Source organism: Lampetra planeri, chromosome 9, assembly GCF_965212315.1.
Source record: "Lampetra planeri chromosome 9, kcLamPlan1.2.h2, whole genome shotgun sequence".
In the NCBI taxonomy this organism is placed as follows: Eukaryota; Metazoa; Chordata; class Hyperoartia; order Petromyzontiformes; family Petromyzontidae; genus Lampetra; species Lampetra planeri.
The window spans coordinates 5690018-5834196 of NC_136115.1; the positions used below are offsets into that span (position 1 = coordinate 5690018).

Genomic DNA, 144179 nt, shown 5'->3' on the forward strand with positions numbered 1-144179 from the left:
ATAGAGAAGGGTTTTACTGATAGGAACCCACTGATTCCACCAGCCCACAGGGGGTTATTGTGTCCGTCCGTCGTGCAGGGAGTAGCTGGTTGTGGAGGGGAGGGTGGGGAGGGGCTGGGTGGGGAGGGGCTGGGTGGAGAGGGTGGGGAGGGGCTGGGTGGGGAGGGTGGGGCTGGGTGGGGAGGGGCTGGTCACCCCGTGGTGCCCTTATAAAAGTCAACGTTTAACCTACTCACGCCGGCTTGTGCCCGCCCTCACAGTCGGGCATATTTGCGGAATACACCACGCCGCCGTTGACCCTGGCCATTGACCGAGCAACCCAACGTTCCTACCAGCTCTCTCCGCAGGAATGTGTTCAACTTATGCAGCCAGCCGTTCACGACTGCTGCGAGTAGTGGAAAGCCCCAACGTAAGATTCAACGGCGATGGAAATATCAACGAACTGTTGTCAGGTATAAGCCATTAACTTTATTACAAAAGAGTGATGAGCAGATAAATATGGTACACATCCATTACAGCTTTACATTTAGTCTCATAAAATAAGGTCAAGCTAATACAACTCTGAAAGCAATGTACTGTACTAACATAAAATAATAATCCACAGACTTATCAGTTGAAACAAAATAATCGTTGCAAAAATGTAACACAAATGTCTCACGTGCTGATTTTGCTTATAGAGAAATAAAAAAAAACCCACGCCAAATATAACAACGCACGTAGCCAACACATATCCTTCATTGTTATGCACCATTTACGTCGGCATTGATTTTAAGTGGGGCCGGAGGTAGTCCAATTCGCAGGTTTGTCTCCTGCGAGCCGGTTCCGATTGAACTTTTCTTCAGCGCCACATTGTTGCTCAGGACGGTGGCTCTAGCGTGTTGCGTGTTTCGCCCACGCCGCAAAGCGTTCCATTTTGTTTCAAGTTAATCCACCGTGCACAGTACACGGATCAATCCCGCCCAGTGAGTGGTCTTTTTAGACGACGGAGGTGGTTGTGAACAGGACGGCGTCTGTGCCTGGTCGCTTCGTTGCTGTTCGCTCTACGCGTTCCTTGAAACATTATTTTTCCGTTCTTCTTTTACGTATCCCGCAGCTTGCACGCAGTTATGACACAGCCTATTTCAAGCTCAAAATTACGACGGTACCGTAAGGCTACTTGACATCATTACTTATTTTGCAACATTGTATATTTGGCAGCTGTTGATTTGCCACTGCACTGGTCTTACACACATGCACAATTGGAGCTATACTTGTCCAACTATCCCTTGGCTCTTACCTCCGGAGACAGTGGCACTAGAAAGAGTACCTATATTTTAATAATCGATAGGCACTAGGAAGAGTACCTATATTTTAATAATCGATAGAAGCAGGTAAAAACGGATGTGGGGTGGAGGTATCTCATCATGGACAGATGAGTTGGGGAACAATGGCAACAATATCTAACCATGATTAACAAGCGTAAATAGTATGTACAAGTAATATGCCAAACACTATTTAATGTAATGATCGTTCAGTTATGACATTAACAACGTGTGTATGCTTAGGAAATACTTTTCGCACGAACTTGGAATATATGCGCAAGCTCAGTAAATGCACAGCGCTTGGGATTTTGTTCCACACACGTCCCGTGGGGTATTGAGAATTGGAACTTTTTTTGTTTCTTTGCAAGGAACATGCAAATCCAGAATAAGAGCCAAGAGTGCAATTTTACAATAAATGTCACCGTATTTTAATTGGGCAATGGTAGCAATGAGTACATTTCCACCGAAGCGAATGCACACATTAAACTCGATTCAACGTCACGCACGTACTCATTCACACGTGCACACGCATACACACACCGCGCAGGCAAAACACAAAGCACAACTACGCTCACGCACGAGTTTCCTTGGAAAGCCACACGCATAGCAGGAGGGGTTACAAAAAATAAATATTGAGAATTAACTATACAGGTCCACATGTTGACTACCTGCGAATGAATTTATTCTAAAATCAGGAAAAGACCCGCGTAAAAAAAAACAACCCAAAGCTCACTGTTTAAAGGAAGGCCAGTCTTGATGTCCCACGTGGACATTTGGAAACAAAACTGCCTGCATGCACCACAAAGCCATTGCCAACCGGCCCGATATTGCTGCACCAACAGGCAGCTTCGATTGCCACTGGGCTTCAGCGGTCAAATCACACGTTTATTGCAGGAGTGAGCGGAAACAGTGGCCTGTCTCGGCTCTCGCCATCAGCGTCCTTGTCGCCGAATGGGGCCTGTCCCTTGTACGCGGCCGAGTAAGTGCACCGATCCGCCCCGGACCTCGCCACCTCTGCGAATTGCACGGAGCGCGAGGCTTCGGCTGCAGCGAGGCTGGAGAAGGAATTCGAGCGGTCCGTTTCCGAGGAGGAGACCGGAAAAGGAGGGTGCCTGCCTTGCTGAGTGACCGGGGGGCCGCGTACGTTCTGCTTGATTTTCTGCGCGGCGTGCATTTCGTCCGCGCTCGTTTTGCCAGGCGTGTGCCGCGGCAGGCTCGCGCAGTCGCTGTGACTCATATCGCCAGGCACGTTTTGCAGCGCCTGGCCGCAGCCGAACTTGGCGTTCGTGGCGACGAGGCCGCTGAAGTGACTCGTCCTCGCTGCGGGAGGAAGCGCGGAGCTGTGCTGCATGGGGTTCGTTGGTTGCAACCTCGCGGTTTTATGCTGCTGCTGCTCGGCCAGCGTAACGCCGTTCCTGCCATCTGACAGGCCCAGCTGCCCATGCCGCTTCACACCATCGGCCAGGCTTGAGGTGTTGGATGCCAAGCTCTCTCGGGTCCTGCAATGGCAAGCAGACCCATTTATTGACGAGCAACATCAGAGATTGCGATGCTCATGGTTCGTGCCCATATTCATTACACCACGTTCAAGGCGCTCACGTTTAACATTCACGTAAAAAATATTGACCAGTGAATTCATACAATTTGGAACAATAGTATACTCGTGTTTCATGTATCATGTACATGAGACGTTACAATGATTTTAGGTTATCCAAAAACTCACATTGGCTATAATTCTCACGTATTTTCAAATCCCATTTTTCTGCACTGCTAGAATAGATTAATTGTTGTTTGTATTGATAGTTTAAAAATATATATAATATGCTAAAGTGCACGCACTCTTAATAGCCGTTACATATTCGTGACCACCCCGCATGTGTATATTGTACGTGTAAAGTTTAAGCCACCAGAAATATACATATATAAGTAACGTTTAAATTAACACATATCCAGGGGAACGTTTCTTTTGTCTAAGCATGCCGATAAGATACATATTTTAACATCAACTTTTATATATATAAGGCACGTAGAAAATTATTAACCTTGTAGGAAATGGTTTGCTTTTATAAAAATGTGGTGTGGACTGGTTGTCGAGCACAGTGAAGGAAAATACGAGGTCAGGGGGGAGAACAGCTGCCCTTAGTGGAGGAGTTTAAGTACCTCAGGGTCTCTTCCGCAAGTGATGGTAAGTGGGAGCAGAAGATCGGCCGGCGGATCGGTGCGGCGTCTGCAGTGATGCGGGTGCTGTACCGTTCCGTGGTAGTGAAACGGAAACTGAGTTCTCGAACAAAGCTCTCGGTTTACATGTCGAGCTACGTTCCCACCCTCACCTATGGCCATGAGCTTTGGGTAACGACCGAAAGGATGAGATTGCGGGAACAAGCGGCTGAAATGACGTTTCTCCACAGGGTTGCCGGGCTCACTGTCCGTGATCGGGTGAGGAGCTCGGTAATCCGGGAGAGCATCAAAGTCGAGCCAATGCTCCTCCGGATTGACAGGAGCCAGTTGAGGTGATTCGGGTACCTGGTAAGGATGCCCCCCCCGATAGACTCCCCCTGGAACTCTACCGGGCAGCACGTCCCACTGGGCGAAGACCCCGGGGCCGGCCCAGGACACACTGGCGGGACTATGTCACTCGGCTGGCCTGGGAACAAATGGCAATTCCCTAGGAAGAGCTAGAGTCTGTCGCCAAGGAAAGGGAAGTCTGGACTGCACGACTCAACATGCTGCCACCACGACCCTCACCAGGAAAAGCGGATTCAGAAACGAACGAATTAATAAATCAGCCGCCATACCCTATGTGAGCGTTTGATAGGTTAAGTTAATTTTGTATGACAAAGCACAGGCTGGTTATGACTGGGAAGCGTGCGTGTCAAAACATTTCCAGCTCCTTCGCATCCTTTGTCAATCCACTGACAAGTGGAGACCTCCACTAGTCATGAACTGCTTTATGTGTTTAGTTTGTTGTCCTTCCCCCGCACCTCCAATCAGCACGGTTGGCTATGTACAGCGTGAAAGAATTTCAACATAATACAAACGTATATGTCGGTCATGGGAGTTATTTTCCCATACTCCACCACGGTGTTCAATGCCAGTTCGTGAAGTGGGGTGGGAGAGGGAGCAGGACCGGTTCAAATATCACTCACCACTAATCTTAGCCGTGGCCAGGAATCAAACTCAGGCCGCTTGACTCATAGCCCGGTGCGTCGACTCCCGCATCACTACTCCACACCAACTGCCTCCAATACCCTTTGGGAAATGTTACCGCCTTCCCCGCCCTCTGTTCTACTGTCCTGCAGTGGCTCTTTAGGAGACCGAAGATTTTAATGGGAGCCACGTGAGAGGTCCGACTCTCTGTCTCTCTGTGTCTCTCGAGACCTAACTGGCCCCGTGGGGCAGCGGGCCTCCCCCCCCCTACCTGGGCGAGTTGAAGCCGCTGTCGCCCGTCACGCTGCTCATGTCCGTGTGGTCGAGGCGGCTGGGCGGCACGCCGCTGTCCGCCGTGCTCGTCACGCTCGGGTCCGGGCTCGCGATGGTCAGGGCGCCCTCGAACCGCTGCTGCAGCTCTGCCTCTGCGGCCTCTTCCTCCAGCGCGCTATCCACGCCACGTGCAAACTTGTGAGGGAGGCCCCGCTCCGGGTCCCGGACGCCGCCACCCGCCGCCGCCGCCACCACCGCCACCGCCAGCGCCGCCGACCCCGCGCCAGGCGAAGATGCCCGAGATCTCCTCGTCGTGCGCCGCCTCTCCGCACGAGTCACCCTCCGAACCCGGACTGTAGTCGAAGATGCTCCCCTCTACTGCGCCGGTGCCGTCCTCCAGCATCGTGGTCGATTCGTCCACCGCGTGCGAGTAGGGGATGGAGCCCTGCTGATGTTGCTGGTGCTGCTGCTGTTGCTGTATCTGCTTCCAATTCCCCTTCTCGTTGTTGTCCCAGTCGGCGCTCAGGCTGCTGTCTTCAAGCAAGCGTTGTTTGGAAGTGCCTGCGCCCCCCTTGCTCCCGCTGCCGGGACGTTGCTGTGGATCAATGCTGTCAATTCCCACCTCCAGGGTTTGAGTGCTGCCCTTGCTGTTTCCATTCCACGCTTCCTCACTGGAACTCCGCTGGTTCTTCTGGTTGTAGTTATAGCGGAAGAGCCCGTACTGCATACTGTGGGCGTATGCGTCAGGAGGGACGCCGTTGGCGCCATTGACGCTGTTATCCAGGGGTGGGAACTGCTCACTCGCCGGGCCGCAACTGAACGGCGGGATGCTCAGGCGGCTCAGATCCCCATCGTCCTCGTCCTCGTCGTTGATGCAGAGCGAGCTGCCCTCGCTGTCGTCCGGCACCTCCTGCGTGTAGAGCAAGTAGTCGTCATCGGTCATGCCTTCGCTCTCGCTCATCGAGCGCAGGTCCTGGGTGAGGAAGTGAGCATCTTGCTGCTTCGCCCTCTCCCTCTGCTCGGGCCTCGCCGACTTCCCGGCGCAGACGTCGCTCTTCGGCAGCGGCACCTCGAATTCGGCCTTGGCTCTGTCGAGGGCTCCACTCGAGTGCGGGTTTTGCGCCGGGAGTTTCTCCGGCTGCCTCCTCTGTTTGCCGCACTCCCTCTCGGGCTTCTCGTGCTTCAGGCGATTCGAGTTGCAGTCCGCGAACGCCCTTCCCGACGCTGCCGCCGGCGCGCACAGGACGGTCTCCCGCGACTCGTTGTAGTTGAAGTAATCCGCTGTGCTCATGCCACGTGGGTGATCACCGTAGGGGCAATCCCTGCTCTGCGGAAAGGCTGACAATGATACCGACTGAGAGTGAAAAGCCCCATTCGCAGAATCGCAGCTGCCATCCAGCGTGTGCCGGTCGGAAGTGACCCGGCAGTGCGCTCGACCCGCGCGCATCAGCTCCTGGCCGGCGGGCTGCTGCGGCTGTCCGAATTCCTGCATGTAAACCGGATCTGACAGTCGTGGGTTTTGTGTCAACGCCTGGTCCTCAGTCCTGACCCTGGCAGGCTCCAGCCTGGGGCTCAGTATGGTCGGCATTCTGGAGACGCTCTTAAAGAGGTCGCTATCCTGCTCCCTGTGCCGGCCGCGGCGATGCAGGGATGCTTGCTCGCTTGGAACCTGCGGGGAATGCGGATCCGTGCTCGAGCTCCCAGTGGATTTCGTGTGTTCCACAGCCCTCCACCTAAACTTTAACCTTTCCGGTTGGCATGCGTTCGCATTCTTAGGCCACGTGATCACATTCTGCTCACTGCCAATAACTTTGGAGGGATCGCTCCTCTCCAATTGTTCTTTCGCATCAAACGTTCTCAGGTCCCCTTGATTAACCCCCGCAAACTCTTCGTGCTGACAAGCAGCGGCAGTCTGCTTGACCTCCTCCACTGCCTGCCACGCTTCTGACGGGCCCTCATTGTTGCCGTTCCTCAAGGTGGCCTTCTCTCCGGGCGCTTGCGAGTGCCGCCTTCTCGTGGCTCTCTTCCCGTTCTGCTGATTTGCCTCGTCAAGGCTGCTTCTCGACGAAGCCTTCAGCCGCCTGCGAGGCAGGTGTCCCCCCTTGCTGTACGCCCGCGAGCTCGTGTGCACCCTCTTCGAGTGGCTGCGAACCTTGACCCTCGAGCGTGACTGCGGAAGCTCGGTGCAGGTGCCCGTGCTGCGCATTGCCTGCTGCCCGTCCGTTGGCACGCGCTGCATGAGCGCCGTGTGCACCATCAGGTTCTGCACCGTCAGATCGGGGTTGATGCGCCGGATTATCTGGTGCTCCACGTCTCTCGGGAGGTTCTCTGCAGAGTCTTCGTCCCGGACCGGCCATTCCTCCGGCGGGAACTGGGCGGAGAATGTCACGAGTTCCTTTTGCAGGACCTTCTCTTTCCGCTGGGAGCTCCTCCGAAACAGTCTCAGGCTGATTTTCTTCATCAGCTTTTCTCCATCCTTTTCCTTCTCTGGTCGTCCCACAGTTACCTCTGGCAACTTCATCTTTTCTGTGCAAGGGACTGCCACCACTGCGACTGGCACACCTTTCACATCTTTGCAATCATTTTGCACTCCCTTTTCCAACTTTTTGCCCTTATCGTTACAGAAGGTGACGTGAACACTCTGGTGGGAAACTTTCGGGTCCTTTTCGAGCGCAGATCTGCCGTCAACCTTTCTACCGGACTCGGCATGATTGACAGCGGCGGAGTGCTGCTGCTTTGAGTCTTTGTTGGCATGGGCAGCGCTCTTGTCATTCTTCTTGCTCTTGCCAGAATTCGCGGACACGACGCGCAGCAGTTGGGGCGGCTTTGCATCTTTGGGATCATGAGCATGGCCGCCTTCCTGTTTGTCGCAGCGAGACCTTTCCACGACGTACCCACTTTCCAGGAAGCACTGGCACGAGCGGCAGTGAGCCCGTGATGGCTGCGCGTCTTTCTCCGGCAGGTCGTGGCACACAGTCACCTCTGGAAATGGGGTGGCTTGGTTGTCTCCCTCCGGCCTCACCCACTTGTTTTCGTCACGGATGAGCGAGGGCGTGATGTAGTAGGTCTGTGGCGTCACGATGAAGTAGCCTTCCCCCGTATGGTAGATCTTGCGCTCCTTGATCAAGCTGCTCAGCATGTTGTGTAGGATCTCCCTGCTCGGAACTGGAACGCCTGAAATGCACAAAGAAATGTCAACCGAAATGCCAGTTGCTAAGATTATACGTTGGGTTTTTTTTTGCGTGTGTTTATTTTGTCGTCCTTCCCACATACCTCTGATTAGCACGGTTGGCTGCGTATGGTGTAAACGAAGTTCAACATACACACGGACTGTGTGAAAGAAGTTCAACATACATAGATACTGGCAGAAAATTATTCGAAATAAATGTGTGCAAGCCATCGGCTGGTTTCCACAAGTACGTACACATTTGCCCTTTTCCGTGGATCTCCCGGCTGTTGAGGCATCTGGTCATCATTACCTGGAAACTTGTGGGCTAGGTGCTTGAGCAGCGAGTCTTGAGTGACCGCCTGCTGCTTGGAGTTGAGGTGGCTGATGGCGGCACACAGCACGTCGCTGAGCGGGATGAACTGCGACTGGCTGTCGGGCGACATCAGGATAGGGCCCACCTCACCTGCAGAGATCACGTAAACCAATGGCTCGACATTAGCACACATTGCAACGTGGGCTTATAAGGTGGCAGATTAGTAAGAAGGCACCTGTAGAATATTTATAAACTGACAAATGTGTGCTGATGATGAAACCACTACTCAATGAACGTCTGAGTAAAACCGCTGCTTAGCATTGCCTTATCGGCTAAAATAAAGCTTGAGTCTGAATCCTCCTGCACACGGCAACTAAGATTGGAAAACCTAGGACGGAATTTGTAGCCTACTGAATCTGAAGCCAGATGAAAAGTTACTGTCATGTAAAGTAGGGAATAGCTGGACTATATTTAGAGAGGGTGTCCTTATAGGTATCATTCAATCATAAAGAATCATAATTAGACAAGAGTTGCACTGTTGAAATGTTGGCAATATATTTTGTGTATGTACTTTTAATCTGAAAATCTTGTGTGACCTTACAATAGCACATTACAGTAGCATTCGAAACGACCACGCCTGAGATGATGGCATTCGCTTGGGACTGTCTCAAAGCATGATGCCAACACCACAGCAGAGGGATGGCCATGGTTTAGAGGGGTAAAACTCATGTAATAACATCTTCACAACACCAAATGTGAGAGCACATACTTGTATTGATCTATCGCAAACCGCTAATTAAAAAAACGAAGACAGATTTGTTGGCGACCTGGAGTGAAGGTGCCCGTTTATATGCAAAGGAGGGGTGGCGACAATTTCGCAATATTTGGGGAGGCATCGCGGAGATGGATTTGTGTTGAGATGCAGAGGACACGGATGCAGCAGGACACCGAGGGAATACTATGCATCGTAACTTTAAAGCTCCCGCCATCTGCCGTCTCAATTACTGCTCAATTTCCGAGCATCTGTGTGCACTTAGAAGACGCCGACTGGGTGTTGGACACTGTATACTTTTGTGTGCTCGCCGGTAGGCAATATGAAGGAGTTGTGCTTTACAGCATCGTGCCAAAATGGTTTCACGGCAATTTACCATATGCTGCGCTGTGCACGTGTGAACACAGCGAGGAACAAAAGGTGGCATGGAAGGGCACTTGTACCGATCAGTTTGGATTTATGATCACAGAGCATTTCCACTCATGCAATTATTATACATTTCAGAGGGGGGAAATACATGTTAGGCGCGAATAAACTTTCAAATCGTGAAAGAAAATAACAAAAAAAATTGGGGTCACAGTTATTCATATGTCATAGTGAAATACACCCACATTATGAGATTGGGCTGAACGGTCACACGCAAATTTAATATTTTAAAGTGAGCAAAATAATAAGAATACGGTATAGATGATCAGTCTCTGGGAAAGAGAGGAAACTGTAGATATTTAAATTATGAGTCTACTGCACAGCACATCAATTCCGATGAGTGTGAGTCATACAACTCAATTTGAAAATATTAAGCGGAAGGTACAAGCAGCTAGGGGATATGCACGTAATGCGGCTTTCTGCAAAGGAAAATTTTAGGACACCGCATTGCAACGGCACAAAAAAGCACTCTTTGTCGAGTGAAAATTCGCTGTAAGTGGCAAGGTCTATTTTTAACTCTGCAGTAAAAATAGATTCCTTGCAATGTAAGCAATTTCACAAGGAGCTATTTTCAGCAAAAAAAAACTTCTCGGGCAAATGCTGATCTGGTGGAAGTAGCTTCACCGCCAAGACTCCAGGCCAGTCACAGTCAAGAGCGCTCGCTCAGCTGCTTACATAAACCCAGGGAAAAACGTGCAGCAGGACAAAAAACAGTCTCCTTGGAGAATACGGGTACACGTTTTAGGGTTATTACCTGGTTTAAAAATATATCAAGAGAGCAATGGAAGACAGAGCAACATGGAAGGAAAGAATTGTGTCCTGTTATATAACAATCCACCTCACACCTTCACGAGCCGAGTTCATCGCTCCGTCTCCATGGTGGACACACTCTAACACGTGTTCCCTCCTTTAACTGCCAATCTGGTCTTCGTCTCGACCACTGGTCATCATCCCGAACAGGCGACGTATCCTGCCCAAGCGCACCAATCTGTTTATTTTCTTTTACATTTAATGTCTCTAATTTGTTCTTTAATCCATAAGGCGCCATGGTGCAGGTTTATCTCCCCCGCCTTGTATGCACGAGGTCGTGGTTTTGACCCCAACCCTGACGCCTGCTGCTGTATATTTGGAGTTTGTACGTTCTCCCCCCCCCCTCCCCCCGTGGCCGCGTGGATTTTTATCTGGGCCTTCGACATTTACAAACATTGCGTTTCGATTATTTGGCGGTGACTGTAAATTCCCACATGTCATGATACAAGCCACTTCGATGAGCTGTAACGTGGGGCCAGAGTAGCTCTGAAAAATAGCTAATGGCCTAGTGGTGAATATAATAGTTTAGTGTATGTATAATAGTCCTCGTTGTGTCTCACAAACCAATTGCAAGCGTGCATCTGCCCATGTTTCTTTGCGCGATTAGATGCCTTTGATAATTGTGGATAAAACAAAAATGCCATTGTTACACTTCACCTTAGCGGGAATAACTTTTTGGCACAATCAGGTGAAACACAGATAAGGACCACGTGCACGGGCAGAACAGAGAGAAGACGAAGAAGAAGTCGTCAAGTTGGGAAGGAAAAAAACTGCACAATGGACCCACGCCCTTGCTGCGTTGTCGGCTCTCCACGGCTGTGCACACGACGACTCTGCTGACGCTTTTGTTTATCCTGCACGGCCAATAATTAATCAACCCCCCAGCGGCACAGGCCAGAGCGATGTTGCTCAGGAGATGCTGATAAACATTTACGGTGCGTATTTATAGTCGTTTTGAAAAGTCACGGCGTCCTTCCTTATGAAAGGTGTGTGTGTTTTTCACACACTGATAGACTCTTTTTTTATTTCGATGTTTTTAGAATTATAGCAGCCCTTTGCAAAATAACTTATTCACGCGGTGAAATTATTTCAAACAGACCTCTTATTTAAAATCAGGTAGGACTCATTCGACTAAACAAATCTGCTTTCTCACAAAGGAGACCCTCTGCATATATAAATGGCAATCAAATACGCTAATGTCCTGTACAGGGTGGTCCAGATGTCTTGTGATCCCCCGTTCAGTTATATGACGCTTAATATTTTTTTTGTGTATGGGTTTTATTTTGAACAGAGTGAATATGCGAAGGAAAAACCATGTTAGGGATCAATTAATTGGGGGTCATGAAACATCTGGACCATGCCCGTGTACGTGGAAGAAAAAGGAACTGTGGTCAAAAAATGTGCACGCAATTCAATGGACGCATTATTTAATATGTTCTTTATAAGCTCGATTGACCACATCCCATATTGGCGATTAAAACCCCATTAGATTACTCATTGTGGCCGCACTGAATCAATATTACGAGATAAGCCGTGCCCAATATAGCATCTTGTACAATTATACGAGGTTGTGAGGCAACAAAAAAGGTAACGGTGCAGCCCTGCAAGAGTTGCGTTTGGCGTCCTCTTCCATGCTGGCCAATTGTCTTGGGAAACATGGGAGCACCCATAATTTACCCCATCGCACGTCACCTACATATCCACTGTCCGTGGTGTACCCATTCACACTGCTGCTGGGTGTACGCTGGGAAATGAAGACACAACCAACGCAAAAACGACCCCTGCAAAAGCCAGCTAGATGGGCGTCACAGTAGTGAGTTGCTAACTACTTCGCCTGGAATATAGGAGGCCGTAGGTTCGAAACCGGACCCGACCCCAACGCCTGTTGCATATTTGGAGTTTGCACATTCTCTCCCCGTGGTCGCGTGGATTTTTGTCTGGGTCCTCTGGTTTTGCCCTCCACGTTTCCAACATGTGTGTTTGATTAAGCCAGATGTTAACTCCTTCGCATGGTATACAAGAGGTCGTGGGTTCGATCCCTCTATATTTGGAGTTTTCATGTTGTCCCCGTGGTCGTGTGGACTTTTATCCGTGTCCTCTGGGTTTCCCCCTCCACATGTAGAATCAACACGCGTGTAAAGTATTTGGCTGCTATAAATATCCACGTGATAAGCCACTTCGTTGAGCAATCATTTGTGGCCAAGTCGCTTCTGAAAAAGAGCTGCATAGCTCAGTGGGCCTTACCTGGTAATATAAAAACAAATAGTTTAGTTTAAATAATAGTTTCGTTTTTAGTTCAGATGCCTCCTGAGGCCGTCCCGACACCAGTCAATGCCCCCCACTCCTGCTCGTGTGATGTCCGGTGAGCCACAGTTCAATACTGCACGGGATGGCACCCTGGAAGGCCCATTAATAATTAACAGCATGGGGTCCATCCCCCGCGCTGCGCAGCCAAGCGTCGCATTCATTCCACGGGTTCGTTCACGTCTGTTTTGTCAGTCCAGTTTGGCTCACGCAGATTAACCATTAGCACCTGTGGCAACAACCAACTCCTGGGAAAGCTGCTTTCCCACATGAGCTACGCACCAGTGCTACTCTCTGGCTAAATGAGTTGTTGCACGCCCCAATCATTGTGCCAACGTGCGGTAAATAATATCAACTCTTCCCCCCACATACACCCCCTCTTGTCAGGGACGTATTATCCAATAGGCGCAGTAGGAACTGTTTTCGAAAACTAAAGGGCCTACGAAAAACAAACTTTGACCGTGTTTGTTTTTGTTTATATGATAAACAAAAATGTAACCAAGATATTTTCTTGAATACGTATATTTATATGGCCGCTCGTTGCAATTTATTTGCAGTGGTAGCAAGCCGTGACTCGTTGTGAGGCTTATTGCACCTAAAATAACAGTCAAACAAATATTTAAGCTTACATGAAAGTAAAGACACACGGGCGCTTGCCATGCGGTCGTCATGTCAGAACATTGAATTTGTTATCGATTAAAATTAACGCCATCCTTTTAAAGCTGCGTTGTACGAAATGATGATCATCATAGTAAAACAAATTTTATGAAATGTTCGCTTATAATAGTTTCAGGCTTACCTTGTTTCTTTTTGTAATAATTTCAAATTAAATCTGCTCATCTGCGGCACACGGCGCGTTCTCATCGAATTAGAGCACAGACTAAATAAACGTGTCAGTAAAGACATCTGTCCAGTGGCTGGACAAAGTAACGCGTGAAACAAGCGGAGTGACAGCGGCGATAGTAGCATAGGACAGCAGTTCCAACTAGAAAGTTATCACTGACGGCTTACGAAACAGAAGTGCCTAGGACCTACAATAACCTTAATTCGGCCCTCCCTCTTGTACTGGCACGGTACAAGAGGGGGTGGGTGACCAGTACCACGCCCGACCGCCTTTGTCTCCACACCACACCGAGTACTCATTTTAGGCTGAGTCGATCTAGGGGAGGCTCAGGACCAGTTAAGATTATCGTCACTGGTGTTGGCCGTAAGCGGGAATCGAACTCGGGTTTCTGGGTTCTAAGCGCAACGCGCTAACCACTACACTACCGCTCCCCACAACGTAACCCCACAAACAAGAACAAAGATCCCCCGTATAGCCTTTAATAGACTGTTGGGACAAGTGCTGTTAGAGAGCACTTATGAAGGCCGGCACAGGACACGAGGGGGTGGGTGGCCAGCACCATGCCCGACCGCCTTTGTCTCCACAGTCGCGATGTTTACACACCACACCGAGTACTCATTTTAGGCTGAGTCGATCTAGGGAAGGCTCAGGACCAGTTCAGATTATCGCCACTGGTGTTGGCCGTGAGCGGGAATCTAACTCGGGTCGCCAGATTCATAGCGCAGCGCGCTAACTGCTACACTACCGCTCTCCATAATACCCTATAGCACGTGCACTGTAAAACGGTAATTATATAAACCCTTCCATGGATTATCCCCACTCAACCTTACTTAGATAAAATCGGGCCCATTTCTGATGACAGGTATTATTATGACAGTACTGCCGAACAGTAGCACAACCTGATTTTATGACCGATTTATGAACGAAAATGCGCACTTGTGCCAATTGTGGCCACAATGATGCGATGATGGAAATGCACAATGGCTCCGATGGTGTGCAAGTAAATAAGATCTCTTTCATGGAATTAAGCCACGTTTAGAGTTTGTTTTTACTATTGTTCAAACACACCGCGAGCAAACGGTACAAACGCAGTTCATTTATCACCCGCTGATAACGCAAGCTGAGACTTGCTGCACTCTTGCTGTCTCGTCGTGCGAGGCAGGATACCAATTAGTTTCACATTACAAATCGCTAAACATTTTCAACACAGAGAGCTGCGTTTAAACACTAGAAGCTGCTGGCGTAGCCGAGTGGTTGGTGCACGTTTTCCCCAGCAGCAAGTCGACGCAGGGTCGATGTTTTGATTCCCGTGGCTGTCTGTGAGCACTGCGGGTGGTAAATCTCGGTTGCGTTTTTTTTGGGTCGTGCCGCACGTTTCTCTGCGTGCTGTGTGACGTTTCGCACCACGTGCCCGTTCTCAACATTGTTTGTCGAACCCCGGTTTCGAGCTCCGTGTACACAGCGGCGTTGCCTTCTTTACCCCGGCATGGTATGAGTCCCCTTGACATCCTGGTCACCTCGTTTACATAAACGCTGAACAATAGAGGGGGCCCATAGGTTGCCAATGTCAAGCACAAATCCCCAAGTCTAATGATTTCCCACGAAAAACTATTAAATAATAACAGTCCTGGGCTGTGCTGCTCGACTCCTCTGTGAAAATAGTTGTTGCACCTTAACGAGCGCTCACGTAAAGCTTCTAAAAGAATAACAGTCCTGGCACGGTCACGCTCGATCGCCTTGTAAAAATAGACGATGCGATTAACATTTAATACAAATTAAATGGCGCACACATTGAGTACGGTACAGCACAGTAAAGCAATACGGCACGCAGTTCGCTAAGATTCGTAACCTTGCTTGGGTACATTGCATACTGGTAGGAACCTCCTGGTTACACCAGCCCACAGGGGATTATTGTGTCCGTCCGTCGTGCATCCAAAAATGGGAGGGGTGGGGCTGGGTGGAGAGGGGAGGGTGGGGAGGGGCTGGGTGGGGAGGGGAGGGTGGGGAGGGCTGGGTGGGGAGGGTGGGGCTGGGTGGGGGGTGGGAGGGGTGGGGCTGGGTGGGGAGGGGCTGGTCACCCCGTGGTGCCCTTATAAAACTCAACGTTTAACCTACTCATGCCGGCTTGTGCCCACCCTCACAGTCAGGCATATTTGCGGAATACACCACGCCGCCGTTGACCCTGGCCATTGACCGAGCAACCCAACGTTTCTACCAGCTCCCTCCGCAGGAATGTGTTTAAGTTGCAAGACTAATCATGCGAGTGCAGTTTCAGTGGAAGCACGTTCATTTTCCTTTTCAAAAGGACTCATTTTTGGAGTACCAATGGTGCACCGCTAAAATTACAATAATTGTTTAACAAACCATACCAATTACGCACTTGTTAAAATTACAATTCCGTAATTATGATTGCTATGGGCCACGGCACAATAGGTGTTTCAAACCCAATTCAGTAAAGCCCACAAAATGGCTTAACACGTGTTTCTCCCCCCCCCCCCCCCAATGTATTACTGTATTCATTATCCTAAAGCCACAAATTGCCTTTCAGCTAGACGGCAATAGCCGCGTGCCAAGCTTCACTGCTCCGCCCCGACTCCGATCTCATTGCCACTCTCACATCATCGTCAAGATAGCATAACAATTGTGTAAATTAAATGCAACCGTTACAGCTTGGAGAGAGAACGTGTCGTACAAACTTCGCGGTGTGCACCGTCCATTTACGTGTTCGATTGTGGTGCATTTTGGCTGGTTTGTTCCCCGTTGAAGCTTTCGTGACTGCAAGGATTCATATTCTTAGGTTTTTTCGGTAAAGTCACGTAGGTAAAAAAATTAAATTAATAAAAGTAAAATAAAAAATAAAATAAAAATCACGACGTTTCGGAGGCAACACAAGCTTCCAACGGAAGCTTGTGTTGCCTCCGAAACGTTAATTTTATTTTTTTACCTACGTGACTTTACCGAAAAAACCATAAGAATATTGTTCCCCGTTCTCAATGCTGCATGAATGGACTTGACATTGTATAAACGTATACTGCACGTGTTATAGGTGTGCAGGCTTCGTTACATATTTGCTGCGTACGTGCCACTTGACACGTCGGAGACATGCAAACGAGATGTTCCATCTCAAAGGGATTATCCAGATCAACTTTTAGATCATGCCATTTGAGAGCAACGTTTAACGCTGGCTGGATTCCCAGGCAAGCGCGCGCGCGTGCGTCCGTCGCTCGCATTCCCACAGCGCCCAGCCGGTTTTCTGAGTCACGCCTTTCCCTCCACGCCCACCATCCGCCCTGGCCGTGTATCTCGCGCAATTGCGCGGGCAGTGCTATCATAATCTCGTGCAATATTACAAGAGCAAAAAGTGGGAGGGTGGGTAACGTCCAAAGGATGCGTATGCTGCAAGCTTTAATAGAAAACTACATTTGGGTTGGTTCATTATATGGAGAAAAATGTGCAATAATTGTTCGTCTGTGAAGAGTGTTTATCCTCTAAAAACACATTTTAAAGAATAATTACACATTTTATTTATTTTCCTCCTGCATACCGCGGCTTGGCACAACATTGTAACTCACACGTGCACCATAAATTAAACCCAGTGTACACAGAATGTGGACTCTTGACACTTCTGTTTTCATTCTGCACATAGCATATTTCGCACTGCCGGACAAACATCCTGGGATCCTGGCTCTGCTTTTGTTTGGTTTTTGCAGGATAGTCCTCTTTTGAGGCAGCTGTTATTGAGAATATCTGTCTTCCCGGGGTAATAAAAGTCTCTATTTTTGTCAATCGTGTAATAATACACCACAAAATGCATTTACATGCAGCTCTCCCCTCTCCAAGTGTTGTGAGATATTTTTTCATCCCATGATTTGTCTTGATTTGTTGTGCCTCAGAGTGACAACCATACTAGGACACGGGGCACAAAGGAGTGAACGGTTCACTTACGTTAGGCACTCCCATCAAGTATTTTACATGTACATCCCTTTGTCAATCCACTGCAGGATGAGGGCCTCACCACGCCGTTGGGGTCATGGGTACTCTTTGACCCTACTTCACCATGCTCGCCAGTGCAGTTTGGTGAAGGTGGGGAGCATATATGTGAGAGTGTAGTACAATACAACAATGTATAATGCTTCACTGCACTTTTGATGGCTACAATGTAGCCCCACAGCAGCCTATGACACCTGTTTTATGCACGGTGGTCACCCAACCAAGCACTAACCCCTGCTCGAACTTGGTTAGCTTCCAAGATCTGATGTAATTGGGTACATTCCAGATGATTTTATCATAGTCAAGTACTGTACAAACCCATTCAAACTGACCTGGAACCAAGTACATTGGAAAACCAATATAAAAAAATTCATATATTATAAAGATATATATTTTGAAAAAATTAATAACCATGGGAAATACAAAAAAAATGGGAAATACAAAAAAACGTATGCCACGGCAGTAAGATGTTAACTCCCTTGCATGGTATACAGGAGGTCGTGGGTTCGAACGCGACCCTGACGTCTGTATATTTGGAGTTTGCAAGTTCTCTCTGTGGTCACGTGGATTTTTCTTCGGGTCCTCCGGTTTTTACCTTCACATTTAGAATCATGCGTTTAGAGTATTTGGCTGCTATAAATGTCTGCATGATAAGCCACTTCATGAAGATATCAATTATTTATGGCCAGCTCGCTTCTAAAAAGTCAGCTATAGAACTCAGTGGGCCTCACCTGGTAAAATAAATATAGTTTAAATTATCTGGCAGCTTCGACTTTCACTCACATTAAAGGCATTGCAATATATTAATTCGATTTTGTAATACTACAAAATGTCTCAAGGTCATGCTCTAATGTGCCTTGAACAAGATGAGGCTTTGGTGAAATCTACATTTGGCAAGAAATACGCATATAAAGTACGCTCTCAATTTGAATTAAAGGCAAAATGCGATACAATACCTAGTGATTGATGGACTATATTTTACCAGATAGTAGCCCTGTTAGACTGTCTTATTTTCAGGAGTAAACCAGTGACAACCAACGTAGCATAAAACCAGGTTTAATTTAAATAAGCAAAAACAAACTAAAATAATCATCGATCATGATATATCCACTGTACTGCTGAAATAATGTCTCCCCAACATCTTGACCATTCGCCATGGTCCCCGCAATGATGCCACAATCCATCGAGTTCTTGCACACGAGCTGAAGTCATTGCTCCATCTCCATGTTTGCCATCCTCTCAGGCAGACCAAAAGTCAATTGCACAACAGAAATCAAACAGAATCGTTAAAGCATATCAAAGGAACTATGACACACCGAAAGTTAACTTCTGTAATGGGGATACCCACACGTCTTCCGCTATCAAAATCCCCATCCACTCTCCTACACTTGTGCCTCCCGTACAATATGTGATTATTTTTTGCCAAGCGACCAGTAGCAATGGTGATTGCTATACACACCCTGCGCCAGTAAATCACAGCCCAACACAATTCCACGAGCTACAGGTGGACGCGGCTTTCATCCTTTGTTTGTTGCAGCGGCCCTTGTCTTCCACATTTCTGAGGTTTTGTTTAAATAGGTGTCGGGCACCTACGCTTTGTCCACACATACAATCGTCCCAGCCAACAACTCGCAAGCAGCGTAAACATTACACTTATTAGACGGACTGAGGAAATTGCTCAAAGTTGACAACCGTAGCCTGGAATCAGAAGTGGGATTCTCTAAGTATTAAATAAATAACTAATTTTATCAAACATATCTTTCTACAGAAAAAAAACAAATGCTGCATTTAATGCATTCCATCAGCCTATGGGCCCTTCTGGACGAATGTCTTTCGGCAACATTAGTTCAAGGCGGCAAACTCTGGGCCCAGCTTTGTCTTTTTAAATCCTTTATTAAATCCTTTATATTAAGTTCACTTGCTGGCTTGCTTGCGTGCTTGCGTGCTTGCTTGCTTGCTTACGACCGTGCAAATCTTTCGGTCGTTTTTTAACCCACTTCCCGTGATCCAATCGAGCTGACATTTTCCACACAGACTCGTTGTGCGAGACAATTAATGTTCGTGAAAAAAAATTCCCAAAATTTTACACTTTTTAGGCAAACAAAAATTGATTTTACATATATTCAAATATAACTCATTCATGGCTTTGGCTGAACGTCACGGTGTAAGAGCCCAGAGCGTAACCCCTCCACAGGCTGTGGCGGAGTAGCGCAGTTGGTAGCGCCCTCGCTTCCCATGCCAAAGGTCGCGGGATCGATCCCCGCGTCCTCCACAGGCGAATATATTTTTAAATCCTTTATATTAAGTTCGCTGCCACGCATATAAAGGATTTATAGTGAAAAACTTTGTTTTTACGGGTTATACTTATTCAGCCTGAGAAGCATTGAAGCTCCTCCTCTACTTATTCTAAGCCAAAGGTCCCATCGTTGCACGAAGTCGAGTCCGTTAAACAATCGAGTCTGTTACACGCACGCTGATATTGTTATCAGCAAGAGCCCTCCCTGAGAGCTGTGGGACACATTCAGGAGGATAACCCATTTTGTAAATGATCCTATTAAGCTCTGTCGAGGAGGAACATGGGTACATAAAGGTGTTTTATACTTCCAATATATTCACTTTCTGTATGACCATGATTCTGCAGCTGTGGTTACAAGTAGCAACAGCGAATTTTGTACCGATTCTTTCAGTTGTTTAATTACCTGTTTAACAGGCCATATTGTTGCCCATGAGAACAAATACCAAGCCAATGCTGTTGGTTACAAATTCATTTAGCTTAATTTAAGCACCTGTTTATAATTACGTGCAAACCACTGGCCGCTTTAAAAGCAGAATGGGAGGTTGAGAGCTGTCAAAAGGAGGTGGCAGAGAAGCAAACTGGCAAATCAAATGGGATGTAGTGTTATGGTTGTCGGGACTGAGGTTATAAAACACAGTTCCGTATTACATATATCGACATATTGAGGTCCTTATTTATACTTTATTCTTTCATTATTTTATAAACATGTTCGAATTCCCCAAAAAATATTGGCATTTATTACTTGGGCATGTAACTAATTAACCCCGAGCAATTTGATGATTTGTCAAGCCAGCGCCACGTTTAAATTCAAGAATCAACTCATATTTTCGTAGAGCATTTACCGTCATCTCTGTATTATATCACTCTTTTCCTTTCTGTCTCATTTGTACAATTTCGTTTAATAAATGTTCCCTTGCAAATAATTTGCACGCATTGTGAATAATTTACTCTGACACATACTATTCAATGCACGCATCCCGAGAATAAGATGAGATCGTTCACGGTCAAACTGATGCAGAATTATTACTTGCATATTAAACTGATGCACAATTATTACTTGCCTATTAAATAAGAATGACGATGAATGGAATGTTTCAGATATCGTAGCGATCCTGAACTCGAATGATCACCTCTACAGTAGTTCATGTGATTAAAAAAACTCAGGGGAAATCTCCCATCGTGTCACGTGTACAGTTTCCCAAATGTAAATCACACAGCGCAGAGCACAGGGTGATGTATTATTAGGCTTAAGACGTGACACTCATTTTCGGCAAGCATATCTGAGCATTTAAAGCGCCGAGGTGATGGTTGACCGGCTCAAGATTTTCCAGCGCTAATTAGCGTAATCAGAATTCCCACCACTCCAGCCACCCCCCCTCAAAGAGGCTAAACCTGAATAGCAAAGGGTGACAAGACGGGGTGTAATAACTAACGTGTTCGATTCTGCCTCAGGCGTGCCGTGCACAACGACGACCAATTAACTGAACAACGTGTGCTTTCGTCCACCGAGAACCACTTAAAAATTCTCCTGCGTTTGTTTTTATACCGTCTGTCTACATCTTCAAATTCTACACTTTCAGTAGTTGCACAGTCTATGGCGAGGGACTGCAAACCCAATCGTTTTCCTCTCACAGACGAGGAGGGATGAGCTAATCCCCCCCGCCTCCCGAGGATGTGATGGTGCTTGCAAGCTGCTCAGAGTAAATCCCCCAATTTTTTTCGTTTTTAAATTTGTCGTCATTACTGCAGAACCTGGCTACGTGTCCGAGGGAGTTGCTCAACGCCAGGCCTCACAGCTGTCCTCCCGCTGACGGATTCAACTCCGCATCAAGTGTTTTTTAAAACCGCACAGATCTCCTGGTTACATAAATTGCGTGCATAACAAAACCTGATTCTTTTCAGCTTCTCAGAGAGACGTTTACATTTGTTGTAATTGACAAAGGCAAAATCAGTGAGAGCATTTGTAAGCAGAACTCTCTTCTGTGTCTTCACGTACAAATTAAATGTATATATTTTTTTGTCTGTTGGCCAATTTGTTTTCCAAAACATTTTTGTGTATCCGTATTTGTTCAAGCAAGCAACCTCTACATTCTGGATATCAATAACAGCATTAAGCTTATGTAAAAACATCCTCCTTGAGATACAAAATTGTATTGGCAAGAGCAATCCAAACTATGGGGCCCTGTTCAACACAACAAAGCAATAGGGTATACAAAATATTGTGCATTATTGTGGAGCCCTATGAGTAAAAATATTTAATATATCATAATTTGATTATGTCTCCATATATATTACAGTGCATCAACCTATTGGCTGAGATAACATTAAATAATACAGGTCTACTTTGAAATGAGAAAATGAAGCTCTTCGTTTCACCTGTGGTTGAAGTCTAATGAATCTAAAAGGTTGGAAAATGAAACCGTTATTTTTTACCATTATCAATTCACCTATGAAAAAATTTGCCAATTAGTGAACGTCACAGAGATATGTATAACCTATTTACTGTTATGAATCATTCGTTACACAAGAGAAGGTGAAACCTCACTGACATAGTATTCAAAGAATCACATCACTGCATTCATGTTAAAGGCTAATGCATAAGTTCACTTTATATAATTGGTATGGAATACATGTTAAATTGTTGATGTTCCACGTGCATTACCCTGCTGTCTTAGTTGACCGAAGCACTTGAAACTGTGTGTGTGCAAGGATGCCACACCTAGAAACCTTGAGTGTTATGGATGAACAAAAATGTAACAGCCAGGCAAGACTTGGCAGACATTTCACTCTCGCTGCGTTTCCGTGGCCAACAGGAACCGTGCTGACAGGGTGCTCTGGCATCCAGGACTGGATTAAGTTTGATGACGGCCGAGGCCTGTTATGGTGTTGGGCGGCCCTTTATATGGCATATTCAATTGCTTACTTTTACTATTTTACCACCACTACTACTATCAGGGCCCACTGAGCTATTAGCTCTTTTTTTCAGAAGCGAGTTGGCCACAAATCATATAGCTCAACGAAGTGACTTATGCCGAATTTATAGTAGCCAACTACTCAACGCAGTGGGGGGGAACATGCAAAACTCCTAATATACAGATGTCAGCGCCAGGATCGATTCCACGACCTCCTGTATACCTTGGCAGGGAGTTAACATCTCACCACTGTGGCACCCCCATACCTGATGCCAATCACCCCACTGGTATTTACTCTGGTCATATTATGTCTCGCTTTTAAAATGTGATATACAATTATAAATCTGAATCAAAGCTAAAAGGAACAACAATATACAAATGTTGGTCCACAACTGGTAGCAATAAACATAGTGATTAAATGGCTTTACAAACCAAATTACCTTTACGATTTATCACAGTGCTATAGCATTGCATTTCAACCATTATTTTAAAAAAAGCAGTACTATTTCTGGCAGCTCCATTTCAAATCGAAGGTCCCCAGGCTGTAGCCCCAGAAGCACCTGCACATTAATCTGAGCCCTGCTCTGGTTCCAAGAGCACAGTTGCAGTTTAATCCCAGAACACACTGGCCCATGGGCTCCCTTCGCAAACAGAAGTATGCACTTAGAGCCGGGCCAACCCCAGAAGCAGTCAACATGGAACCAAGGCATGCACACATTGGTGTCACTCACGAGCTTGATGTAACTTCCCGACTGTATTTGGGATTTAAAATACATGGTGGACATTCGGATAACACACGAGTTGTTAACCCAACATATCCGAATATAACGTACGCTTACAACGTACTTGGCACGTGTAAGACTACATTTTCTTTTAAAGATCACTAAACTTTCCAAACCACCAGTCACTGGCCACAGAGGTTTGATGAAGGGTGGAATTGAGCATAAATTCAAGGAGAACATGGGAGCGTACTCGGAGGAGCAAGGCGAGCGCTTCCACCAGGATATACTGCTCTTTGAACACCGCTACCACAGACAGTATAACGAGAACATGATGGGAGACTACATTTGGGGGCTGATTCGTGAAAGTCATTTACAGTATAATCGTAAATCTCGAAAAACTACTCACTTCTAAATGTTTAAGTCATTTTTTATTACTTTAGTATAAATAAAAGTAAATTTTGATTCATATGTATTTTTTTTCTGACTTTATGTGAACGAAAAGACACAAATTCGCCCATTTTCTCATTGAAAATAGGTAAAATTCAAAATATCACTGTCCTGGTCACAAAAGCAAAGTTTATGGGGAATAATAGCCATTTTCTATACTTTTTAGGCATAAGCAATTACGAAATAACACTTACTACCCAGCAACAAAAATGATGTTACATAGTGGAATCAAAGGGGTACCAAGGCTGAAGTGAAGCTTAAGAACCACTGGCCTAGACTCTGGATCATGGTTCTGTTTTTGATTCCATTCCTCCCACTATATCATTGTCCAGCAGAGTACGTCTCCCAGTGATTCATTCATTTAATATTTCCTTGCCTCTCCCCACCACCACCAAGCTGCTGTTGGGAGTGGGGTGGCAGGGCAGGCAGTAGGAGGGGGGAGTCATGGGGTGTAGGGTTGGGTGCTCTGGGAAATATTTAATATGAAATTAGGCCTTGGGCACATGGTATATGTGCATGGCCAATGTCACCATGTGAAACACTTTTATAATTAAAATCCACATTTACCCAAAGAGACACTGTAAGCCACCGCAGAATGGCGTGCACACCACAACAGTAGGAAATTATACATTTGTAGAGGAGTAGTGGGTGACGTCACGTCACGCTCGCCCTCGGAGAGAGTGGCGTCGCAGAACGTGACGTCAGGCGGACATTGGAGGGCGGTGACGTCATGCCCCCGGGGGGGGGGGGGTATTTAAAGGGAGACCCGGGATGAAACCGGGGTTCGTCGGGGGTAGGAGTAGGGACTCGGGGTAGGTGATCCTCACACGAAGCTAGGGGAGGCTACTCCGCCCGACCGGCCGTGGTTGGGGTAGTCCCGGACCGGGGCAGGGAGGAGAGCCGAGTTAGCTGGGGTTGTAGGGATCACAGTACCCTGTCCCCCTGGGGAGTTTTCGGCTAGGGTGGTTTGGTTAGGCGTAAGCCCTTAATAAACTCGGCGTGAGCCCCTAACAGAACCTGCCTCTGAGTCGTACCTTGCGCCGCAACACATTCACCTGTACAATAATGTACTTGTACTTCCTTGCAGCACTTTGCCATGCTCGCACCTGCCTCAGTTCATCACAGAAAGGCACCCAGTCCTGACAATGAGTTCCTCGCACACCCATGAACCCTTCAGAGCTGCAGCCAATTACGAAGGGGTTGTAAGATCACAAATCACTCAACATGGAAGGGGGCAGCAGTGCTTGTCCGATGATGGCGATAATACGGTGTGCCCACGTGGTTGTCTTGTGGCACCTGTTGCCAGACGATGGAGATTCCAGCGTCTTGCTTTTGAAGCGCGCGGCTGTGCCCCCCTCCAGGCCAATTTTCCAGCGTGGCAAATTGCCAGCAGAGCCGGGGAGATGGGGAAAATGAATTTAAGTACACAAGAGCGGAGCTAAATGTGCTCCCTACTCCATTCAACAGTGGAAAAACAGCGCCCCAATGGAATTAGCCAGCGAAGGAGTTTCACACGTACAGCCCCCCCCCGCTCCCTGCCCCCCCCCCCCCATTTCATACAAAGAGGTTTGATTATTATATCTTATATGCCTTTCATTCCAAAGTGGATGCTCAGACAACCGAGGGATTTGTTTATTCAATTGTTCGATATTGAAAAAACAAATATGATTTTATTGTCATTAGCACTGTGCTATAAATAAAAAATAATAGTTGTGTAATATTTAAAACTATGCTTGTACAGCACTTCCAATGTGTGACGTGTGCATTTTTTTTAAAAGCCTGAAATATGATGCACGGGCATCCTGACCCGAACCTAAACCCACTCACCCAGGGAATTCGTAACAAGCTGGCACCCAAAAATAGTCCGCATCCACTTACGGACATCCCATCCAATGCTCACATACCGTATACACAATGGCACCTTACACTCTATAACTACCCTTCCACTTCTCTCAACAACTGTCTGCAATAATACGTGGGTGCTGTAAACGTGGCATCGCAATAGTAGAGGTAATTGCTTGCTCACGCTACTGCTGGCAGAAGGGCCTCCAATAGAGGGAGCTCTAGAGAGCGCCTCAAAGGTATTTTTTTGGCCTACTCCTCCATGCTGTCCAGATGCTTTGGAAGAGGTGGCAGAACACACGCTTTTCTCCACCACACACAAGCCGCCAACTAACTGTGGTGTACTCATCACATATGTGCACTGCTGGGTGAACAAAGATTATGGGGCGATTAAAAAAAACTTGCCCAATGTGTTTGCACGTCTGGGTTGCAATTCCAGTGGGATAAGCGTGGCTCACAAGAGGAGTTAATGTGAAAATGGACCCCCCCCCCCTCTCTCTTTCTCTAATGAGGTTGTTAAGAAAATCCTGCAGATTCATTGGCACACCGCTCTGTGCACCTGCAGACACTTGTGCCACTGCGCTGGGCATGCCGTCAGCTTAGAACAACGCAGACATGCGCACTGGACGGACGAGAGGCGAAAAGGTTTCCACTCCGTCAGAGGCAGGGACACCTCTACTCGGCAGACCGGAGCGGCATTTGCAAGTGACCAGACGTTTATTTTCAATAGGCTCTGACAGCAGGAGCGACGCCGATGATGGAGCCCCACTTAGGAGGCGGATGAGACCCCCCCCCCCTCTAACCCCCTGGACGTCCCCACAAAACATCAAGGAAGGTGGTGCGGTGGTGAATAGATAAATACATCATCATGTTCTAAACAAACATGGAGCTTGTTAACCAGGCCTTTTAAAGTGAATTCGTTGTGTGTGAGGTATGTGGAAAACAAGCCATTCATTGCTCGAGATCCACACAAATATACATTGTACATTAGGCTAATGGTCTACCAGACATGTTCGTACTGTTACCGCACAATTATGCTTTATGTCCAGGTGGCCTCTGGTGTAGAGAAAGAACACTCACCAACAACATCTGAGAAACCAGCAGTATTTGTTTAACAAGCCCAACTCCCAATAAGCCCTGGAAGGACAAATCCGGTCCAGAGTTGTGTGCTTAACAAATGGTACTGGTTATTATAAGTCTGGAAGGCCAGAATAAGCTGATAGGCTGCAATTAAATTTGTATATGTGTGGAGATATAGAAAAAAAACAGGCTGTTTTTATGCCTAATATGCCCCACTGCGGCTCCTTGCTTGAGATTTGTACAAAATATTGAGTAAACAAACAAAATAATAATGTTTCTATTTAAAGCTTTCGTCACTGCAGGGATTCATCTTCTTCGTTCTTTCGGTAAAGTCACGTAGAATAGAAATAATAAAATAATAAAAAGGAAACATAATAAAATAATAATATAATTATATAATAAACTCATATAATAATATAAAATAATATAATATAACAGTACGACCATGTCTGGAGATCCCTGGAATATTATGTTTTATTTTTATTATTTTATTATTTCCATTCTACGTGACTTTACCAAAATAATAATGACACAATATACACTATGAATGCTGGCGTGGGGGTGACGGCTACAGCACTCGCCTTGCAATCCAGCGGTCGCAAGTTCCACCTCCCAAAAGAACCAAGATGCAAGATTCCGAAATCCCCCTTCCTCTGTCACCTCAGCAGTTTAAATGGAATGCCGTCTAGGCGGAGTGGAACAAGAGGCCAGCATACCCTCCAGAGGGGCTCTCCAGATCTCCATTTACTTAACTTAGTTGAGGCCCTTCTGTCAGCAGTGGTGTGAGCAATATATTTTCCATTTTACTCTACAGTAGACAAACACAATCCATAATACTGTATCTTGCCGGTTGATATCAGATTCTTTCAAGAATTTAGGACCCAGACTCGAAGCAACTTGCTATATGGTCTGCACACAACTGCGTCTCCACAGACAAATGTTTAAGGCTGTCATCGGGTTGTCTCAACGCGATGTAATTGGCACTGTGGCTTCGGGGAGATCCCCGAGTCAAACGGCATTGCGCGACCTCAAGCCTTTTGTGTTGGAGGCCAAGAAACAAGCTTTCACTTGCTCGTTAGCAACACTTGCCTCTACCAGTTCCACAGTTCTCGAATATGCACTCCCTTAGCCCTTAATCCCCAAAAGACACCGCCGCAAACCCTTCCCCAACCCCACGTTGTCCTCAAAATGAACCCCAACTGTTGGGGCTGAAACGTATGCGCCATACAGTCCAACGCTCAGCGACCCCGTGGCTGCGGCGCGATACTCTGCTACCACCGCCACATCGGAATACAATTTTGCCGCTGTATTCAGGAAATTGCAGCCGAAGGGCTGAAGTGGGCTGAGATCCCTGGAATATTTGGTGTCCAAAGCGCGGTATGAATCCACGAGTTCGAGTGCGCCTGGGGTTTATCTTTGGCTGGCTCGCTGCATGTCTGGGGCCCGGTGATTCGAGCAGTCCAGGTGGTGTGCGATGTGCGTTTAAATCTTACACGTTAAAGCCTCCCCGGGGACAGGTGTGATGCTCATGACAACGACCGTGTGATGCGATCAACAAGGACAGTGGTTTAATGGCACTACTTGATGCGCACGTACAGCCCCTTTCGTCAATCGCACCGCTGAATAAAGGGGAGTTACTTTGCCATACTTCACCACTCTTGTTAGCGTGCGTCGGTGAAAAGTGGGGAGATTATAGACGTGGGAGCGTAGTGCTCTACAGCAAGGGATTTTTCTGAACTGTCATTTGCTGCCTGCAATGTGGCCTCGCAGCAGCCGATTATAACACCCGTTTTACCCATACAAGCCATGTGCCATCCTGCTGAACTTCTGAGATCCGAAGAAAGTGGGAGCATTTATATTATTTGGTTATAGGCCGACTACATAAAGTACTTCTTATGTTTCATCCCCCCCCCTAAGTAATTGAAACTGTGCTTTTGGCATCATATCCGAAATCTCAAGGCGCACAGGGGAAATGTTCACACGTATTGTCCGCGTGCATCTAGCCATTCGATGTGACAATCTCGACACGCTCGCGCGCGACGCAAACGTTCACGTGCATCCAGCCGCCCCTCGGCTGGTCGGGAATGCAGGAGTGGCAGGTGTCGGCGCTGGGCACGAATGCCCCAGTGGGTGAGGAGGAATGGAGGAACAGGAGTTTTGTTTTGAGGTGAAATTGAAAAAAATAAAGAGTGTACACCCCCCCCCCCCGCAAGAACTAGACAGCGATTCAGCATCCGTATCCCATCACCACCCGAATCACGATGTCCACACCCGTACTCGGCCTCCTTTCATTCGGAAAAACAATACTTTCCAAACAGGTTAATCACAGGGCAAGCTCAGAGCCCAGTGGGAGGTCCCATTACCAACAAACCCGAGCACACGGAAACACACGAGTTGTTTAAATACCCCCCGAGATTGCGCATACACTTTCTGCAAAACATGTTAAAAGTAATGCATGAGCCCACATCTGCTAAAGTGACTGCATTACACTAATACTGCATCCATGCTTTTGTGTTTTTTTCCCCCTACCAGACTTCCCTGCACGGACCCCTTTAAACTTCAAAGCAGAACCTCACGTACTATATACACACAGTATACTCGGTCACTTTTGAATAATGGGGTGTGATGTATACAGTATTATATTTCCACAGGGAAATGTTTTATTTAGCACTCGGGGACACACTCTGGGGCTAGTCAACGCCCCCCCCCCACACATACACATTGTGGGCCCACGCTGTTGCGCTTCTAACTCCAAACATATGCGTACTTCTCTCATTGGAGCGAACGCTGCGATCATTCACAAAGGGCCTTCTCCAATGGAAGCATTTTTTTACATATAAAAAAAGCACACACGGAAGACCCTTCGACATTCATTCAGTCGCCAGCTCTTCTAAAATGTGAAATTACCGTATAGTTAAGCGGAAGCCAGTAAATGGCATCAATTTCGTGAGCATTGTCACAAGGCTAATGCCACCCAATTCGGTTTAACTCGACTGCAGAAGTATTCAGAAGTTGCGTGTATGCAGTGCCGGATTAAGCTAGTGCAGGGCCTGTAGCATATGTTATAAAGGGGCCCTAAATAAAAAAAAACACATGAATATTAAAACGCATTTTTTTACTTGCATTGTAAAGTAATTGTATTTTTTCATTTGCTATACAGCCAGATAGTACGACAAATCGCTAACCTTAAACACCCAGTCGTTCATAAATGTTGAAGGCGGTATAGTACTATAGTAATAGAGCAAGTGCAGAATCACTGAACCAGAATTGATAGCTTGAAAGCATTTAGCGCGGGGCCCTTGAAAGTGCGGGGCCCATAGCATATGCAGCTACTTTTGCTACGAGGATAATCCAGCACTGTGTGTGTGTGTGGCAACGCTCCGTGGTAGCAAACTGCGCTGCCAATTTATCCATTGTGCTGCTGAACACGACACAGCGTAGCAACGGACGGTGTTATTTACACCTTGACGGTCACGGGCTCCGTTAATGAACCCCTCACGCAATCCGCAAAACAAGGCCACAAAAATATCCGTTTGATGACTCAAGCCGTGTGTTGCTGCCACAGTCAATATAAACGGTGCAATCATGAGAATACAGCATCTGCCTCCACTTGTTGGGTAGAGAAGTGTAGTAATCGACACACCTTGCTGTGGAATATTGGATAAAGCACGTTTCAGAGTGGTTATCTTAAGATTGAGAGAAAAAAACTTTTTCTACCATTATGACTTGATGAAAGGAATCTTAATTGTTTTAAATATTTAACCTTCTAGCCTCCCTTGAAAAAATAATACCGCATCTCAAGGATCTATCCCCTGATTCTAAACATGTATCTGCTATCCCTATACGATCTGTTTGAAGTTGAATCCATGTCTTATTTAAATATGCCACTGTTGGCCATGTGTATCCAATATATATCATACGTTGTACATTTTATTTCGGCTGTTGACATGGCCTAGCGATAGCGCTGTAGCGCCGCTTGTTGCAGAGGTTCGCGGTCAAATCCAACGGGCCACCCTGATGAATACTTCCGATGTATTTACTGTACAAGTACGCGCTGTCTGCTTAACAGTGAACATTAAAGGTCGCGTGATGTCACTTGCAAGAGTAGGCCATTGTGTGCTGGCGTCATGGTCGAAAATTTGAAAAATATATTCTCATGAATTTCTCAATCGGAATGAAAACTGCAATCATCACCATCCTACTGCAAGACTTGGCAGGCCTCTTCTAAAAGAAAGTGACGAGACTCAATTAGGCTTTCATGGGTAAACAAGCGGAATTAAAATGGTAGTTGGGTATAAAGTATTATATAGCAGGAGTGCTGTTGCAGTAGTTGGCACACTGCATTTTCAACCAAGTGACCCAAGTTCGATTTAGTCACGGATTACATCAGTGGCGAGGGATATTGGAGCTGGTCCTAGGCCCCCCTAACACCAGCGTACACTGACCAATGTGATGAACTATGGTGAAACAACCCACCATTTCCACCACAGTGTAGGGGTGGCCCTCATCCAACAGTAGATTTGTGAAGGCCTGCAGAATCGTTGTTCATATATCGTAGAGAATTCAATACTCCGCAGGGATAGTTTAATAAAATGTATACAGTAGACACGGAAGACAAGGAAAGCAAACGAGCGAGGCAGCCCAAGCATTTTAAAAAGAACGCACATTGAATAGTAATCATCCACAATAGCAACAGGAGCATCTGCCCACGACGTATCTCGCCTTCACACATAGCACGGGCTGAGCCAACCAGCCAGCCTGGAAAAAAAAGACAAGTCACACTCACTCCATGTGATGTGTAGTCCCAGAGGCCAGCAGCCACAGTCATGCTTCATCGCCAGAACTAGTCAACCCTGAGCATCTACTACAGTACCGAATTTGAATGCACTCCCTTATCATCCTGGATGTGCCGGTCTCGTCCTCTTTTTTCAAGTGTACCGTCTGATGATGTGACAAATGGCACTGCTAATGAACGGGCAAAATTGATTCACGGGCCTTCCGAATACAAGTGTTTTCCTCAAATCCTTGACAGGAGGATTCTTAGTTTGGAAAAGTGAAGGAAATTCAACTACCTTAAATGCAATGTAAAATAAGATTTAAAAAAAATCTAAAACAGACCTGGTTCGAGATTAAAGTATATTGTTTGTAGAATATACACATTCATGAGCTAATTTTTATTTACATGGGCAAGCAAAATGGGAAATCCGTGGGCCACTCTACCGCCTGTACCTAACCCACTTCTAAAACAATTTTAACAACAACCACTGTGTTCATGCGACCGTAAACAAAATATCTATTCATTTAATTTTGAAACTCGAAAATCTTCCCATGCAAGGGTGCAGGCTGATTTCAAAGTTATTTTGCATTAATTGAGGTTGACAGATTTTCATTGGTGACAGGACTGTGTTCCATCAGCTGCCAACACACATGTACAGACCAATTACATAGCCGGCCGCTCGATACGAAGTGGCGGGGGGAGGGGGGAACTACGCTAAAATTCACGATCTCTCTTCCATAATGAGAATTCTGTAATTACACAACAGCCATTATTTTTTTTGTTTATGAAAACACCGCATTTAGTCAGTTTATTTCTGGTAAAGGCCCATTGAGCCACGAACTCTGTATTTTGAATGGTGATCCACATAAAAATGGCTTGTACGACTGATTTAGAGCCAAAGGGTGTCAACATATTCAACAGAATATTTTTTAAGAACTACACATATAACAGAAGCGGCAAGTGACTGGCTACATTGCCGTGGTAGAACTCAAAATGGGACATATCTCATAAACGGTCGGTAAATTGTCTAATTTCCTACACGTTTCATGATGGCTGTAATGTCCTGGTGGTTTGCAGCTGGTGGTTGGATTGAGAAGAGACATGCAGAGGCTGAAGAATGGTGCAGATGCCATGTGTGTTTTCCACATTTGGACAGCATGACTTATCAGACTGCGTAGTGATGTTTATTTCAGACGTTCCTCTCGTAATTTTTCACAGCTGACATCTTCAGTCTCAAGGGCAAGGAAACATATTGTGCTTAACATTGAGAAACAACCCGATTGAGAGTACAGCCTTGGCAATATTCATAATCAAATAACCGTACTTCTCTAACACTATAAAATACGGCCGATGTTTCATTGGGAAGTGCAAATAGCATTATGCGTGGCCATTTAGGACACTCTCTTGAGCATGGTCATTTTCTGTGTGCTCATCTTCTCAAAAACAACTTCAGACAAATGGCATATAAAAGGTTGAAGGGCGCAGCAATGGAAATTGCTTGTCACGCCATTGGAGGAGAGATAATTTACTGGAGGGTATATTTGGCCTACTCTTCAACGCTGGCCAGACATCTTGGAAGAGGTGGTAGTACACACAACCTACCGCACTCCTCTTATCCACAGATAAGCGTTGATCATAGGAAGGATCGATCGATGCACAGCTAATTGAATTTTGTGTGCACTGAGTGACGGTGTGAATAATAGGAATACAGTATCAATTATCCATGTCTGGAAGAAGCTGCCAGCATGTGGAGCGAAACGTCGGATATCATGCCCGAAAAAGCATGTGGTACAACCATAAAATGACAACACAACCCTGAAAAACCCCGTAGTAACATCAGCTAATAGGGCCTCAGAAAAGAGGTTTAGTGTAGCCAATGATAAACCCCGAGTCGCAGAAGTCATTGTACTTTATGGCAACTACATACACACCTCCACCACTTACACTCACTGTTCCCCACGCTCCTCTACAAAGACAATTATCCCTCGTATAGCCTTAACAGTCTTTTGGGGCAAGTGTTGTTAGTGAGCACCTATGAAGGCCGGCACGGTACACGATGGGGTGGGTGGCCAAAACCAGGCCTGACCGCCTTTGTCTCCCCAGTGATGTTTACACACCGCACCAGGTACTCATTTGAGACTACCTAGGGGAGGACCAGGACCGGTTCAAATAATCGTCACGGGTGTTGGCCGTGTGCGGGAATCAAACTCAGGTCTCTGTCGGATTCGTAGTGCAGCGCGTTAACTGCTACACCACCGCTCACAACTCTACCATACACACACACACACTCACCACTCCCCGCACACCACCACATGCACGCTCGCATATTCACTTGTGCACTGCAATTTCATCACATTAAGCACAGCTGGGCACTATTAAAGAAAACAGTATGAATAATCTCTGCACATAACGGCTCTATTCATGGAGCCTGGACAGAATAGCGGGAACTGCTGTAAGGCAGTGCCTGAATTACATGCCTATTATTTCCGACATCTCAGGCTTTATGCACAAAACACGCACGCTAGTGCATTTGACAACATGGCTTTGCGCCAGACGGTCTCAAACTGGTGAACACATGCAAAACTGCTCACCTGTGCATGCACACACACAGACCTAAAGACACATATAAACACAAAGATCCCCCATATAGCCTTTACCAGACTGGTCGGGCAATGCTGTTCGTGAGCACCTATGAAGGTTGGCATGGCACACGAGAGGGTGGGTAGCCAACACCACGCCCAGCCGCCTTTGTCTCCCGAGTTGTGTTGCTCACACACCACACTCATTTGAGGCCGAGTCGACCTAGGAGAGGCCCAGGACGGGTTCAGATAATCGTCGCTGGTGTTGGTGGCCATGAGCGGGAATCGTAGATGGGTCGCCGGGATCATAGCGGAGTGTGCTGCTCCACTATTCCTCTGACACACACGCGTTGAAGCAAACGTGCATTAAAAAAAATCATACTTAGCGAGAGACGCATGCTACAAATGTCAGAGGGTATTAATACATCATCAGCCTTAATTAATTCACTGCTGGATGAGGTCTCCCGTAACATTTGCAATTCCTCAAGACCTGCGATGCAACAGTCCATCCACCCAGCACCTGCAAACGAGCTGAAGTCATTGGTCCATCTCTGCAGTCATGTCTTCTCTGGCGGGTTCCCTCCCATGCCAAGTGTACACGAATTGCACACAACCCACCATGCTGTTGTCAACACACACACGCGTATGCTGACATGTACACGATGGACCTGATAGCAGACATCGCTTTTGTGCATGACATGACTGTGTCCGTCCCATGCTCGCTGAGCTTCTTTGGCTCTCGATTGCCAAACGAATGCATTGTGAGGTCACCCTCATTAGAGTACACACAAAATGCTTGCCACAAATGAAGAACAATACCTTGCTGATCTCGTCAAGAAGCATAGACCATCACGCAAACTGTGGTCATCCTTGCAGCAGCGCTTGGCTAGCCATCGAACAAAGACAGTCACCGCATCGCACGCTGTCAGATGTACTTTTGTGCCATCTGGAACGCTCTTTCTTCCAATATTAGGAAGCCACTGGAGCGATGACTTTTACATCTAAATCGAAAACTCATTTCTTTATGACTGATTTTTGTGTTTGGCTTGTTGTCCTTCCCTCGCACCTCTTCTTAGCACGGCTGGCTATGTACGGTGCGAAGGAAGTTCAACGTACATGGTTGCAGAGTGAAAAACACTGCAATTCCATGGCATACATGATATGGTCACACACACACGCACGTGTATATATATACCCAGAAAGACAGAGATTCATATTTTGTGCCCTGGGTAGTGGTTGTGTCACATACACAGCAGTCAATGGAGCACTAAGCCTGGCTCAGCTCCTGTTCACATAGGACAGCGTCTCAGACAAAGACATCTCTGTGATGGGGTTCAAACTGCAAGAAAGTGGTTCTATGTACGGTATCATATTTACTGTATACAGAATATGACAACCAATAATGGGAATTAAAATACAAACTCCACGTTATAAATTAAACTTTTTACCAGGTAAGGCCAACTTAACTGTTTAGTTCTTTTTCAGAAGCGACCTGGCCACAAAAAGTCGCTCAACGAAGTGGCTTTTCGTTTGGAAATATATAACAGGCAAATGCTCTAAATGCATGTTTTCTAAATGTGGAGGGAAAAACCTGGATGATCCGGAGAAAAATCCACGCAACCACGGGGAGAACATGCAAACTCCAAATTTATAGGCGTCATTGGTCGGGATCGAACCCACGTCCTCCTGTATCGCAGGCATAGCTGTCAACTTGATGAACTGCAGTTGTATTTACTATGCCACGTTGCACAATGACTATCCACAGCTGGTGGAGGGGTTGCTCAACAAACTACGGCATTTAAAGTAAACACTTTCAAAGTGGTATTTTGCAGCAACTTCCGCTTGAATAACTGCTCAACCAAAATGGGGCGAAATAAATGATGGAGCTTCAATAGTTTTGAACAGAGCGAGCATAATTTCAGTATTCGCTGCAGTTCCAGATTGTTACTTGGTGATCTAAATATGGCAGTTACCAACAATATTGACTGCAATGACTGTCCATGAAAATAAAAACGATTTGTAATGACGGAATTCTTGAGCAACAATACACATTATTGTATGTCACGTAGATTGAACACCACCTCTTATTGAAGGCGCAATTTGTGAATTATATTATCTGTCGCATATCTGCAACAACAAAAACCTCTCGTTATCAACGTGGATATCCGCGGATAAGAAGATGAATTTGCCGTCATTTCCAGGGCCTTCCTCTTAAGAAAATAGTCAGACCATCTACAGTGTAAATGATGTTTATTCTTTCGCTTTATTTTGGTGATTTCGAAAACATATGGTTAAGCCATGTTTCTTGCGGAAGTGCGGAGTTGGCCTGATAACTTTAATCAAAATTGTCTTATGGTTGTTATTGTTTGACTTGCATCACACTGGGATTTTTGCACACAGCGTTGTAAAACGGTGTTTTTTTCTAGAAGATTTGCTGGTTTATCCAGGATGTTTCTGTTGCGCGTCGTCGCTTTAAGATGTTCTCTGTTCATATTTTGTTTGTTGCGGTTGCACCCGACTTAAGAGCCGCATGTCTCACAGGGCTTTACCTAATAAATGAAACTTGAAACTTGAAATGGATACTCGGTGGCATGGTTAAATGGGACTACGTAATCGTGCGAAAGAAGTTCAACATACTGTATACACATAGATTTCCACTGCATATCATTAACCTGTAGTGTACCACAATCTTTGCTTGCATGATGTGGTGCGTACAACTGCCAAAGTGTGCAGACGTTACGTTTGCTATAATTACACCCGATAAAGTAAATATTTCATGGACTTCCTTCTCATTAGTGTACATGGAATATCAGATTGGCTTTGGGTGCTAATTAAAGATGGTGCTGTATATCATTCGACATACAATATATATGCCGCACTGGTCAGGGCTGGTTGAAACAGGCATCAAGGATAAATTCAGAGGTACCGTATGTAACTCGCCACTAATGCATCGTAACGTTCACTTTAAGAAGGCAATGCGAATATTGAATGCACAAAGGAGCGTGGAACGATGCATGCTATGTAATATATAAAGTACATAATATAAAACAACAAAAACACAATGTAATCTGAATCAGTTACAACTGTAGTGGTTAAAATGGTTAAATGCATTGGTTTCCAATTGATTGTAAGAGTTATAGGTGAATTGCCCTTGACTTGACAGAGGGCATTCTACAATTGCCTCAAACACGTTGATCAAACTTTTAAAAATAACCCTTCGTAAAAAAAAAACGACCAGCCACAGTTATTAAGTATACACACTTAAACAAATTTTAATGTAAGCAGAAAAACAGGAGGAATTATTATTATATTCAGTATTTCGAAATCCTCATGTCGAGAAATGGCTTGCATAATGTACAATTTGATCGAGGGACTTACATGCATTCAAATGCTTATTGGACTGGGGAAATGATGCTGTATTTCATTTTAGTATGTATTACTGTCTGTTAAGTCATATAGAGCATAAACATTGTGCATTATTAATGTGCGGATTTTACAAGCACACGTAATTTTTTCACACCTGCGGATAGTTGAACTTAGTTTTAAATGTGCAAATTTGTATTCACAAATGTTTTAATTTGCCACTTAAATAATAATTTTAAACGACACAATTTATCACTGTTAAAGTTAAAGTAAATAGATCAAAACCAAATAACTTCAATACACCTTTCCATACATCTTAGAAAGCTCAAGTCTGGAAAAATGAACCTCAACATTATTTGTGGACGCGCGTGTGTGTGTGTGCAAGTGTATGCCCATTAGGCCAGTGCAGTTAAGCCTGGCCATCTCACGTCTCACTCGGGACAACAACACCATGACCTCACCCTTTTGTTTTCAAATTCAATAAACCCACATTCCTGCACAGTAGAAAGCGAGCAACCAGCACGGATTTGCACGCAGAGTTCATGCCAGGCTCTAATCCAGGGGTGTCAATTGTCCTCACCACTATGTTGACAGCAGTGGGTATTTTCTACCCCTTCTAGATTTGAGGCTTTCGTGACTGCAAGGATTCATATTCTTAGGTTTTTTCGGTAAAGTCACGTATTTTTATTTACGTGCTGTGACTGTTCCACCTGAAGACGGAGGCTTGTGTTGCTTCCAAAACGTCGTGATTTTTATTTTATTTTTATTTACGTGATGTGACTGTTCCACCTGAAGACGGAGGCTTGTGTTGCTTCCGAGATGTCGTGATTTTTATTTTATTTTTATTTTACTTTTATTAATTTTAATTTTTTACCTACGTGACTTTACCGAAAAAAACCTAAGAATATTTTCTACCCCTGTTTGTGGCTCGCGCATGAAGTTCAATTCGTTTGCCGTGTGTATTTTCAAGGCTGCACTGCATCCATTCTTTCTTAGACCATATGTCCCAACAACAACGAAAACATGAATACAAAACACACACACTAATTATTCATCTTATTTCAACAAGGCATGTTTAGTGAGAAACAATTACTATGGCCATGTTGCTGACACATAGTGGTTAATACCTATAGTGTGAGCTTGCATCCACTCGCATCAGGACCACAGTGTTGCCTCCAAAGAACGGCACGTGAGACTCTATGTCAAGAGACAATTTTAATACATATTAAAATATAAACACTTAGGTGGAAATGCCCAAGTTATATAAACCGTAGATAAAAATTAATAGATTTAACAAAGCTATAATTTAAGTTATATATCACTAAACTACATTACTCTTTGGTTCTTTCGGTAAAGTCACGTAGAAAATCAAATCAATTCATAATTAAATACTACGTTTTGGTTGCAACACAAGCAGCCATCATCAGGCAAGAATGAATGATAAAACACTATGCTAAATGTCTGAATGTTGGCAATTAACATCCGTTCATTTATTTTAATTAACGTTAAATTAATTTACTTCGCTTCTATGGTGACTTGGTTGATATTCACTATAATCCATGCTGCAGTTGGCCACACGGAATAACTTCTCTGTAATAAATTGCCCATTATAGTTATTACAAGAAAAGTAATATACAGATCTTAATTATAGTATATTAAATATTAATTATAATACATAGCCCTTTGTCAAACCACTGCATAATGCCAGTCATGGGGGGGGTTGTTAGACCGTACAACATCATTATCACGCTGGTCAGTGTGGCTGGAGAAAGGTGCCCAGGACTGGTTCAGACCATCACTCTGGACACCGATTCTAACCGAAGCTAGGAATCAAACTCAGGTCACAGGTTTGGTAGCACAGTGCGCAAACCACTGCACCCCCCCCCCCACCATCTAGTGCTATACAAGTCTTTACTTTCCCACCTCCACAAAAAAAAACACCACAAGGCGAGTTAACATGAATAAAATAAATTATCGGTCACAGCAGGTGGCCTACAAATATAAAACTGAATTTTATAGATGTGCAACGGTTATATTTTATGAAATGGTTTAAATTATACGGCATGTTTTAACATGCAAGTCCCAACACTGAAGCGTAGATGCAAAAAGCTGGAGCCGAGACTGGGACTTATTGGAGTTGCACAGATAAATCACGAAGGCACAGCATGGGGCCTCCCTTTGCAATGTAAATGAGAATGTAATTAGGGATCTGTGTTGAAAGGCAGGGAGGCATCAAACCGAATTGAGCAGAGACGTATAAATCGTGAACTGCAGGAGTAAAACTACGAGTTTCCTCAATAGTGTCAAGCAATACCATCGTCATTGCTGAAACATACCCAAATTTTTAATGCCTATGAACCTCCAACATGTTAGGATAGACAAGCAGAAACTAAAACAAATACAAACCTCTAAAAAAATGTATACTGTTCTAGAAATACCAATCACAATAGGTCTGCTACACACTCGAAGATCATCATCATCATGTCACTAATTAGAGGATTCAATCAATACCTCTCATCCACTACAGCTGCCATCCACGGCAAAATACTGCATTATCTAATCCGTGTTATTAAATCGGCTTCAGCCTGCACACACCAACTTAAAAAAATATATATATGGACCCAGAATACATTGAATTGTAAAGTTATTTATAAACCACGCTTTAGAGAGAGAGTGGAGAGAACATCACGTGATGTTGTGAGAAGCTCCGTTACAAGCTGCACAAAGAGGGCTGTGGGAGCTTGGGTGAAGAGTTGACACAGCACAAGCGTGCGGGTCATATGGAAAGGTGTAGAGGGGAGAGCAAACGGGTCAAGTGCAGTTGGTGCCCGTGCTGTTATATTGACACTTATGTAAGGCACCCACACCATGCACTGCCATCGATGTGACTCCATTCCATCGGAAGGTACTCTGCGACATTTTAATGTCCTAAATCGATTCATGCTCTCTATTTACACTAGTTAAGAATAAAATCAGTGGACACATTTTAATGCTTAATATATTAAAATGTGCTTGAACTTTATAAGCATAATTTTCCAAACACAATACAATCAGTTGTTTTACCGAGATCATTTACTCAAATTATTAACTAAAGGAAGAACAAGAACATGATGGATGGACTTTGGAAACCCAAGCTTTATTTTGGAAAGCAGAATACCAGGATGACCGAAGAAGTGTGTTTTGAATCAGTGCATATTGCCAGCTATGACATGGGTAAGCAACATGCACATATACAAAACAATGGTAACCAAGGCTGAAAAGTACATTAATGCGCATGAAGATACTGTATGCATGCTATAAATCACATGGAGACAGAAAGATACACCCATGGATTAGGGAAATAAGTGAAAATCAGAGGCATCATCTGGACTTTTTATTTCAAGTGGGATTGAACAGGCCGCATCGGAGATTATGGCCGGTAGAAAAAGACTGATGATGTGCAGTGGCAGGCAAATGTTTGAGAAGACAACATCAGATGGGTTATGGCATCAGAGGACCGTGAGAGATGGCAATAACATGTCAAAACCTTTATGCATCAGTAGCTAAAGACTGATGATGACTTTAAATAGGCAGACATATGTTTTATGCGGACCAAAAAAAATGTTATTAGCAGTGCACAGACAACGCCCTTAAATTTACCCATAGAATACATGCTAATATCATCTTTTGTAAGGATTGGGTGACCACCTGCTTTACAGAGACACATCACAACTGTACCATCCTTTTGTCATGGTTGCAGTTCATGTGCCTCCTCGTGTGCTAATTTTATCAGAGCTCTCAACAATGCAATTTTGTGCAATAAATCCTTCATGGAAGGCACATTCACCCGACTCGAATATTACACTGACAGTCTTAGCTTCATGTTAATATCCTTCGGCCAAGTTGGCTGGGCTTTAGGCTATTGAGTCAGACACAATCCACCGTTTGTTACCAAATCACGGGCTCCTTACAGTTGCAACCCCCCCTTTAATTTTACAAACATAAACAGCTATTGAAGGGGACATCAAGGCAACAGTGACCACTGTGTGGTCATGAAGCTTGTGGTCAAGGATGCTCACACAAGGCTGGCCGAAAGGTTTGAGAACTGGTGATATTGAAAGAATGCAAAGACAAGAAAGAGCCCTAGAGACATGGTTTTGTGAGTTGTTTACGGCGGCGGCTCTGGATAATCCATTAGGGAGGCGTTACATAAGTTTGAGATGGTATGGCCAGTCTGTGCATGAACGTTTTCGAGAGACGGATTGGTAAACTAGAGCAAGGTATTGTTTAAGCGACAGTTTATCAGTTACAAGTTCTGTTTCATCAGATAATTGATGGGATTTGTTTGTCATTGTGACCTTGTTACTCGAGGGCCATCTCCAATGTTTCTTGCGCGTCCCCTCCCGAGATTGTTTTTGCACAGCGTAGTCGGAATGACACGGCAATTGTTTTTTTCTGCTTTAAAAAAAATGCTTATTGTTGAGCAAATCATTTTTAAAGGACAGTGCCAATGTAGTCAAGGACTCACCACACATTGTTTGTAACCCACGGCACGGATGCGATTTGCTGTATTCTGTTTTATTATGGCTCTGTGGTTCTAATTAGATTTCTAGAATATTCTGCATCTTGATTTCTAATTTTTTGAGTGCCCATTGTAATCCCAATTTCAATTCTGAGGAACAAGTTACAGTTTAAGTGACTGAGTGGCGGGGATCAGCAAATGGTAACTAAGAAAAACGATACAAATGGCATTTATTTTAGAATTATGCAAAAGTGTTAGCCAGCTCATTATGTATACATGTCATATTTTACAGAAGTTAAACCATTCAAAGTGGCAATTGATTGAAGGATTTAAAAACTACACTTATTACCAATGAGGGATCACCAGTTTTTTCTTACACTTGGGTTATTGCATAATAAGCACCTTGGCGATAGCTCGACTTAAGACTGGGTGCGAACTGTGGTATGATGGAAGCTTAGCCGCCTTAATCCTCGCGATCTCAGTTGTTTGCCATTAAGGATGGTTGGTTACGTGGGGCAATTTTATCTGACTCGTGAAAAATTGGCAAGAACTCTTTCAGGATTACGTCAATAAACTGCCTCGGGATTTTTTGCTGTTTTCCCACGAAGCCCACATTGAGCTGTGCAATTAAGCAAAGGGAGTCGGTGGTAAACCGTATGATTTTCCATAAGATTTGGAAATGATTGAAACCGTTGCCATGACAACAACTGTCATAGTTGGTCGTCAGTACCCAATTAAGACTGTACACATATCACCACAGAGGGTGGTCTCTGCCATATGTTGTGCTTTTATAATGACCAGGTAAGGCCCTACCTTGGTGAGGGCTCGACTGAATACGTTTTGGGCATTGACAAGGGTGACAATTATTAAAGGAATTAAATAACTGGTGTCACTGCTATCACAATTCGACACTTTTTACCTTCTCACAGGTATGAGGGGTCATCCTCTTCTTCAGTGGAGGCCTGTTGTTTTAGACCAAAAAATGTAACCACTTCTGCAGTGAGATGCTGCCATTTGAGCGATCACACTGCCCTGTGTGGTCTCATATTTAACCCATTCCCATAAGCGTTAAGAGTCCTCTGAGGCCAATACATCGGGCCACGTAACATTCCTCATGTATTACGAATGGTGTGGGAGCAGTCGTGTTGGCGTTGCATCGGAGCCTGTGCCGCTATATTTTGACAAGGGTGATAAACTGCCTCAACATCGCACATGCTTTTGATTTATGAAGAGCGAGCTTGATATTTGCAGGAGATTTCCGCAACCTTATTTTGTTCTTGGGTGAACTCGGGGTGGTTGTGTCTTGAAGGCTGAAGATTCCATTCTCCTCATCTCTAATTACCTACAGAATTTCTGCTATTATACCTTTCATGTTCATGTTATTTTAATGCCAAATAACCATAACAGAAAATGTCTGATATTTCACAGTCATCTACCAGCAGTTCTACTTTTATTAATAACAACACGAAGCCCTCCATACCCTTAGGTTACTTCCAGAGTATTTACTGTACTGTCTTTCCAATGTCCCCCCCTGCTTGAGCACACTTGCATTCTGGCATCGAGTGCTAAATATTTGAGCACACAACATACCCCAAGTGGAACACAATAACTTTTAGCTCTTGTGGTAAACATCGTGGCATCTGGGGTGTCTCAAGTGAACCAAAAGGCCCGACTGCTACCCTGTGCCGTTTGGAGATTGGCGTGCATTGTGCTGCATGTCCACCTCAGTCCCAGGTGCCCCCAGAGGGAAGGACGCTTCAAGTAGGTAGGTCCTTTTCGATTTAAAGCTTTCGTGACTGCAGGGATTCATCTTCTTGGTTCTTTCGGTAAAGTCACAAAAATAAAACATAATCAAATATATTATGATGTTTTATTTTTATTATTTTATTATTTCCCTTCTACGTGATTTTACCGAAAGAACCAAGAAGATAGGTAGTCCTTGTTTGCGCATGTGTTTAGGCTGACGCAGGTCATTGCCAAAAATAACAAACACTCCTCTCTGCGGCGGGTACGGCAGTGGGCAAACAAACAAATCTGACACCACACGTCTGCCACCTGGCCGCACATGCAGACAGAATTGTGCCACCGTATTGCAACAATATCAACTACCGCAGTAGCACGTGCTGAACTGGAAAGAAATTCATTTCCGCATTTGCATGGAATGTATTTTTTTTATTACGAGGGGTATGATAATGATTTTTTTACCATGAGAAAAATGCAGCCATGCAATTGCTTACTTGTGCCACTGCCAGAGGAAGGATCTCCACTACAGAGAGCTCAAGAGAGACCCTCGATAACAAATCATTGTTCTTCTATTCCATGATGGCCACAGGTGAGAGTATCCACACTTTACCCCACTACACGCAATCTGTCAATCGACTAACAGTTGTGTACGCATTAAAACAGCATGGTTTTTTTTACCGCAGCCGCGAGCATCGCAGGGGGTAAGCAGACTTGCGTGCGAAGAAACGTGTAATCGGGAGCGGCACCTTTTGGGTGATTATTCTCCCCCTAATGGGGGCCAATTAGAGTTCATCAAGTTATGTGGTGGTGCACACAATTATACTGCTCGGTGGACATAGATTGTGGGTTTTTCGACAATCTTGCCCATTGATTTAACTGCTGCGCCGGAAGATCAAACTGGCAACCCTCTGGATTGCAAGTCCAGTTATAACCTACTGTTACAATACAGTATATGCAACAACAACAACAAAACAACATTTTGCTGTTAAAAAATATGGTCCAAAAACACTTGAAATCAAAGCGCAAATTTCCTAACCAGTGGTAAGAAAGTTTGCTAAATTAGCACTCACCAAACTGTTGTTTTGCAAAACTCAATCTGTACAAGGCCTCACATTCATTACACTGAAGATTATATGGCCATGCACAATTAGCCATGAAAACAATTAATGGCCAATTATGGTGCGGCAGGAGCATGCAATGATAAATTACAGGCTGGTCCACAAAACGCGGCTGTAATTATTACCCACCAACCATTTAAATCAATCTCTTTTACAGTGAACGGCTAATATTTAGCCTGCCAAAGTTGCACTTTGATCCTCCTATTACCTCCACCTCTTACCAAAACACACACATTCCTCTTTAACGCTAACCTGGGGTGATTTTTGGACGTCGTGTATGCACAGGTAAACAGTCGTCACAGAGCTAGAAGCGGCATTTATTACGCCCATACTCTAGAATCCACATTAATCCTTTTCAGGTGCAGCCCTAACCCTAGCCCCGTTCTAATTCACATCGAACATGGGTGTTGCGTAACAACAGCCGCGGACGGCAATCACATAAACAGGTCGATGAAACCCGACCCAGCTTGTTAAATGTTCTCAGCCGCTCTGAATGCATGAACGAAAAGTATAAATGTTAAAGAATTAATACCTTTTCTTTCTCTATTCTCTTCCCTGCCCCCCTCCCAAAGCACGACTAATAAATCAAGTAAAGGTATGCGTGAAATTAGCCTCTGTGTATTTCCAAACTGCTTTGTGTCTTGTACGCTTTCTGCTGCGTGGAAGTGCTCGGGTAATTTTTGCGGGCTGTGTAGAGCGCCTGTACAATCGTCTTCATATCCTGGCCTGGAAACCCCAAAGGGAATAAGGGATTTCTGTGCAGTAATGTTTGGAGGGTGAAGGGTTGTGGAGGGAGGGAGGGTGGGTGGGTGGGCCGTGGGGTCGGGGTCAGTTTTCCCGGACACTACGACAATGGCCCAGCATGTTCAAAGAGCATTGTGGAATTAACAATGCCAGCAAATGCTGGATTAGAACAAGCTCATCCTAAATAATGTATCCTTGCTGGTGGGTAAAGCTGGGCTCTCTGAAGTGGCTAAAATAAGACACACTCATTCCATCACGCGCTCATAACGTTCAACCTTTTTTTATTCTTTTTTTGTAATTTAAATAAATGTCGCAGGATTATTGTTGCAGCGTGGATGATGCACCCAAGGTGTCCCAATGTACTTTAAATTCGAAGCTGGCAGGCACACATACGGGGGAAAGTATGCTGCCGCTTTGTCAAGGGAGATTTATGGGCACATTGCCATGCAAGCTTACCTTACAGCAAGGGGCATGCAACCTACGGCCCGTGCACTGTATATGACCCGTGACTTCGTTTTGTACGGCCCGTGGCCACACAGGGCCTTACCAATTCGAAATAGCCCGCAAGCGAAATGAATCCGTAACCGCAAAGCATCTTAGGGAGAAACATTTTCGACCTACTGCGTGCTTCTAATTTTAGCAGACGCAGTCACTTGTCGCTGGCAAATGACCTCTTTACGGGCCAGAAGGAGGTGTATGTTGGTTTTTGGCTCGCCAAAGGTATTTGAAAGTCTTACTCTTTGGTTTTTTCGGTAAAGTCACGTAGGTAAAAAATTTAAATAAATTAAGTCATGACTTGATACAGTAATTTTGCTGTGACGGTTCCACCTGAAGACGGAAGCTTGTGTTGCCTCCGAAACGTCGTGATTTAATTTATTTAAAAAAATTCACCTACGTGACTTTACCGAAAAAACCAAAGAGTATGTATCCTTGCAGTCACGGAAACTTCAAATCTAGAATTTTAAAGTCTTATTCAGCAATCGGTAAAGAAAATGTCCCCAACCCCTGCATCATGGCTAAGGCAAATGCCACACACTCATACAGTTTTTTTTTTTACAAAGTGGGTCATTGCTGACCCCGTCAACATCTGCAGACATAATCAAATGGACCAAACATAACCTTGCTGTACTTCTATTTAAACAAATCAGAGTGTGGAGATCGTGAGTCCGTTACTGATATATGATCTAATCTTTTTTTTTCACTTCACCTCTTTTCCTCCAAAAACAGAGGGACAAACAATGCCTAACCCATAAACATTGCGCAACATTTAGATATGTGCTTACTGACGCTATTACAAGCATCTGGAGCTCGATGCACAGATAAAGCAAAACTCTACGGACTTGTATTTCACAATTCCTCGAAAAGTTTTCGTTGTGGAGTGTTGGCAATAATAAAACAAAATTTCCACGTATTCTTGGTTCTTCCGGTAAAGTCACGTAGATAGAAAAATAATAATACAAATGAAGTGAATAAAAATAATAGAAATCTAATTTAAATATAAAAAAACACTAATGTAGGCTGTAGTGAGTGTACTGGCAGCCTATAATTGTTCACTCACTGTGATGTACAACAACAACAACCGCCATTCGCCACCAGGTGGCGGTGACGTCACCACGGCGCCTGTGCCAGGCGCTGTGCACGTTGAGGCCACGTGAAGTGTCGAATGCCCGCTGGCAGGAGGTCACGGCACAGACCCAGGTGTCTGAGATGACTGGCCGATGCGCCGCCTGTTTTGTCCAGGGCAGACCAACCGTGTCGGTCTAAGTCAGACATAAAACCCCGTGTTCTATGTCGTTGTTGTACAAGCGAGTGCAGTCGTCTGTACACAGCCGTGCACGCCCAATCGATGCCCTGAGCCGACAAAAGAGGGGAGGAGTTGTGACACTTACAGATGTTGGAAATTAAAAGAAGGTTTCACACACACACACACAAAAATTCCACACAAAATCAAGAGGAACTGTTTCCTTGGAGACTTGATCTACAACTCAATCACTCTCGCCCCCCCCCCCACACAACCCCACTCTATTTGCAGACTTTATAGCGGCACTACTAGCCCCCTCCTGCCCAGCAGAGAGGAAGATTCTCCATCCCCGTTACCTTTGTTTAGGGGCAATGGGGGGTGTGGGGGGGGTCTTTGGCACAAGGGTTACCGGGGAGGCACTGTATGCCCGCAGCTGCCACGGAGCAAACAAACTTAACCGGGGGGGGGGGGGGTGTACGTGTGAAAATCAGTGGGGCTATCTAAGTGTGGCAGAGTTCTCAGCCTTCTTTCCATGTGCATGCGTATGTAACCGTTTAAACATTGTTCCGTCTCAATATCAAAAGTCTCCTCTTTCTGTTAATTTATCTATGCTATGCCGCCAGTTGAAACAGCGGTTGCAAGTTTCTTGAATTGCCCTCCAACGGCATCCGTCTCTGTTGTACCCAGGGCCGGATTGAGATTGTGTAGGCCCCTGGGCTACAGGTACTGTGAGGCCCCCATGAATATTTTCAAAAGGAAAACAAAGTTGAATAAAATGTATTTTTTACAAGGCTAACAACAACAAAATTCAGCATTCACAAATGAAATAACTTTTCACTTAATCTCTAGAGGCCCTCCAGCTGGCGGAGGCCTCTGGGCTGCAAGCCCCTAAAGCCCCCACGCCTTAATCCGGCCCTATGTGTACCCAGCAGTTATGACTGGGTACAGCACAGTCAATCAGCAGGTCACGTGTGGGATGGAATAATGTGTAGGTAATTTACACATCTTTAAAAAAAAAAGTGTCTTGTCAGCATGGACGAGTTGGCAAATAACTGTTAGAGAATGGGGCTTTCAATATGTCCCTCTCATGGAGGCTCTCCTGCCAGCAGGAGCGTGAGCAAGCCATTGCAGGGATGCAGCTTTATTATTTTATTGAAATGTTATTTTAATCAAAAATAAGCCCACGAGCCAATATCTGATACCACGGCAACAGAATGATAAGCGCTTCCGTGGATTTGATTACAAAAATATTTTTTATTTTACCAGGGAAGCGACCTGGCCACAAATGATTGCTCAACGGAGTGGCTTATCACGTGGACATTTATAGCAGCCAAATATTCTAAAGGCATCATTCTAAATGTGGTGGGAAAAACCGGAGGACCTGGAGAAAAATCCACGCAACCACGGGGAGAACATGCAAACTCCAAATATAGAGACGTCAGCTTCGGGATCCAGATCTAATCCACGACATCCTATATATCAAGCGAGGTATTCAACATCTAGCCACCGTGGCCCCCAATTCCAATGTAAGTCATTGTCTACATGAGTGTATAAAATGGCTTTGAAATTTCCAAACAGCCGCAGGTACCTCGCCTGAGTCAGTTTACATGACGTTGCATAAATAACACAGGGGTTTATTTGTATTCCAGGGTGGTTGCTCCTACCATGAAAGAGTAATCTCAGTGGCATAAAAAAAGCTTCGTTTACAAGCCTGTTACTTAGCGCGCATTGTAGCCACAACACAAACGCTCAAGCGCAAACCCAAACTCTCTGCCTCGCACACACGCACTCTTAGGTTCGTATAGTCCTCAAACTCACGATAAGCACCACAACTAAGTGCGTGTGTAGGGTTCAAGAGAAGGCCGAGTGGGCAAGAAATTATTTGGGGGTTGAATGTGCGTGCAATGCACGATCGAGGTAAAGTTATCTGTAAAAAAGGGAAAACAATTATCAGAAATATTCAGATGTAATAAGTAATGTGTTCAAACACACCGACCATGTGCATTGAAGTCTTGTATCCCTTGTTCAAGAATGAATACACGTTTTTTTCTCTCTCTCACTAGATTTGCAAATGAAAAGGTTATATTTTTGTGAGAAACTCAACACTGTTATATTCAACCTAACAAAGCACAATCCTATACCTAATGAATTCGTTTCAGTATTTGTGCTCTAGTGAGATATGGCGGCTTCCCCGTTTTCATCATTAAAAAGTTAATGCCACGAGCCCATTCCTTTCTGGCGGAATCTCAAAGGCTACCTTCTCTGCTGGAGTCCGTTGACAATTACCACTCTTACCATCACCACCCCCATTCCTCCGCAACCCTCACAACAAACACACCCCCCCACCCCGTCTCACCCGGCCTCCCCCACACTATCCGGATCACTTTATTGTTCCAAGCCAGACACTATTTCCTGTGTCTTTTAAGAACAAAAAAATCCCCCAAAAAGGTGGGTACAGAATACAAGTAATGCCTAGCCTGAGCAAATACTGTACAGTGTAAATTGCACTGTGTACGGATGTTTTCGTCGTTCTGCCGTCACAGATTTGAACTCTTATGAACAGGCGAAGAACCTGCTGCATGTATTTCTCAGTTGACGTGATGTCTCTCACAGATATCTGGGTGTAACATTTACAGGGGTGTATGTTACCCTGTGGTTGAATCGAACGCAATAGCTTTCGACCTCAACATTCCGATACAACCGCTCAAGTCATACAGATGACACGGAGGATTGCTTCCCTCATTCGAAACAAATCTGGCAGTCGAAGTTTTATTTTACGCAGTTTTGCAGTGACAGCTACACATGTATGTAACACAACGCACGTGCAGCATATCACTCTTAAGACAGCAGAACTCCAATAATCCACACTCCAATAATCCATAAATGATTGGCAAATTACGACTCCGTAATCCGCGGCGGATTTCAAAGTCTTCGCGGACTGCGAATGGCGACTCGTAGGAGTGGGCAGGGGTATAACGTAGAGCTGCGGCAGGGGAGCTGCAGGAAAAACTCGGAAGCAACAATATTTTTTGGCATAAAAGCACAACGTGACATCACCCAAAGCACAAATACGGATCACGGTGCACAAACCAAGACAAAGATGTCGTGCTGCCACAACGCGTTACTACTTTTTAACTCCGCGATGTGGTATCCGTGAACTCGTTTTCACTCCCCTTTTCAACCTTCGCTTATCTCTTACAAAAAAAGCAATAAACATAGCCTGGTATATAACCGTCTATTGGCCACTAAAACTGCAGTTGGTGTATAATGTTCTACATTTATACTGTATCTCCATTGTTGAACAGAAGCCCCTTGTTCAGCTGGTGTGCCATAATGAATGACCCTTATGCCAACACAATAATACCACATACGAAAAATATGAATAAATAATTCGCGGCAAAGAGTAACTGCAATGTAGTTGTTTCAGATTACAAAGGGAATGGCAAAGGATTATATTTTTAAGCTGTTGTGCCAGAATTGTGCCTAACGGAGCTCAATGGAATCAAACGATGTTCTTTTACTGGCCCCAAATAATACAATCATCTACGTTGTTACATGAAACAGAGGTGGTCAAAATACGGATTGTACAATTTATACATTGTTGGGCTGCCAGCGGCTTTATGGGTAGCACGCATCTCAATCCTTAAGGGATTCAATAGGACTGAACCCAACACTGTAATAATACTGCAGCCCCGTGACAGAATAGACCACAGTATGTTAACCTGCCTGTTTATTTAGACTGTAGATAAATAAGATTCAATGACACCCATCACAATGGTCACCCATTGTGCCGATTTCACAGCTGAATGTCAAAGCAAATATTCTACTGCACTACAGTGATTGATGCCAGCACGCAGAAATAAACAAGAAAACATCAATATGGATAAAATTACGATATATAAAAAAGGCAAAAACAGTTTATGGAACATTTTGGAAATTGTATTTTTTTTTGTCAGACTGACATCAAAATGAGAGCAATTTGGAGTGCCTTTGGAAATTTGAACATAACCAAAAGTAGAAACATACCAATGTATGTGAGGGGAAGAGTTTTCAACGAGTACATACTGCCAGCTATATGCATGTGAATAAATAAACATGGACACTAACGAAGTGGAATAGAAGCTGAATGGTGCACAAAGAAGCAAGGAGAAATGCATGCTTAGACTGATAGGTGAGATGAACACCGATTACGGCTTTAACACAAATCAAAAACAACACATTGACAATAATATGCTGTTTGAGAGGGTGCCACAGTGGACAGATGTTAACTCCCTCGCCTGGCATGCAGGAGGTCATGGGTTCGATCCTGACCCTGACGCCTGCATTTCTGGAGTTTGCACGTTCTCCCGTGGTTGCATGGATTTTTCTCTGGGTCCTCTGGTTTTTTTCCTTCACATTGAGAAACATGCGCTTAAAGTATTTGGCTGCTTTAATTATCCACATGATGAAGCCACTTTCGTTGAGCTATCATTTGCGGCCAGGTTGCTTCTGAAAAGAAATCTATATAGCTCAGTGGGCCTTAACTGTGGTAAAATAATATATATAGTTTATTATTTTAATAAAGAGAAAATTGCTGTAATTGGGGGCTTGGGCATGACATGTCGCTCGGCAAGATTATGGTCCGAAGGATGAAGTGAGACGGAGCAGTGAGGGGGTGGCAAGCAAGGAAGAGAGAGAGAGGTAACGTTCACGAGGTCGGCCGCCATCCAGATGAGCGAATCAATTCAGGTGCAGGAGTGAGATGGATGGTACAGTAACAGCACTGGATCAGGAGGGGACGTCTGGCACGGGAAGGCCTTCATCCAGTAGTGGACAGGGCAATGACGATACAGAATATTGCAAGGCATGCAGGTAATATAAAGTGAAGATAAAATGCTTTTGTAGTTTTTTTTTCAACATGCAAATCTTAACGGTGTTGTAAGGCAGACAGAATCATGATCTTAAAGCCAACATTTGCAATGGGAATAACATTAAACATAGGCGATGCCAAAATGTAATACGTACAGAAAATTATATTAATGCAGAACCTGTTGGAATTATTTTGAAAATCGTTGCAGACGTGACCGCATAGGCTGCTTTAATCACATTCTGAATCACCATCTGAAATTAATACTAATGCAGGGAAGCCATATGCACGAACATAAAATTCATATTTTTTGTTAAAGACTTTATAAAATATTAAGAGGGGTATCCAGTTCCTGTATTCAACGTTATGGCCTATTGTTAAAATTTTGGCGACAGTGTATACATGTTTAAAAGTAAGGCTATAGTTAAAGGTTTCGAGAATAAGATAAGATACACTACTAAACAATTTTACTGTAGATTTTCGGTACAGCCAAGTACAAACATTTCATCTCAAGGTGCTTGATTTAAAAAAATTCTGACACGAGGGTGGATTGGGTATGGATGGAGTGGTCCAGGCAGAGAAACTCAGAAGAGAAGAGGAGAGCTGGGAAAACATTGCGGAGGTACAGCCCAGTATGAAGAACCTGGGGCCCAGCACCACTACTGAGCCTCAGGGACAGCCGGGGTAACCAGTGAACGTGTCCCACCTATTCTAACTTTAGTAACACTCGAACATCGATATATTGAAAAACTAAACTATTTTTTATTCTATCTAGTAAGGCTCTTTTTTAGAAGCGACAAGTGGCTCATCATGTGGACAATTGTAGGAGCCAAATCATCTAAAACGCATGTTTCTCAATGTGGGGGGGGGAAACCGGAGGACTCGGAGAAAAATAAAATCCACGCAAACATGCAAACTCCAAATATACAGGTGTCAGGATTTGGATGGAACCCACGACCTCCTGCATGCCAGGTGAGGGAGTTAACATCTTAGAAACACAGCACCTCTGACAGGAGTTGCATTTGGATTTGATCCAGACCCAACATCTACGCATGCGCTTAGACTTAAAACTTCCTTCCACAAAACATTTGGCTGTCCCTTCTGTGTGAATGCATGCATCAAGTGGCACAATAATTAAGCACTACGAAACAGATATTATTCGTCAATATGAAGCAATACAATCACTAGACAAAAAAACAATCATAGTAAAATTAAGTTCTAGAATTATTTCTATGTGAATCTCACTGCAAGCTGAGTATAAAGAATTACAAGTGTGAAACTGCAATAACACACCTGTCTTGTGGAATCTTCTCACCTGCTACAGACTTAATTGTAAACCACAAGTCGTTGCCAATCTTGCTCAATCTAGTGCTCAAACAATATAATAGTTCAACCACGTACAACTCTTAAGCATTGTGCACAAATGATCAGAATTACGTTCGCTACTCCAGAAATGACACGCACCTTCATCATCGCATTGGGTGAATGTTAATGAGTGTTGTTGAGATACCGTGTATGCAATCTGGTGCAAAAAAACGCAGGGTGCATTGAGCATGCAAGTATAGTCACACAATAACCAAGCACAAACAAATGAAGATTCCTTCATTGTTTCAGAGGTCAAGTAACGCACGTAACCGTTCATGGCACAGAGGGCACCATGGCCAAAGCAACCTCCACGATGCGTCAAAGCAAACAATCGTGGCTCAAGACAACACATACTGTAGATAACCTGTATAATAATACGTTAACTGATAACGTATAGCCGTTTGTCAGTCCACTGTTGGGCAAAGGCCTCCCTGCACCGTCGGTCAGGGAGGTTATTTCACTGTGTTGCGCCTGAAACGTCGTGATTTAATTTATTTTGTACCTACGTGACTTTACCAAAAGAACCAAAGAGTATGGATTCCTGCAGTCACGAAAACTTCAAATCTAGATTATTTCACTAGAATTCAGTGCACGCTGGCAAAGGACCCCGCCTCCAACAACATGCAGGACCAACTTTGTTATCGCTCACCACTGACGTTGACTGTGGCAGGAAATCAAACACAGGTCGCCTGGTTTAGTGCGCCAGCCACTGCACTACTGCTCCACCTTGAAAACCAAGATAGTTGGTATTCATTAATATATGTATAATGTACACAATAATTGTATGTAAAGCATCGATTGTTTAGAACAATAGTAACACACGTACATATTTTACAATATAATTAATACGTGCATTTTATATGTAAACGTTCCATACGTATTTTTCTGGCAGTACAAGTGAAAAATGATCCAGCAAATGAAAAAACCATGGCTTTAATGACATGCTTTCCAGGACAGCATGAAGCAGTACAATTTTCCATGAAAGCTAAACCTACCCATTGCACTCACGCAACAACATGCTTGGCTGCGGTATCGTCCCACCCCTCACCTTCTCACTCCCCTGTATTTTTTTCTCTCTCTCCAAATTACTGTTTACCTAAATAGGCTATCGGTGACGTAAGTCAAATACGTTTTCGTTCATAACTCGTAACAGTGAGCAGTGCACTATCAAGCAGCGATGGAGCACGCCTGTAATCCAGCACTGCGGAGGCAAAGGTTGGTGGATCACCGCACACACGGTGTGAAACTCCATTCCCGTGGGCTTCGAGGTGCCATACCCTGGCTCACCAAGCAGGTGGAAGTGCAGTAAGTGGACTAATTGCCATCGGTTTCCATCTGTACGGTGAAAGAGTGTTGTCCCCTCACGCTCGTGGGTTTCTCCGGCTTCCTTCCGCTTGTATAAACACTCACTAATTGGTCAAAAACATCGTAAAATATAATTTTAAAAAACTTGATGCAGCAGGACCCCTCCTGAAAATGAGTCTGACGACTCAACGTGGCTTCCTGGATAAATAATAAAATTATTGCCATTATTTTGGAAAACGACCCAAGATGATGATTTCACAAACCCATTTGTTTTTCACTGCTGCAATCTGCCAAATTAAGCGGGGAACGAAATTGAATTGTTAGATTTTTTTCTGGGTGCAGTTCTTGGCGAACGTGCTGAGATGGAGTTCACTGCAGTAGACAACCCAGTTTAATCACGTTTGGTTGCCCAGGTTTGACACCAGGGTCTCAGCAGTGCCAGCACGGTGCTCCAATATGGTCTTCACCTCCAGAGCCACAGAGCCACCTACCATCACTTTCCTTATAGAGAATACACCGCGTACACAAATACCCCCGTTTGTCTTTTTAAAGGACATAACCATTCATTATAAACACACGTGATATATGGTGGGTATTACTACTATAATGAGCCAAGAATGTCTGTGTGTGTAACGCGCGTGACGTCACTCCACATGCCGCCCCCCCCTCCATTAATATTCATGAGCTGGTGGATTTTTACTCTCGCGCAGGTTGAGCGGAAATATTTTTTTCGCAAATTCGCTTTAAGTTTGACGTTTCTTTAATGAAAAGTGAATCTAAAAAATAATTATACGCAGCAACAAAGTGGATTTGGTGTCTTTATTTATTTCTTCAGCACTTGAGACGAAAGGTAAGTCTAATTTAGGCTTTAACATTTTGGAAAATAGACATTTCTCGGTGATTTTCCAGCATATTTCAACCCCAGCGACCGAAAGCAGAATAGAATAACGTATCAGAGCAGTGAACTTGAACAAATTGAAGGTCCGTTATATACAGTGCTACAGTGAACTGCAGTGAAGAGTTTGATGACTTCGTTTTGTGCCAGATTCACTGCCATTAATACAGTGCTACAGTGAAATGCAGTGAAGTGTTTGATGACATACTTGTGCAAGATTCACTGGCATTAAAATTACACAAGATTCAATTATACTCTGCTCATTTTTTTTCGTAAATATTACAGCTTCCGTCCTAGGACCGGCAAACAAGCTCATACTCTTTATGGATATTATGAGCCAGAGAAGGGTCAGCTGCGACCTGGGACGTGACAAGCTTTAGACCATAATTTCTCAAACTCTGGCTGTCAGCGAGGTTTACGTTACCCGTTAGTTACTGCTCAGTAAATAAAACATCAACCATTCGGTGCATCACGAACAGTCCACGTTTCTAACCCCTCCCCCGCCCACACACTAAAGCTAGAACTCTAAAACCACCGTCTTCCATATCGATGCGCAGCATATGGGCAGCCGCCGCGTGCGGGCAGCTGCAGATGATGTCCGAGGGAAGATGGACTCGACACACGTTACGTTATTCGCACCCCCATCCCGTGAGAACTGCTGTTTGCGTGTCCTGTTGTCCCAGCCCAGCACCTCCGATCAGCGCGGTTTGACTGCGTACGGTCCGAAAAAAGTTCAGCGTACGTACGTACGTCCAGTACATGTCACCCAATGACACTAAATATACCGACAATGGAACTACGATCTTGAATTCTAAACGAGTGCCTTTTACCGACGTCTTAAGTGTCCTGCGGTAGCACGTGCGTCGTCGTAACGCGTCATCCTCATTCGTCAGTCTGTGCCTACTTTGCGCATTAATGCTATGAGCTCGTTCCTGTATTAAATGGCCCTCAATTAATGTACAGGTGTGTGTGCGTATGCTGTGGGGAGCGGTAGTGTAGCGGGTAGGGTTCTGCGCTACGAACCCGTCTGCCTGAGTTCGATTCCCGCTCACGACCAACACCAGTGACAATTATCTGAACCGGTCATGGGCCTCCCATGTAGACTCAGCCTTGAATGAGTACCTGGTGCGGTGTGTAAACATCGCCACTAGGGAGACAAAGGCAGTCCCAGGCGTGGTGCTGGCCACCCACACCTTCGTGTCCCGTTCCGGCTTTTATAGGTGCTCGCTAACAGCCCTTGCCCCAACAGTCTGTACAGGTTATACGGGGATCTTTGTCCTTGTCTTGTATGCTGTGTGCATAAACGTGCACAATACTCGGAGTTCAAACATAAAGTGCAAGTGTCTACTGATTTATAAAGGAGTTCATTCAGAAGCTTTATTGAAACCAGGCGAGAGAGATTCATGAGACGAGTATGTCACCCCCTATACAAAGGTGTCATGGGAAACACGATGTGTGCACAGCACTGTGGAGCGACAAAATACAAGGCGATGAAAACATCTGGGCGCCCCCTTACAGCAAACACAAAACACAATTCTGCTTCGCACAATCCACTTTTCTATTCCCCGCGCGTGAAAAGGTGTGATGATGAATAACAATGAGTCGGAAGGATGCAGCGCTCACGACAAGAACAATGAATAGCCCAACGGCAACTCGGGAATGAACACATCAGTGGGGAAGGTTTTTTTTTGCCTTGTACACGCATTAAGTTTACACACATCACCATGACACCCTCGGAGCGAGAAGGGGTTAACAGATGGGACAATAGTTGGATACACTGTTGGACGCTCAGGAATGAGCAACAATGTGATGTAAACATCCCAGTGACGTGTTGCTCATGCAGGTGGCCCAAGTATGTATGTTGAACTTCTTTCGCACCGTACGTAGTCAACCGTGCTAAATTGGAGTTCTGTATATATCTCGAGGCACACGCAATCCATGCGTATTGTAGTAGTGGTAGTGTAAGTAGCGAAGCTCATCTAGGTGCTCTGTGGAACACAGGTATAACGTATACGTGGTACTAGATATGTTTAGATTACCGCAGTAGTGAATGGGCATTTGTGGGAGAGCAATGGCACAGTGGAACCCAGCGATCGGTATTTTGCACAAAGTGAGTTACAGTGTGAGAGCTTACATTTGTAAGGCGCATTCGCAATGCGGCACCGTGTATGGAAGTCGGGAAATAAACAGAACCATGCAGGGTAAACGGCCAGATCTAACCGGGGGTTAAAGGCCAATTTAAAGAGGTGAGTTTTCAAGGCAGACTTAAATAGCTCCAATGACCCCGATTGTCTTATTACCAAAGGCAAAAACGCGTTGTTCCTTAGTCTGGGAGCTGCACTGGAAAAAAAAGGCCGATCACCCCAGGAAATGAGCCTTGACCTCGGAGAACTTAGGAGAATGCGATCCGAAGATGTTAGGGACTTCGTTGGAGTGTAAACACGGATCAGTTCCTCTAGATGTTGTGGTAATAATACACCTTCCTACATGCGTCAGTGTGCACTCACTCATGCTCAATAGATGGTACACCTTTATTAGCGTACATACTTTGCTGCGCACTCAATAGGATGCTCTCTACGCATCGAGGGTACATAGTATATATATTTCGTCATTAATCAAACAAACAGCAATTTAATTTCTCATAGAATTCGTACTTTCCGGGGCGTATGCATATTTTTTTACGGAGGAGCTCAGCCCTGGATAGCTCAGGTTGAAAATGAAGCCCCTGGTAATGTGCACACGTGTCGTTATGTATATTATATGCAATGTGCTCAGAAGCGTTGTGTCTATCAGGGCTGTATGCATGTTAAATTGTGTATGCGTTATGTTAACCCGTGTGATATACCAATGCAACCACTGCCTAAATAGGAACACACAGGTGCCAAAGTACATATGCTATTACATGTGAACAAATTATTGTGTGCAAAGATTTCCCACTCGTTTGCTCTAGACACGCACACACAGGCTCCACATATGTTGTCTGTAGAGTAGTGTATTAAGCGTGCTTACCCATATGCCATACCTACACAAGTTCACACAGGTGTGAACGTACTCATCTACGTGATTCACATAAGGCAGGCAAACACCGAGCATTCGCCCATGCGCTCCAAATAACACGGGTGTCCCCATGTGTGTGTTTGTATGTGTGTATGCAGTTCACTCATCCATGCGTTTTACATAATACAGGACGGGTTTTCCAGCTGTGTGTATGCCTTGCACAGCGGAGAGCGGTGGTATAATGATGGTCAGCGCACTGCGCTCCGAACCTGGATTTCCAAGTCGGATTCCCCGCCACGGCTAACATGAGTGGCGAGTGATATCCGAACCGGTTCTAGGCCTCCCCATAGGTTGACTCAACCCCGAGTACCTGGTGCGCGATGTGTACATATCAGCACTGTGGAGACGACAAAGGCGGTCGGGCGCGGGGTTGGCCACACTACCTCGATCCGTGCCGGACTAACAGTCTGGTCAAGGACGGGGGATCTTAATTTATTTTTAGTAGCGTGTATGCAGGGAAAGGAACCCACGTGTTCTACACAACACGGGTATACTCAGGTGTGTGAGTGCGTGTTTGGAGTAGCATGTAAATTCCGTGCACTCGCCCACTCTAAAACAGTTTCATCAATACAGTACTCTGAAGAAGGGCCATTGTCCGAAACGTCGCCGATTATATCGTTTATTTTAAGGCAGTGTTGCTGTCCAGTGTGTTGAGTTGTTTTTGTTAATTGTGATTGTGCCCCACTGCCAACGCAACATCACCAAATAATTTGCAGCATTATTCTCATGAATATGCGTACATGTTACTCTAGTGTCAGTGCCTTACGCCGATTATCTCTACTCCAAGCCAGGCCTACCAGCGTTCCTAAAAAAAACCCCATCTCGAGTGAGAAATAAATCCCCGACTATGCATCGTGCAACGCATAGGGCACGTCGTACGCGTGAGTGCAACAGTCGATGCGCCGCAGGGAGCGGCGTGCATCACGCGTGCCTCCTCCTCCTCCTCACCCAGGTAGTCGATGGTGTATCCGCGCGGCGGTCGCAGCGCCCTGCGGCTCCACGCGTCCCGCAGGGCGCCCAGCTCCGCGGGCTCTCCCCGCAGCAGCAGCACCCCGCCGTGCAGCCAGCCCAGCAGGTAGAGCCCCCGGAGCCTCTCCGACAGCCGCCCGTCCCAGAAGCGAGCCGTGTTCTCCGCCTTGAATTCGGCGAAGAGCTCCGCGTATCCCGAGCGCCGAGGCTCAGCGCCCGGGTCCGGGCTTGAACCGGACCCCTGGGGCTGCGCGGCGCTTGCCCGCTCCCGGCTCAGCACCATGGCCACGCATTGCGGGGCGAGCTGCAGGAAGCGCTCCGTCTTGCGCGCTTTTTGGGAAGCCATGCGCAAAGCTCTCTGTTGTCGTGCCTTGCGTTAACAGCGCGGCTGTCTCGCTCGGGTAAGAATGCACAGAATTGGTATCGTATTCTTGAAGCGTGCGCCTCCGCTAATTCGTCTTATTCTCCTATCGGAGCGCAGTGCGTTATGCACCGGCTTTAGCGAATGTCCCTGGGTGTGTGTGTGTACATGCGTGTGTCCGGCTGGAGTGTGTGTGTGTATGTGTGCGATGGCTGCTTGTGTGTTTCTCTCTGGCATCAGGTTGGCTCAGCTGACTGTGGAACACCCCCTGCAATGAAGGCGTCCATGCGCTTAAAAGCGCAAGCAGCTGCCTACACCGTTTAAAGAGACGAATCGGACTTTTATCGTCGAAATTGTTGATTGAAAAGAAAATTGTAAAAAAAGAAAATCGACGTTAAGAAAACTCGAGTAAAGAACACACCTTGGCGGAATATTGATCTTCAAAACTACCACAAATGGACAAAGCCAGAACTACACGCACAAAAACACACGCGCTACATAATAACGCGCGTGCGAGCGAGCGAGCGAGCGCTCTCTGCGGGGAGGGCGGACGAAGATTGCGCGCCGATGACGATTCTGGCGAATGAATGGGCGAGAGAACGCCTCGCCCGCCCTTTAAATAGTCTGCGTGGGGTCTGCCCTCCACTGCCCGCCAGTTGACGTTGCGGCTCCCCCCACTGGCACCTCTCGTCTGCCACCTCGCGATGCGCCACGGCCACGAAGTGCACAACAGCGCTTCGTTCGGTTGCTGCACGCGTCTCTTCGCTAATGTCTTATTGATTTTGGGGGTCTTTTTTTTGTTACAACCCAGCGTATACAGGAATGTCGCCGTGGTGTATCGATTATATTATCAACGGTGGACTTGCAATCCAGAGGTCGTTTTCATCTCGCGGCATGGCAGTTGATACAGTGGGAATATTTTTTACACGTAGTAGGCTTTCGCGATCAATATCATCCATAAGAGGTTTTTTTGGGTTAGATCGCGTAAATATATAAATGTGTCGTTAAAACCCGCCACCACCCGACACAGCCAACTCGTAAGGCTTGTCACGTCAACAGAACGTGCTAATCCGTCACTAGTACAGCACTAACCGGTGTGTTGGAGAGCCAAGCCACGACATTTACAGAGTACGACGTTTCGCCAGTAATTAATTACTTGATGAAGCTAGTTGTGACAACCCTTACGAGTTGGCTGTGTCGGGTGGTGGCGGGTTTTAACGACACATTCATATATTTACGCGACCTAACCCAAAACACCTCTATTATGGATGGGAATCTTTTGTCTGCGTGTTTTGATTTAAACCCTCTTCCTCATTCCACCCCAGCCCACATGCATTGTTCGTATACCGCACTTAATTGATCAGCAGGGGACAGGCAGCTGGCATTCCTTCCTTCATTTTCATACGATCGTTGTGTGTCATAGACTTAGAGAAAAGGGGGCTTAAAAATATACAATATTGCAGTTTGGTGTAGTTTATAAACAGCTATGCTTTCATGTGTGCACGTTATGTACATATTGTGAGTAGTGTATGTAAAAGGTAGATGAACACATGTACAATGGCTCAGATCACTGCTGGTGGATAGGCCTCCACTGGAGGGAGCTCTAGAAAACCCCCTCTCGGGGACATTTTCCTATATCTCCCACGCTGCTCAGACGTCTTGTAAATTGTACACATGGACACAGAAAAGTAAGCAGGTCGCTTGTGGTGTGGTGAAGTCTAAATGTGCATGCATCGTTTTAGATTTGAAGCTTTCGTGACTGCAAGGATTCATACACTTAGGTTTTTTCGGTAAAGTCACGTAGGTAAAAAATAATAAAAAATTAAATAATAATAAATGAAAATAAATAAATCAACGGTCCCACCTGAAGACGGAGACTTGTATTGCCTCCGAAACGTCGTGATTTAATTGATTGATTTTCATTTATTATTATTATTATTATTATTATTTTTATAATGTTTTACCTAAGAGTATGTATGCATCGTCTTCAAACGCGTTCATACCAGTACAAAAAATAATACAGTCGTGTTAATGACTTGGAAGTAACACGCCGGTGCAAGCAGCATGTGAATGCTCACTTCGTATGTTACGCAAGGCATTCAGCCGACGGAATGAGCTGAATGGGTACGGTGGAAGGAAGTGTGTGCTCCCTATTCCTTGCCGGTTTAGGCCAGTTCTGCAGTTTGTTTTCTCTCTCTAAACAAGCACTTCAGCTCCTCGCGTTGGCGGTATTTATCAGGGCCCCTTCATTAGCATATTAAAACACGCGAACAATGCCGAGGCAATTAAATTACCACCCCTACCACCCCCCCCGGGCCTAAAGCTGACCCACTCCTCTCAAGCACACTCGAAGATGTGCCGAATGGTTTTCGTGGAGAACTACGCTTTTTTCAGTTTTTTTCAGTTTCATTAATTAGGTATAACCCTGTGAGCCATGCGGCTCTTGACTCAGGTGCAACTGCAACAAAACAAAAACAAGAAACATCTTAATTTTTTTTTCTATAATAATTAACGGCCTTGAAACAAAGAAGACAACAGTAACAACAACAACAAAATCACAAAGGTACGGCAAAAAGTATGCCGGGTAAGTACAATTATGATTTTCTCGTTGAATAAACTGCTGTAAATTAACCTGGGAGGCTTGGGAGACGGTGGCAATGATACGTTTTTGGGTTGGGAGGCAGGGCGGACGGTCCGAGTCCAGAGTATTAATTTGTGTGCCATCGTGTTCTACGTGAAATTCGCAACGAGTGAAACTTGTTGGAGCATCCTTTTGTAACAATGGGTGGGATGGACAGAAAGGTGTGGACACTTTGAATACAGGGTTCACTAGCAATCGGTATTTAAATGTGCACGTACTTCACAGTGCATACACACAGGACACCGTTTTGGGAAGCAATCACCCAATTCTTATCACTGCAAGAACCATCCCAAGACTGTATAGGGGCATTGCATACTCATCTCGTTGACACATTTTTTTCTATTCTTCCATTTTTTTACACTGTACCGTTGTACAACCCACACTAACCCAATAAATGACTTTTCATGAGCCATTGATTCGACTCTCAATCACCTTCTTCGCAGGTATGTTATGTTCCATGTAAGTCACCCTTTGCACTCTGTTCTCACTCTACTGCCACCGTAAAATGCTTTGACGGCAGGCTTCCAATAGCTGGGACAGAACGCGGTCTATAAAAACATGCGCTGTGTACCATGTGAGGATCATGCGCCTGTGGTCCATTGAATCGACAGTCGTGCTCACTGTCTACGCTGCTTTGGAGTTTTTTTACATTGTACAATAGGTGCCTTTGGATATTTATGTATTTAAATAAATCTGACCTTGTGTTGAAGATATGGAAATGTTCACTCGTGATTTAAAATAAAAAAACGACTGTAAGGATAGTATACTCTTTGGTTCTTTCGGTAAAGTCACGTAGTTAGAAATAAAATAAAAATAAAACAAAATAAAAAACAAGGATAGTGTTCTTTTGCAAAGCGTATAAACGGTATACTGTACTGCATATCTAATTGTAATTACATTTAACAGTATGCTTGTCAAATGTTTCACCCCACATATTGCCAATAGAGTCTTCAATAAATACGTGAACATAAAATAGCTTCTAATTTAAAATAACAAATCAAAATAAATAAGAATGTTATTTTTTGCAAATGCTTGACCCAGGCAATGTCAGGACTGATTACATAAACTGAACAAAAATATTTCATGCAATTCCTCAGGTGTCGTTCTCTGAAAATGAATATACTGGCACTTATTTTCACATTTCCTTATGAGAATTTAAAGCGTTCAACGTTTAAGGAGCAAAAAATATGCGGAAAAATAACACGTGAAATATACCCTGGCCTATTATTACCATTTATTTTCTCAGGTGCTTGAGGCTTTAACAGCTCAAATTTCAGGATCGTGTTGATCCAGGCTAAACAAAATCACTTGGAGCTAATTCACATGTAACATTGTATACACGTAAGACAGCAAAGGAATGTTGTGTTTTCATGTTCACAGAGTGAGCAACATAATGTTTTCAGAATAAAAAGCAACGAGTGAAAAAAATAAAGCAAAACCAACTATAATGTTTTGATCTAATGTATAACAAAGCAAAATAGTTGTCAGAAAGACGAATACAATATGCAGCTTGTGACTTAGATATTACTTGCTTGCATAACATGCAAAAAATGGCATACTTATGAAATGTATATGGATCACTCTTGAGATGGCAAGGTTTTGTCCTCGTGACAACGTATGAGACACGGGTGATGTGTGCTGATACAAGAGTGACACTTAAGCCTCCCAGGTGGTCTCTGAAAATTTGCCAACAACTAAGATTACCCATTCTACCCAGTCTACCCATTCATTGTTAAAACGCAAAGCTTGGTTACTTACCACTGTAATGCTGACTTGGTGGAATGAGTAGCACACTAGGCCACTGTTTCAACTGCAGTTGAAATATGGGCAAGTTTATTAAATTGCCCCGTTGCCTCTGTCCACCCAGCCGTATAAATGATATAAATGTGGGGAGCGGTGGTGCAACGGTCAGCACTCTGCACTACGAAACAGGCGACCAGAGTTTGATTCCCGCTCATGGTCAACACCTGTGATAATTATCTGAACCGGTCCTGGGCCTCCCCGAGGTCGAATCAGCCTTAAAATAGTTCCTGGTGCAGTGTGTAAATATCGCCACTGGGGAGACAAAGGCGACCGAGCGTGGTGCTGGCCACCCACTCCCTCGTGTGTCGTGTCGGCCTTCGTAGGTGCTCGCTAACAGTACTTGCCACAAAAGTCTGTTAAGGTTATACGGGGGATTTGTGTCTTTATATAAATGGGTACACCTTAGTCGATCAGCAGATTGTGTGTGGTGCGGTAAAGTGTGGGTACTACCACCTCTTCCAAGATGTCTGGTCAGCGTAATAGAGTAAACCAAAATACTAAAAAAAAACTCCACCTAACACTGTAATGGCTTATTAATAACATATAGTTTCAGTATCGTGTTTTTTTGATTCAATTATACATTTTAACGAAGGTACCATTATATTGTGTGGGTTGGTAAAGGGGGCCCAGGGCAGGTTGAGATATCACCATGACCGATATCACCAGCCGTGGATAAAACAAAGGGCTGTAAGTTATTGTAGAAAAATATGGAATGAAGTGGACATTATAAATGTGTGTGTGGTGGGAGAGGTGAAACCGAGCTGCACTTGAATTATAAAGGAAAGAATAAATGTTTTTAGTCAGTTGCTCTTTCTCATGAACTCCAAAATAAAGTTTTTCCTCTTTTTATGCAACAATTTATATATATATATTTTAAAGAATTGACTTTATTAACCGATGTATGGTTACAACAGAAATAATAACCCATGTCTACTGTGTTACTGAAAATACACGAAAAAATAATACTGTACACATATGTATATACGACAGGCATTATTATAAGAAGCATTGCCTGACTCCGAAAGAAGCATTTTTAAAATATAAATTGTGACCTTTCATAGAAATGCTTTATTGAGAAATGTAGAAATGAAGTAGTATAACTAGCTTCCTTTTGTAGTTTAACATTTCTTTGAAGTTTTTTTATTTTACCCGTGGGTTTATCTTGATAGAGTTGCTCTTGCCTTTGTTTTACAGCCGTACCTTGTTTCCAGAACGTGGGATGTGCCACCAATTTTCATTGGTTTCTAATGCAGTGTGCCCTTCCCTGACTGAGACCATTACAAGGATATGCACACCAGCAGTGCTCATTAATCATTTAAAGCCATTTACACGTGTAACCATATATCAAGACTGCGAAAAACAAGTTAATGGCCGATAATGATAGCAATTACACCAACTCTTGTCATTTCAATGCGATATAGCGTTACAGCAAGCATATCATATAATTACGCAAACAAAATATTACTGTTTCAAGGAATTCGGGCTGGAACTGAACTTCTGGGATAATTTGTACTGCTAAAAGATGTCAATCTGAAAGGAATGTCTGGGAATCAGCTGGGATTTTTTTACCTTAACAATTGGGATTTGCAGACTGCGCTTATAGAGAATGGAGAAAACATCGCATTGGGTTTGTGACTTTCCTATGTGCAGCACATTATTTTAATTTCGTCACCGACGCAAAACACATTTGGGCAATAGCGAGGTCATTGTGGATCAAGAGCCATGTTGTAAGGTTTGATAATTGTTTGCATAATACCCGAACATAGGAGACAACGAGGGTTACCCTGTAACACCACAGTGGCAACAGCAATGTGGTTGAATGATAAAAAGTTATCGTGGAAGTGGCTAATAGATGGTGGGAAATTATGGGCCTTGCCATTACACTTGTCTGGATGCTGAAGTATTCATACCAAAGCTCCGATTTCTCTAATGACATCTGAGAAGGGAACATTTCTTGGGTCACCAGAAATCTGCGGCAGCATTTGCCACCCTTCAATGAAGGTTTATTTCTATTGGTAATGCTTGACAGCGAGTAGTTATTTTGGGGAGTGGGGAGGAGGGAAATAAACCAGCTATCATCTATCTGCTTATTTTTGTATTCTTTAATTTAGTTCTGCAACGCGACATTCTCATTGGGAAGCTTTTACAAAGTAAGCTCAAATAAGCATCACGGTTGTGCAACTGTGAGACAGTCTAGAATATGTATACAACTTCAAATAAGTACTGGCGTTAAGTCTAGACATACTTTATACATATTATTAGCGTTTAACTTTTTTCCATCAATAAATGAACGATCTAGGTACGACCTTTAGACATATACCCAATACAATATTCAATAAACCAGTCTTAGAGTATGGGCGGTGGAGCTATATTCAACAGATGGGATATATTATCCCACACTGCTGTAAGACAATCTAACTTTTTTTTTTAGGAAATGAGGGTTATTTGATCTTAAGTGTCTTTTCTGAAGGGCAATTTAAATGTCATCATATGGCTGGCATATATGCGTGTATAGAGACACACAGACTTCTAAGATTATCAAGTAGAAACATTCCAGATTTACGATATAACAGCCATTGCAAATACCTCCACCTGTGCCTTTACTGCATGCCACAATACTGTTGTGGTAGCCCATTTTTTTTTTAATGACGATACATTAAGCCGGGGCTATGCCTTGGATACAAAAAACGAGGTCCACTTACATAGGGTAACTCACGTAGTTCGGCTGCGTACCATTTATGTGTGGATATGTAACAGATTAATGGCAAGCCTGGACTTACACAGGTGGTCTCTGTGACTGAAATACTAAATTACCAGAGAAAGGCTAAATATTCCAGAGATCACAGCACACGTGCTGCATCATACTTATGCAATATACTATTAGGCAGCAATATACAGGGTGACCCAAAAAAAACGGGCCCCGTGTACACTTTATGTGATATCTCCTTTATTTATTCACCGATTGCCCTTATTTTACAGGACATGGCAGAATCAACGACCGTGAGTACACCAAGACCCCAGTGGGAGCTGGGACAAAGAATACACTGTGTTAAATTTTACTACAAGACAGGCTCGTTTAAGAAAACCCAGGACAGTTTCATGCGTCAGTTCGAATGTGAAAAGGCTCCATCCAAAAGCAGAATTCAGAACTGGGTGGCCCACTTCGAGAAGTATGGGACCGTGGAGAACCTCAACGCTGCCAGTGAGAACCGTCCAAGCCACTCGGGACGTCCCAAGAAGCGAACAGCCGAGCTGGTCGAAAGTGTGAGAGAGTCTCTCCAGCAGAGTCCGAAACGCTCTGTGCGTAAGCGAAGTCAGTCCCTCGGTATGTCCCGTGAGACTTGCAGGAGAGTGCTGGTGAACGATATCAGGGCTTACCCATACAAAATACAGACGCTGCAGACCCTTACAGCCTCAGACAAGAAGCAGAGGAGCGCTATGGCAGTCAAGATGCTCGAGAAGATCGAGGAGACACCAAGTTTCCTTAACCTCCTTTGGACCTCAGATGAAGCCCACTTCCATCTTGACGGAAAGGCGAACTCCAAGACAAATGTCTTCTGGGGGTCCTCCAGACCCAATGAAGTAGCCACCAAGCCCTTGCACTCTCCTAAGTGCACGGTGTGGGCTGCAATCTCGGCCAGAGGCATCATCGGACCAATCTTCATCGAAGAATCTGGCGCAGCAGTGACAGTCACCAAGGAGCGGTATGTGGAGGTCCTCAAAACCTTCAAGAGTGAGCTCCAGACCCTCTACCCGTCGCTCATGAGCAAGTTCTGGTTCCAGCAAGACGGAGCAAGTTCTCACACCTCAAACCTGTCCCGAGATTGGCTGAAAGAGAACTTCGGAGGCCGAGTGATCAGTCTCAAGACTGATTTTGAGTGGGCACCCCATAGCCCGGACCTAAGCCCCCCAGATTTTTTTCTTTGGGGCTATCTTAAGGACAGAGTCTACGCAGGGAAACCCAGAACCATCACGGAACTCAAGGAAACCATCAGGGAGGAGATGAGAGCCATTACCAATTCAGTCTGTAAGAACGTCATGGACAACTTCGTGCTGCGCCTCAAGAAATGCACGGAGCTAAATGGAGGCCATCTAGAGCACATGCTGTAGAACGGAGAAAAAAAGGCCAAAGACCCTAGTGTTTTGATTTGATGTTTTGAATATAATAAACTAGTTATGACCAAAGTTTCATTTCATTCGGACAAAACACTAAGAAACGGGGCCTAATTAGAGTTGGGGCCCGTTTTTTTTGGGTCACCCTGTATTACCGCCAGTATTTTCCTTAAAGTAAAGCAATCGTCTGCGCCACTCTGCACGAACGGAGTTCTGCACGGACGGGCAGATGGAGACCCCTAGCTGGGGCTGTAGACGACCGAGGAAGATATACACAGTCAGAGATAATCGCAGCGAGAAACAGAGACACGCGAACACGCACGGAGGCACGGTGAAGCCAGACGAACAGTGAGAGACACGGAAAGAGACACATTGTGTCTCTATGCATGTTGAACTTCTTCTTTCGTACCGTCAATAGCCAACCGCGCTAATCGGAGGTTCGGGATAGGCAGGGAGAGACGGTGCTGAGGTTCCATAAGAAATGTGGGCCCTTGTACACAAAGACAAAGATCCCCCATATAAACTTAACACACTGTTGGGGCAAGTGCTGTTCGAAGAGCACTTACAAATTTTGCACAGGCATAAAGACGCTACTGGATTCAATGGAAGTTCATAAAATTTGAGGACATACCAAATGGTAATTTAAAATCAACATGGGGATAGGTGCCTGATTAATTCATAGTGGTTTACCATCATCAGTCACGGTCATTCCACTGCAGGGTGAAGGCTTATTCAAGGCGCCATCAACATATCTCATGATACTGCGATGTAATTAATCCACCTAGCACCAGATACAGACGCAAACAGACGCAAATACATACGCCGAAACAAAATCTGTCAGTGTGAATGTAAGATAAAAATGGAGATGGAGAGTATAGAAGTGGATGGTGTTCATGTGTACTGTAACTTGATATTATTAAACCCAGAGGTAAGTAAACTAATCGCTCGGTGGTCTGCCCATTTAAAACGAAATCTGATTAACAAAATTGTCAAATGTATAACCTGCAGTGTTTGCAAAATTGAGTAAATTCTCCAAGGTTCCTGGAGAGTTCTAGGAAAACTGTCAGCATTTATTTTTTACATTCTATTAGTGTAACATTCTATTAGCATTGCAGTGTGGGCACACAGCCATATGCTTTTGTTTGATAGCTTGGGTCCGCAGTACATATGCAGGCTTACAATGCAATTTTTAATGAATGCTAATATATAAGCCATTTTCAATCAACTGCTGGATGAAGGCCTCTTCATGTTGTATCAGCCGAGAGGGTTGTTTGATTATACTTCACCGTGCTGGTCAGTCCGGCTTTGTGAAAGGTTCACGTCCCGGGCAGTTTCGGATGTCACTCACCACTGATGTTCGCCCTGAATGTGAATCGAACTCGGGTTTGACATGTTCATAGTGCATTGCACTAACCACTGCACCACCGCTCCCCCCAGTGCGACGTTATTCGGTAAGTCATTAACGCCAAGTTCCCTTACCGACAACGTAAGCTCCATTGTGTGAATATAAAACAAAGTGTTCTATCGCTGCCAAGCACACAGAGTAAATGCGCGCCACGGTGCTTCGTTTTAATTTAAGCTTGTTTGCATTAGATGCACATTTTCTTTCGCAAGGCAATTGTCTACGCGAAGCAATGGGACGTGCTGCTATTGTACGCCGAGAGCATGGCCGAGTATGGAGAAACTGTTGCCCCACCACGTGGAGACACCACTTAAAAACTCACGAATTGTCCCGAGCTCATCCGACGACCCCCCTTAATCTCCATCCCTCATAACCTCCGCCGTTCCTGTGCCTTCTTCATATTCTCATCATATGGCTGTCACTCATTCACCCCATTCATTCAATCCATTCTTCATCATTTACTGTCATCAATTTCGCTTTCACCCAATTCACGCGTCGTCGTCACAGAGTCGCCCCTTTTGCCTCCTCGCATCTATTTCATTTACCTCGTCTCCTCCACCTTTGCTTTCACACGTTTTACCGTTGTTAATTCTTTGTCAAGCGCCTTGCTTGTGCACACTCCGTTAAGATAGGATAAGAAGACTCACAAACTGTCCAACTTGAGTTTGCCATAAGGGGCGTCCATAAATGACGTCACGCACCTAGGGGGGGGGGGGTCAGACATTCGTGACGAGGGGGGGGGGAGAAATGTGACGTCACATCAAAATGCGTAACTTTAAATAAATATAGACAACACGTTCTAGTTAATTAAATAGACTTAATAATAAATGTTTTCTCCTACGACATCAGAGTGCAGCGGCACATTAAATACGCACGACAGTGACAATAGTTAAAGCGATTTGAAGCACGTTTTATTGGGGGGGGGGGGGGGGGGGTAGAGCTTTGTGACGTCATATTTTAGGGGGGGTCTGACTTTTTGTGACGCCGTGTGACGAGGAGGGGGGGGGGGGTAAAAAATCTCCAAAATCGCGTGACGTCATTTATGGACGGCCCCTAAGCAGTTCTCTAATTGAAGATGTGACAGAACAGAACACGCGTGTGTAAAAAAGACAACACGCTGACTGACTGATGTAAGGACATATTAAGGCCAACAGAAACAAAATTGAACAGTGGAACAGCTGGCTGATGTGCGACTACAAAAGGGGTGCCAGGCCCTCTTGCTTCCAGCAAGGACCATATACCAACAGAGAGTCGTTCACACGAATGTCCAATAGAAATCCACAGCAAACATTAACTTAAACCAAAGGCTTTTTTTTTCTTGAACTGAAAACCTACAGTGGAAGTGTTAATGATTTTATACAAAGGATTTGTCAAGAACTTTATTGACTAAAGTTAATGCTTTTTTCGAGTTTTTGTCTCTGTGTTTTTTTTTCTTATCCATTGACAACTGATGTTCCCTTTATACACCCGTGCCCTGTATGTGTCGTTCCATGCTGTCCTTCACACGCGATGTTATGCGCGTCGTGTTGTCTACCTACGGGTTTTTAATTTAAAGCCCCTACAACAACAACATATTTCCAAAAAGAGGATGGCATTGCTAAACAGCCACGGTAAAAGCAACTCTAACCAACAATAAATAATATATTCCTATCAAGATGACAAATATATGTGTGCGATGTGCTATACAAGTCATGAGATGTATCCTACTATGCTGGATGGAGGGCTTCCTTACACCGTGCACGTCGTGAGAGTTATTTCACCATACTTCACCACGCTGGTCAGGGGATAGCTCGTGAAGGCACGAAGCGTTGACAAGGAGACTAAACGTAGACTACAGCAATGGATTTACTGCATTGCCTTCTGTTGCCCAGCATGTAGCCCCCAGGCTGTAACCCCCAGTCGTGCATGGCGATCTCCTATCCAAGCACTATCCAGGCTCAATACCTACTGAGCTTCCAAGATCTGACAAGATTGGGCACATTTTTGATGGTTTGGCCATTGACAGTTACAGTGTAAACATACCATGTATACAGTGTAAACTGTATCAGAAAAAGTGTTGCAGAAATTGTAAAAAAGGTAAAGAGGCAGCCCTGCAATCGCTTGCTCACACCACTTCTGGAGGGAGAGCCTCCACTAGAGGGAGCCATAGAGAGCCCATCTTGAATGATATTTGGCCTACTCTTCCATGCTGGCGAGGCATCCTGGAAGAGGTGGGCGTACACACTTTACTCCACCAAACGTGACCTGCCAATCTACAGACCGGTATACCGATTTTTGGTTCTTGGTTGAATCGAGACAAGGGGGAGATGGAACTGGTGATCTCTGGCTTGCAGGTCCGGTGTAATAATAACCACTACATCACGGCAGCAGATGCGAAGGAGACATCTACGAAGGAGATATCACACGAAGGAGATACACTCCGTTGCTCGTGATGCGGTTATCTGGGCTTGACCACCTGAATGTGAAATTGGAGTTGTTGAAATGCATCTACATCAGCCGTACGAACGAAGAAGAAGAAGACGGCAGCAGAAAGATAAGCAACTGAGTGTACGGGAAAATATTGAAAATGTCTCCATAAACGAGCCTTTTTTGGGAGGCCATTGGTAAATGAGTGGCAACGTTAATGGTCGTGGTTGGTGAAAGCGATGCCGCAGATAGGAGCGTGCCATCCCACATTCTGGTTCTTAAACAAAGGACAACGCTCTGCATTACAAAGTGGACTCTTGTCGCTTTCATGTCGAGCTCCCTGCTCCAGTGTTGCTCTGCAACGTGCCACAAAGGAAACAATGAGGTTTATTTAGCATATAAAACAAAGTCCTTATCGACTGTTACATTTTGAATCGACGTGAAGAATTTACACCATCCTGGTCTTCCAAATTGGCTCTTGTGCGAAGACTTAAGTTTGAGCGGCTCGTGAAAAGACTGTCCTGTGTTGAGACAAAATGGAATTTGTAGATCAGAATAAGGATATTTATTTATACTGATCATTTGAACGAGAGGGAAAAGTCTCTCTTGCCTGCTTCTATGGGATTCAGCTGGCTTCATACATTTGCTCTCCACCGGATGGGAATGCCAACGAGAACTGGAATTTCCACACACAGGTAAATGTAGAAAAACGAAGTGCAGTAGCTAAGGAGTAACTAGACAAACGTGGTAACCCACGGGAGAACACGGACAAAATATTTGGTTTGGTTTTAAACAAAAGTATAATAATATGAAAATGAGTGCTGATATATGTTAAAGTCTTGACAATATAAGGCATCATATATACAGCGTGCAACCGCTTTTACATAACAATTATGTTGGCAAAGTTGCACCGCGTAATATACCAAATTGACAAAACGTAATGGGAGGATCGATGGTGACGGCGGCGGAAATCGTCGTGCGAAGAGACACTTAACAGGTGGGCCACGTGAAGGTTACTGCCATCTCACAGCCAGCAGCAAGAGCAACGTGGTCGCCGTGCACGCCTCTTCCACAAGAGTGACACTAAAGATGACGATCCATCGCGCAGACACTGCGACCAACCCGCACCAAACGATGGGACCACATCGCAAACAGCGGCACCATTCAACCAACGGCCGCTCTCCGGCGGACTGGACGGTATTGGTCGCGCTATTCCCGAAGCTTATCACACACGGCACACAAACTAAAAAAAACTTGGACGTATACTTTACACATACTTGCCATACGCGAGAAGAAAAATATCCGAGCGTGCCATTTGCTGTCTACAAATCACATTTTGTGTGTATTATTAGTGCCCTCATTTGTTTTCGGCCTGCACTCAAGTTTCTGTCTAATCTCATCATTTTTTCATAATGCTTTATACCCACATTATGTTGAAGTATACACAGTAAAACTAATGGTGCTAAAGTGGGCTGAATGAATGCATAATTGATTAGGGACATTGCCACTAAAACTTAACTCAAGTCGTGTCTATGCTCTTGCAATACAAATGTATTTAAGCCGTGCCAAGCAATCAGAAAATGTGGGGTTTTGAAACATAACTTGTTACTTTTGTTTTTATGGTAGATACTTTATCATAAAATACATCCTGCTTTACATGCATATTGGTTTGTACTGTATAATATTGTGTTGTAACCATGTAGATATAGAAAAATGTATATGCATGATACTGGCGGAATGATTTCACCAGAATCCACGGCAAGGGTGAAACGATTCTGGATCACCTGACCTGCCACTGGGAGGTCACCAAAATTACCACCAGGAACACCTCCACTACCACTCGGACCACCAGAACAATCAACGAAATCTTTAAACGTACCTTTTAGATTGGCTTTTAATTATGATGCTTTAAGTACGTGTTAATTATGCACTTGATTATACTTTTAGTTCATTATAATGCGTGTAATTTTTTAATGTATCATTCTTATTGTTATGTACATTGATTGCATTGCATTATTTGCGCGAATTGTGCTATATAAGTAATAAAGTTTGAGTTGATGTGATGATTACTGGCACTTGGACGAGCAGGACCATCACATGACTGCTCACTCACTCGTTGTCCAGTTAGCACGGTTGGCTCTGTGCGGTCCGAGAGAAGTTCAACATACACACTCACATTTGTAATGTACGCAATCTATATACACACACACTCTCACACAGAGATACTCCTGTATAGGCATGCAGATATGCAGATTTTAACATGGGAATCACTCAATCACTCAAAGAACAATGGTGATTCCTACAGAAATTATCCATGGTGGATGATTGGGAATTAAACATGTAATCGCGTATCTCTAATGGGCTTAAATTACTTAAAAGAGTGTTTTTTTTTACACTGCCCTATGACCCCGGCGACCTGAATTTGATTCGGGGCCACGGCTAACATCTGTGGAAATTGATATCTGCAAATGTCCCCCCTCACTGAGCCAGCAGAGTGAAGAGGCGAATTTAGAAACTTCCCAAGGGTGGTAGGCGGGATAGCGGTCCTGACATTTCAAGCTGTTCAGTTTTTTCATTTCAGTTTTATTTATTTATTTGGTATAGCCATCTTCTTGGTTCTTTCGGTAAAGTAACGTAGAAGGGAAATAATAAAATATTAAAAATAAAACATAAAAACATAATTCTCACGACGTTTCGGCCACAACGCAAGCAGCCGTCCTCAGGTGAAGAACAGGTCTGTCAGAAAAATAGCGCCTACGTGACTTTACCGAAAGAACCAAGAAGATGAATCCCTGCAGTCACGAAAGCTTTAAATTGGTATATCCCTGTGAGCCATTCGGCTCTTGAATCGGGTGCAACCGCAACAAATAAAAAACTAAAACATGAACAAGAAAACATCTTAACGTGACTATGTGACTATGCGCAAACAGAAAATCCAAGAAAAAGACGGCAAAATATGGCATTAAAAGCACCCAGTGGGATGCAAGTCAAACAACAACAACAAGACAACTTAGATTAAGGCCATCAATCTAACTCCGTATTACAACAAACAAACATGGCCAAACCAAAACACGTTTTCGAAATCACCAAAATAAAGCCATAAAAGCAATGTAACAGTGATCATAGGAACTGTGACCGAATTTTCAAAATAAACGACATAAACAACATGTACCACCAAACCCTGCAGCCATAGCTGCCTGCATGAGGCACTCCACAACAGCAGGAGCATCAGTCGGAGTATCAAAAATTTTCAATGCACCTTTAAGGTCAGCACACTAAATCAAAACACAGATCATACTTTGCAGCGGTCATCCGGAGCGAAACCTTTTATTTTATTTTAGGCCACTGAATAGCAGTGGCAGCTAGGGGTGTACAACTCCTCTAGAGCAGTTTTGAGTGCCGATCTCACAGGTAGTGATTCAAGTTGCAGTTTATTGGCAATAGCATTCCAGACCCTGGGGGTATCAATAGCAAAGGCCCTTTCTCCAGTATTTGTACGGCAATAGGGAATGTGAAGCGGTAAATGAGCGAAGACCTTAGGTCAAATTTGTTCTTTGAAACAGAGAGGAGATCCGGCAGGTAATCTGTGGATTTTTTTGTAAGTAAATCGTAAATAAATAAGATCTGGTGCACAAGCCGTCGAACATTAAGAGATGTTAAGTTTGACCCAATGTAGAGATCACAGTGGTGAGTCCTATATGGGCAGTTAAATGCAAATCTTAAGGCCGAGTGATAACAACTCGGGCCCTGCATGGTAATAACAATAAATAAAACTATAGTCTTTGGGTCTTTCGGTAAAGTCACGTAGATAGAAAAATAAAAAAATTATCACGACGTTTCGATCGCAACACAAGCAATCGTCTTCATATTTCTTCCTGCCTCAGCAGTCCGCCTGTTGTATTTTTTTCACCTGAAGACGATTGCTTGTGTTGCGATCGAAACGTCGTGATGTTTATTATTTTATTATTATTTTTATCTGCGTGACTTTACCGTAAGACCCAAAGAGTATGAATTCCTGTAGTCACGAAAGCTTTAAGTCAATAAATAAAACATTCAATGTAATTTCTCTTGTAACTATCAATAACAAACATCAGTTTTCAGAGTCGTTGCTCACCAAATTGAATCGTGACAATAATTGAACCGCCAGAGGGTGACTCGTGACTCGTTTTGTGATTAAGCTGCTGCGGTAGTGTAGGTTGCCCCCTGCAGGTTCAATATAGTAAAGCAGTGAGGTGATCATTGCAAGGGCTCGTGTATTGATTGTATGTTGAACTTCGTTCGCACCGAGCGTAGCCAACCCTGCTCATAATAATAATTGACATTTGTAAGGCGCAATTTATCCAAGGATCTCAGTGCGCCATGCACGAAGTAAGGAAATATAAATAGTGCAGAGTCCACTGGTCATACATCGGAAGTGTAGGCCGGGCGCAACAGGTGAGTCTTTAGAGAAGACAGAAGGAAGGTGAGTGACCTCGCCTGTCTGACCACAGGTGGCAGGGTGTTCCATAGTCTTGGCGCAGCGCATGCATGAGCCTCGGTCCTCCCAGATGCAGTCTAGTTCTCGGCACATGGAGCAGATGTAAATTAGCGGATCGTAGAGGTCGTGACGGTACATGTGGGGAAAGGACAACAAACTTAACACCAAAAGCAGTTCTTCTTGGTTATTTCGGTAAAGTCACGTAGAAGGGAAGTAATAAAATAATAAAAATACAAATAATAAAATAATTCTCACGACGTTTCGGCCACAACGCAAGCAGCCGTCCTCGACAGGTCTTCTCGACAGACCTGTTTCTTCACCTGAAGACGCTGTCTTCTCGACAGACCTGTTTCTTCACCTGAGGACGGCTGCTTGCGTTGTGGCCGAAACGTCGTGAGAATTATTTTATTATGTTTTATTTTAATTATTTTATTACTTCCCTTCTACGTGACTTTACCGAAAGAACCAAGAAGATGAATCCCTGCAGTCACGAAAGCTTTAAATCGAAACCAAAAGCAGTTCTAAACAAATTCGTTTTCAATCTGGATTTAAAAGTGCATAGCTCCAGTGTAACGTACAAGTTAAATATAAAAGGGGGAAAGTAGCTGGTACATTAGTCACTATTCCACTGCAGTACAGCCTTTCAGAAGCAAATTTCAATTGTGAAAAATGAATATTATTTCAAATGTTGACTCGAGCTTTCATGTTGTATACCTCGCAAACTTGGCCCATAATTTACAAAAGTACTCTCCGTTACCACTTCATTGTATTTAGACCACGCTTGTCGAGCGCAGGCCCACAATTCCAAGCGTTCAGCAACACACCGCACTATTGAAGGCATAATCGATGAGAGTTAATCATTTTCTTGGATGACACAGGCACAGTTTTCGTGCCATTCACTGCACCAGATGTTTCCAGCTTCACACCAAACAGAACATTGTACATGGTAATGTTGTGAATGCGCATGAACAATGACGATTTGAAGCTTTCAATGGTGCAACCAACACTGGTCGCAGTGTTGTCTCGTGTCTCATCCATCCATACATCTAGGAAGGGTGAACTGGGCTCTGTGGCCCTTTTCCAAACACTGTTGAGACGTGTAAGTGACCTCTTCTAACATTCAGTTCCAATGCCTCCGTTGCTGAGGGTAGGGAGCACTGGTTTGTGTTAGTTTCTACGTGGACCGAATAAATCCTGCACACTCCTTTCGCATGATGAGTAGCGGCATATAGGATTTAGTTGAATTCTTTTCGATCACTCAACTCGTTCTGTTTGTTGCTTACATCTTGGAATTTTGGATCTTTGGGCTTGTATTCAGCAACTATAATTTAAACATTTACAAGGTACTGCTTTATACTCAGATATATACCATAATATCAAGGCTTAATTTCTGATGGAATATTTTCTGACGTCCTTATCCCCCCCCCCATGCCCCGGAAGCTCCTGCTGAAATGAAGCCCTGCAGTAGCATAAAGTATTCACCTTTGAAATGGGGTAACAGTGAGTGGGTGGAGGAGGGGGAATGCCACGTGGGTTAGCCTGAACATCCCAATTTGCCTGGCAGACTAACGTACTAAAACAACACACGTGGAGCTGGAGAGAATCATGCAATGGCACGCCCCTGGAATGAACCCGACGGCAGTGCTCTCATACCTGTGGTTTGTAGACCCCTCGTGGTATCTCATTAGAATGCAGGTAATCTATCAATACTCTTTGGTTCTGTCGGTAAAGTCACGTAGGTATAAAATAATAATAGATCACGACGTTTCGATCCAGTAATGAAGCAGGAGCACAACAATATTTCCCACTCTGGCCGATGACCAAATTGCCCAGAATGCACCCGACCTTGTCAGATCTCGACAGCTAAACAAGGTTAAGCTTCGATAGTGCTTGCATGGGCGACCACCATACACACGCAGGTCGCTTTTGTATAGGCCGAGGTTGCTTCATCGTGGTCTGCAGAGAGCAGTGCAGAACATTTTATGACAATGTACCATGACCCCCCCCCCCCCCGCCATGTATATGGTACTCACATTCACAAACCCATATATATGTGGAGCAGCATGGTAAAGTATGTCAAATAACACCCATTACCCACGTGGCATGAGGATGCACTCATCAGGCAGTGGATTGGTGAAAGGGCTGTACATTTCCATCCCCCACTTTGAATGTCAGAATGCGGAGAACATGGGTTGACACGAGACCATGCTTGAAGCTCTTCTTCTGTCATACGGCTGATGGTGGTTGCAGAGCAACAACGACAATTTCACATGCACGTGGCCAAGCCAGACAACCGCGTCAGGAGCAGCGGAGTGTGTCATCGCTGCGATGTCTCTTTCGTATTCGTGGATCGGGCATCGCGTCGTCGTTATACGTTGTACGGTCTGTTCTGGATGACCGCAGTCGCACACTCGAAGAGTTTTTAACGTTTCATTTGTGCATCCGGTATCCGCATCTGCCACGTGGCTTGTGAGAACGCCGTTTAGGGTGGACCATGAGCTTCGTGGAAGATCAAAACCAGGGATATTCTGCGTTGGGTCTTCTAATTGCATGCAATTGATAGCACTTAATGGGGTATCTTTCAAACGATGTCAAATGTCGCGATATGGTCGTTTTTAGAATTTCTGGTAACCTGGTGATTTTTTTTTAAGCCAGGTTGCCGGTTTACCGCACGTCTAAAAATGTCTAGTTTACTTTTACCTTTTTATATGAGAAACGAAGGGAGCTACCATGGTCTAACAATAATAGTTATAAGCATGCGGACTGGACTTGCGATCTAGAGGGAGTGGTTCGATGCAGTCTCCCGGGGTGGCAGATGAAGCAATGTAATAGGTTGGTAGATTGGTAGGTTGCGTCTGTGGGGGGGGGGGTAAAATGTGGGTACGGTCACCTCTTCCAACGCGTCTGGTGAGCGTGCAAGGATAAAATAGATTCCTCTCTAGAGCTCTCTCTCTCTCTCGTGGGATGCCTGTCCACCACCAGTGGTGTGAGCTAGCAAATTGCAGGGCTGCACCTGCAACTGAGAAATGACCGTGACACACGGGTGACTTAGAGACCGGCCGTGGGCGCCGATCAGAGTCGCACGCACGTGCCGTTTGCACGCTCGCACGTACAAGCTCCGAATTTCAGGAAGTCATGGATTCGATCCCGATCCCGACCCTGATGCCTGTGTATTTGGAGTTCGCGTGTCTCTCTCCCCGTGGTAGCGTGGGTTTCTCTCCGAGTCCTCTGGTTTTCCCCTCCATTTAGAATCATGCGTTTGGAGTATTTGGCTGCTATAAATGTCCACATGATAAGTCACTTCGTTCATCAATAATTTGTGGCCAGATCGCTTCTGAAAAAGAGCTATGCTGCTCATATTCTTTGGGTCTTTTGGTAAAGTCACGTAGATAGGTTCAAAGAAAACAACAAAAAAATTACAAAAACCTATGACGTTTCGATCACAACACAAGCGATCGTCATCAGGTGGAAAAAAATAGAGGGGAAAGCTGTTGAGGCAGACTGTTTTAAAGGTTTAATATGGGTGTAGCCCATGGGTCACATATAGTTAAGTGGGCAAAACAAAATAATAGTTAAAACAGTGTTCAATTCATTCCTAACATTCCACACAAGCCGGTTACCCCGTTTTTCTGACTTGTTGAACTAATATTGGACAATGTCAACTGCTGTATCTATGTATGTTGAACTTCTTTCACACCGTACGTAGCCAACCATGCTGATCGGAGGTTCAGACTGTTGCCAGACTACCATTTGTTTTGCCATGACGTGATGTTCACACCACGGGAAGACATAATTGGGAGGTCACTGAAACCCAATGGATAATTATAGCTGTAGCCCAGCTTAAGATTTAAATAAACCTGTGACAAACACATCACATATAGAATGAGTGGCCAACTTTGAAGTTTTGACACCTATGAAGGATTTTAAAAGTAGCTGCATCACATGGACATTCATGTTTAATCTGCTGCCGCTTTGCTTATGCACTCAATGTGACCTCACACAGTAATAACTTTTATAGTGAATTTATTTTGTGGCAAATGAACGTTAAAGTTTTAGACCTGAGGAAATTAAGGGTTTTTTCCCCACATGCATTTTCAACTAGTACTGCATCTCACATTTTCTGACTCAGTTTACAAACGCGGAGTTAGTCTGCAATGTAAAATATTAATTAAATTCTTATCTAATTTAAATCATTTTCACCTTACATAAAAAAAATCACAAATAATCACCTCAGATTAATGCCCTTTAATACTAAAGCAAAATGTTCCACTGTTTCCTTGTTTATCACGTCACCAAACCACGATTACTAACACAGTATATAACCTCATTAAAATAATAAAATCTTTTTTTTAATCAAGTAGACAACCTTTATATCCCACTTACCACTAACGTACTAGCCACTGTTTAAATTGTATAAACAGCGTAAAGCCTGCTAAAATTATTTTCACAAAGAGTCAAGTGTAGCTAAATACAACAGAAGGCTGAGCCAAAACCACTAAACTAGTTACCCAAACGATACCAAAGCTGCATTCCATAGTGTTTGCCAACATACATACATAATGCAACAGCATTCAAGGTCCCAAGCTAGTAGTGGATAAAGCGTGGACATATCCACAAAATGTGAATACGGGGTGTCCATAACGATATGAACTGTTATTACAGAATGCCGAGACAGTAGTTTGCGTTCGGTTCAACACAACTGCATGCACACACATACTCTCTGGTTCTTTCGGTAAAGTCACGTAGGTATAAAATAAAATACAAATAAATCCCGACGTTTCGATTTTTATATTCTTAGGTTTTTTCGGTAAAGTCACGTAGGTAAAACATCAAAATGAATGAAAATAAAATAAAATAAAAACAAAAACAAAAATCACGACGTTTCGGAGGCAACACAAGTCTCCGTCATCAGGTGGGACCGTCACAGCCGAATTAGCTGTGGTTTTCACACCTGATGATGATTGCTTGTGTTGCAATCGAAACGTCGTAATTTATTTTTATTTTATTTTATACCTACGTGACTTTTACCGAAAGAACCAGAGAATATGGATTCCTGCAGTCACGAAAGCTTCAAATCTAAACTGCATACACATTTAATGTTGTGAAGACTTTTTTTGTTATGTGAGTTTCACCATCTCTCGCGTATCGTGTTGGCAACACACCTCGTATTGACATTCGACAGAGTCCCAGGTGCTCTCAATCGTCTCGGGAGTGTGATTGCGTTGATCGCTTGTGTCATCTGCTGAGGTTCACAAAAAGCGTTTCTATTTTGAAACAACTTACGTACAAAGCTCAAAAATTCGAACTGCCAATTATAATGGATGATATTTTTTATAAACACCCTCTACAATATGTCAATGTTGAAATATCTGAATTTTAAGCACAAGATTGCAAGGCATTTGCGCAAGCATTTTGGTACTGCCTCCGATAGTGTTGCCACTGTGTGGAGGGACATCACTGGTTAATTAATTTGTAAAATGCCATCGAGAACCGATGCATATGCAATGTGTGGATGGAAATTAAGTGGGATTTTCAACTATTCTATGTTAAAAACTTTATTGAATTCTCGATACGCATGATTCAACCCAGGAACGTGTCTTATTTGTAATTATCAATACGGCATCCATTCAGTCGGTAAAAGTGAGAGTGCATATTTGAACACTCACACTACCGTCCTAATACACGCATGGACATTTATGCAGACTTAATTTTTAGTACAGACATGCACACGCACTTTAGCACAAATGTGCACCAACATTTATAATTTACATGCTCATGCGCAAATTCTGCTTGATAATGCAAGTGTTCACACATGCACACTTTAAGCTTCAGTTCTTGATAAATGCAGAGGCACGCATTGTCAGGTTCAAACACATTTTGAATTGCAAAGGATAGTTGGAGCAAGGAACATCAGAATTAGGTTAACAAGTCTAAATCCTATCCTGGTCCCTCTACTTGAAAAAAGTAAGGAGGCCATGTAACCCCTTGGGCCCCTGGTGGCAACGATCATGCCTAGCCAGAGGATCAGCCAGAGTGCATGAGGAGCGGTAAGACAGGGGCAAATAGCAAGGCCAAGGGCAGGCCAGGTCTGCTATGAGGAGCAGCGTTGCAGCGGCTGGTCTTGCAACACTCAGAGCTTTTCACGGTCAGATTCTGATCTTTGTACATCTGGAAGGAGGAAATGTTGGCTATGGTGGCAGTAAGAATCTCCGTGGAGTTGCAGACGTTCTCTTTGACACAGTCCTTAAACAGAATGCTGGCTTGTCCTGCACGCGCGCACACACACACATACACGTGTACGCTCACTGGCGGAGCAAATGGGGGGGGGGGGGTGGCACGTGCCCCTCCAATGATCCGATCGAAATCCTTAATTTCGATCGGATCATTTGGGCTTATTAGTAATAAATCGGCATTTTGCGACCCCCACTGCCACTGTGCAGCATATTATTACGTGCCAGGGACTCTATGAGATGATAGGACAATAGTCTGAGTCCATAATTGGCAATATGTAGCGGCAAAGCGGTTATAAGTGACTCAGAATTGTGCGCAGTTGCGTATACAGTACACGACTTCCCTGAAGGCATTCACCTTCAGCGAGCGTGATGCCGATCACACAAGGTTCGAATTCGAGCCTCGATCGATGGCTGCGTCATCGCGCACACACGTTGAATAAAAAGCAAGGGACAAGTCCTTACTTACTAACAACTCCTATAATTTTTTTTATTGCTGGATCGGTTGTCCCCCCTAATTGAAAATCCTGGCTCCGCCATTGTGTACGCTCACACATAGAAATGGTACTTGTTAATGTAGTGTATTATCATCACAGCTATGGAACATAGATGCCCCACATCATTATTTGCAAGTGAAATTATACATAAAACAAGAGGTTATTGACTTATATTGATTATGCTTTCTCTGCAGTCTGAAGGTAATTAACCTAGTTGTGAGTTTCTGTATTCTCTTTGTAAGTCAAGCCCTACTCTTGCTCTCTCTTTCGTTAAATCCCTTCTCTGCCATATATGCTCAAACACTTTTTTCCAGTCACATTTTCTTCACGTATGTCAAGCATATAAATACTATAACATTGTGCCATAAAGTTAAAATGTTTATCCACTGTTGAGTAATCCTTCCACACAATTTCAATACAGTAGTCGTTGTGGATTTCAATTGTACGAGTGACATGGGTGGTAACACCAGTGGAATACAAACATGGGAGCCTATTTAGTGGGTCGTATTCCTTTGTGATCTAAAATAAATGTGATACTCCTGGATTCAACTCGAGCACGTATTTGCATTGCACACTTCAATTATGTGTTGGTTGCAATGTGATCTATCGGGTAATTACACAGCAAAGACTCACCAATGGTGATGTTTGCAGTCAGGCAGGCTTTTTCTGAATCAGCACAACTTTTCTTGTAGTATTTTGGGGAGATCCCAAAACTGCATGAAAATGTCTTGCCTAAATAAAATGCAATATGTAAATACACTGCATAATTCGCTCCACACAAACAAAACATGAAATTGTGTTATTCGATTATTGCGTTTATGGTAATATGTTCAAGAGCTAAATGCCATTGTCAAAGGTCTGTTCACAACAAAAGGGCTTGAGGAGAGAGTTTTTGTAGTTTAGCTATTTCTCCATTGAAGGAGCGCAGACTACAATGGTTTAACCTATGGAGATGGATGCCGTTAATTCTAATCGTGCTATAATGTAAGTCTGATACATGACACAATAAGGCACTTTACCAGCGCACCTCTCTGGTAAGCCACAGTATTTAAGGCAATTTGACGTCATGCTCTCATACAACCCAACCAGCCAGGGGCATTACCACGAGCTAAGTGGATTGAGAATAACAGCATCGGTGACAACTTGAGAAGAGCAACCCCTGCTCGAGGCATTTAGCAATAGTACTGTGCATACACAACACACTCTGCATCAACAGGTTCAGTCATGAGGCAAGGCGGAACATGCTGAGACAAAGCAGCTCTTTGACTTGGTGATAGCATAACACGTCAGCCCCGAGGAATCAAAAGTTAAACTATGATTGGCAACAATTGCCCAATGCAGAGACATATACTGTGGGAAAGTGACATGCTACTCCAACTGAGCTTGGTGGGATTATTCTATATATGCAGTCACAAATACACACATATTTGCACACTCACTATCGAAAAAACTTGAGATGGTGTTGCCAAGTTTGTCTGTAAAAAAAGAAATAATGGATTACAATTAAAGTACAATCCTTTTTTATATGCAAGGTATCATCAGTCCATGAAACATACACGAAGCAAATACTTTTAAGACTTATGTATCAAATTGTGATCATGAAGGCCTCATTTGTATTGGTAAAATACTTACCAAATGCAGATTCAACAGCATCTATAAGGGGAACAAAAACATTGTAATTGTAAGTAATATCTATTGTATTTATGTATGACTTATTTTGCACCGTACGTTTGCACCGTACGTAGCCAACCGTGCTAATCGGAGTGCGGCGAAGGACAACAAACGTAACACAAAACTCATTTCTAAAGAAAACTCATTTCTAAAGAAATGAGCTTTCAATTCTAAAGAAATTAGTTTTCAATCTAGATGATTTAAAGTGCATAGCTCCAGTGGCTTCCCAATATCGGAAGGAAGAGCGTTCCAGACGGTCAAAGATACGGGGTAACCGTCTTTGTTGGGCAGTGGTACATAAACTCACAATGACCTGGGTTCAATGCCCATCAACAGCCAGCATCAGTGTCGAGGGATAAACTGAACCAGTCCTTCGTCCCTATTTCACCAACACCGCACCGACCAGCGTGAAGTTTGATCAACCAACCAAACGCCCATGACCGACACGGCAGAGGGCGGCATTCATAAAGGGATAGATTGGCAATGTTTTATGAATTATCATCGACATTAACAATGTATGCGTATATGCATGCATTAAAGGGGCTACTGTGTTCGTGGTACTGTAATAAGCAACACATTCCTGTATATGCAGGCAGTGCCGGCCCGAGCCTCTTGGGGGCCCTAAGCAGAATTTGATTTGGGGGCCCCCCTCCCACCACGCAGACTCATCTGTGCTAGAAGATTATTGACACAAATGTCACACTATAATGTTATAGCGAATATTATAAACGAATACAGTGAGGTTATGTATTAATAAAAAATAAAAACAACACTTAAAATACTTCACTCTTTTATTAAAACTTCTGAATACAAACGGTCACAAAAAACATATTAAATAAATTATTTGCAAATGTGCATTAAATGTGCAATCTTTTAAATAAAACCAAAATAGACAAACATTAATCTAATCAAAAATAGAAATAGAAGACAGAATTTTCTTGTCTTGAATCATTTATTCATTCATTCATTAATTCATTTATATCACTTGTTTAAGTTATTTAATTGTAAAAAAAAACGATTCGGGGGCCCCCTGGTGGCCAGGGGGCCCCAAGCAGCCGCTTAGTTCGCTTATGCCTCGGGCCGGCCCTGTATGCAGGAGTGGAGATGATCACAGTGAGTGTAGAGGAAAACGGCTGGCTTAAATTAGCACCAAGGTTTACATTAAAGAATGGTCAACGTGGAAATTCATGCTGCATATGCGTTTTACGGAAACAAATAAATGGTGATGCCTTTCACATGGATATAAGATGGTAAAAAAAACACTTACGAAACAGATCTTGCACGTTCGTAATGGTTGTACCGTTTTTGTCAGTTGCTGTAAACAAAACAAAAAATAGAGCACACTTCATTGGTCCAGTTCTTATTTTTCCAACAGGATATAAAAATGTACGTCAGGTGACTGCTTTTAACGTTACTTTACCACTGCACTCTATTTCAAGGTACATTAAAACGTTTAAAGATGACGTTTGTTTTTGAGATATACTGCAAGTTAAACAAAATACAATTACAAACGGATAATTGTAAAACAATATATATTCGTATTTCGAGGTGTTTAATGCTATAAAACTCAACAAAGTGCCGCTGTAAAGACGGGTATGTGTGCTTTAGGGCGTGGCCCATAAACATTCGAGAAATGCTATCGCTGCGAACTGCCTTTAGATCTTCCCACGGTAAGTTAAACTATTAACACGTTTGTGCAATAAAATATCCTACGATTATTTGCAAGAACAATCTATATGCATTCCTGCATGAACGATTTTTTGAACTCTGTAGGATATGAACATTTTCGGCCGGGTAAAAATATATTGTGACAAGAACACAATACAGTTCAGTATTTATCAGAAAAAAGCTTTTGTGAATAAGCATGGGAGGTATTCAAAAAGTGGATAAAGTGTGTTTCTGCCAATTGGCACGTTGCTTTACGAACCCGGTCACCCGAAATTAATTCCATTGCCGTGGCTAACATTAGTGGCGAGTGATAACTGTATCGGTCCTGGGCATCCCCCCCACACCCTTCACCAACCCACTGATGAGCTTGGTGAAACATGGCTATGACCGACACAGTGCGGAGGGGAAAAAAACCTTCATTTGTTTTTAATAAGCAAAATAAACTTCCACTTTCCAAGGCTATAATAGTAATACGATCCAAGACATCGACAAAATACGTGATAAAATTTTGAGAAATTATAAGGGGCAAGAATATCATCGAAGAAATAAGGCGAAATGCACGGTTAAGCTGAAGAAAGATGTGACGGGACATCACTTTCCCACTCACCGGACACTTGGCCTGCCAAGAGAATCAGAAGGAAGGCGGTGGCGTGGGACCTCATGATGACTTCTCTCCGTGTCGTCTGAAAAAAAGGGTCTCCAAAAAAAGGACAAGACGTGAACACGCTACTTAACTGCACACCGACTCTCCCTCGTCGAATGGAAGGGAGCCCACCAGCACGTTCATTTACACAGTTTCACATGTGCGTTTAGATTACAAAACTATATCGAGCTTCATAGCTCTTGTTGTTCCAACGTTTAGTCTTTATTAATAACAAACAAGCAAAAACAAAACGACGCTCATTTTCTTGGTTCTTTCGGTAAAGTCACGTAGAAGGGAAATAATGACTTTACCGAAAGAACCAAGAAGATGAATCCCTGCAGTCACGAAAGCTTTAAATCGAAATTTCAAACGAAGCTCCAATGTGACAACGCACTTAACGCAACCCACGATGTGTGTGATGCGCATCGGCGAGCGAATTCGAGCTGCGTTCGTAACGCACTGCGCCTTACCGCGGCAGCGTGATGTGAGAGCACGCGTGCGTTGCGCCCTGTTCGAATGCAGCTGCTGCTGTGTCCCTCCAGGGTTACCCTGTCCGTCGTAGATCGAGTGACGCGCGTCTCTTCAACGTACTTCTGGGCAGAGCCAGGCGTGTTTGTTCATGCCCCTGGCTTTGATGGCAGTGTACATATTTTGGCAGGGTTGATTACAGTAATACGAACCGCACAGGCTCAAAATCCCTTAAAACGCTCAGAGTTTAAAAATGGTTCGAAATGTTTCATTTAATTGAGGCTTGCGGAACTTCTATTACGATATAAACGAATTTAAGTATGTATGCACACACTGTACCGTGCCCGAAAAATCGTTGAACAAATTAATGATAAATGCGGGACCACTCAAAGGAATGCAATGGAAAAATTACTTGAGTCCACAAATGAACGCTAATTGTTTTTTAGTAAAATTATTTGAATCATTGTAAAGCAACGGCTCTCCGTTATCGTCAAATGTGCACGTGGATTTTATTTTTTCCAGAAATACTTTGTTAATCTTTGGATTGTGAACAGCAGCTTTAGAAATATGTGTAAGAGCATCGCAAGGCAGTTGCTTGAGTCGCTTTGAATGAGTTTTTTTTTATATTTCCTCAGACAAACAAATGCTCACATAGGCCAAATGATGAAATAATACTGTTTTAACAGAAAAGTGTCCAAACAAACATCTAACATCACCTATACCATTTATTTAAGCTTATTTTACTTGCTATATAATAAGTAACCATTATTTATGAAATTGTTTAATATTTCCTGAAATTATCGTTTCAAACAGTGCTTTGGAATGAAAGCATTTGAGTCAAAAAAATTACTTGTAACCCTTATCTCCATATTAATATGGAATGGATGACGGGGACTGCCGGACTTATATTAGTCAGCAGTCATTTATTTAAGCTCGCAAATTGTGGACAAGTTTCACGATTTTGTAACTCATTCTGAAAGTGAATATTTAAGTTTTCTTGGATCGCACCAGATCAATTTGTTACTGTTTGAGCAAATGTCAATTGCTAAAAATCTCATTCTCATCTGTTCATATGTTCAGCTTTCTGACGATCCCCTCGCCGTCTTATTTCTCTGCAACGTGAGTCCGTGTAATGAATGTGATGCATGTTTCAACTCCATTGAGCAACCAGTGGATATTGAGGGATTGTCTTTGAACGTGCAGTGTTTCAGTCGAACAAGCAAGTGAATACGAGAAAAGTGGCATGACCTTGAAAATAACAAACGTAAATTTTGTGTGATATAACGTGCTGTATGTTTAATAATCTATACAGTAATGCATTTAAAGCGTGCCAGATTTGGTTGATACGTTTTTACGGATGGAAAAATTAGCCATCTACAACTAACTAAAGGTGGAAGCGCTTACAAAAAAGACATGTTGCTTCTCGTGTAAAAAAGTGGGCTCTACCACATGAGAGAAAATTATTTACAAAGCTTCATTCAAGTATTGAATACTTAATAACTTAGTGCATTGTCATGCAACTTGTGGTATAATTTTTTGACTCGACCTAACTTCCTTTATACCAATAATGGAACTATGTGTACGCCTCGTCTTTCAACAAGTACAGCACAAGAAACATGGCGGTCACAACATACTTCACACTCTTTAAAAGTATACTCATCAACTACGTATTTCATTCAATGGGGCGATGACATTTGGAGCACTCGAGAACCATTGCAGTGTAAGAAACCAGTGGTCATGTTTGATGCACTCGCACTTGAACTCAAAAGCTCAATTATGCTGGCATCTCAGTACCCCGGCTACCTTTTAAGTGCCCTGCAAAAGTTCATGGGGAAAGCTGGGAATCCCATTGGTGATGAGGTGGTTAGCAGATTGCACTATGAACCCAGCGACCATAATTAAATTCCTCGACATGGCTAAGAAGATCAGTGGAAAGTGGTGGCTTTTGGGTTATGAAAAACGACTTCTATTATGCATCTCCACATGAAATGTTTCATATCTCTCGCCTCTACTTACGTAGACTTATGTTAACCAACATGTGGGGATATTTACCTTTGTATTTGTAAGACACTCCTCTGTCAAACGTTCTCCCTCGGGGCTAACATGAAAGGGCATTTAAGTGCACCTATACAATGAATGTGCACCTCTACAGGACAATGAATGCATTAGACTCTACATAGTAAAATTGTTTCAGTAGTGTCACAGTGGTAAATAATTAAACGTGTTTTTGACGGAATAATACACGTTAACCTTAATCATGAAAATTTTCACGAACTTAAGAAAGACATTTATCCTATTTTGTTGTCCTGACAAGGCAGTCGCTTATTATGCTGCATACCTCTGTACCTTTTTGCAAACGTCTACTGGAAGTGATTATGTTTGTATCGATGGCCCATGAAGGGTTATGACCGCTAAATCACCTATCAGCTCCATTTCTTCAAGAGTTGTTCCAGCCACTTGGATATTGTATTTATGTACTTACCAAGCCGTTTCGTGAGGGTTGTTTGCCCTTCGTGGTCAATGCATAAACAACCCAAACATCATTCTGGTCAGTGCATGGTGCTTGAGATGTTGCTCTAAGGACTGAGAGAGCATTGATTGAGGTCCGGTCGCCAGGTTGATGGCATTATAGTCGATGCCGCAACCTTCCGGGAAGTCCAGAGATTCGTGGAAAATGTACATCTCCTCACGCACCAGCATCTAAAAAAAAAGTCTCTCACCACCGCTTGAAATCACGCAAGCCCTTTGTATACTCACGCGCATACCATCAACAACATGCAAATTGAACCCTGATGATGCTCGGAAAGCCCAATGGAGTTCACAAGAAGTCATACACATCTCACAAAAGACAGGATGCAGATCCCGGGCTTCGATCTGCCACGAAGCTTAGGGGCAGCCTTAAACCGCATACAGATTCTTTATGCACACATTAAGAACTCTCCAGTGCACGACTGTGGTCACCCAGAACAGACCATGGAGCAGATAACAGCTCAATACCCGACTCATAAATACGGAGGCATCACAGCGATACACCACTCTACTTCTGCTGACGCAATGATCTGGCTCAAGCACGTCAGTGTAACATTTGGATTAAAAAAAAAAATTTGGATTGCTCTACAAGAACATCAGCCATAGGAAGAAGAAGAAATGCGTGATGCTAACCGGGGTGGGGGCTATGATCATTTCTGATATCACATGCCCCTGATGTTAGCCATGGCAAGGAACATAACTCAGGTCACTGGGTTCACAGCACAGTGAACTAACCACCATGTTACTAATATACCCTTGTCAATTTGCAGCATTACACATGTTAAACATGATTTGGTATGATTCGTCCAGAGGTCCAGTTACTTGTTATTATTTAAATTCAGTACTTTGGTGAGGTTAAACTGGATTTTATGACTTCCTTATGAAAGACAATAATTGCACTTAACAAGTGCTGGTAAACTACAGCAGCAAATTACACAAATGTACCGACAAGCGAGGTCATTAATATTTTACAGACATCATCCATTATTCATTGCATCTGTAGTGGTTCGCGTATGCTACCCTTTCTTTTACATGGAGTTAAATTGTATTGAACATCAGAGGCCCCTCACAATATCCACTGCACCTGTCTCGCACACTGTTGTCCATTTTATTCAAATGGAAAGTTTGTTTTATTTGGATGCATTTGTAGCCAGTCCAGGCCACATGGGCAAAAACACGACATTTCAAATACTATTCTCACTGTTCTTATTTACAAGTCGATTTGCAAGTACTGATTATTTTAGTACATTGTTATAATGCATTTGATAATCGTTAATGAGGCAGTATTCACTCTTGCTGTGGCGTAATGGTTAGCCCACTTTACTGGTAATCCAGATGTTGAAGGTTCGATCTCTTGCAGTGGCAGTTTGTTTGACTCTCACGACTGTGTCTGGATGAAGGCGAGTAGCCCCCTTTGGAAAACTGTGCGGCCCAGTACAAGTGAGCCAAACCGATGGTAACACCTCCAGTTCGTATTCTCTTTTGCGTGGCCGGGGTGTTGAACAATGTGATGTTGATGTCGACGTTTATCAGCCAGCTTAGGGGCCGTCCATAAATGACGTCACGCACCTGGGGGAGTGGTCAGACATTTGTGACGATGTGTGACGAGGGGGGGTGTGAGAAATGTGACGTCACATCAAAATGCGCAACTTTAATTAAATATAGAATTGTTATAACAACACTAATTTTTATTAATTTTTATTATTAACTACTTGATTATTTCAATTTACTAAGGTCACCTTATATTTTTTCCATGAAGGAGCCTTTTGCTTCTCCATGGGAGAATGGAGAAGCATACATTTTGAAACATTTTTAATGATTGTTATTAAACATTTTGATTCTAGTGATTCTACCAGGGCTTTTCATTTTGTGAATATGTGATTGTTATAATGTACTCTCTATTTTGCTTCGTTCTACTACAAAGTTTCAAGTATTTTTTAATAGTAAAATTACTTTTAATATTTTATAATTATAAGATAATTTCAATATAATATTCTGAACATCTGCAGTTTTAGTTAGACGTTGAATATTTTCAAGTGAATGTATGCTAAATTTAAGCTTTCCAACGCCTCATTTTTGATAAATGTTTCTCCTACAACATCAGAGTACAGCGCCACATTAAATACGCACTACAATGACAATAGTTTTAAACGATTTGAAGCATGTTTTATTTTCAAAATAGAAATATGGTTTGGGGGGGGGGCAGAGCTTTCTGACGTCATATTTGAGAGGGGATCTGCCTTTTTGTGACGCCATGTGACGAGGGGGGGGGGTCAAAAATCGCCACAATTCGCGTGACGTCATTTATGGACGCCCCCTTAGGGCTAACAGGGGTTGGTTTGAATGACTGAGATGCTGCCAGCCACTGCTGAACGATGTACTCCCTGCTTTGGCTTAGATGGTTACAGTCGCAATGCAGGGGCTGCTTTCGCCCTTCGGTGGCTATGACGTGGTCCATAGCAAAGCACATCTTGTTACTATCAAATTAAATATTGATGTTATTTAAAACTCACTGTCATCGCAGCCAAGGCCAGTAACACTGCCGCACCTCGCCATTGCTACCACACCTGGATTCAAGTGGAGTCCAGCACCGCCTGGCTTCAGGTCATCCCCTCGGTCCATAAGCGGGTTTGCCACTCCAATGACTCGGTAATTTGCTGTTCTGTATGTGGCCACAGAGTAGCGCTATGTCCAGCCTTCATGGCTCTACCACGCGTTCCCTTCTCAACGGGTCATTGGGCACAGAATACAGTGCCGGATTATCCGAGTATGCTACGGGCGCCGCACTTTTAAGGGCCCCGCGCTAAATGCGTTCAAGCTTTCAATTCAGTGATTCTGCACTTGCTTTATTACTATAGTACTATACTGCCTTCAACTTTTATGAACGTCAGGTTAGCGATTTGTCGTATTATCTGGCTGTATCGCAAATGAAAAAATACAATTGCTTTACTATTCAACTAAAAATTATTTTTTTAGATTTGTGTGTTTATTTTTTATGTAGGGCCCCTGTATAACATATGCTACAGGCCCGCACTAGCTTAATCCGGCACCTACAGAATAGTGCAATATTGTGAAAGCGATGGCTCTCTCCCTCTCTATACCAGTGTTATTCGCTAATTTTCTAAGAGTGGCCCACTTTCCCCGGTGAGACATCATCAGCGTTGAGCGCCTCCACGTCACCTGCAAAGGGTGTGTTCTCACGTGTTGTGTATTGTCGGATGGCCGCACGCAAAGGCCCGTAACTAAAGGCCACCAGGGGCCGCCAGTGGCCCAGCGGGGCCTTGCAATGAAGAAACTTGCCTTACGCCAATCAGTGGTGGCTCGTGACATTTCCACTAGGTGGGGCTGTTGTAAGTGACCTCTGAAAATATGGTGTTCTAATCAACAAAACATCGTTTGTTCTGCCCCACGGCAGATATTGGGGTGTGCTTACACAATTACTTCCTGATATGATGGTGTTGAGTTTGGTCACATGACCAGAAAGTTATGAGTTAAGGATCTCGAAGTCACGAGAGCAAGGCAGGGGTGTCAGCCATTACAAAGATTACAAAATGGAGGCACAATTAGTGTCTCAGTGAAGACGGGTGCATCTGTTCATTGTGGGACTTTAAGAAGCATTGTCTGTTTGTTATTTTATGTTCTTATAATACTGGGAATGCTGTTATAATGTTAGGATTGCCGTTATAATGCTGTAAATGCCTTTCAAATGCTGTAAAATGGTTATGATAAATATGAGGCCTAGTTAACAATGAAGCCTGCCACTTGGATAAGTCAAACCAGACTTGTGCACATGTAACTTTAATGCGTTCTTGAGAGCAAGGATGAAGAAGTATCTCACCCACTGTTCAGTGTTATGTGCAGCACTGTACATTTGGGCTGCAGTATGGCGATTACACAAAGTGACCTTATTTAACACAGTAGCTTATTCTCTTGTTGTATAGCTATTTAGTACTAATGTACCTGCCTGGTCCATCCAGGACCTATTATTGAGATTAATGTTATCTAAAACAATGTTATGATGCTACAGTGTTCATTCATGGTACAGTAAAACCTTGGATTGCGAGCATAATTCATTCCGGAAAGGTATTTGTAATCCAAAGCACTCGTATATCAAATTACTCATATATCAGTTGTGAACACGTGACGCTCGGCAGACAAAGCGTATACATACTACTCGTATTGCAAGACCTCGCTCGCTTATCAAATTCATATTTATTTACAAATTTTGCTCGTCTTGCAAAACACTCGCAGACCAAGTTACTCGCAATCCAAGGTTTTACTGTATTGATATTGCAAGTATTAACATATGCTGTATTTTGTGTTGTTTTTCCATCAGTTTTACCTCGTTTTATTCATTAAATACGTTGGAGTCGGATGTTCACCCTGGCTCTGAAAGTTTATTGAATGCGAGGTTAACTACTCGGACAGTTATGCAACGCAGCACACAGGAGGCCAAGACATCGTCATTTTATTGGCCTTCCCGTGAATGTGATATAACTGTCTTATTTACCAAAGGTAGGCATTCATAAACGATACAAAATAAAACATCAAAGCACTCGAATGCTGTTCCAATGACCAAATTGAATATTTAGGAGTGACTCCAGTGTCCATTGCTAATTCTTCGTTTGCTGCGCCTGCAGCCATCGTCATGGCTGCTGTTTCCTCCTTGAGCGTGCAGGCCGTGTGATCTGATATATTTGCATGGTGCAACCTCGCGTTGTGACAACATCTCATTGCAGCCACAAGCACCTTTTTCACCAACCTGAATTGGTCTCAAACGTTGTAGCTCAAATGTGAAACTCGTCGCAACGAACAAAAGGAAATCTCTCACTCAGACGCGTTCACAGCCGACCCGAGACCTCCCCGAGGGCACAAATCAGACTGTGGTGTTGCAGCGGTTTCTCATGTGAAATTAACATTTGATCTTCATTCGGCAATTCACGTTGAAATATTCTTTTTTTTTTACATAATAAAACTATTTATAGAAACATTTTTTAATTAGAAATATAATTTCTCATCTCCAGCTGCTTGGTGGGGCGGTGCCCCAACACCTCTAGTGAACGAACCGCGCCTGGTTCCAATGTTATGGAAGCGTTTCGATATGTAGGTGCTTTGAAAAAAGGTTGAAGGCGACTTACAAGCTACATGAACACTGTTTACGCACAATATTGAAAGTCAACATTTATTATATATTTTCCAGCAATATCACATGTCATAAAAAATAAGTCCATAACCACCATTATTTTCCCGAACGATTAAATTACGTAGTTTCTATTTTTAATGTAGTTTTCCCAGTCTGTGATAACATAATTAAACACACCTTGTTACACACTTTGATATAAAAAAAAAATAACCCATAACGCTGTCTCATCGTTCATGAATGGGCTTATCGCTGGCTCAAGGAAGCTGCACAATGCAAGTGGCAGCAACCACGGGCGTGGAAGAGCAGAGCGGGTGAACTGGAGAGGGCTTTATCCTTCCACTCGGGAAGTGGAAGCTAATATAGTTTACTCCAGCATGAACTGCATTTGTTCAAGCCAATTACAAATTGATGAATGTATAGATCGTTTACATGTGTTTTCATGATTCAATGGTTGAACGTTCTTTTATAAACTCCACTGTTCACCAAAGACCTCCCCATGACATTGCAGTCGTGGACGGTTGTTTCATGCTTCACCACGTGTGGGCAGTGTGGAATGGTGAAGGCGGGCCCAGGACCGATTCACTTGCCACTGGTGTTTGCCATGGCCGGGAATCAGACCCAGGTCTCTAGGTTCATCATGCAGTGTGCCAACTATTGCATCACCATTTTACATTCTTACTATGAGCTTTTAAATTAACTTCCTATTAAGTAAAAACAAAAGCATTCCTGAGTAGAGAGACGCTTTGGTAGAGGTAGAAAGGAACGTGTGGCACTATTGTTCAGTGCTTATCATGGTCATAAGTTTATGGGGTTTTCCTTACAATTAAAAGCAAATTTTAAATTATTATTATGCACACCGAGTACAATACTCATTGTGATTGCAATAACGTAACATTAACATACACATTCATTCATGGTTGTTAATTACAAACATAAAATGAGTACTCCTTGTGAAAAAGTTAAGAGCAACTGTCTTTGAATATATTAGTCTCACACTTAACTGCAACTGTAGGGTTATTGTGCGTACCTAGCCCTGCGAGAAAATTAGCTGGAAAATACAAGGAGGGATATAATGGGAGGGATAAGCAGAGCCAGGAAACGAGGTGGACCACCATGTGGGGCGCTGTTGCAATCATAGCTATTTAGGATGCACCCACGAGTATCCTCAAATGCATCTACCACATCGTTGAGTACCATTTTTCGAATGCGTTCTTTAAAGACACAATCCAGGTCCGAAGCACAGTTCTTGTAGATGAATGTGTAAATACCTGTTTAAAAACACAGACACGTGAAAGAAAAAAATACATTAAGGAAATCAGAACAAGTGATATCCCTTTCAATGAACAGAGAAGACGAAAAAAATGATTTGTATGAAGGCAGCACAACAGTGAGGTTCACCTTACCAACAGTTACGTTTGCAGTGACACAGGATTCTTGTTGAGGGAGACAACGTACTGTACTCAAATCACTCTCCATTCCCACTTGACAGGTAAACTCTTTTGCTGAAGGATATTTTAAAAAGAGAAATTAAGTGACCTCCATCTCACAAGGTGCATTAGATCAATTTTCATCAATTTAAAAACTAAAATAACTAATTGCCAAAAAAAATATGCAAATCCTAATTAATAACGAAACAATATTTCAAACGTGCACAATTCGACTTCATATACTTAAGACGCATCGTACCATACTACTACTTGCTGTTTGACCCATGTACATGCCCACAATTAGCCGTCTATCTTTCCAGTCTACTCTGATTTTACTGATTACATTGAAAAAGATATTCTGATTGAAGTAAACAAACATAAACTTCTTGGATAAACTCCAAGCAGCTTATATAGATCATTCTCATCAATCCAATTGCTTCTATTGTTCCCTATACAAATTGGCCCTTTGCAATGTATGCCTCTGCCTTGATTTTGATCCATGATTGAATTGTGTTTAGCATAACCATTGACGTCTGGTATCACACTAATTGCTTTAAACTTTGAGACGTTAGTTGCATTTGGTTTCTTTGGAATTCAATTCGTGCCTTTAATTACTGTGACGTCTTTAACTTTTGAGAACAACAAGAACCTTGGCTTCTTAGTCCCACCTTTTCCTCTTCTTCTATGTCAAGTCTGACTGGCTTCCTTCTTGACAACATAGAGCCTCAAAGTACACCTTACCCTTCTGCGATTTTCCTGTTTTCTCTCTATGCTACCACTGGCATGGTTCATCACTCTACAGTGATTCTGACCTTCAGTGTCTGTTCCATTCTTCTTGTTGTTCAAATTCCATTCCTCACCAAGTTTATCTTGCTTTGTCAGTTTTATCAAGCTCTGGAATTTTAACTCCTCCTAACCGGAACTGTTTACTTAATATTCCATGATTCTTGTTTTCTTGTATTCCCTTCTTGGGGGTCTTCCTTACTCAGTTTGTGTGTCTCTTGAATAATTTCACTTTGTTTTTGTGTTTACTGAATCTCAACGATGACTACGGCAAATCATTACAGATTTCCCAGGACAGTTACCTCAAAAAGAGGACAATCTTTGGAAAACTAAAACAAAAACCCGTGTTATATTTTATTTCACCAGGTAAGGCCAACTGAGCTATATAGCTCTTTCTCAGAAGCGACCTTGCCACGAATAATAGCTCAACAAAGTGGCGTGTCACGTGGCTATGTATAGCAACCACATACTCTAGAAAAGGTGGCAGCCCTATCACTATCTTTCCCTACTTTGCTGTGGTCTTTTTACTGTATAGTATGTATATATGTTGAACTTCTTTTGCACCGTACATAGCCAACCGTGCCAACCAAAGGTGTGGGAAAAACTGACTTAGGGGAGGCACATGGCCACTGCATCGTAATCTAGGTGAGGTGCACTCAAAGTTCTTACTTTTCGTGAGGTCTGCGAGGGAAAAAAACAAAGTATTAGATATATCTGTTACTGTATAATTAGTAATTTATCTATAATGCTCTATATTTATTTGTCATGATGTTAATGTAACAGATCGCAATATTGAACTGTATTTTTATTTAAAAACATTCCAAAATTACAACTTTATTATGATATTGCATATTGTAATGATTTTCTAATTAAAAGTAATTTATTTTCTCGTGTTAATACTTGTTTCCTAAAGGTCATGTCAAATAATTAACTCACAAAAACACATTTGTCACTAACAGTGTGTCATTACATTCAAGCAGCGATATAGATTGATATAAATTTGATATATATATGCCAACATATTTGTGTGCACCTTAAATTAGGAATACGATTGGTAAAATTAATATTTCACTTACCCTTGAAAAAGTTATAAATTCCCACACATGCCTTGACGATTGTCATAACAGTACCTGAAAAACAAAATGTAGATAGATCACTTTACGAACTGTAACATAAGCAAGGTATACCGCTGCTGGTGTGATCAGGGAGTATGTGCTGCTTCTGAACATCGATGGGGCCGACGTGACAGCCCACTGTGTGAATGCGGGAAGCCAGAAGTCCATGGCACAACGTGGTCTTCGGTTGTGAAGTGCGTCAGGAAGAGGCGAGATGTCAACTACCTTGCCTGGTATACAGGAGGTCCTAACCCTGACGCCTGCATATTTGGCGTTTGCATGTTCTCCCCCTGTAAATCTAATATAAAATTTGCTTATGCATAAATAGGGAGACGCATGCTACTTCCATTTCTTTGCTTGACTTCAACATTAGATCAGCTTACTGTATGCAAGTGACCAGAAATTACATTCAAGTCTGAATTAAGTTAATGACAATGGAACTAAAACAACAAAAATTTTCAATGCACACACTTTTATTTGCAATCAAAAGTAGAAAAATATTTTTTTTTTACCACAAAATGAATACAATTTGATATGCTGAATAAAAGTGGGTGGCTTGCATAAAGCAAATAAAGCACATCGAAAGAACCACCAACTTTTATTCAGCACATCAAATGATTAATTCTGGGGTCAAAAGAATGCATTTTCTACTTTTGAGTGCAAATGAAAGTGTGTGCATCGCAAACGTTTTACCAAATGTGTATGGTCATTGCTGTACTTTACAAAATATACCGTTAAATTCTTGTGGATCGTATATCGTTATAGTCGTATCACGGCAAAACCCTACGCTTTACGTTGAGTCAAACCACTCCTACTCCCTTTGCAATGGGGCAAGCATAACAAAACACAAGCTGTGCGAGTATTACTCGGATCAATTCTTTCTTTTGGCGGAGGCGTGTCTGAATCTTGTGCTGTAAAATATAAAAACACAGACACACACATTATACTGGTAGGAACCTCCTGGTTACACCAGCCCACAGGGGATTATTGTGTCCGTCCGTCCATTGTGGAGGGAGGAGCTGGGTGGGGAGGGAGGGGCTGGGTGGGGAGGGGAGGGAGAGGGGCTGGGTGGGGCTGGGTGGGGAGGGTGGGGAGAGGCTGGGTGGGGAGGGTGGGGAGGGGCTCGGTGGGGAGGGTGGGGCTGGGTGGGAAGGTGGGAGGGGTGGGGCTGGGTGGGGAGGGGCTGGTCACCCCGTGGTGCCCTTATAAAACTCAACGTTTAACCTACTCACACCGGCTTGTGCCCGCCCTCACAGTCGGGCATATTTGCGGAAAATCCCACGCCGCTGTTGACCCTGGCCATTGACCGAGCAACCCAACGTTCCTACCAGCTCCCTCCACAGGAATGTGTTACTGATATATTATTACACGCAGGGTGGAGCTAGAGATAAACCAGTTCTGCGCCCCCAACCCCTGTGCTGACCAGCATGGTGAATTATGGTCAAACAACCCCTCTGACTAATATTGGTTGGGAGAAGACTTATTTGAACAGTGAATTAACAATCGGTTGATTTTTTTGTAAGCAGCCTAATCTATAATGGACGAAAACAGGTTGAAGTGCTTTTGGAAACCATACCATTGTGCTCAAGAAGCACGTTTTTAATCATTGTACATTAGCTGCTATGACAAATGAATGTGTAACATAGACATTGACAAACAAAATAGAACAAGGGCTGAAAAGTACAAAGAAGCATGGGAGATGCATGCTTGCAGTTACACTTAGAGAAAGTAAAAGTAACAACAACACACAGATGAGAGAACATTCACTTTTTAGGAAGTAAATGGGCTAGGACAGGAGACATTACTCGAAGGAATGGGACTAAAGATGGAATTGCAGCCTAATGAGAGACAACACCCAAGAGGATTTCCAATGCAGACAGCGATGGATGGATGCAATAAACTCGTGTACAGGATCTACATGGACTGTTATATCATGAGGCCATAAGAGATGGCAACAGCTGGGAAATGCTTTCATCCAGCAGTGGATAGATTATGGCTAATGATCACGCAAATTGACGTTTACAAAGGAAATCGTGACTCAAGAATACATGGAGGAAAACAATACTCTTTCAATAATACAACTATTTATACCGCGCACATGTTAATGAAAAGGCAAAACAATTTCCAGTTGCGACTCAGGAGCTCGACTTGAAATGTTCCTGTAATAGCCAAGTTATTTATTTTGGTCGAGTGCTATATATATTCTACACCTCCGAATAGCAAGGTTGGCTACGTACGGTGCGGAAGAAGTTCCACTAACAAGGTCAACATACATAAGCAACAAGTACAAAACCCATTTTGTCACAATTCATGTCCAGCTGAGAAACTTACCTTGTGCGTGAACGATGAACAGCATCAGGCACAGCATGCTCATTGCAATATTCATGACTCGATGTTGTTGAAGCTATCTCACCTTGTAAAAAGTAAAGCACAAAAATGTGAAAACATTCGAACATTTACCAGTGGTAGAACTCCTACATCTGTTAACCATGATGCTGAGAAATTAGCACGGCTGTAAAATATCAAAATATGGAACCAACACGTAAATAAAGCCAACTTCTGGCATAGTGTCTCCCACCTAAGATTTTTCACTAAAGTTGGCACACTATAAAACATTCAAAAGCAGGCGATTAAGAGTAATGTTGCAGACTCTCTTAAATAAATGTAGCATATAAACACTATCCTTAATAACTTTAGCTAGTTTTTTCAAAACAGCTTCAACATATGGATATTATCTATTTTGATTTTTACAGACCCTATTGGTATTGTCGACTAAACAATTTGAATTTGAACAATTTAGTTGCGAGGCATCTGTTACACTGCTGATACCAGATGAAGGAGCTCCGTCGAGTAGATGTTTTGAGGGGAGTCTTGTCGAGCCTGATCCAAACGGTCAAATTCACTCGCAGTTATAAAGGTACATCCATGTCCTGTGGGCGGGCTCAGAGACAGTTTTTTGTCAGTGGCTGACATTTCCCCAAGCCTTGCCCAATGAGTTTTACAGCCTTACGTTTGAGTGTCTCTACCGTGACATGTTATGACTGTTTTTCAAGTGCTTTCTTTATAAAAGCTTCAAACGTGAATATTTCGTGGGTCAGTAGTTTGATCATATGCCACAGTTAACATGACAACGCAAATCTTTGATACACTTAGTTATTATTCATTGATATTCTCAAATATTGGTAAGATTGTAACCTCTGAGAAACAAATATACCAAGCGCATTATGGAAGAACATATCGCACAATATTAGATGAGGGGAAAAATACACGTAAATGCTTTATCATTTTGATTAAATTTACGAGATGATGTGGCTGCATCGGCTGCTGAATCTTCGTGGTGTCAAACACAACTTTTCACAAACTTTTTTGTCAACCTCCTGATGGTGGAATTTAGTCTCTTGTTTTTTTCCACGTTTTCTTTTGTTATTTTCCCACAACAAAAAAGATTTCCATTCACAGCACTTCTCTTTTTAAAATTACTTTGGTATGCTTTATTCCACTTTGTACTGGTCTTGTCTGTAACCACCAGCACATTCCTCTGAAAATTGTTAACATGTTCACCATATGATTGTGTATTTCAGAAACAAATGTTATCAGATCATCCATTCTCTGGTTCCTCTTTGGAGATTGCGAATTCACAAAATATGAAACTGTGTAACAACACGATTTTCGACTTTCACAACTGGGAGCTTAATGTTGCTGCTTTCGAATACAACTTTTCACTAACTCTGTCAACCTCTCCATGGTTTAATTTAGTCTCTTGTTTTTTTACACGTTTTCATTTGTTCTTTTCTCATGACACTGTCCTGATCCCCTCACTATTCATGGCTCTTGTCCGGCCTCCTTCTTATATCCTCACTACTGTTGCTTTCCGGCACTTGTCTTGGACCTCTCGATGATTTTCTGTTCAGGAGATACATAAGGAATGGCTTTTATTGACCTCACCACGACCTTTTATGACGTGAACAAATAACCTCTATGGAAGGTCATACACCACTATGGCTGCCCATAGAGGATCACTTCTATCATCAGATAGTTCCATGGTGATGTTTGTGGCATTGTCCTCTCGTGTGGAAAACAATCTGAATCCTTTACTGTCAGAACTAGGAGTAAGAGAATTGCTTCCATCCACCGACATGTTTCTTCATCTTTCTTACTGCTTTCCTTTCCCAGGCCTGCCGTGCACATGGTGTGCATAGAGAATACCATACTGATGGTAAGCCCTTCAACCCTTGATGTCTGCAGGTCAAATCAAACGTCAGAACAATACCAATCACTGAGACTGAGTATGGTGACGATTGTGCTATAACAGCTCTTGCAGATTATTGGTTCTTTCGGTAAAGTCACGTAGAAGGGAAATAATAAGATAATAAAAATAAAACATAATACAATTCTCACGACGTTTCAGCCACAATGCAAGCAGCCATCCCCAGGTGAAGAACAGAGCTGTTGGAAAGACAGCGTGACCTAGAGTTAATCTTGTATGTCTTTGTCAATGCCAGTATGGACTGGATGTGAATGTTCGTAAGACCCAGGTACTTTGCAACAAGCCCATGGCTCCTCCCCTACACCTCCACGATAAATAAAAAGCTATTTACCTGTGAAACGGTCAGCTTTTCCTTCATCTTAGCAGCTGGCTTCATCAAAATGTCATTGTAGATGAGGAGATTCAACGTCACCTCTCCCAAGCCTCTGCAGCATTGTCAGCAAAGATACAGTGATTGATACGGACCATACAAAAGTAAATGTCTAACAGGTAACTTGCACACAAGTGTATGGCTGCGAAACCTGAATACGTGCAAGTGACACCTCCAATCAGCTTGAGAGATTCCATCAATGGTCTCTTTGATCTATGCTGCACGTCTGCTGCCAAGTCAACAAAACAAAGCCAAGTAACCTTTTCGAACCTGGCAAGACAAATATTTAAACAATGGTGACTAAAACCCAGCGTGTTGGACTCGTTGTTGTGCTCGACTTCATTCAGGTTCCCAAAACAAGTAAATAGTCTCAACAAAGCACGGGAAGAACAACTTGGTGCGGTGCCACAGCCTATACCGTATTCTCAGGATTACGACGCTCTCGAATATAAGACGCACAATAAATGTTGGCTCTCCCACTCGTCTGGCCGGAGCAGGGGTTCAGCCAACACTGCTCCGCGACGAGGAGGGAAAGACCCTCTGCAGTCGATCCTTACCCTGGCTCCCTACAACGACCTCGCCTCTGTCACGGGGACTCCCTCAAGAACCCTTTGGGTGGTTCCTCCCCCCCAGCTCGGCTCCGGCCATGTTCCCGAAGGTGCTCTCCAAAGCCCGTTCCGTAACCTGTGACATTACATCATTCTTGATTGGCAACCCACTCGCACCTCCCTCTGCTCGCCCCTTCATTGGTGACTCACAATACTCCTCTACACTAGTATTCAAAGCTTTGCATGGCCTTGCCCCCGCCCCAACTCTGCTCTCATTTCTTTATTCGTCTCTTGACGCCCCCTCCTGATCTCAATATTCCCTTTATTTCACTGTTCCTTCACTTCTGTGTGCCCAGTCTCGCTTTCATTATTTCTCTCATCCTGCCCCATTGCACTGGTACAAACTCTCTCTCCACATTAGACTCTCCCCCTCGCTTTCCTCATTTGGCTCTGCCCTCAGGTCCTCTCTCTTTTCTATTGCCTTTTCTCTTCCACTGCCTCCACCTCCACCAGTTTCTTTCCCTGCCTCTAATCCACTCCCAGTCCCCCAGTCATCTTCCTCCTAAGAACTTCCCGCTTGTACTTTCTCGCAGAGTTTCAAGAACTTAACTCTCGAAAATGTCGAGGCTTGACCGTATTTGTATAGAAGACAACCCGCAGCATGGAAGTCATGTGCAGCTCCTAGACAGTTCAAGTGTGCCTCGATAGAGATCCAGCTAATGTTTTAAATATTCAATGCAACTTTATTTGAAATGGAAGCGGAAGTAGCCAGGTCCAGTCACACCTGTTTGTGGATCTCAGATATGAGTACTCCTGGGCCATGTGACCACCTCACGTTATCTACTAATGTTTTTCTCTAGCACAGTGGAGATATTTCAGCACGTTCTGCAGAAGTTCATGATTGCCTTGTAGCTCGGCCATATGAAGATTTTTGCACGTAGCTATGAGGGTCAGGAATTTTGTCCATCCCTTGTGAATGTGAATATTCAGTGTTCACTGATTGGACTGTTGAATACATTCAAGAGAACATTCAGAGTGGAGACAGAGTGATGTGCAGGAGTGAGATGGGAGGTGGCACTTGGCTGTGGAATGGTGACAGTATCAGGAGGGAAGACAATGGCTAATAATAACGAATGTGGCCAACGATTTAATCTGCAAATGTTTGCAACCTAGTGGGGTTTTGCACTAAAAGCCACTATATATTTCCAACAATAAACGTGGTACATTCCATCATACAGGTTTTTGGGTGAGATCGTGTGAATATATTAATGTGCCGTTAAACCCACCACCACCTGACACAGCCAATTAGTAAGTTTTGTCACGTAAACAGAATGTGCCAATTCGTTACTAGTACAGCACACCGGTGTGATGGAGAGCCAAGCCACAACATTTCCAATCTGAGTGCGATGTTTCAACAGTAATTTCAACTAGCTTCATCAGGCGACAGCAGGATTTGTACGAAAGCCTACGTGTTATACTGTGTCACTTCGCATTCCCAGCACCTCCCTTTTTTGAATTACTTCGGTATGCTTTATTCCACTTTGTACTGGTGTTGGCTGTAACAACCAGCACATTCCTCTGAAAATGGTCAACACGTTCACCATATGATGGTGTATTTCGGAAACAAATGTTATCAGATCATCCATTCTCTGGTTACCTTTAGGAGTTTGTAAATTCACCAAATATGAAACTTAACATGGAGGCTTTCGCAACCAATAACGCAACAAACCTTTATTATGGAAATATGAAACTGCGTAACAATATGATCTTCGACATTCACAAAAGTGTAAGTCCTATAGTGAAGGCTCTTGGGTGCTTAATGTTGCTGATGTCGAAAACAACTTTTCACTAACTCTGTCAACCTCCTCATGTTTTATTTAGTCACTTGTTTTTTTGTCCACGTTTTATTTAGTTCTTTTTACAAAACTCTGTCCTGATCCACTTACTACTCATGGCTCTTGACTGGCTTCCTCATATTCTCGCTATTGTTTCCTTATGGTTCTTGTCTTGGACCTCTATCTTATTTTCTGTTCAGCAGATACATTGTGAATGTGGACAACAATCTGAATCCTTTACTGTCAGAACTAAGAGTAAGTTTAATGCTTCCTTCCACCGACACGTTTCTTCATATTTCTAGCTTATTTCCTATCCCAGGCCTGACTTGCACATGAAGTGCATAGCGGGTACCATGCTGATGGTAAGCCCTTCAACCCTTGATGTCTATAGGCCAGTATCGTGACGATTGTTCTATGCCAGCTCTTGCAGGGCCTGACCTATTGGATTTCTTTGTGAACGCATATGACCAGTATGGACCGGATGTGAATGTTCTTAAGACCCAGGTACTTTTAAAACCAGCCCGTGGCTCCTCCCCTACACCTCCACGACAAATAAAAAGCAATTAACCTATGAAACGGTAAGCTTTTCCTTCATCTTGGCAGCTACCTTCATAACGTCACCTCTCCCAAGCCTCTGCAGCATTGTCCGCGAAAAGACAGTGATTGATATGAACCATACAAAAGTAATTGTCTAACGGGCAACTTACACACTCGTGGATGGCTGCGAAACCTGAATACCATGCAGGTGACACCTCCAATCAGCTTGAGAGATTCCATCAATTATCTATTTGATCTATGCTGCACAAATTGCCAGAGGTGTGGACTCGAGTCATGTGACTTGGACTCGAGTCAGACTCGAGTCATGAATTTGATGACTTGCGACTCGACTTGGACTTGCATAACAATGACTTTGTCCCACCTATGAGATGTGGACTCGAGTCATGTGACTTGGACTCGAGTCAGACTCGAGTCATGAATTTGATGACTTGCGACTCGACTTGGACTTGCATAACAATGACTTTGTCCCACCTCTGCAAATTGCTGACAAGTGAATTGAGTAAAGCCAAGTACCCTTTTCGAACCTGGCAAGACAAACATTTAAACAATGGTGACTAAAACCCAGCGTGTTAGACTGGTTGTTGTGCTCGACTTCATTCAGGTTCCCAAAACAAGTCTACAGTCTCAATAAACCACCAGTAGAACAACTAGGTGCGGTGCCACAGCCAATACCGTATTCTCCGGATTGCAACTCTGCGGAATATAAGACGCATCCTAAATGTGTGCCCGGTGTCAATAATATATTACAAATCTGGTATCACACAGACATGCAACTATAATCTGCAACCCCAACTTTGGCTTTAAAACACAGGCTGAGTGTGTTATAAACTATTTGTCATTTGGCAACATGGCATCATGGTGGAGCGGTACTTGCACATTGCTAGATTGTGATGCCCGTGTGTGCGGACGTTGCCATTGTGTAACGTGCACACGAAGCGCGGTTGTGGCTCCAAACGGCCCACCTCGTGCTTAAACCACCCTTACCCATTGCCACACACTCCACATGCCCTTACCCCTTAGCTTTCCCCATCCTATCTGTCTTTCCCTGCTTATCATCCAATGTTCACGCCGTCATCACAATCGTCACACAAATCACTCACACATCCTTCCCATCTCCCTACACCCAAAAACACACTCCACCCATCTACAGCTTAATCCGGCACTGACAGAATAGTCCGGTATTGTGAAAGCAATGGCTCTCTCTCTCTCTTTACCAGTGTTCTTCACAAATTTTTCGAGACGGGCCGACTTTCGCCAGTGAGACATCATCAGTGCAAAGGGTGTGTTCTCACGTGTTGTGTATTGTCGGGGGGCCGCACGCAAGGGCAGCCCCCCGACAATACAGTGGCCCCGTGGGGCCTTGCAATAAAGAAGCCTGCCTTACGCCTTGCAGAGGAGTGTTACAATCAGTGGCGGCTCGTGACATTTCCACTAGACGGGGCTGTTGTGAGTGACCTCTGAAAATATGGTGTTCTAATTAACAAAAACATCGTGATTTTATTAGCCTTTCCATGAAAGTGATGTAACTGTCTTATTTTTCCAATGGTAGGCACTTATAAACGATACGACATCAAACAGCAAACCACTTGAATGCTTTTACACCATTGGAACCTCCTTTGACAGTGTTGAGATATTACGTAACGGGGTGTGGCGAGCTGTTACGTTGGGGGTGTCTACATCAACGTCCGCAAACGGTCACCACCCTGGGGGGCTGTGGCTGGGATCCCACACAGCCCCGCCCCTCGGGGGGTTGGGTATATAAGGCGGTGAGAGAGAGAGAGCTCGAGGCAGTCGTTGGAGCCAGAAGAGAATGAAGAGCCAGTGAAGATTGAATACCGACTAGCCTTGCCCTGGGACTACCCTGTCTCGCAGTTCTTATAAGAGCCGAGCAGGGCAAGCCAGGGGCGACCTCAGAGAGTGAGGTCTGGGTTCCTGTGAGGGCCAGACTCGAGTGGCTGAGAGTCGGACCTGAGCCGAAGCTGGGCCAGGTCAGTTAGCCTCCTTTGGGATGGTCTGAGATAGAGGGGTGTAGTAGGAGCTAACGAGGAACGTTAGCTGAGGAACACATCCTCTAGTAGAATCGGGTGAAGGGGCTGTGGCCCCTTCAAGTGTTAGGATTCGCTGCGTGCTGTATCGTAGCTCTTGTTAATAAATAAGTGTTGCCTCCATCGATGTCTCCTGCGCTACTTACGCTCACTAAACCAGTAGCAAAATATGATAATAGGTGTTTTATCCTTTTATCTGGCAACAAAACTGACACGTTTTTTACAAGGAGTCATGTTTGCATTGACCACGTTACCTGCGGTCGGAATGCAAACAAAAACACAACTCTGATCATGTACTGTATGCACTGTCCTTGAAATGTATTGGTCCACACCCGAGACAGCTTTTCTTAGAGCCCAGTCTCACATGGTGTTGGACCAGATGACGCCAAAAGGCGCATAATGCGTCATCTGGTCTAACACCATGTGAGACTGGGCTCTAAGAAAAACTGTTTCGGGTGTGGACCAATCAATTTCAAGAACAGTGCATACATTATCAGAGTTGTGTTTTTGTTTGCATTCCGACCGCAGGTCAATGCAAACATGACTCCTTGTAAAAAAGGTGTCAGTTTTGTTGCCAGATAAAAGGGTTAAAAAAAACTATTATCACTCGAATACTGTTCCCATGACCAAATTTAATATTTAGGAGTGTCCGTTTGCTGCGCCTGCAGCCATCGCCATGGCTGCTGTTTCCTCCTTGAGTGCGCAGAGTGTGTGAGCTGCTATGTTTCTGTAGTGTAGTAGAACGACACTACTGTGTTGGCTCGGTATGGGGGCTGTAGGCAGGTGTCACGGAGGTCGTGTCAGGCTGTGACACTGCGTGAACCCAACAGGACACGTGACCGGAAAAAGGGGTACAAGGTGCCCCAGGGAGGTCACGTGGTTGGGGGCTCGGGCCTTCCCGAAGGATCGAGAAGGGGGGTGTGGCCTGGGGCGGAGCCGGCCACGCCGGAGTGGTTATAAGCGGGGTGTGGACGCTGTTCTGCTGGGTCAAGTCTGGGATGAAGCCACCATCTACGATCCTCGGTCTCGGGTCCAGTAATGTAGTATCACCGTGCGTTAGCCAAGTTAGGAACGGTGGTTCCTAGCCTATGTCGCTATCCTGTTAATGTTAAGAGTTACTCGTTGTGTTTAGCTAATAAATAGTGTTGCCTCCAAAGTTCCAGTGTGCGCCTGAATTTAACCCACTACATTTTCATGGTGCAAACTCGCGTCGTAACATCGTCTCAGTGCAGCCACGGGCACCTTTTTCACCGCCCTGAATGGGTCTCAAACGCCGTGGCTAAAATGCGAAGCTCGTCGCAACGAATGAAGGGAAATCTCTCACTCGGACGCCTTCACCGCCGCGCCGAGACCTCCCCGAGGGCACAACTCAGACTGTGGTGTTGCAGCGGTTTCTAATATGAACTTAACATTTGATTTTCATTCGTCAATTCACATTGAAATAATCGTTATTAAATTTTTTGACACAACAAAACTATTTATAGAAAAGTATTTTTTTCATTAGAAATATAATTTCTCATTTCCAGCTGCTTGGTGGGGAGGCGCCCCAACACCTAGTGAACGAACCGCAGCTGGTTCCAATGTTTCTTAAGTGTTTCGATATTTGCGGAAGATATGTAGGTGCTTTGAAAAAAAGTTTAAGGTGACTTACAAGCTAAATGAGCACTGTTTCCGCACAATATTGAAAGGCAACATTTATTATATATTTTCCAGCAATATCACACGTCATTTAAAAAAATATATACATGTCCATAACCATCATTATTTTCCCAAATGATTAAATTACGTCAATTTCTTAACATAGTTTTCCCAATCTGCGATAACATGAAAAAAAACACCATGTTACACACTTTAATATAGAAAAACAATAATAACCCATAACGCTGTCTCACAGTTCATGAATGGGCTTATCGCTGGCTCAAGGAAGCTGCACAATGCGAATGGCAACAACCACGGGCGTGGAAGAGCAGAGCGGGCGAACTGGAGAGGGCTTTATCCTTCCACTCGGGAAGTGGAAGCTAATTTAGTTTTAATATACTCCAGCATAAACTGCATTTGTTCAAGTGCGAATCATCAAATAATACATTGTTTAAATGCATACCTATACAGGCCATCATACTTCAATAAGGATTACCGTCGGTACGGTTATTTTATACACACAATGGAGAGGAAGGACAAGATCAATGGGCTCGCATAATGTGCATGCATAATGTACGTTCACTCATTAATCCCCCTCCCGACCCGACTTTGCGCAAGAGCGCAGAAGTGTGGTCACCACATCTACACCTCTAGATAAGGAACGAAACAGGTGGACTTCTACACAAATCTGGCTGTCGCCTGATGAAGCTAGTTCTAATTACTGGCGAAACGTCGTACTCAGATTGTAAATGTGTGGCTCTCCAACACACCGGTGTGCTGTACTAGTGATAAATTGGCATGTTCTGTTAACGTGACAAATCTTACTCATTTGCTGTGTCGGGTGGTGGCGGGTTTTAACGACACATTTATATATTTACGCAATCTAACCCAAAAATGTTTTTTATGGATGATATTGGTCGCGAAAGCCTACGTGTTAAGTACGCGGGGCGCTGCTGCATTGAACGCTATTTAAGATGCACCCACGAGCATCCTCATACGCATCTACCACATCGTTGAGGACCATTTTTCGAATGCGTTCTATAAAGACACAATCCAGGTCCGAAGCACAGCTCTTGTAAGTGAATGTGTTAACCCCTGTTTAAAAAACACAGATACGTGAAAGAATTAAATACATTTAAGACTTCAGAACAAGTGATATATACAGAGAAGACAAAAAAATTGCTTTGTATGAATGCAGCACAACAATGAGGTTCACCTTACCAACAGTTACGGATGCAGTGACACAGGATTCTTGTCCAGGGGGGCAACGTACTGTACTCAACTTCTCCCCCATTCCCGCTTCGCAGGTATACCCTTTTGTTGAAGGATATTTTAAAAGACACATTAAGTTATCTCCATATCACAAGGCGCATCGCATAAATTTTGCAAAAAAATTATTTTTAACTAAAATAACTAATTTACAATAAAAAAAAATATATATACAAATCATAATAAAATACCGAAACAATATTTCAAACGGGCACAAATCGACTTATTATATAATTGAGGTATTTAAGACACATCGTACCGTACTACTATTTGCACTGTTGCTGTTTGACCCATGTACAAGCCCACATTTAGCCGTCTATCTTTCCAGTCTACTCTGATTTTACTGAATACGTTGGAAAATATATTCTGTATTGAATTAAACGAACATGAACTTCTTGGATAAACTCCAAGCACCTTTTATAGATCATTCTCATCACTCCAATTGCTTAACTTGTTCCCAATACTATACAAATCGGCCCTTTACAATGTATGCCTCTGCCTTGATTTTTATCCTTGATTGAATAATGTTTAGCATAACCATTGACGTCTGATATCACACTAATTGTTTTAACTTTGAGAAGTTCGTTGCATTTGGTTTCTTTGGAATTAGTATTAATTCAACTCATTAAAATATGTTGGTAATTTTCTTCTCCTATACGGATAGTTCACAAAATCTAGTCAAATCACACGTTGTTTCCACACCTAAACGTTTTATAATTTCTGAAGGCATTCCGTCAAACCCTGCTGCCGTCGCTGGCTTCATGCCTTTGATTACTGCGACGACTTTCACTTTTGAGAATAATAAGAACCTTGGCTTCTAAGTCCCACCTTTTCCTCTTCTTCTATGTCAAGTCTGACTGGCTTCCTTCTTGACAACATAGAGCCTCAAAATTCACTTTACCCTTCTGCGATTTTCCTGTTTTCTCTCTATGCACATGGCCACTGGTGTGGTTCATCACTCGTTTGTGATTTGGTTCGCATCTTTCTACAGTGACTCTGACCTTCACTGTCTGTTCCATTCATCTAGTTATTCAAATTCCATTCCTCACCAAATTTATATTGCTTTGTCAGTTTTATAAAGCTCTGGGATTTTAACTCCTTCTCCTAACCGGAATTATTTACTTAATTTTCCGTGTTTCTTGTTTTCTTGTTTTCCCTTCTTGTGATTCTTCCTTACCCAGTTTGTGTGTCTCTTGCTTTATTTCACTTTGTTTTTGTGTTTACTAAATCTCAACGATGACTCCGGAAAATCATTACAGATTTCCCAGGACAGTTACCTCAAAAAGAGCACAATCTTGGGAAAACCAGAACAAAAACCTACATTATTTTTTATTTCACCAGGTAAGGTACACTGAGCTATATCTCTCTTTCTCAAAAGCGACCTTGCCACGAATGATAGCTCAACAATGTGGATTGTCACGTGGACATTAAAAGCAGACATAAACTCTAGAACAGGTTGCAGCCCTAGCACTATCTTTCCCTACTTGCTGTAGCCTTTTTACTGTACAGTATGTATATACGTTGAACTTCTTCACACCATACATAGCCAACCGTGCTCATCGGAGGTGTGGGAAAAACTGACTCAGGGGGGGCACATGGCCACTGCATAGTAATCTAGGTGAGGTGCACTCAAAGTTCTTACTGTTCGTGAAGTCTGCAGGGGAAAAACAAAAAGCATTAGATATATCTGTTACTGCATGATTAGTAATTTATGTAGAATGCTCTATATTTATTTTTCATGATGTTAATATAACAGATCGCAATACTGAACTTTATTTTGGAAAAAACTAAAAACATTCCTCAATTACAACAACTTTATTATATTGGATATTGTGATGATTTTCTAATTAACAATAGTAATTAATGTTCTCGTGTTAATACTTGTTTCCTAAATTTCATGTCAAATACTGAACTCACAAAAACGCATTTGTCACTAACAGTGTGTCATTACATTCAAGCAGCAATATAGGATTTATATTAATTTGATTTATACGCCAACATATTTGTGTGCACCTTAAATTAGGAAAACCATGGACAAAATTTAGATTTCACTTACCCTTTACAGACTTATAAAGTGCCACACACTTCTCCAGGAAGGTTAAAATTGCATCTGTAAAACAAAATGTAAATCACTTTACGAACTGTAACATAAGCAATGCATACAAGCCAGAGCTAAGAGTTTTCTATGTATGTTACAGTTACCCGCTGCTGGTGTGATCAGGGAGTGTGTGCTGCTTCCGAACATCGATGGGGCCTACGTGACAGCCCACTGTGTGAATGCGGGAAGCCAGAAGTCCATGGCGCCCGTCGTCAACTCGCAGTGGCAAGATGTCTCCTTGCCTGGTATACAGGAGGTCCTAACACTCACGCCTGCATATTTGGCGTTTGCATGTTCTCCTCATGTAAATCTGATATACACTTTGCTCATGCATAAACAGAGAGACGCATGCTACTTCCATTTTTTTGCCTGACTTCAACATTAGATCAGCTTATTGTATGCAAGTGACCAGAAATTACGTTCAAGTCTGAATTAAGTTAATGACAATGGGACTAAAACAACAAAACTTGGTGAAAAACACGTTTTTCAATGCACACACTTTAATTTGCTCTCAAAAGTAGAAAATATGTATCTTTAACCACAAAATTAATCACATTTTATATGCTGAATAAAAGTGGGTGGCTTGCATAAAGCAAATGAAACACATCGAAAGGAAACCACCAACTTTTATTCAGCACATCAAATTTGATTAATTCTGGGGTCAAAATAATGTATTTTCCACTTTTGAGTCCAAATATAAGTGTGTGCATCGAAAAACTTTTACCAAATGTCATTGCTGTACTTTACAAAATAGACCCTGCGATTATTGTGGATCGTATATCGTTATAGTCGTATCACGGAAACCCTACGCTTTACGTTGAGTCAAACCACTCCTACTCCCTTTGCAATGGGGCAAGTATAACAAAACACAAGTTGTGCGATTATTACCCGGATCAAGTCTTTCTTTTTGCGGAGGCTTGACTGACTCTTGTGCTGTAAAATATAAAAACACAGACACACACATTATACTGGTAGGAACCTCCTGGTTACACCAGCCCACAGGGGATTATTGTGTCCGTCCGTCCGTCGTGCAGGGAGGGGCTGGTTGGGGAGGGAGGGGCTGGGTGGGGAGGGGGGGTTGGAGAGGGGCTGGGTGGGGCTGGGTGGAGAGGGGATGGTGGGGAGGGGCTGGGTGGGGAGGGTGGGGCTGGGTGGGGGGTGGGAGGGGTGGGACTGGGTCGGGAGGGGCTGGTAACCCCGTGGTGCCCTTATAAAACTCAACGTTTAACCTACTCACGCCGGCTTGTGCCCGCCCTCACAGTCGGGCATATTTGCGGAATACACCACGCCGCCGTTGACCCTGGCCATTAAGCGAGTAAACCAACGTTCCTACCAGCTCCCTCCGCAGGAATGTGTTACTGATATATTATTGCACGCAGGGTGGAGCTAGAGATAAACCAGTTCTGCACCCCCAACCCCTGTGCTGACCAGCATGGTGAATTATGGCCAAACAACCCCTCTGACTAATTTTGGTTGGGAGAAGCCTTCTTTGAAAAGTGAATTAACAATCAGTGAATTTTTTTGGAAACAGCCTCATCTATAAGGGACGTGGAACAGGTAGAAGTGATTTTGGAAACCATACCATTGTGCTAAAGAAGCACTTTTTATTTAGTGTACATTATCTGCTATGACAAATGATTGTGTAAGATGGACATTGACAAACAAAATGAAACAAGGGCTGAAGAGTGCAAAAAAGCATGGGGAGATGCATGCTTGCAGTTACACGTAGAGAAAGTAAAAGGAACAACAACACACAGATAAGAGAACATTCACTTTTTAGGAAGTGAATGGGCTAGGACAGGAGACATTACTCGAAAGAATGGGACTAAAGATGAAATGGCAGCCTAATGAGGGACAACACCCGAGGGCATTGCCAATGCAGACAGAGATGGATCCAATAAACTCGTGTACAGGATCTACATTAATTGTTGTATCATGAGGCCGTAAGAGATGGCAACAGATTGGAGATGCTTTCATCCAGCAGGGGATCGATTATGGCTAATGATCACGCAAATTGAAGTTTACAACTGAAATTGTGACTCAAGAATAAATGTAGGAAAACAATACTATATAAATAATACAACTATTTATAACACGCACATGTTTATGAAAAGGCAAGAAATGTTCCAGTTGCGACTCAGAAGCTCGACTTGAAATGTTCCTGCAATAGCCATGCTATTTATTTTGGCAGCGTGCTATATATTCGACAGCGTATATATATGCTTCCCCCTCACGTCCAATTAACAAGGTTGGCTACGTACGGTGCGGAAGAAGTTCAACAAACAAGTTCAACATACATAAGCAACAAGTACAAAACCCATTTTGTCACACTTCACGTCCAGCTGAGACACTCACCTTTTGCGTGAACGATGAACAGCATCAGACACAGCGTGCTCATTGCAATATTCATGACTCGATGTTGTTGAAGCTATCTCACCTTAAAAAAAGTAAAGCACGAAAATTTGTAAACATTCCAACATTTACCAGTGGTAGAACTCCTACATCTGTTAACCAGGATGCTGACAAATTAGCACGGCTGTAAAATATCAAAATATGCAACCAACACATAGATAAAGCCAAATTCTGTCATACTGTCTCCCACTTAAAGTTTCTCACTAAAGTTCACGAAAGTTACCATGTGCACTGATTTGACAAATATGCATTTAAAACTAAATAAATTACTGTACAATGACATGTGCAGCCCTTTGTCAATCTACTGCTGGATGAGATCCTCCCCACACCGTGCAGGCCATGGAGGTGGCTTGACCATACTTCACCACACTGGTCATTGTAGGTTGGTGAAGACAGGGATCATAGACGTGGGATCACAATATAGTACAACAATTGATTTTGCTCCACTGCCCTCTGATTACCCACAATGTGGCCCCACACGAGTGTCTAATATTTGCTGTACGCATGTTGTCACCCATCCAAATACTACCCACGCTCAAATCTACTTTATTTCTCAGATCTGAGGAGATCAGGCACATTCCCACCTGATTTGGTCATCGTCTTTTTAACGTCATAACTTAAAAAAATGCTCTTGACGATACCAGAATCGTTCTCTTTGGTCTCCATTGTATTGGTCGTTATTGTGTTTAAATTATTGACGTACGACTTTACCTTGTGCCCCTTAAAATATATTTAGAATCTGCATTTTTATAAAACTTTCGGTAGATTTTGAGCAACTTTTTTTTGTTTATTATAATCACATTTTAAAACTGCCGTTTTACACTTTGACAGTTAAGTAATGGCAAACCCGAAGACTCTTATCTTTCCATCCGTGGTTACTGGTACAAACTTATCAATGCACATATTAAGTAAAACTAAAATGTACTATTTTTTATTTAACCAGGTAAAACTCACTGAGTTATATAGCTATTTTTCAGAAGCGACCTTGCCACAAATGATAGCTAAACGAAGTGGCTTATCATGACGTGGAAATGTATAGCAGCCAAATGCTCTAAATGCATTCTTCTAAGTGTGAAAAAAAGCGAGAGGACCTTGATAAAAATCCACGCGACCAGAGAAAAACATGCAAACTCCAAATATACAGACATCACGATCAGACTCGAACCCACGACCTCGTGTTTACCAGGCGAGGTAGCTAACATCTCGCTACTTTGGCACACTATTAATCATTCAAAAGCAGGTAATTAAGAGTAATGTTGCAGGCTCTCTAAAATAAATGTATCATTTATCCTTGGATATGATCTATTTTGCTTTTTACAGACCCTATTGGTATAGTAGACTAAACAATTTAGATTAATTTAAACAATTTAGTTGCGAGGCATCTGTTACACAGCTGATACCAGATGAAGGAGCTCTGTCGAGTAGATGTTTTTAGGGGAGTCTTGTCGAGCCTGATCCAAACAGTCAAATTCACTCGCAGTTATAAAGGTACATCCATGTCCTGTGGGCGGGCTCAGAGCCAGTTTTTTTTTATCAGTGGTTGACATTTCCCCAAGCCTTGCCCAATGTGTGGGAGGAGTTTTACAGTATTTTGTGTGAGTGACTCTACCATGATATGTTTTGCCTGTTTGTTTTTAAAGTTTCTTCATAAAGGCATCATACGTAAATATTTCGTGGGTCAGTAGTTTGAACATATGCCACAGTTAACATGACAAAGCAAATCTTTGATACACTCAGTTATTATTCATTGATATACTCAAGTATTGGGAGGATTGTCACCTCTGAGAAACAAATATACCAAGCGTATAATGGGAAGAACATATCGCACAATATTGGAAGAGGGGAAAACTTAAAGTAAATGCTTTATAATTTCGATAGTATTTACGAGACGATGTGGCTGCATCGACTGCTGAATGTTGGTGGTGTCAAACACAACTTTTCACGAACCCTTTCGTCAACCTCCCGATGGTTTAATTTAGTCTCTTGTTTTTTCACACGTTTTATTTTGTTATTTTCCCACAACATTTGGTAGACAATGGCTAATAATAACGAATGTGACCAACGATTTAATCTGCAAATGTTTGCAATCTAGTGGGGTTTTCCACTAAAAAGCCGCTTTTTATTTAAAACAATAAACGTGTTACTTTCCATTATACAGGTTTCTTGGGTTAGATCGCTTGACTATATTAATGTGACGTTAAACCCGCCACCACACGACACAGCCAATTAGTAAGTTTTGTCATGTAAACAGAACGTGCCAATGAGTTACTAGTACAGCACACCGGTGTGATGAAGAGCCAAGCCACAATATTTCCAATTTTGAGTACGACGTTTCGCCAATAATAACAACTAGCTTCATCAGGCGACAGCCAGATTTGTCACGACAGCCTACGTGTTAAACTGTGTTACGTTTCATTCACAGCACCTCCCTTCTTTGAATTACTATGGTATGGTTTATTCCACTTTGTACTGGTCTTGCCTGTAACAACCAGCACATTCCTCTGAAAATGGTAAACAACGTTCACCATCTGCTGGTGTATTTAGGAAATAAATGTTATCAGATCATCTATTCTTTGGTTACCTTTTGGAATTTGTAAATTCACCAAATATGAAACTTAACATGTAGGCTTTTGCGACCAATAACCCAAAAAAATCTGTATCATGGAAAATATGAAACTGCGTTACAACGCGATTTTCGACTTTCACAAAAGTGTAAGTCCTTTAGTGAAGGCTCTTGGGTGCTTAATATTGCTCCTGCCGAACACAACGTTTCACTAACTCTGTCAACCTCCCCATGGTTTATTATAGTTTCTTGTTTTTTTCCACTTTCATTTTGTTCTTTTTCCATAACACTGTCCTGATCCCCTCACTACTCATGGCTCTTGACGGGCCTCCTCATATTCTCGCTATTGTTTCCTTCTGGTACTTGTCTTGGACCTCTATGTGATTTTCTGTTCAGCAGATACATGATGAATGTGGATAACAATCTGAATCCTTTACTGTCAGAACTAAGAGTAAGAGAAATGCTTCCTTCCACACACACGTTTCTTCATCTTTCTTGCTGCTTTCATGTCCCAGGCACATGGTGTGTATAGAGAGTACCATATTGATGGTAAGCCCTTCAACCCTTGATGTCTGCAGGTCAAATCAAAAGTTAGAACAATACCAATCACTGAAACTCAGTAAGGTGACGATTGTGCTATGCCAGCTCTTACAGGGCCTGACCTATAGTCAATATTGGATTAATTTGTGAACGCCTATGGCCAGTATGGACTGGATGTGAATGTTCATAAGACCCAGGTACTTTTAAAACCAGCCAATGGCTACTCTCCTACACCTCCACAATGAATAAAAAGGCTATTTGCCTATGAAACGGTCAGCTTTTCCTTCGTCTTGGCAGCTACCTTAATCAAAATGTCACTGCAGATGAGGAGATTCAACGTCACCTCTCCCAAACCTCTGCAGCATTGTCCGTGACGAGACAGTGATTGGTACGGATCATACAAACGTAATTGTCTAACAGGCAACTTACACACTCGTGTATGGCTGCAAAACCTGAATACCATGCAGGTGACACCTCCATCATCTGAGAGATTTCATCAATGGTCTCTTTGATCTATGATGTACATCTGCTGACAAGTGAACAGAACAAAGACAAGTACCCTTTTCGAACCTGACAAGACAATCATTTATAAAATGGTGACTAAACCCAGCGTGTTGGACTTGTTGTTGTGCTCGACTTCATTCAGGTTCCCAAAACAAGTCAATAGTCTCAATAAAGCACCGGAAGAACAACTTGGTGCGGTGCCACAGCCAATACGGTATTCTCCGGATTACAATGCTCCGGAATATAAGACGCACAATAAATGTGTGCCCGGTGTCAATAATATATTACAAATCTGGTATCACACAGACACGCAACTATTCTCTGTTTGGCACATTAGGAATGGATCACTCTATTAATTATATCCTTGTGCAGCAAGGGAGTAAAGTGTGGTTCTGTGAACGTCCTGATGTACTGCGCAGTGCATAAATACAGCAGCATGTGATGACTGAGTTGGGCCTGTAGGTGGCTGGCAGGGTTATTGAAAGACCGCGCGGATATACCAGTCACATGGTTAATGGCGGCTCGGAAGACTAGCTGTGTGTGACATGTGCTGGTGCATTTTACAGGTAAAGGACCCAAAGGTTGTTTTTGATCATTATATAAATGTTCTAGACTTTAAGCTTGGCTTTGAATTGTTTGTTTGTGATTATATGCAATTAGGGGTGTTTTAGCACTGTGCATTGTAAAGGGATGACGCACTGTAATTACCTACTGTCATTGTAATTCTCTAACTCTAATACTGTTTAGTCTATAACCCTGCCCATGTACCCAGAGTATGACTACGTGCAATGCTATTGAAAATAGAACACATGTAAAGTAGTAAGCTGCACAATTGTGATATACAGTACGTATACTGTACACATACAGTACATATATTGGGTGTTAGATACCGATATAACGGGGTGGTATAGATAGACATACAGCTTAGGATTAAAATAATATTCGAATAGTGATGTGCAAATGTGATTGTCAAAGACAAAGATAGTTTACCAGTAGTAGAATTCGGTTTAAGTGAAAACTGTGGGAATGAAACAGCCATCCACGATCTCCGGTCTCCTCTGGTGGACCAGGCAGCGTGTTGAGCTGTCCTGGTCGAGTAATGTAGTATTCCCGTGTGTTAACTAAGTTAGGAACGGTGGCTACCACCCTATGTCGTTATCCTGTTAATGTTAAGTGTTACCTGTTGTGTTAGCTAATAAATAGTGTTGCCTCCAAGCTTCCAGTGTGCACCTGAATATAACTCACTACATTTGCACGGTGCAACCTCACATTGTTACATCATCTCATTGCAGCCACGGGAACCCTTTTCACTTCCCTGAATGGGTCTCAAATGGCGTGGCTAAAATGCGAAGCTCATCGCAACGAATGAAGGGAAATCTCTCACCCGGACGCCTTCACAGCCGCGCCGAGACCTCCCCGAGGGCACAAATCAGACTGTGATGTTGCAGCAGTTTATAATATTAACTTTACATTTGATTTTCATTCGGCAATTCACATTTAAATAATCGTTATTTATTTTTTAACACAACAAAACTATTTACAGAAACGTATTTTTAAATCCTTTATATTAAGTTCACTTGCTTGCTTGCTTGCGTGCTTGCTTGCTTGCTTACGACCGTGCAAATTTTTCGGTCGTTTTTTAACCCACTTCCCGTGATCCAATCGAGCTGACATTTTCCACACAGACTCGGTGTGCGTGACGATTAATTTTCGTGAAAAAAAATTAGCTAAATTTTACACTTTTTAGGGAATTTTTTAAAAATATTTATTTACCAATTGCTTAATGGTGGCAGACAATCATCTGACCCATAGGTGGCAGCCATCTCAAGCCAGAGGACGAGAGGACTAGCATATAAAGGATTTATAGTGAAAAACTTTGTTTTTACGGGTTAATTCTTTTTTTTATTAAATTTCTCATCTGCAGCTTCTTGGTGGGGCGGCGCCCCAACACCTATGTTTCTTAAGTGTTTCGATATTTGCAGGAGAAATGTATGTGCTTTAAAAAAAGGTTAAAGGTGCTATAAACAAGCTACATAAACACTGTTTTCGCACAATATTGAAAGACAACATTTATTATATATTTTCCAGCAATATCACGTAATTACAAAAATCACACATGTTCATACCACCATTATTTTCCCAAACGATTAAATTACGGAAATTTCTTAACATAGTTTTCCCAATCTGCCATAACATTAAAAATACACACCTAGTTACACACTTTAATATAAAAAATATATTTTTTTAAAAACCCATAACGCCATCTCATAGTTTATGAATGGGCGTATCGCTGGTTCAAGGAAGCTGCACAATGCGAGTGGTAGCAACCACGGGCGTGGAAGAGCAGAGCGGGCGAACTGGAGAGGGCTTTATCCTTCCACTCGGGAAGTGGAAGTTAATTTAGATGTAATATACTCCAGCATGAACTACATTTGTTCAATGATAATTGGTTCTTTACCCTTCTATCTGGCAACAAAACTGACACCTTTTTACAAGGAGTCATGTTTGCATAGACCGCAATACCTGCAGTCATAATACAAACAAAAGAACATAACTCTGATAATGTGCACTGTCCTTAAAGTTGATTGGTCCACACCCGAGACAGCTTTCCTTAGAGCCTAGTCTCATATGGGTTGGTCCAACCCATATTGCAGGTATTGTGGTCTATGCAAACATGACTCCTTGTAAAAAGGTGTCAGTTTTGTTGCCAGATAGAAGGGTAAAGAACCAATTATCATATTTTTACTGGCAAATGAGGTTCCCATAGTAGTACATTTGTTCAAGTGCATTACAAATTTATGAAAGTAGAGATCTCGATTTAAAGCTTTCCTGACTGCAGGGATTCATCATCTTGGTTCTTTTGGTAAATTCACGTAGAAGGGAAATAATAAAATAATGCAAATCAAACAATAAAATAAGAACAGGTCTGTCTTTCCGAGAGACATGTTCTTCACGTTAGGACGGCTGCTTGCGTGGTGGCCGAGACGTCGTGAGAATTATTTTATTATGTTTTATTTTTATTATTCTATTATTTCCCTACTACATGACTTTACCGAAAGAACCAAGAAAAAGTATAGATCGTTTACTTGTTTTTTCATGATTCAGTTAAACGTTCCTTTATAAATCCACTGCTCAGTAAAGACCACCACGTGCCTTGCAGTCGTGGACGGGAATTAGACCCAGGTCTCTAGGTTCATCATGCAGTGTGTGAACTATTGCACTACCATTCTACACCAATCCAATCTTACTATGAGCTTTAAATTAACTTCCTGTTAAGTAAAATCAAAAGCATTCCTCAGTAGAGAGGGGCTGTAGTAGAGGCGGAAAGGAACGTGTGGCACTATTGTTCAGTGCTTATCATGGTCATAAGTTTATGGGGGGGGGGGGTACAATTAAAAGCATATTTGATTATTATAAACACCGATTAAAGTACTCATTGTGATTGCAATAACGTAACATAAACTTTTAAACTTTGGAATATGCCGTTCCCCCGACTGCTATTGAAATTACAAGCTTTAAGCTGTGGACTGAATACTCTAACCCGATTGTACATTGTTGTTACATAATTGCTTTAACCATGTATTGCATTGCACAGAGCAGATTGTTTTGCCTCATGAATAATTGATACCATTTTAAAGTATAACTCCTATTTGAAAGTCGGGAGATGGTGTGGTGGAGATCCAGATGAACAATACAGAGATCTTGCGTTGATATCCTAGTTGGCAGGTTGACGCATTACATTATACTTATGAGGTACATAAAATGAGTACCCCTTGTGAACAATGTAAGAGCAACTGCTCTTTTAATAGATTAGCCCCACACTTAACAGCAACGGTAGGGTCATTGTGCGTACCTAGCCCTGCGAGAAAGTTAGCTGGAAAATACAAAGAGGGATATAATGGGGAGGATAAGCAGAGCCAAGGAACGAGGTGCACCACCATGTGGGGCGCTGTTGCATTCATAGCTATTTAGGATGCACCCACGAGTATCCTCATACGCATCTACCACATCGTTGAGGACCATTTTTCGAATGCGTTCTTTAAAGACACAATCCAGTTCCGAAGCACAGCTCTTGTAAGTGAATGTGTAATTCCCTGTTTAAAAACACAGACACGTGAAAGAATAAAATATATTAAGAAAATCAGAACAATGAACAGAGAAGACGAAAAAATTGCTTTGTATGAAGGCAGCACAACAGTGAGGTTCACCTTACCAACAGTTACTTTTGCAGTGAGACAGGATTTTTGTTCAGGGAGACAACGTACTGTATTCAACTCATCCTCCATTCCCACTTGGCAGGTAAACCCTTTTGCTGAAGGATATTTTTTTTAAAGAGACATTAAGTGACCTCCATATCACAAGGTGCATCGCATCAATTTTATACAATTTTAAAACTAAAATAACTAATTGTCAATAAAAAAATATGTAAATCATAATAAATACCGAAACAATATTTCAAACTTCATATATTTAAGACGCATCGTACGATACTACTACTTGCACTGTTGATGTTTGACCCATGTACCAGCCCACAATTAGCCGTCTATCTTTCCAGTCTACTCTGATTTTATTTAGTACATTGAACAATATATTCTGATTGAAGTAAACAAACATAAACTCCTCGGATAAACTCTAAGCACCTTTATTCGATCATTCTCATTACTGCAATTGTTTCTCTTGTTCCCAATACGATAATAAATTGGCCCTTTGCAATGTATGCCTCTGCTTTGATTTTGATCCTTGATTAAATAATGTTTAGCACAACCATTGCCATCTGGTATCATATTAATTATTTTTAACTCTGAGACGTTAGTTGCATTTGGTTTCTTTAGAATTGGGGAAATTTAATTCATTTAAATATGTTGGTATTTTTTTTCTCTCATGAATAGTTCACAAAATCTAGGCAAATCACACATTGGTTCTTCACAAAAACGCTTTATAATTTCTGAAGGCATTCCATCAAATCCTGCTGCCGTCGCTGGCTTCATGCCTTTGATTACTGCGATGACTTTAACTTTATAGAATAACAGGAACCTTGGCTTCTAAGTCCCACCTTTTCCTCTTCTTCTATGTCAAATCTGACTGGCTTCCTTCTTGACAATATAGAGCCTCAAAGTACACTTTACCCTTCTGCGATTTTCCTGTTTTCTCTGTATGCTACCACTGGCAGGGTTCATCACTCGTTTGTGATTTGGTTCACTTCTTTCTACAGTGATTCTGACCTTCACTGTCTGTTACATTATTCTAGTTGTTAAAATTCCATTCCTCACCAAGTTAATATGTTACTGCATGATTAGTAATTTATGTTGAATGCTCTATATTTATTTGTCATGATGTTAATATAACAGATCGCAATACTGAACTTTATTTTGGAAAAAAATTTAAACAGTCCTAATTTACAACTTAATTACATTGGATATTGTGATGATTTTCTAATAAACAGTAGGCATTTATTTTCTAGTGTTTAAACTTGTTTCCTAAATGTCATGTCAAATAATTAACTCACAAAAACACATTTGTCACTAACAGTGTGTCATTACATTCAAGCAGCGATATAGATTCATATTAATTTGATATATACACCAATATATATGTGTGTACCTTAAATTAGGAATGCGATTGGTAAAATTAAGATATCACTTACCCTTATTCGAAAAAAATCCCACACATTGCTTGATGAAGTCTAAAATAGTACCTGAAAAACAAAATGTAAATCACTTTACGAACTATAACATAAGCAAGATATACAAGCCAGAGATAAGAGCTTTCTATGTATGTTACAGTTAAACCGCTACTGGTGTGATCAGGGAGTGTGTGCTGCTTCCGAACATCGATGGGGCCTACGTGACAGCCCACTGTTTGAATGCAGGGAGTCAGAAGTCCATGGCGCACCGTCGTCATCGGTTGCGAAGTGCGTCTGGGAGTGCCAGGCAGATTGGTTACCCTGAACGTGCTGGAGGAAGAGGCTGCAAAGTGGCTCTCTGGGCTGATGTCCACTAAAATAACATTTATTTACCTACTAGCGGGAAGTACCCGGCGTTGCCCGGGCGAAAAAGACAGACACACACATCGACTTACACGCACTTACAGACATTGACCCACACACATACTTGCACACACACACACAACAACAACCGCCATTCACCACTAAGTGGCGGTGACGTCACCACGACGCTTGTGCCAGGCCATGTGCACCTTGAGGCCACGTGAAGTGTCGAACACCCGCTGGCAGGAGGCCACGGGGCAGACCCAGGTGCCACGGGTCGACTGACTGAGATGACCGAGATGACTGTCTGATGCACCACCTGTGCCCCCTACTGTGCCAACTTGCTGTGCTTTAGCCACCCGGCGCTCTGCTCGTTGTGAGCGTCGTTCCTCCTCCCTCCGTTGTTGCTGGAGGGCGACTGCCTCCAACTGCCCAGTAGCGTCCTTCACGAGCCTCCTCCACAGAGGCCGATCTTGACACCGCTGGTACCAGTCATCGGCAAGTCCACTCAGCTCCACGTCCTCCTGTACCACATCACTCCATCTCTTCTCTAGCCCCTGCCGCGCCCGTTTAGCCCCCTCGATCCGGCTGAACAAAAGCTGTTTAGGCATGCGGTGGCTGGGCATGCGGGCTACGTGACCCAGCCAACGCAGCCTTGCCTGCCGGAGGAGCTCACCGATGGGACTTTGCCCAGATCTTTCAAGGATTTGTGAGCTCCTCTACACAAAATTAATCAAATTTGATATGCTGAATAAAAGTGGGTGGCTTGCATAAAGCAAATTAAACACATCTAAAAGAAACCACCAACTTTTATTCAGCACATCAAATTTGATTAATTCTGGGGTCAAAATAATGTATTTTCTACTTTTGAGCGCAAATAAAAGTGTGTGCATCGAAAAACCAAATGTTTATAATCATTACTGTAATTTACAAAATAGACCATGCGATTATTGTGGATCGTATATCGTTATAGTCGTATCACGGCAAACCTACGCTTTACGTTGAGTCAAACCACTCCTACTCCCTTTGCAATGGGGCAAGAATAACAAAACACAAGTTGTGCGATTATTACTCATACCAATTATTCTTTCTTTTTGCGGAGGCTTGTCTGAATCCTGTGCTGTAAAATATGAAAACACAGACACACACATTATACTGATGTATTATTACACGCAGGGTGGAGCTAGATAAGCCAGTTCTGCACCGCCTACCCCCCACACTCACAACCATTACCATCCTGTGCTGACCAACATGGTGAATTGTGGTCAAACAAACCCTCTGACTAATATTGGTTTGGAGAAGTCTTCTTTCAACATTTAATTAACAATCAGTTGATTTTTTTGTAAGCAGCCTCATCTCTAATGGACGAGAACAGGTTAAAGTGCTTTTGGAAAACATACCACTGTGCTGAAGACGCACGTTTTTTATCAGTGTACATTATCTGCTATGACAAATGGATGTGTAACAAGGACATTGACAAGCAAAATGGAACAAGGGCTGAAAAGTACAAAGAAGCATCGGGAGATGCATGCTTGCAGTTACACTTAGAGAAAGTAAAAGGAACAACAACACACAGATAAGAGAACATTAACTTTTTAGGAAGTAAATGGGCTAGGACTGGAGACATTACTCGAAGGAATGGGACTTAAGATGGAATGGCAGCCTAATGAGGGAGAACACCCAAGGGGATTGCCAATACAGACAGAGATGGATCCAATAAACTGGTGTACAGAATCTACATGGATTGTTACATCATGAGGCTATAAGAGATGGCAACAGCTGGGAAATGCTTTCATCCAGCAGTGGATAGATTATGGCTAATGATCACGCATATTGATGTTTACAACTGAAATCGTGATTCAAGAATAAATGTAGGAAACAATACTATATAAATAATACAACTATTTATAACTCACACATGTTTATGAAAAGATAAGACAATTTCCAGTTGCGACTCAGAAGCTCGACTTGAAATGTTCTTGCAATAGCCAAGTTATTTATTTTGGTAGTATGCTATATATATTCTACACCTCCGAATAGCAAGGTTGGCTACGTACGGTGCGGAAGAAGTTCAACAAACAAGTTCAACATACATAAGCAACAAGTACAAAACACATTTTGTCAGAATTCACGTCCAGCTGAGAAACTCACCTTGTGCGTGAACGATGAACAGCATCAGGCACAGCGTGCTCATTGCAATATTCATGACTCGATGTTGTTGAAGCTATCTCACCTTAAAAAAAGTAAAGCACGAAAATTTTAAAACATTCCAAAATTTACCAGTGGTAGAACACCTACATCTGTTAACCATGATGCTGACAAATTAGCACGGCTGTAAAATATCAAAATATGGAACCAACACGTAGATAAAGCCACATTCTGTCATTTTGTCTCCCACCTAAAGTTTCTCACTAAAGTTCACAAAAGTTAGCATGTGCACTGTTTTGACAAATATGCATTTTCAAACTAAATAAATTACTGTACAATGACATGTGCAGAACTTTGTTAATCTACTGCTGGATAAGGTCCTCGCCACGCCGTGCAGGCCATGGAGGTGGCTTGACCATACTTCACCACGCTGGTTAGTGTAGGTTGGTGAAGCCAGGGATCATAGACGTGGGAGCACAATATAGTACAACAATTGATTTTGCTCCACTGCCCTCTGCTTGCCCACAATGTGGCCCCACATGAGTGTCTAATATTTGCTGTACGCATATTGTCACCCATCCAAATACTACCCAGGCTCAAACCTTTATTTCTCAGATCTGAGGAGATCAGGCACATTCCATCTGATTTGGTCATCTTGGTTTAACCGTCGTAACTTAAAAAAAATTCTCTTGACGATACCAGATTCTTTTTTCTTTGGTCTCCATTTTATTCGTCGTTGCTGTGTTTAGATTATTTACGTACAAATGTACTTTATGTCCCTTTAAATATATTTAGAATCTGTATTTTTTATCAACATTTCGGTAGATTGTGAGCAAAAAAACATGTTTATTACCATCACATTTTAAACACTGCCGTTTTACACTTTTACAGTTAAGTAACGGCAAACCCGAAGACTCTTTATCTTTCCATTCGTGGTTAGTGGTACAAACTTTTCGATGCACATATTAACTAAAACTAACTCTTTTTTATTTAACCAGGTGAAGCCCACTGAGCGATATAGCTCTTTTTCAGAAGCAACCTTGCCACAAATGAAAGCTCAACGAAGTGGCTTATCATGACGTGGAAATGTATAGCAGCCAAATACTCTAAACGCATGCTTCTAAGTGTGGAGGGAAAAACTTGAGGACCTGGAGAAAAATCCACACGACCATGGGGAAAACATGCAAACTCCAAATATACAGACAACACGGTCGAGATCGAGCCCACGACCCCGTGTATACCAAGCGAGGTAGTTAACATCTCGCCACTGGCACACTATAAAATATTCAAAAGCAGGCGATTAAGAGTAATTTTGCAGACTCTCTTAAATAAAAAGTATCATATAAACACTATCCTTAATAACTTTAGCTAGTTTTTTCAAAACAGTTTCAACATATGGATATTATCTATTTTGATTTTTACAGACCCTTTTGGTATAGTAGACTAAACAATTTAGAAGAATTTAAACAATTTAGTTGCGAGGCATCTGTTACACAGCTGATACCAGATGAAGGAGCTCTGTCGAGTAGATGTTTTGAGGGGAGTCTTGTCGAGCCTGATCCAAACGGTCAAATTCACTCACAGTTATAAAGGTACATCCATGTCCTGTGGGCAGGCTCAGGGCCAGTTTTTTTGTCAGTGGCTGACATTTCCCCAAGCCTTGCCCAATGTGTGGGAGGAGTGTTACAGTCTTACGTGTGAGTGTCTCTACCGTGACATGTTATGACTGTTTTTCAAGTGCTTTCTTTATAAAAGCTTCATACGTGAATCTTTTGTGGGTTAGTAGTTTGAACATATGCCACAGTTAACATGACAACGCAAATCTTCTTCTTGGTTCTTTCGGTAAAGTCACGTAGAAGGGAAGTAATAAAATGATAAAAATAAAACATAAAATAATTCTCACGACGTTTCGGCCACAACGCAAGCAGCCGTCATCAGGTGAAAACCAGGTCTGTCGAGGCGACAGCGTCTGAATGAAACAGCACACGTGCTTGGAGCATATATATAAACTGTTTCATTCAGACGCTGTCGCCTCGACAGACCTGGTTTTCACCTGAGGACGGCTGCTTGCGTTGTGGCCGAAACGTCGTGAGAATTATTTTATTATGTTTTATTTTTATTATTGTATCACTTCCCTTCTACGTGACTTTACCGAAAGAACCAAGAAGATGATTTCCTGCAGTCACGAAAAGCTTTAAATCGAAATTTAACGCAAATCTTTTTATACACTTTTTATATACACTTTTTATACATATTATTCATTGATATACTCAAGTATTAGTAAGATTGTCACCTCTGAGAAACAAATATACCAAGCGCATTATGGAAGAACATATCGCACAATACTGTATGAGGGGAAAACTACAAGTAAGTGCTTTATCATTTCGCTGTGAATAGTATTTACTTGGCGACGTGGCTGCATCGACTGCTGCATGTTGGTGATGTCAAACACAACTTTTCACAAACTCTTTTGTCAACCTCCCATTGGTTTAATTTAGTCTCTTGTTTTTTCCCACGTTTTCTTTTGTTATTTCCCACAACTAAAAAGCAGCTCTATTTCAAATAATAAACGTGTTACTTTCCATTCACAGCAATTATCTTTTTAAAATGACTTTGGTATGCTTTATTCCACTATGTACTGGTCTTGTCTGTAACAACCAGCACATTCCTCTAAAAATGGTCAACATGTTGTTCACCATATGATTGTGTATTTCAGACACAAATCTTATCAGATCATCCATTCTCTGGTTACTCTTTGGAGTTTGCAAATTCACCAAACATGGGTCAGGAATTTTGTCCATTTCTGGTGAATGTGAATATTGAGTGTTCACTGATTGGACTGTTGAATACATTCTAAATAACATTTAGAGTGGAGACAGAGTGATGTGCAGAAGTGAGATGGAAGGTGGCACTTGACTGTGGAATGGTGACAGTGTGAGGAGGGCTCCAATCAGCATTTGGTAGACAATAGCTAATAATAACGAATGTGACCAACTATTTAATCTGCGAATGGTTGCAACCTAGTGGGGTTTTACACTAAAAAGTCACTATATATTTCAAACAATAAACATGTTACTTTTCATTATACATTTTTTTCGGTTAGATCGCGTGACTATATAAAAGCTCCAAAAATTAAGATTGTCATTAAACCCGCCGCAACCCGACAAAGCCAATTAGACCGTTTTGTCACATAAACAGAACGTGCCAATTCGTTACTAATACAGCACGCCGGTGTGATGGAGAGCCAAGCCACAACATTGCCAATCTGAGTACGACGTTTTGCCAGTAATTTCAGCTCTCTTCTTCAGGAGACAGCCAGCTTCGTCACGAGAGCCTACGTGTTCACTTTGTTACTTCTCATTCACAAAACCTCCATTTTTTGAATGACTTCGGTATGCTTTTTTCCACTTTGTATTGGTCTTGCCTGTAACAACCAGCACATTCCTTTCACAATGCTAAACACATTGACCATATGATTGTGTATTTCAGAAACAAATGTTATCAGATCATCCATTTTTTGGTTACCCTTTGGAGTTTGTAAATTAACCAAATATGCAATTTAACATGGAGGCTTTCGCAACCAATAACCAAAAAAAACTCTATTATGGAAAATATGAAACTGTGTAACAATACGATTTTCGACTTTTACAAGTGTGTAAGTTTAATCTTTGGTTCTTTCGGTAAAGTCAAATAATTTGTTTTATTTTATTTCTAACTAACCAAAAAGTTTGGATTCCTGCAGTCACGGAAGCTTCAAATCAAGATTGTGTAAGTGCTTTCGTGAAGGCTTCTAGGTGCTTAATGTTGCTGCTGTCGAATACAACTTTTCACTAACTCTGTCAACCTCCCCATAGTTTAATTTAGTCACCTGTTTTTTTTCCACGTTTTATTTTGTTATTTTCCCATAACGCTGTCCTGATCCCCTCACTACTCATGGCTCTTGACGGCCTCCTCATATTCTCGCTGTTGTTTCCATCTGGTTCTTGTCTTGGACCTCTATATGATTTTCTCTTCAGCAGATACATGATGAATGTGGATAACAATCTGAATCATTTATTGTCAGAACTAAGAGTAAGAGAAATGCTTTCTTCCACCGACACATTTCTTCATCTTTCTTGCTGCTTTCCTTTCCCAGGCCTGATGTGCACATGATTTGTATAGAGAGTACCATGCTGATGGTAAGCCCTTCAACCCTTGATGTCTACAGGCCAAATCAAAAGTCAGAACAATACCTATCACTGAAACTCAGTAAGGTGACGATTGTGCTCTGCCAGCTCTTGCGAGGCCTGGCCTATCGTCATTGTTGGATTTTTTAATGCCTATGACCAGTATAGACAGGATGTGAATGTTCTGAAGACCCAGGTACTTGTAAAACCAGCCCATGGCTCCTCCCCTACACCTCCACGATAAATAAAAAGCTATTTACCTGTGAAACGGTCAGCTTTTCCTTCATCTTGGCAGCGACCTTCATCAAAATGTCACTGTAGATGAGGAGATTCAACGTCACCTCTCCCAAGCCTCTGTAGCATTGTCCACGACGAGACAGTGATTGATACGGGCCATACAAAAGTAATTGTCTAACAGACAACTTACACACTAGTGTATGGCTATAAAACCTGGACACCATGCAGGTGACACGTCCATCAGCTTGAGAGATTCCATCAATGGTCTCTTTGATCTATGCTGCACATCTGCTGATAAGTCAACAGAACAAAGCCAAGTCACCTTTTCGAACCTGGCAAGACAAACATTTAAACAATGGTGACTAAACCCAGCGTGTTGGACTGGTTGTTGTGCTCGACTTCATTCAGGTTCCCAAAACAGGTCAATAATCTCAACAAAGCACCGGAAGAACAACTAGGTGCGGTGCCACAGCCTATACCGTATTCTCAGGATTACGACGCTCTCGAATATAAGACGCACCCTAAATGTGTGCCCGGTGTCAATAATATATTACAAATCAGGTATCGCACAGACACGCAACTTTAATCTGCAGCCCCAACTTTGGCTTTAAAACACAGGCTGAGTGTGTTATAAACTATTTGTGATTTGGCAATGCATCATGATGGAGGGGTACTGGCACATTGGTGGATTGTGATGCCCGAGTGTCCGGACGCTGCCATTGTGTAACACGTGCTCACGCACGGCGCTAACGTGCACACGAAGAGCGATTGGGGCTCCAAACGACCCACCTCGTGCTTAAACCACCCTCACCCATTGCCACAACCGCCAAATGCCCTTGCCCCTTAGCTTCCCTCATCCTATCTATCTTTCCCTGCTGTATAATCCCATCTTCACGCCGTCATCACAATCGTCACAAATCACTCGCACATCCTTCCCAACTCCCTACACCCAAAAATACACTCCGCCCCTTCCACAGCTTAAGCCTCGTGGGGGGGGGGGGGGTCGCCTGGCACCCTGAGTTTTTACCTGAGGGCCCTCTCGTGGGGATGTCCCACGGTTTCCCAGTGCCAGGAGATTGGCCGACCCCCCCCCCCCAGGACGAATTGCACTGCGGCCCCGTGGATTAACTTAAAATTGTATGGCCACGGCGAGCTCACCGAGCAACCGCAATGAGAACACGCCAAACACAGGAGAATAGGGCAGTGGGGAGAGCAAAACAACTAGCGAGCTGGCTAAAGCTAAAAACCTCAACCAAGAGTACGTGAGGGAGGACGGACACGTAACCAATGGGTTAGGAAGCAAGTGGGAGGAAAACGACGGGCACGTGAACAACGGGTTGTGAAGCAAGTGAGAGCCACACGCCAGGTAGGTGCCCGATTGGCCAGCAGGGTATCGCTCACTGCCCAGCCCTGCGCGGGTGGGAAGGTCGGACCCGATTGCCTGGGAGGGCAACACAACTTGGCCAGGGATTTTTGAATTGGGAAGAGATAAAAGGAGGGAAGAGGAGAAACGTTGGTCAGTTCTCCTCCAGTCAGCCAGCTACCCAGTCGGACTCCCAGCCGCTCGAGCGTCCGAGAGACGCTGGCGAGTGCAGCTACAACTCAACACAGGCAGGAATAGCGCGAGGGTTCCCCGAGGGTTTGGATAGAGATAGGTGGGACGCTGCTCGCTGGGTATTTTGCTCCGGGTCACGCAGGGTTTTTCTTCGGGTGAGCCAGTAATAAACTTTAGCAGAGGGCAACGACGCCGTGTGATTTCTGTGTGTGTGTGTGTGTGAGGCAGTGTGGGTAGTCAGAGCCGGCCCATCCACTAAGCGACCCTTGCAATTGCAAAGGGCCCCGTGGCCAGCAGAAGGCCCCCTAGAGTCACTGCTAGCTAGTGGGTGAAAAGAATCATACATCAAAGGGGCCTCCAACCAAATTTTGCTTAGGGCCCCCAAAGGTCTAGGGCCGGTTCTGTGGGTAGTAATTCATTAACTGCACCCGCATGCTTGCGCTCGCCGTGCTTTTTTGCACGGCGGATTAATGCGCGAATATTATCATCTATCCGATCGTAGTTGTGCCCGATGCTTGCGCTCGCATGTGGGTTTACTCAGCGCGTTTTACGCAGTGTGTCCGCATAGCGACGCTAACGCTCAGCGGTGCAACGCGCGAATATTGCCATCGGTTCGATGGTTGTATGCCCGGGACTTGCGCTCGCGCGTGTACCTACGCTCTTGCCGCCAAGGCGGAGGGAAGCAGATTTCGCGGATATATTCATACAGCTATTTCTAGCGCGAGTCGGGGCAAGCAACCTGAGGAGGCACGCGCGTGCACGCAGCCACCGCAGCAGGTACGGGTGGCTGCGCGTGCACGTGGTGAGCAGTAGGTACGGTTGTGCGTGTGCCCACAACCACCGCAGCGTGAGTGGTGGTTTACGCGGGGAAAGGAGGCAGGATAACGCGAGGTGGTGGAGAGCCAGCCACGAGTCATGCCCCTCAGAGAGGACGCAGATGCGGGGAGGCCGATCACTCGATCGGCGGCACCCGGGCGGGAAGGAGAAGAGGAGGAAGGGGGAGAGGAGAAGGGGGAGCATCAGCCCCCACACCCGCAACTAAAGGCCACCAGGGGCCGCCAGTTGTCCCGCGGGGCCTTAAAATAAAGAAACCTGCCGAGGAGTGTTACAATCAGTGGCGGCTTGTGACATTTCCACGAGGTGGGGCTGTTGTGAGTGACCTGAAAATATGGTGTTCTAAATCTTGACTTAAAGCTTTCGTGACTGCAGGAATTCATATTCTTTGGGTTTTTCGGTAACGTCACATAGATAGGTTCAAAGAAAATAACAAAAATTACAAAAAACTACGAACCTATCTACGTGACTTTACCGAAAGACTCAAAGAATATGGTGTTCTAATTAACAAAAACATCGTCATTTTATTGACGATGTGAAAGTGATATAACTGTCTTATTTACCAACGGTAGGCATTTATAAACGATACGACATCAAACAGTAAAGCACTCGAATGCTGTTCCCATGACCAAATGGAATATTTAGGAGTGACTCCAGTGTCCGTTGCCAATTCTTCGTTTGCTGCGCCTGCAGCCATCGCCATGGCTGCTGTTTCCTCCTTGAGCGCACAGGCCGTGTGAGCTGCTATATTTGCACGGTGCAACCTCGCGTCGTGACATCGTCTCAGTGCAGCCACGGGCACCCTTTTTTCACCGCCCTGAATGGGTCTCAAACGGCGTGGCTAAAATGCGAAGCTCGTCGCAACGAACGAAGGGAAATCTCTCACTCGGACGCCTTCAGAGCCGCGCCGAGACCTCCCCGAGGGCACAACTCAGACTGTGGCGTTGCAGCGGTTTCTAATATGAACTTAACATTTGATTTTCATTCGGCTCGGGAAGTGAAAGCTAATTTAAAATAATCGTTATTTATTTTATAACATAAAAATACTATTTACAGAAAAGTTTTTTTTTTATAAATGTAACTTCTCCTCTTCAGCTGCTTGGTGGGGCGGCGCCCCAACACCTCTAGTGAACGAACCGCGGCTGGTTCCAATGTTTCTTAAGTGTTTCGATATTTGCGGGAGAAATGTAGGTGCTTTAAAAAATAGGTTGAAGGTGACTTACAAGCTACATGAACACTGTTTACACACAATATTGAAAGGCAACATTTATTATATATTTTCCAGCAATATCACGCGTCATTTAAAAAAGAAACACATGTCCATAACCACCATTATTCTCCCAAACGATTAAATTACGTAAAATTCTTAACATAGTTTTCCAAATCTGCGATAACATAAAAAACCACACCTTGTTACACACTTTAATATAGAAAAACAATAATAACCCATAACGCTGTCTCATAGTTCATGAATGGGCTTATCGCTGGTTCAAGGAAGCTGCACAATGCGAGTGGCAACAACCACGGGCGTGGAAGAGCAGAGCGGGCGAACTGGAGAGGGCTTTATCCTTCCACTCGGGAAGTGAAAGCTAATTTAGTTTTAATATACTCCAGCATAAACTACATTTGTTCAAGTACATTACAAATTTATGAAAGTATAGATCGTTTACTTGTTTTTTCATTATTAAATTGATGAACGTTCCTTTATAAACACCACTGCTCACTAAAGACCTCCCCATGCCTTTGCAGTCGTGCACGGTTGTTTCATGCTTCACCACGTGTGGGCAGTGTGGAATGGTGAAGGCGGGCCCAGGACCGGTTCACTTGCCACTGGTGTTAGCCATGGCCGGGAATCAGATCCAAGTCTCTAGGTTCATCATACAGTGTGCCAGCTATTGCATCACCATTCTGCACCAATCCATTCTTACTATGAGCTTTTAAATTTGCTTCCTATTAAGTAAAAACAAAAGCATTCCTGAGTAGAGAGACGCTTTGGTAGAGGTAGAAAGGAACGTGTGGCACTATTGTTCAGTGCTTATCATGGGCATACGTTTATGGGGTTTTCTTTACAATTAAAAGCAAATTATAAATTTGTATTATTATAAACACCGAGTAAAGTACTCATTGTGATTGCAATAACGTAGCATTAGCATACACATTAATTCATGGTTGTTAATTACAAACATAAAATGAGTACCCCTTGTGAAAAGGTTGAGAGCAACTGCTCTTTGAATAGATTAGTCCCACACTTAACAGCAACGGTAGGGTTATTGTGCGTACCTAGCCCTGCGAGAAAGTTAGCTGGAAAATACAAGGAGGGATATAATGGGGAGGATAAGCAGAGCCAAGGAACAAGGTGGACCACCATGTGGGGCGCTGTTGCATTCATAGCTATTTAGGAAGCACCCACGAGTATCCTCATACGTATCTACCACATCGTTGAGGACCATTTTTCGAATGCGTTCTTTAAAGACACAATCCAGGTCCGAAGCACAGCTCTTGTAAATGAATGTGTAACCCCCTGTTTAAAATCACAGACACATGAAAGAATAAAATATATTAAGAAAATCAGAACAAGTGATATACTTTTCAATATATAGAGAAGACAAAAAATATTTTTTCGTATGAAGGCAGCACAACAGTGAGGTTCACCTTACCAACAGTTACGTTTGCAGTGACACAGGATTCTTGTTCAGGGAGACAACGTACTGTACTCAACTCATCGTCCATTCCCACTTGACAGGTAAACCCTTTTGCTAAAGGATATTTTTTAAAAGAGACATTAAGTGACCTCCATATCACAAGGTGCATCGCATCAATTTTATAAAATTTTAAAACTAAAATAACTAATTGTCAATAAAAAATATATCTAAATCATAATAAATACCGAAACAATATTTCAAACTTCATATATTTAAGACGCATCGTACGATACTACTACTTGCACTGTTGATGTTTGACCCATGTACAAGCCCACATTTAGCCGTCTATCTTTCCAGTCTACTCTGATTTTATTGAGTACATTGAACAATATATTCTGATTGAAGTAAACAAACATAAACTTCTCGGATAAACTCGAAGCACCTTTATTCGATCATTCTCATTACTCGAATTGTTTCGCTTGTTCCCAATACGATAATAAATTGGCCCTTTGCAATGTATGCCTCTGCTTTGATTTTGATCCTTGATTAAATAATGTTTAGCAGAACCATTGCGATCTGGTATGATATTAATTACTTTTAACTCTGAGACGTTAGTTGCATTTGGTTTCTTTAGAATTGGGAAATTTAATTCATTCAAATATGTTGGTACTTTTTTCTCTCATACCAATAGTTCACAATCTAGGCAAATCACACATTGGTTCTTCACATAAACGCTTTATAATTTCTGAAGGCATTCCGTCAAACCCTGCTGCCGTCGCTGGCTTCATGCCTTTGATTACTGCGATGACTTTAACTTTATAGAATAACAAGAACCTTGGCTTCTTAGTCCCACCTTTTCCTCTTCTTCTATGTCAAGTCTGACTGGCTTCCTTCTTGACAACATAGAGCCTCAAAGTGCACTTTACCCTTTTGCGATTTTCCTGTTTTCTCTCTATGCTACCACTGGCATGGTTCATCACTCGTTTGTGATTTGGTTCACTTCTTTCTACAGTGATTCTGACCTTCACTGTCTGTTACATTATTCTAGTTGTTAAAATTCCATTCCTCACCAAGTTAATATGTTACTGCATGATTAGTAATTTATGTTGAATGCTCTATATTTACTTGTCATGATGTTAATGTAACAGATCGCAATACTGAACTTCATTTTGGAAAAAAATAAAAACAATCCTAATTTACAACTTAATTACTTTGGTGATGATTTTCTAATAAACAGTAGGCATTTATTTTCTAGTGTTTAAACTTGTTTCCTAAATGTCATGTCAAATAATTAACTCACAAAAACACATTTGTCACTAACAGTGTGTCATTACATTCAAGCAGCGATATAGATTCATATTAATTTGATATATACACCAATATATTTGTGTGCACCTTAAATTAGGAATGCGATTGGTAAAATCAAGATGTCACTTACCCTTATTAGAAAACAATCCCACACATTGCATGATCAAGTCTACAATAGTACCTGAAAAACAAAATGTAAATCACTTTACGAACTGTAACATACAGTTAAACCACTACTGGTGTGATCAGGGAGTGCGTGCTGCTTCCGAACATCGATGGGGCCTACGTGCAAGCCCACTGTGTGAATGCAGGGAGCCAGAAGTCCATGGCGCACCGTCGTCATCGGCTCTGAAGTGCGTCAGGGAGTGCCAGGCAGATTGATTGCCCTGCACGTGCTGGAGGAAGAGGCTGCAAAGCGGCTCTCTGGGCTGACGTCCACTCAAATAACATTTATTTACCTACTATCGGGAAGTACCCGGCGTTGCCCGGGCGAAAAAGACACACACATCGACTTACACACACTTACAGACATTGACCCACACACACACATCGACTTGCACACACACACACAACAACAACCGCCATTCACCACTAAGTGGCGGTGATGTCACCACGACGCTTGTGCTAGGCCAGGGGTCGGCAACCTGCGGCTCCGGAGCCGCATGCGGCTCTTTTGAACCTTGACCGCGGCTCCGGGGCGGATGCTAGCGAGGGGAGGAGGCGCACTGTGACACCTGCTCTGGCGTTGCCGCTGCTGACAGGTCGCCGCTCCGCTCCACACTGCCCGCCCGGTGACAGGCAATAACGTTGCCGTTGCTTTGTCACATGTTTGGAAGAAGTAAAAACCTTCCTGGGCAGCAAAGAGCTCACCTTTGCTGAGCTGGAACAGCCAGAGTGGCTGGAAAAATTACATTTTATGGTAGACATGACAGCACATCTAAACACGCTAAATACAACCCTTCAGGGGAAAGGAGGCACAGCCCTGCACATGCTGGAGGAGGTTTTGGCATTTGAGCGCAAGTTGACAGTGTTTGTCAAAGATTTACAGAGAGGTACACTGTCTCACTTTCCCTCTTTGAGAGAGTTCAAACAAAGTCATGATACGATAAATTTGGAATATTTCAAGTCTGCAATCACCACAATGCAAAGTTCGTTTGGGAAACGATTCTGTGAGTTCAGAGAGGAAAAAACGACATTATCCTTCCCTGTCACTCCCCTGGCGATCGATCCATCCCTATTGAATATGACTGCATTTGCAGGTGTAAGTCAACCTGATCTTGAGATGGAACTGGCCGATATAGCCGACAAAGATATATGGGTGTCCAAGTTCAAATGCTTGACCGCTACTCTTGAGGATGTTGCCCGTCAGAAGGCCATTCTGGCTCAGAATCATAAATGGAGTGATATTGAAAACCTTCCCAAACAGGACAAACTTGTATTCGAAACATGGAATGCCATCCCCAACACTTATATAAACATGAAAAAGTATGCATTTGGAGTCCTGTCGATCTTCGGCTCCACATATGTATGTGAGCAGGTCTTCTCCAACATAAACTATATTAAAAACAAACATCGATCACGCCTCACAGATGACAGCTTGCAAGCCTGTGTGAAAATGAAGGTGACGTCTTACAGCCCTGATGTGCAGACACTGTGCACTGAGGTTCAGGAGCAAAAATCCCATTAACCAGGTAATTTAGCTATTAATTTGCAAAAATATATTTTACATTGTTAAGTGAAAAAGTCCTTTTTTTATTCAGATTGACAGCTGACTGCACGATCCTGTATATAGCAATAAGGTAAGAAACAATATATGCAGTGTTATATTTGTTTTAATAGTTGCAATGGTTTTGCGGCTCCCAGTTTATTTTTTCCTTCGGAAACGGGTCCAAGTGGCTCTTTATGTCTTAAAGGTTGCAGACCCCTGTGCTAGGCCATGTGCACCTTGAGGCCACGTGCACCTTGAGGCCACGTGAAGTGTCGAACGCCCGCTGGCAGGAGGTCACGGGACAGACCCAGGTGCCACGGGTCGACTTACTGAGATGACCGAGATGACTGTCTGATGCACCACCTGTGCCCCCTACTGTGCTAACTTGCTGTGCTTTAGCCACCCGGCGCTCCGCTCGTTGTTGTGAGCGTCGCTCCTCCGCCCTCTGTTGTTGCTGGAGGGCGACTGCCTCCAACTGCCCAGTAGCGTCCTTCACGAGCCTCCATAAAGGCCGATCTTGACACCGCTGGTACCAGTCATCGGCAAGTCCACTCAGCTCCACGTCCTCCTGTACCACATCACTCCATCTCTTCTCTAGCCCATGCCGCGCCCGTTTAGCCCCCTCGATCCGGCCGAACAAAAGCTGTCTAGGCATGCGGTGGCTGGGCATGCGGGCTACATGACCCAGCCAATGCAGCCTTGCCTGCCGAAGGAGCTCACCGATGGGACTTTGCCTAGATCTTTCAAGGATTTGTGAGCTCCTCTACACAAAATTAATCAAATTTGATATGCTGAATAAAAGTGGGTGGCTTGCATAAAGCAAATTAAACACATCTAAAAGAAACACCAACTTTTATTCAGCACATCAAATTTGATTAATTCTGGGGTCAAAATAATGTATTTTATACTTTTGAGTGCAAATAAAAGTGTGTGCATCGAAAAACCAATTGTTTATAATCATTACTGTAATTTACAAAATATACCGTGCGATTATTGTGGATTGTATATCGTTATAGTCGTATCACGGCAAACCTTTTGCAATGGGGCAAGAATAAAACACAAGTTGTGCGACTATTTCTAGATTTGAAGCTTTCGTGACTGCAAGGATTCATATTCTTAGGTTTTTTCGGTAAAGTCACGTAGGTAAAATTTTTTAATTAAAATTAATAAAAGTAAAAAAAATCACGACGTTTCGGACGCAACACAAGCTTCCGTCTTCAGGTGGAACCGTCACAGCCACGACAGCTGTATCAAGTAAATGAGAGATTACAAGAGCTACCACTCCGTATATATAATGGTTGAAGAGGGGAAGGGCCAAGTACGGCACACTTTTTATTAATATGGTAAGGTGAGGATTAAGACTAAGAATAGACTGCATAACAAAAGACTGAGCCTTTATTATGGAGAGGTGCGGTTTGTGACTACGCCTAGCCTACATAACAAAAGTGTGAAAAAAGAAAAAACTAAACCTGGTAAAACAAAACTGGCTGTCTATCAATAACCTGTAATAGTTGTCTGTCAAATAAGATGGTCCAAATAAGTGTAGTTAAATCTTTTTTGCATGGTTAATCACATCTTTCTAATGATTACTCAGTTTGTAACCATCATCACGGTTGAAATTATGTCTGTGTTTGTATATTTGTATGGCTTCGTGTACAAACCTTTGATGGTAGCCAGGAGTTTTGCAGAGCACCTTGGTCTCGGAAAAGACAATTTCATGAGAGCCCACAGAGTTGTAGCAATGATCGGCAACGGCCGAAGAATCAGTTCTGCCGTGTTTCAGATCTGACTTGTGCTCACGGACACGATCAGAAACATGACGTTTTATTTCTCCAATGTAGCAATCACCACAACTGCAACTCAGTTTGTAGACTCCAGGATACTGTAAGTCAGGAACGACATCCTTCACAGATGGAATCAGATCACGGATGTTATGCACTGTACTGAATCGGACTTGGATCTTATGTTTGTTTAGAATTTTGGAGATCTTTTTGGTCACGCCTGCTATGTATGGTAACGTGATAGTTTTGGTCGGAGTTTCATGTGGCTGTTTCTGTATCCGTTCATCCTGAGGGCCCGATGTACATCGGGCCCTCAGGATGAACGGATAATCTGACTGCACCATCCGCCAAGCTGTTTCTCCCACATCGGGCCCTCAGGATGAACGGATACTCTGACCGCACCATCCGCCAAGCTGTTTCTCCCACCATACAGAAACAGCCACATGAAACTCCGACCAAAACTATCACGTTACCAGATAGCAGGCGTGACCAAAAAGATCTCCAAAATTCTAAACAAACATAAGGTCCAAGTCCGATTCAGTACAGTGCATAAAATCCGTGATCTGATTCCATCTGTGAAGGATGTCGTTCCTGACTTACAGTATCCTGGAGTCTACAAACCGAGTTGCAGTTGTGGTGATTGCTACATTGGAGAAACGAAACGTCATGTTTCTGATCGTGTCTGCGAGCACAAGTCAGATCTGAAACACGACAGAACTGATTCTTCGGCCATTGTCGATCATTGCTACAACTCTGTGGGCTGTCATGAAATTGTCTTTTCCGAGACCAAGGTGCTCTGCAAACCTCCTGGCTACCATCAAAGGTTTGTACACGAAGCCATACAAATATACAAACACAGACATAATTTCAACCGTGATGATGGTTACAAACTGAGTAATCATTGGAAAGATGTGATTAACCATGCAAAAAAGATTTAACTACACTTATTTGGACCATCTTATTTGACAGACAAGTATTACAGGTTATTGATAGACAGCCAGTTTTGTTTTACCAGGTTTAGTTTTTTATTTTTTTTCACACTTTTGTTACGTAGGCTATGCGTAGTCACAAACCGCACCTCTCCATAACAAAGGCTCAGTCTTTGTTATGCAGTCTATTCTTAGTCTTAAGCCTCACCTTACCATATTAATAAAAAGTGTGCCGTACTTGGCCCTTCCCCTCTTCAACCATTATATATACGGAGTGGTAGCTCTTGTAATCTCTCATTTACTTGATACAGCTGTCGTGGCTGTGACGGTTCCACCTGAAGACGGAAGCTTGTGTTGCCTCCGAAACGTCGTGATTTTTTATTTTGATTTTATTTTACTTTTAATAATTTTAATATTTTACCTACGTGACTTTACCGAAAAAACCTAAGAATATTGTGCGATTATTACTCATACCAAATATTCTTTCTTTTTTCGGAGGCGTGTCTGAATCTTGTGCTGTAAAATATAAAAACACAGACACACACATTATACTGATGTATTATTACACGCAGGGTGGAGCTAGATAAGCCAGTTCTGCACCCCCTACCCCCCACACAACCATTACCATCCTGTGCTGACCAACATGGTGAATTATGGTCAAACAAACCCTCTGACTAATATTGGTTGGGAGAAGTCTTCTTTCAACATTTAATTAACAATCAGTTGATTTTTTTGTAAGCAGCCTCATCTCTAATGGACGAGAACAGGTTGAAGTGCTTTTGGAAAACATACCATTGTGCTGAAGAAGCACGTTTTTAATCAGTGTACATTATCTGCTATGACAAATGGATGTGTAACAAGGACATTGACAAACAAAATAGAACAAGGGCTGAATAGTACAAAGTAGCATGGGGAGATGCATGCTTGCAGCTACACTTAGAGAAAGCAAAAGGAACAACAACACACAGATAAGAGAACATTCACTTTTTAGGAAGTAAATGGGCTAGGACAGGAGACATTACTCGAAGGAATGGGACTAAAGATGGAATGGCAGCCTAATGAGGGACAACACTCAAGGGGATTGCCAATGAAGACAGAGATGGATCCAATAAACTCGTGTACAGGATCTACATGGATTGTTACATCATGAGGCTATAAGAGATGGCAACAGCTTGGAGATGCTTTCATCTAGCAGTGGATAGATTATGGC

The 144179-nt window shown here is 43.3% G+C and overlaps 4 protein-coding genes and 2 long non-coding RNA genes across 9 annotated transcripts in view; all 6 read right to left on the minus strand.

The window, feature by feature from the left end:
- Positions 1-448: 448 nt before the first annotated feature.
- On the minus strand, positions 449-60588 carry LOC144720615 (uncharacterized). Its single transcript, XM_078597484.1, is given in 5 exon segments — positions 449-2800; positions 4720-4983; positions 4985-7895; positions 8201-8353; positions 59631-60588. Coding segments are annotated over 5 exon segments (4317 nt in total). The 5' UTR covers positions 59998-60588; the 3' UTR covers positions 449-2178.
- Positions 60589-81084: 20496 nt separating this feature from the next.
- LOC144720614 (uncharacterized) lies at positions 81085-88109 on the minus strand. The gene is made up of 7 exons (XM_078597483.1): positions 88034-88109; positions 87528-87603; positions 86520-86567; positions 85214-85234; positions 85021-85056; positions 84215-84313; positions 81085-83120 (listed from the first exon to the last, which is right to left on the minus strand). Exons 2-7 carry the CDS (start codon positions 87580-87582, stop codon positions 82879-82881), a joined length of 501 nt encoding a protein of 166 aa, XP_078453609.1. The 5' UTR covers positions 87583-87603; positions 88034-88109; the 3' UTR covers positions 81085-82878.
- Positions 88110-95728: 7619 nt separating this feature from the next.
- On the minus strand, positions 95729-101965 carry LOC144720616 (uncharacterized). 2 transcript variants are annotated; one of them, XM_078597485.1, is made up of 7 exons: positions 101858-101965; positions 101360-101441; positions 99895-99939; positions 98990-99043; positions 98583-98594; positions 97107-97205; positions 95729-96971 (listed from the first exon to the last, which is right to left on the minus strand). In XM_078597485.1, exons 2-7 carry the CDS (start codon positions 101412-101414, stop codon positions 96748-96750), a joined length of 489 nt encoding a protein of 162 aa, XP_078453611.1. In that variant the 5' UTR covers positions 101415-101441; positions 101858-101965; the 3' UTR covers positions 95729-96747. The 2 variants fall into 2 exon arrangements, with proteins under 2 accessions (XP_078453611.1, XP_078453612.1); XM_078597486.1 differs by lacking the exon at positions 98583-98594.
- Positions 101966-110332: 8367 nt separating this feature from the next.
- On the minus strand, positions 110333-120989 carry LOC144720617 (uncharacterized). 2 transcript variants are annotated; one of them, XM_078597488.1, is made up of 7 exons: positions 120666-120989; positions 116012-116093; positions 114545-114589; positions 113615-113668; positions 113201-113212; positions 111511-111603; positions 110333-111384 (listed from the first exon to the last, which is right to left on the minus strand). In XM_078597488.1, exons 2-7 carry the CDS (start codon positions 116064-116066, stop codon positions 111224-111226), a joined length of 420 nt encoding a protein of 139 aa, XP_078453614.1. In that variant the 5' UTR covers positions 116067-116093; positions 120666-120989; the 3' UTR covers positions 110333-111223. The 2 variants fall into 2 exon arrangements, with proteins under 2 accessions (XP_078453614.1, XP_078453613.1); XM_078597487.1 differs by lacking the exon at positions 120666-120989 and adding an exon at positions 117469-117555.
- A 742-nt stretch (positions 120990-121731) lies between these two features.
- Positions 121732-129416, minus strand: LOC144720618 (uncharacterized). The gene is made up of 6 exons (XR_013585784.1): positions 129314-129416; positions 127813-127894; positions 126740-126781; positions 125320-125370; positions 123889-123987; positions 121732-123769 (listed from the first exon to the last, which is right to left on the minus strand). It is a non-coding gene; the product is annotated as an uncharacterized LOC144720618 (long non-coding RNA).
- A 6438-nt stretch (positions 129417-135854) lies between these two features.
- LOC144720619 (uncharacterized) overlaps positions 135855-144179 on the minus strand; it is a 10125-nt gene continuing 1800 nt past the window's right edge. The window contains exons 3-6 of one of the 2 annotated variants that reach the window (XR_013585785.1): positions 143444-143485; positions 138682-138732; positions 137259-137357; positions 135855-137122 (exon numbers count right to left, since the gene is read on the minus strand). This is a non-coding gene — a long non-coding RNA (uncharacterized LOC144720619). The remainder of the gene's footprint in view (positions 137123-137258; positions 137358-138681; positions 138733-143443; positions 143486-144179) is intronic. The other variant, XR_013585786.1, reaches the window with a different exon arrangement.

Coding starts and splice junctions, on each gene's coding strand:
- LOC144720617 (XM_078597488.1), bottom strand. CDS start 116,066: ATGAATATTGCAATGAGCACGCTGTGTCTGATGCTGTTCATCGTTCAC. Junction 113,669..114,544: donor AAAAGAAAGACTTGATCCGG/GTAATAATCGCA, acceptor TTTGTTTTACAG/ATGCAATTTTAACCTTCCTG. Junction 111,385..111,510: donor CACTGCATCCGTAACTGTTG/GTAAGGTGAACC, acceptor TTTTTTAAACAG/GGGTTAACACATTCACTTAC.
- LOC144720616 (XM_078597485.1), bottom strand. CDS start 101,414: ATGAATATTGCAATGAGCATGCTGTGCCTGATGCTGTTCATCGTTCAC. Junction 99,940..101,359: donor GTTCATCGTTCACGCACAAG/GTAAGTTTCTCA, acceptor TATATTTTACAG/CACAAGATTCAGACACGCCT. Junction 99,044..99,894: donor AAAAGAAAGAATTGATCCGA/GTAATACTCGCA, acceptor TTTGTTTTTCAG/GTACTGTTATGACAATCGTC.
- LOC144720614 (XM_078597483.1), bottom strand. CDS start 87,582: ATGAGGTCCCACGCCACCGCCTTCCTTCTGATTCTCTTGGCAGGCCAA. Junction 85,235..86,519: donor GAACGTGCAAGATCTGTTTC/GTAAGTGTTTTT, acceptor TTCCCCTTATAG/ATGCTGTTGAATCTGCATTT. Junction 83,121..84,214: donor GACTGCAAACATCACCATTG/GTGAGTCTTTGC, acceptor GCGCGCGTGCAG/GACAAGCCAGCATTCTGTTT.